Here is a 144,179-nt window from a genome sequence, read left to right as displayed (position 1 = left end):
ATGGTTTATTTATTAAGACAGAAGGTTTGAACTACTACAACCTTTAAAATTTTGACGCTCGTGAGTACGTACGCCTGAGTGTTAACGTGCGAGAACGTCTCGCGCCTACCACAAGTGTCCTCTTTCGGTGGAACTGTTTGCCCTAGTGCTTCCACACCCTCTTCACGCTAGTTCACAGGCTAAGTACTGATAATATGGAGTGTTCGCATTGACCATCCCTTCATAGTGATGCTGTACAGATGGAGGTGATATTTTAATTTTAACTACTGACAACGCCTTTGGCACGATTGTTTTATGTATCTCCACCGCAGGATGTGGTTTTAGTAAGTGACTAAAAGTTTTTGTGCTTATAATACTTCGGTAATTTTTGAGGTTACTTAAAACTATAAGTGTTTGTTTTTTTCCTTGTGTCTTAGTTATGCTGTAAAGATTTTTTGCTAATGAAGTTGCTTTCTTGTTTAGGTGTATTTAGATATACCGAAGCCGTGGTCAGGGATTCCAATAATTCTTTATTATACAACTGATTGGCTGTTATCATTTACAGTGAAGATTTTCAACAGTTGCTGCTTGAGCCATGTTTAAAATTTTGACTTCCTGAATTAGTTATTACCGTAATCTTGCCGTTGTGGCTCCGTGTTATGTCTCGAGGGATAACCAATCTCATAAGCAATGTACTTCTGACCGCTGCAGACGAAACAATATTCGTTTACCAACTGTATTATTCTAGTTGGTGTATCTACTCTAACAATAAACGTAAGATGCACTGCTCAGATCATGGGGTTGCGGTTTCACTAGATTAAAAATACTTCTTTCTTCTACAATGAAGTTAAAAACCATCTCTTTATTACATTTAACAAAATTTAGATGAAAACTCCAGCATGGCAGAAATAAACAAATTTTCCTGTATTTAGACTCGTCAGATTTGAGTTAAAACTACACTTTTCGAAGTAATTAGCATCATCTTCCTCATGAGAGTACTAAATGGTGGCAAATGTGTTTTTTTGTTGTTTTTTTTTGTTTTTGTCAGCGAAGATAATATTTTGATTATTGTGGAACGTTTTATTTATAGAGTCCGGACTTAGGATTACCTAAGATTGTGACCAATACGATTGTTACATTTATTAATGCATGTCCGAGTCCCTATCACTTCTTTCAGTATGGGGTAATTTTTTTTTCCTTCTTGTTTGTAACTCTCCTTTCAGCAGCTGTTTCCTTTTAGCGAAACAAGTTCTAAATACAACAAACATGAAAGTAAAAATGCTAAGTATGTTAGCAAAATTAGTTTGGCGTATTCAACTAAAATAGGTCACTTTGATGTTGTCCGTCCCAGTAAATGTCTTACCACCAGCACTGAACGAAGATGTTGTGTACGTGGCGCAGTCAGGTCATTGGTGACAGTGTGAGCTGAGCTCTGCTATGTCACCTTTAACGGAGCGAGGTGCAGAAAGTCCCCTAGAATTTCGTGCACAGATGATTTTAGAGCGAAAAGGAGAAGGTGTTGGCTTTGTAGGAAGTGAAATGGAGTACAAACACTTAAGGATACTATTTTGAGAACGCTTTATTTCCCATAGTTCAGCCAGGCTTGTAGAGGTGTCTTAAAGTGGCTTAAACCCTATACGCATCAGAGATTACACCGTATCGTTGAATATGTCAGTCCCTCCCTGCAGCTCCCAGTTCCGGAGTTCTAACTTCCACTATCAGAAGCGAGTGGTCTGCTTGCAACTCAGTCTCAAGACCACAGTAGGAGACAAGGGCGAGATAGCGCTCGTTCCTCTCTATATTCGGACATATCACTCGTTGCAACTCACGCAATTACGCACCATATCCACACTGAGAGACAAGAGTAAAACAGCACTTGTTCCTCTGAGACACAGATAACACCTATTATCAATCGTTGCTACTACTAGAGGCATACTCTACAGAGCTTGTTCTTTGGTCACAGGCAGAAAATTCAAGGTAACATAATCTAAACTCACATACTTTGCCTACAATGTGTACAGACTTCTTGTAGAACAGCAGCATCCGAGTGTCACTTTGTCTTAACTCCGTGGCTCAGTTGCAGTACTGTTTCTTCTGCTTCCTAGTACTGACTGCGACTGACATGGTCTTGTGGGATAGTCGCTTGTATACTGATTTTTCACGCACTTCTGGATGAGTTTCTCTATCTAAGTGGTTGTTCCCCGATGCTATGAAGGGCCTCCTAATTCCAACCTCGTTTGAAATGATTCTGAAACATGGAAATCTTGCTTCCATTTCCGTGTTCGTCTCAACCGTGTCACCACCGTTATAGCTATTCCATGCAGACATGTTACTCTCTGACAGTGACTGTGGCTGTGAACGAACCATTTGCGCCTCTGCGTGGGGGCGCTATGGGATTTGCTCCACTTCTCTCTCTGGGTTACTCTCTTTATGTGTTCTACCAACTATGATGACTCGGTGTTGACAGGCATGGTTCAAATGGCTCTGAGCACTATGGGACTCAACTTCTGAGGTCATTAGTCCCCTAGAACTTAGAACTAGTTAAACCTAAGGACATCACAAACATCCACGCCCGAGGCAGGATTCGAACCTGCGACCGTAGCGGTCCTGCGGTTCCAGACTGCAGCGCCTTTAACCGCACGGCCACTTCGGCCGGCTTGACAGGCATGGTGAATTATCAAACGATTACAGTGTATCAATATTTTCTCTGTAATAGAGAGTCTGTTGTACCGTATCGGATGTAATGCAAGATACGACGGTTCTTCTTGTTTCGGTTGTGTTTGATATACCATTCCTTGCCGCGATATTTGGGGATATTTCGTAACGTATTGTCTGTATATCCAGTTGATACGTTTTTGTTACAGGAGGCTTTCACTATTATGATCCTACTCGAAGCTCGCAACATCCCCTATTGAGTAGCCGTAAAGATTAATATCGTCCTTGAAGACTAGAAGGCGCTAAACTGAAACTGACGTGTCCTGTGGCAACGTCAGTTATAAGCGCCCCAATGAGCTAAAAACATATGCCGGAACGCCTATGTGTATTATGTTGTTGTTGTTGTTGTGGTCTTCAGTCCTGCGACTGGTTTGATGCAGCTCTCCATGCTACTCTATCCTGTGCAAGCTTCTTCATCTCCCAGTACCTACTGCAACCCACATCCTTCTGAATCTGCTTAGTGTATTCATCTTTTGGTCTCCCTCTACGATTTTTACCCTCCACGCTGCCTCCAATACTAAATTAGTGATCCCTTGATGCCTCAGAACATGTCCTACCAACCGATCCCATCTTCTGGTCAAGTTGTGCCACAAACTTCTCTTATCCCCAATCCTGTTCAATACTTCCTCATTAGTTATGTGATCTATCCATCTAATCTTCAGTACTCTTCTGTAGCACCACATTTCGAAAGCTTCTATTCTCTTCTTGTCCAAACTATTTATCGTCCATGTTTCACTTCCACACATTGCTACACTCCATACAAATACTTTCAGAAATGACTTCCTGACACTTATCTATACTCGATGTTAACAAATTTCTCTTCTTCAGAAACGCTTTCCTTGCCATTGCCAGTCTACATTTTATATCCTCTCTACTTCGACCATCATCGGTTATTTTGCTCCACAAATAGCAAAACTCATTTACTACTTTAAGCGTCTCATTTCCTAATCTAATTCCCTCAGCATCCCCCGATTTAATTCGACTACATTCCATTATCCGCCGGCCGCGGTGGTCTCGCGGTTCTAGGCGCTCAGTCCGGAACTGCGCGACTGCTACGGTCGCAGGTTCGAATCCTGCCTCGGGCATGGATGTGTGTGATGTCCTTAGGTTAGTTAGGTTTAAGTAGTTCTAAGTTCTAGGGGACTGATGACCACAGATGTTAAGTCCCATAGTGCTCAGAGCCATTTTTTTCCATTATCCTCGATTTGCTTTTGTTGATGTTCATCTTATATCCTCCTTTCAAGACACTGTCCATTGCGTTCAACTGTTCTTCGAAGTCCTTTGCTGTCTCTGGCAGAATTACAATGTCATCGGAGAACCTCAAAGTTTTTATTTCTTCTCCATGGATTTTAATACCTACTCCGAATTTTTCTTTTCTTTCCTTTCCTGCTTGCTCAATATACAGATTGTATAACATCGGGGAGAGGCTACAACCCTGTCTTACTCCCTTCCCAACCACTGCTTCCCTTTCATTTCCCTCGACTCTTATAACGGCCATCTGGTTTCTGCACAAATGGTAAATAGCCTTTCGCTCCCTGTGTTTTACCCCTGCCACCTTTAGAATTTGAAAGAGAGTATTCCAGTCAACATTGTGAAAAGCTTTCTCTAAGTCTACAAATGCTAGAAACGTAGGTTTGCCTTTCCTTAATCTTTCTTCTAAGATAAGTCGTAAGGTCAGTATTGCCTCACGTGTTCCAGTGCTTCTACGGAATCGAAACTGATCTTCCCCGAGGTCGGCTTCTTCTAGTTTTTCCATTCGTCTGTAAAGAATTCGTGTTAGTATTTTGCAGCTGTGGCTTATTAAACTGATTGTTCGGTAATTTTCACATCTGTCAACACCTGCTTTCTTTGGGGTTGGAATTATTATATTCTTCTTGAAGTCTGAGGGTATTTCGCCTGATTCATACATCTTGCTCACCAGATGGTAGAGTTTTGACAGGACTGGCTGTCCCAAGGCCGTCATTAGTTCCAATGGAATGTTGTCTACTCCCGGGGCCTTGTTTCGACTCAGGTCTTTCAGTGCTCTGTCAAACTCTTCACGCAGTATCATATCTCCCATTTCATCCTCATCTACATCCTCTCCCATTTCCATAATATTGTCCTTAAGTACATCGCCTTTGTATAGACCCTCTATGTACTCCTTCCACCTTTCTGCTTTCCCTTCTTTGCTTAGAACTAGGTTTCCATCTGAGCTCTTGATGTTCATACAAGTGGTTCTCTTTTCTCCAAAGGTCTCTTTAATTTTCCTGTAGGAAGTATCTATCTTACCCCTAGTGAGATAAGCCTCTACATCCTTTCATTTGTCCTCTAGCCGTCCCTGCTTAGCCATTTTGCACTTCCTGTCGATCTCATTTTGCCTGCTTCATTTACTGCATTTTTATATCTTCTCCTTTCATTAATTAAATTCAGCATTTCTTCTGTTACCCAAGGATTTCTACTAGCCCTCTTTTTACCTACTTGATCCTCTGCTGCCTTCACTACTTCATCCCTCAAAGTTACCCATTCGTCTTCTACTGTATTACTTTCCCCCATTCCTGTCAATTGTTCCCTTATGCTCTCCCTGAAACTCTGTACTACCTCTGGTTCTTTCAGTTTATCCAGGTCCCATCTCCTTAAATTCCCACCTTTTTGCAGTTTCTTCAGTTTTAATCTACATGTCATAACCAATAGATTGTGGTCAGAGTCTACATCTGCCGCTGGAAATGTCTTACAATTTAAAACCTGGTTCCTAAATCTATGTCTTACCGTTATATAATCTATCTGATACCTTTTAGTATCTCCAGGGTTCTTCCATGTATACAACCTTCTTTCATGATTCTTAAACCAAGTGTTAGCTATGATTATGTTGTGCTCTGTCCAGAATTCTACCAGGCGGCTTCCTCTTTCATTTCTTAGCCCCAATCCATATTCACCTACTACATTCGAATTCCAGTCACCCATGACTATTAAATTTTCGTCTCCCTTCACTATCTGAATAATTTCTTTTATCTCATCATACATTTCTTCAATTTCTTCGTCATCTGCAGAGCTAGTTGGCATATAAACTTGTACTACTGTAGTAGGTGTGGGCTTCGTATCTATCTTGGCCACAACAATGCGTTCGCTGTGCTGTTTGTAGTAGCTTACCGCATTCCTATTTTCCTATCCATTATTAAACCTACTCCTGCATTACCCCTATTTAAATTTGTGTTTATAAACAATATTGTGTATTATAAACAATATTATTCCCAAATAGCTAAGCTTCAGATCATAACGTGCAAGAAACAGACCAACTGGAATGGAGGAAATATAGTTGTGTATGAGAGAAGACAGGTGGGCATAATTTTATATGCAGAGAAGATGTAACCCGGGTACGGATTTATTTCATTTTACTAGTAGTTAATCTCCTCCTTCACCCTCCCTCCGTCCATCTCCTCCTTCACCCCCTCTCTCAGTTCATGTCCTCCATCTACCCCGTGCCCTCCATGTCCATCTCCCCTTTCCCTCTCCGTTTCTCCATATCCTCCTCCCCCTACCTGTGTTCGTCTTCTCCTTCCCCCTCACTGTCTATCCACCACTCCACTTTGTCACCCTCACACCACTAGGACGCTAGTGGTTCTCACCCCCATAGTATTTCTTTCTATATCGTAAATCATATGTGTACCAAATTTGGTTGCAACAGTTCGAGGGATTTAGACTGAGCATTTTCCCGTGGATCTGTCCACGTACGCACATGTCAAATATATTTCACATATATTTAAAGTATTTCGCACGCATTTGTACACATATTTCACATGAATCTCTAGCGAATTTCGCCCTGCAGTTTCATTCTCACGCAGTTCAATGTTTATGACGTCGTATCTTCTGAACTGTGTGCTGTACAGTAATATATTCTTGTAGGTACAGTCAGCGTCGTATGTGGATACTGTCCGCAACATGTGGTGCGGATAGAACTAGTAATAAAGAAGTAAAATAAATTTAAATAATCATCCACGATGCTGCAGTTTTTCACACATCTCGGTATTTGACGTCTTATCTCCTGAACTGTGTTCGTACAATGACGTATTTTTCTCGGTACATTCAGCGACATATATGGGTACTATTTTCCGCACTGTGTTTCGAATAGGTTTAGTTTAAAGAAGTAATAAATTATAACGTCATGCATGATGCAGAAATTTTTAACGCATCTTAGTGTTTACGACGTCATACCTTCTGACCTATGTATCATACAGTGACATATTTTTGTAGGTGCATTCAATGGTATATTTGAATACTGTCTGTAAAATGTATCGCTAATTCAGTTACCAGTAAAGAAGCAGTAAATTAAAACGTCGTATTTCATGCACCAGTTTTTCTGCATGAAATGCGAATCTGTAGTAAGCAATGAAATTTTTCCTTTCATCATATTTTGTGGATTGTCAATGAGAAAATGTTTCATAAATGTCTGAAATTACGTGGAAAGATGGTTTCAAGTCACTAAGTGTTATTATTCTTAAATACTGAATGACTAAGTTATGGATGTCCCCACGTTGTGGGCTACATTGCTTTTTAACTCCCACCCCTACCCCAATGATAGGCAGGTGGTTGTTATCCCCCGTCTTTCCAGACAGCAAGCGATATGTGTACCAAGTTTGACTGGAATCGGTCCAGTGGTCTAGGAGAATATGTGGAACAAACGTACGTACATCTATGTATTTATTGCTTTGTGTACAAGCTTCGACTTTGTTTCCAATAGGTAAGAAATAATGTTGATCAACTGTCTTTGGTGTCTTCGCTGAAATCTTGAATTGCAGTTTAAGAGAACGGTGCGAGCTCTTTCTACTACATTCCACGAGAAAACAAGGGAAAAGTGTTCCGTGCTACGGCATAGTAACCAGTAATTCAACATTTGAACAATACTGGAATCAGAACTAGCTCTACTACATCTTTCGTGTATTACATAATATTTCAACTCCCACAGACGAATAGAGAACAGATTATTTCTCCGACATGTAATGTTGAATCTGTGAGGAAAAACGACAGCTGCGAATCTAGAATCAAAAACGTACTTACCATGATCTGGATGTTTCATGTCAAACGTGTGTAGAAGGATGTTTATAAGATTGATTCGGCTGTAATTTAATGCTCATGTTTCGTTAAGTAAGTTACTCTTCTATACGAAACTGGACGGCCAGGGCAGGAGCATTTTAAACTTGAATTAGTTAACTGCAAAATTAAATGCAAAGAAATTATGGAAGTTATGGAACTGGATCTAAAATTGGACTAAGACAAGCTGTGCATTAAGATGCTAGCGTAGCACTATTTAATTTATTAACCGAGCGGCAGGGTAGACCTACGAAACGGAAAGCTAAACTGGCATACGAATACGAAGCTCATCGGTAGTTTTTTGAGAGTGTCAGAAGTTCTGCACACGGAAGTGGGACGGAGGACATCCTTCTGCTACTGATGCAACTCAACATTGCATTAATTAGTTACATAAAGTATTCACACAGCGGTGTAAACGTTGCCTCAATAAATCATGTTAAGGCCGGTTGGCAGCCCTCGTCCCCCGTTCGGTCTGGCCTCCGCCAGATGCCCACCGCATTGGACACTCAGTGCCTTTTCCTCGTTGTGTTCGGCCAGCCTATCAGGTTCTCCATACAGCGCAGACCCGCATGCAGCCACCTACTTAGCTCCGGCGCAGTAACCGGTGGCTTATTACACAATGGCAGACGGAAGCCCGCCGTATTCGCTTCTGCTTATCCTCTAACTTACATAACATCGGTTGTAATTCTCCCTACAGCACTGTGTCAAGCTCCTTTAAACTGTAAACCGTAGCCAAGTGTGACAGACTTTCCATCTCCATTATTTTAAGCGATACCAAAGTAGCATGTAGCGGCTCTTTAGTTTGCCTCAACGGTGAAGCTATAGCGTTTCTAACAAGCGCTAATTTTATAAACGAAGTTTAGGTCCATCTATATCACTCATCTTGCATGAACCGCTGCTCTTAAGGGACCTTAACAAAAATTCTCTGAAAAATCTATCTTTACCATCACAAAATACGTGTTTTAAGTGTTTACCTAACTATGATATTTCGCCGCTGCCCGAAATCTGACCCATGACTGAAATAAAAGTTGGAATGCCAAGGATAAAAAGACTGCTCCAGATTCAGAACGTCATTTGTGACTTCTCGTTTTAAACTTTAAAACTTAAATTTTGCACACATATTTCTCACCAGTTCACTTTCTCTAACTGAAATATAAAGGCAGTACTACGACAAAAATGCAATCACTGCGCCTCGTCGTTTTATATTTTCAGCTATTGAGAAGGTATATCAAATGTGGTCTTAACTGAAGCAATTACAGCCTGTCACTTCCATTCGGATATAAAACAATGGGAGACCTCTTTACAATGCAGAAGAAAGTATCCTTCTTTAAAAACAGCTGCTGGTTGTGATGGTTGCCTCATCGTGATCCTTGCTCACTCTTCACGGCCATCATCATACCAACACCAGACTCCCGGGCTCTCTAAATTCTAATAACTGTTGTAAAACGTAGACGTACTGAAACCAGTTACCAATTACATAACTAATGAAGTACAGTGTAACGAGGCAGGTAGTTAAATTACATAGGGGGGGAAGTAGGTAACAGAATATCTTCAAAACCGTAAGAATCAGTACGATATTCTCTGTAACAAGGTAAATACACCATGCTGATCTAGACCATTTGCAACGTCTGGCAAGGATAGTAATCATTGGACATATCGATACCAGGGCATAAAGGCGATGCGAATTTCATCCCGTGTACACGGTTAAATAGTAACTATACCACACAGACAAGTGCTTGAATAATATACGCAGCGAGAAAACGTGCTCCAGGAAGCAGGCTGAAGTAATTGTCGAGTCGCTCGACATTTGAATAGGACCCATGCCACTATTCGATAACGTTGGCTGTAATAGGTGAACCATGGCCGGACACAGCATCAAGAAGGAAGCGGTCGACCTAGAGAGATGACAAAACGACGTGACCGAGCAGTCATTGGAGAGGCACTCAGAACCCCTGGATTCATCATTATACTCGTATTTTCGATCCGACGTGCAGCTAATGCTACAATGACCACGGGCAGCATTAATAGGTGGCTCACAGTAAGGGGCTGAGCTGACGGCTCCCGTTGCGCCGATCACCAAGAAGCCAATTTGTGGAGGTATAGGACACATTATTACAGCGATATATCGACGATATACGATGCCCAGTTTTGTTCTCCTTCATGGCAAGCCATCATGGGCTTACATTTCAGCAAGATAACGCCCTCCCACACACGTTGCGAGATTCTGATGCTTGTCACTGTGCTTTCCAAACCTTAGATACGCCAGCAAGAACTCCATATGTCTCCCCATCCGGGAACGTCTGGAACATAATGGGCAGGGGATTTTGACGATCTAACAGGCCAGTTGGGCAGAATTTGGCACGCTATACTTCAGGAGGACATCCAACAACTCTATCAATCAATGCTAATCCGAATAACTGCTTGCATAAGGGCCAGATTTGGCGCAACGCGTTACTGATTTGCTTAATTTGTAAAGCTCTTTCTCTTGAATAAATCATACAGTTTTTCTGAAATCTTAATCACTTTTTTGTCTGTACATGTACAACACATTTACCGATCTCCGTCCCATTCGGACAATTCCTTCTTGGCGTCCTAGAGTATAGTCTGGAGCTATTTGTGACCTAGTTTGTTGAGCGCAAATACTGTCACTGCTTAGAAAACGTTAACTTGACCACATTACAGGCAGAAGAACACAATCAACTGCTTGTGCAGCTTGTGTAGACGGGTTGGACAAAATATGAAAGCACAAAAACACAACACCTTACCATGTATAATACCGCTTAAGAAAGCCGTTGGCATTCAAAAAGAAGTCGTCTAAATGGATAAATACAGATGCTGTATTGTTTTCTAGAGAATTCTATACTCCTGTATCAGCATTCTCCTGTATAACAAACATCGTACCACGGGAAGGATCTAATCAGCCAAAATGTTCACATAATCCATGGTAGTAATGCAAATGGCTAAGGTAGCCATGCAGTCACTGCAATACCAGGATGTGGCTATCAAAATCATCACCAAATCCTCGCCATGTTTCACTCTTGGTTCGTAAATTCGGCCTGGAGTAAGTGTACAATCAGACTCATCCGACCAACTGGCTTTCTTCTATTGCTTCTTAGTCCAGGTTTAATGACTTCAGCACCACATATTCCTATTACAGACATTTGTATCAAAATTAGTGGTTTTACACTCCCAGCTTGTCCTGCAGTTTGCTGCTTATGGAAATCCGTTCGAGTTTGTTTTCGCTCTGACAGGGTTCGTGAGTGCGATATTCAGTTCTGCAGTGACTTTTGCAACTGTCGTCATCTTACTTTCTGCCACAATCCTTTTCAATGACCGACTGTCACTATAGCTCAACACGTACATTCTTCCGCGTTACGACTTAGTCGGTGATGTTTTCCGCTTTCATTCCGTGGAATATAAATCTTCAATATGGTGCCGTTTTTTTAAATTTATTGGCTTCGAGATAACCTCCGACGCCACCAAGAATTGAACCCGGGCCCCTTCGGCTAGCAGTTCGAGACCGACTACAGAGCCTCTTGGAACAAAAAACACCTCGGCTAACATTGTCACGGAAGCACTCATCATACGGCAATTTACCAACGTGCGAATTCACTTAGCTGCGAAACAACGCACTCACAGCTACACAGAACACCGTTCACACCACGACTGACGCAGTGCATTGAGGACATCGCACAGGTGCCGTTCGTGGCCATACTCAACAACGCAACATGGAGGCGAGGATACCATCTGCATTTATGTTCAGTCACGCATTCCTCACGGTGTGTCCACATTTTCGTCCAACCCCTGAACTCAAGAGAACAGAAAAAACATTCTATCGGGGTGAAAGGGCTAAACCAAGTAAGTGGTAGGCCGTAAGTTAGTGATAAAGACGAGAATTTTACAGCATTGGGCAGAGTCTACCACAATGAAACCTAGTAAACTGACTCAAAGTTTCGGAATACAAGGAAAGGTTTCCTTAATATACTAGACTTCCCGTCCTTTCAGTTTTGCAGTGAATCGTGGAGAATCCTCAAAGTAACCACCGTCCATTGCGTGCACTACCATTGATTCCCTCTTTTCTGCTGAAGCTACATCACAGCATGATTTGAAGTTTTCTGTTGTTGCATGGCTCATGTGGAAGTCCGACATAATATTCGCATCATTACTTTTGCAGTGTAGCTTCCCCGCCATGTGCACGTAGAATATGTCATACAACGAGGTTCTGCAGCTGCGTCAAGCACAACGTCATCCCTACGCGGCACATGTTAGACACTTAAGTCGGTAATCTATATCGAGAACGCACCTTTGGCAGACAATGTCCTTGATAACGGACGCGTGTCGTCGGCCGTTGTTTGACAGGCAGCGTCATCTTTTCAGTGCCTCTCCGTTACTCTCCAAAATCATAGAAATGTGCGTATTACTAGGGTCTCCCGTCGGGTATACCAGTCGTTTGGTCCAAGTCTTTTTAGCTGAAGCAACTCCGGCGACCTGCACTTCGATTCCAAAAAGGGGGGAGGTAAACTGGAGGAAGTACTTTTCGCAATTTTATACTGAGTCACCTCCTGAGAGAAACGTCTTATACCTCCCGGTGACAATAACTTTTCGAATCAGTTACCGAAGAGTACGAAGTTGGTGACTACGTGGCTGTTATAACTACGATGTTACCACATGAACCACGGACCTTGCCGTCGGTGGGGTCGTTTGCATGTCTTAACATACAAATAGCCGTGCCATAGGTGCAGGAGGTATTGAATAGAATTGGAGAGAAGAGAAATTTGTGGCACAACTTGACTAAAAGAAGGGATCGGTTGGTAGGGCATGTTCTGAGGCATCAAGGGCACACCAATTTAGTATTGGAGGGCAGCGTGGAGGGGACCAAGAGATGAATACACTAAACAGATTCAGAAGGATGTAGGTTGCAGTAGGTGCTGGGAGTTGAAGAAGCTTGCACAGGATAGAGTAGCATGGAGAGCTGCATCAAACCAGTCTCTGGACTGAAGACCACAACAACATAGGTGCAACCACATCGGAGGGGTATCTTTTGCGAGGCAACACAAATGTGTGGTTTCTGAAGAGCGGCAGCAGCCTTTTCGGTAGTTGCAGTGGCTACAGTCTGGATGATTGACTGATCTGCCCTTGTAACGTCAACCAAAACGGCCTTGCTGTGCTGATACTGCGAACAGCTGAAAGTAGGGGAAACCTACAGCCGTAATTCTTCCCGAGGACATACAGTTCCTCTCGGGTAAAATATTCGGGAGGTAAAACAATCTCTCATTCCGATCTCCGGGGGGGGGGATACTTTTAGGAGGACGTCGCCATCAGGAGAAACAAAACCGGCATTCTACGGATTGGTGCATGGAGTGTTAGATCCCTTATTCGGGCAGGTAGTTTCGGAAATTTCAAAGGAAAATAGGTAGGTTGAAGTTACATATAGCGGATATGAGCCAAGTTCGGTGGCAGGAGCAGGTGAATACAAGGTTATCAATACAATGTCAGATAGGTGTAATGCAGGAGTGGCTTTAATAACGAATAAGAAAACTGGAATGCGGGTATGCTACTATGAGCAGTATAATGAACGAATTATCGTAGCCAAGATAGACACAAAACCCACGCCTCCCACAGCAGTACGACTTTATATACCAACTAGCTCTGGAGATAATGAAGAGAATGAAGAAATGTGTGATGAGATAAATCAAATTGTTCAGATAGTTAAAGAAGAAGAAAGTTTAATTGTGTTCAAATGGTTCAAATGGTTCAAATGGCTCTGAGCACTATGGGACTCAACTGCTGCGGTCATAAGTCCCCTAGAACTTAGAACTACTTAAACCTAACTAACCTAAGGACATCACACACATCCATGCCCGAGGCAGGATTCGAACCTGCGACCGTAGCGGTCGTGCGGTTCCAGACTGTAGCGCCTTTAACCGCTCGGCCACTGCGGCCAGCGTTTAATTGTGTTTCGGGACTGGAATCGATAGCAGGAACAGGATGAGAAGGAAGAATAGTAGGTGAAAGCCGACTGGGGGAAAGGAATGAAGGAGGAAATCACCTGGTAGTATTTTACATAGAGCATTATTTTATAATCGCTGACACTTGGTTTAAGAATCATAAAAGAAGGTTGTATAGGTGGAAGAGACTATGGGACTTAACATCTGAGGTTATCAGTCCCCTAGAGCTTAGAACTACTTAAACCTAACTAACCTACGGACATCACACACATCCTTGCCCGAGGCAGGATTCGAACCTGCGACCGTAGCGGTCGCGCTGTTCCGGACTCAGGCGCCTAGAACCGCTCGGCACACTGGCAGGCATCAGTTTGAAAATATGATTGTTAGACAGAGATTTAGGAACCAGATTTTAAACTGTAAGACATTTCCAGATGCAGATTTGGAGGCTGACCAGAATTTATTGGTTAAGAACTTTAGATTAACACCGAAGAAATTTCAAAAAGGTAGAATATTAAGGAGAGTTATAATTGAAGGAACCAGAGGTTGTTGAGAGTTTCAGAGGGAGCATTAGGCAAGAGAAGACCAGAAGAGGGGAAATGGATACATTAGAAGACGAATGGGTTTTATTAAGAGATGAAAATGTAAAGGCAGCAGAGAATCAAATAAGTAAAATAGAAGGTCTAGTAGAAATCGTTGTATATTACAAAATGTACTGAATTTAATTGGTGAAAGGTGAAAATTTAAAAATGTAGCAAATGAAGTGGGCGAAAGGGAGGAAAGGTTTAAAAAATGATATTGACAGAAAGTAAGAAATTGCTAAACAGGAATGGCCATAGGACGAATGCAACGATTCAGAAGCATATTTGACTAGGGAAAAGTTACATACCACCTACAAGAAAATTAAAGAGGCCTATGGGGAAAAGAGAAGCAGCTGTGTGAACATCAAGAGCTGAGATGGAAAACCAGTCAGAAAAGCTGAAAGGTAGAGGTTATATACAAGGGAGATGAACTTGAAGGCAATATTATACAAAGGGAAGTGGACGCAGCTGAAAATGAAATTGGAGATATGATAATGCGAGAAGAATTTGACAGATCACTGAAAGATCAAAGTCAAAACAAAGCCCCAGGGGTAGAAGATATTCCGTCAGAATTACTGTTAACCCTGGGAGAACCAGCCACGACAAAACTCTCCATCCGATGTGCAAGATGTAAAAGACAGGAGAAATACCCTCAGAATTCAAGAAGAATGTAGCAATTCCAAAGAAAGCAATAGCTGACGGGAAAAATACCGAACTATGAGATTAATAAGTCATGGCTGCAAAATACTGACATGAATTCTTCACAAAACATTGGAAGAACCGGTGGAAGCCGACCTAGGTGAAGATCAGTTTGGATTCCGGAGAAATGTAGTAACACGCGCGGCAATACTGACCCTACGACTTGTTTGGAAGATAGGTTAAGGAAAGACAAACCTACGTTCATAGCATTTGTAGGCTTAGAGATACAGCTGCTACAGCCGGCCGGAGTGGCCGTGTGGTTCTAGGCGCTACAGTCTGGAACCGCGTGACCGCTACGGTCGCAGGTTCGAATCCTGCCTCGGGCATGGATGTGTATGATGTTCTTAGGTTTAAGTACTTCTAAGTTCTAGGGGACTGATGACCTCAGATGTTAAGTCCCATAGTGCTCAGAGCCATTTGAACCATTTGGCAGTTATAAGAAAAGAGGGGCGGGGGGCATGTCCGGGATTTGTGTCCTGCAAAGTGGTAATTTCTTTGCTCTCTGTTATTCAGAGTACAATGCGAAGTGTAAAAATCTTTGCAGAACCAGTAGAGATTTCTGTAGAGTGAATCTCTCACAAAACACAGTGTGAGATCAGTTTTTTTCGGCAAGCAGGTGAAATTACGCAGTAATTTTCTCAACTAACACGTGCTATCGAAGGAAGTCCTAATCTATCACGTTACAGGCAATTTGTATGGGGTCTCAGAGCCTAAATAAGTTGAGTGCAGGCAGCGGTAGCAGTTAGAGCGCTTAACGGACAGCGGTATCGGAGACGGTTTGAACAAGCGGTAACCGGCAGCAGCTATAGTTACACCAGGCGGCTTCTCCAGTGGCAGACGCAGTTCAACACGAGTACGACAGCAGCGTCTTCGAGTACTCCAGGGCAGTCTTCAATGACGACTTCCATTACAACCGACGGCACATGGCAGAGGGAACCATCTCAGATGAGATAAGTGCCTGCGCAAATAGTGAGATAGTGTTTAACTCTGAAGTTCAAGCTCCACTTATAGATCTCGCGAAAATAATTCTGAAAACGGAAGTGAGACGGTTAGTCCGACATCAGAGTGCGAAAGTGTAACTAGTACGAATTGAGGCAAGAGGGATGAATGTATGGGAGATATGATGTCTCAAATAATGCAAATGATCCAGGAATTTGGTAATAATATGAATAAAATGGCAAATAATATCAGTACAATTCGAACAGATATGGGTACATGGCGAGCAGATATGGGCACATTGTAAACAGTCACGGATACAATTCGAACTGATAAGGGTACAATGCGAACTGAAATAGGTTCCACTATGAAAGAGGAAGCTGAAAAAATTGTGGGTAACCTTGAAAAAGCAATTGATGATAAATTAAAAGGTGTCCGAATGGATATGGGGAAAAATACAGGCGAAGTTGTAATAGTAAAATCTAAAATCCAATCAGTGGAAAAAGATCTTGGGGAAAATATGGATAAGGTACAGACGGAACTTGGGGGAATGTAAGATGCTCATAAAAGCGATATAAATTTAGCAATTAGTAACATTGCCAATAGTGTATGTGAGGGGCAGAAAGAAGTGGGCAAAATTGAACATAAAACAGAGTCCAATATCATTAGTGAAAATTAATTTAAGAAACAAATGCAACAGATAAAAAGTGATTTCAATTCGTTAGCCTCCCAACAGGCCACGCCGGTTATAAATATCCCTTGGGCAAATACCGGATATGTGAAATGTTACACAGATGATGGAAGATATCAACCACAAAATTTCTTAGCTGTGTGTAGGGCCGCTTTTGTTCACGGCATGTCGGACGAAGCGAAAATAAAACACTTTAAACGGCATTTGGAGGGAGACCCACAGGCTTGAGAAAATGTTAAATATAGTTCGTGAGAATCGTACGAAGAGTTCTAAAAGTGTTTTTTGAATAAATTTTGGAGCTAGGCAAAACAGACGCGGATCCAAAATTAATTTTTAAATGGGGCGAGTTACAGGTACGGCAATGGACGATAAGAGATTTTTGGATGAGCGAACTCGGCAAGCTTTTGCATGTGAAACATCCGTTGGAGGTTTTAACGGAAATCACCACGTTAAAAAGGTGATTACCCGAAAATCTGCAGTGGGAGCTTGTCCATAGTCCATGTGATTCCGTGGACGAATTTTTAGAGTTTGTGGAAAAAGAGAGGGCTTTGGAGTTCAAACCTCAGAGCAAACCGAGTGGTAGTTATCAAAATGGGAATCCAAATAATCATCACCAAAATAATAATAATGAGAGAAATCAAAGGAATTCTCGGGAAGATAGTAGCTGGAATGAGCAGAATGGTCGGAGAACTTATGGGAGTGATGATTTCCGTGAACGGGACCCAAATAAAGAACGCATATTTGACGGGGAAATTCGCGCGAAGTGCAGACGCGCAACAACCGGTCGGAAAACTGACTTTCGCCGCATCTCAGGTCCGGGAATGACGATCTGAACAGGCGATGAAAAGGACTGGAGATAATGGTAATGGCAGAAATGTTGATTGGTTTGGAGAAAGGCAACAAATATGTAATACGGAGTATGTTAAAGAGGAAGGCTATATAGGTGGCTCTTTCAATAGAAGAAGGTGCGAAAGGCGGAAGCAAAGATTTGTGAGAGATTTAAGTAAAAGTAATGGGAATAAATTAGCGGGGAATGATGTAAGTTATGAATGTGTAGTGAATGACTGTGTGAATGGTTATGAATGGAAAGATGCAGTGGCTCAAAAAGAAGTTAAAGAGGAGATGAATTTTGTGAAAGCAAATTGTGTGGAGAGTTCTGAAGAGGTATTAACAAATAGTAGCAATTGCAGTAAGGAAGGTGTTGTAGCAAGTATTTGTGAGTCGGCGAAAAGCGTCGATGTTAGTGAAGACGGCATAGCAGTGGTCTCGCCAGCAGTTGAAGTTTAAAATGTATCGGTGGAGGTAGATGATTTCTGTTTAAAGAAACAGAGAAATGGTAATTTATGTAATGATGTAAAAGCTAGTGGTATTGATACTTCGGAGGAAGAAATTCGCGCGTTTCTAGTCACAAATGAAGGCGAAACGAAACTTATTGATGAATATGTGGATCTAAAACGTTTGTCAGAGTACGAAAGTTAGAATGAATGTAGAGTGGGATAGGGGGTTCATCTGGGTGAAAAGTGTGTAGAAATGGCAGTGTGTGCTGATTTTTGTCCGATCACAGCGGGATGTAGCAAGCCTCAACAACTTAGCTCCTTCCGAACAGGCTATGAAGGCCCAACGGTACCGACCGGCCGCCGTGTCACCCTCAGCTCATAGGTAACTCGACGCAGATATGGAGGGGCATGTGATCAGCACACCACTCTCCCGGCCGTATGTCGCTTTCTGAGGCCGAAGCCTCTATTTCTCAATCAGGTAGCTCCTTAATTTGTGTCATAAGGGCTGAGTGCAGCCCGCTTGCCAAGAGCGCTCGGAAGACCGGATGGGCACCCATCCAAGTGCTAGCCCAGCCCGACAGTGCTTAACTTCGGTGATCTGACGGGAACCGGTGTTACCACAGTGGCAAGGCCGTTGGCAATGTAGCGAGCACGGATATCCCAATGGTGCGACAAGGTAGCAGCAACTTGTGTAATGTAGCGACGGAGGATAAAGTTGTGTACGATTCACGTAAAGTTAATTTGTCGACGGAGAAAAGTAAGCTTTCTGATGTGAATTTGTGTAGTGATTTAAATGGTGTATCAGCCGATAAGGTTGCTGAGAGGAATATTTATGGTGATGATGGCTTCGGCATCGACGTATCATTTCAGGAAGATAAGGTGTTTAACAGTGAATTGATGTGTAATTTTGTTGAAGCTGCAAGTGTCGAAATTTTGGAAGGGAAAAACAGTAAAGTTGTGCATGCTGTGGGTAGTGAATCGGTGAAATGTGTGGAAGAACTAACAGAAAATTTAGAGAGGGCTGAAGTAAATAGTGTGGATGGGGACAGTTGGGTACTGAATGAAGTTCGTCCGAATTGGTTTATGACGGAGGGGTGTGATTTTAGTGTGACTGATTGGCGTTGGTTCGGTAGAACGTTACGGTCATTACTGCCGCATATGTGGAAACGGGAGAAGTTTAAAATTGCTAGAGGTTTAGAAAAGGGAAGGTGTGAATTTGGGGTGAAGGAAATATTTAATAAATTATTTTGGGATGAACATAAGATTGAGGGATGGATAGAACAGGATATGTGTACGCTAGAATTGGAAGAGAAGGGACAAGATGTAGAAAATGATTTATTAAGGTTGAAATATTCAGAACGAAAGGAAATGGTAAATGTATAGCCAATTATTGAAATAAAAGTTGGAAAAAAATGGTAGATGCACTTCTATATTCAGGTAGTAATGTGTCAACGGTGTCAGAAAGTTTTATGAACATGATCAAAAACAGGAAACTAGAAATCTCCCAGTCACTAGCTTTCAGATTAAAACGGCAGCTGGTGGTATGAGTAAGCCAATAAGACAACAAATACTTTTAGAATTTAAATGTGGATAAATTCGAGATAGAATGTTTTGTAGTGAGTGATCTAGTAAAGGATGTAATTTTAGGAACTGACTTCCTGTACAAATAAAATACTTCGCTTAATTGTGTACGGAATTGGCCTATAATTTGAATTTCACAATGGAAAAAGGCAAGTATAATTTAAAAAACTTTTAACAGGTGTAAATCAGATTGCTCATTCCTTATTACTGAGTGCTGGAGTAAGGAAGTCGATACACATAACAGAATTAAGGATGTCCCTGATGCAGTCAAGGGTATAGCAGAAGGGGAAAAGAAAGGGTTGTGTGAGTTGTTGTACCGCTACGAGGACGTATTCTCGGATCGACCTGGTAAAGTTACCGATTTCGAGTACTCTATGAAAGTGAAACCTCACGAACCAAAAAAGTGCAAACTGTATGTAATACCTATAGCTGGACGGGATGCCGTCAGAGTTAGATTAAAATAAATGTTGGATTTGTGTATAGTCGAACAATGTAGTAGCGATTTTTGCAATCCAATCTTTATTGTTAAACAACGTAATAACTAGGTCAGAATTGCGTTAGATGCGAGAAAAATAAATAAAGTAATTGTTAGGGAATTAGACCAGCCTGGCAATATGGAGGAACTACTACAGAATTTTAATAATATCAATATCCAGTGCTGATCTGACCTCGGGAATTTGGCAGATCCCGTTGGCAGAGAAAAGCAGACGGTATACTTCTCTCCTTTTTGAAGGGCGAAGCTACCGGTTTAGGGTAGTACCATTCGGATTTACAATTTTTGTGTCAGTTTTTGTAAGAGCGTTGAGTCATGTCCTGGGGGAGACTCTAATGAGCAAACTCGTGATATTCGTAGATGATATACTGATCACTACAGAAACGTGGAATGAGAATTGTCGGGTTTTGGAGGAGGTTCTCGTGGCTCTGAGACGAGGTGTAATGACTTTAAAGCTCGCAAAATGTGAGTTTGTTCGAGCAGAAATTCAATTCCTGGGGCATATCCTTACTTCGGAAGGAATTTTACCTAGTTCCGAAAAATTAAAGTCCATTGCCGAAGGTAATAGACCCCAAAGTAGGAAACAACTGAAGTCATACCTGCGCTTGTGCGGTTTCTACAGAAAGTTCTTGGCGGAGGGAGGAATGAATATTAAAAATTTAGGCAAATTGTTGAAGAAAAGTGCAGCTTGGAGGTGGACCGAGGAATGTGAAACGGAATTCCAGGGTATAAAGGATAAATTGCGCAATAGTAGGATGTTGTACTACGCAGATATGAATCTCCCTTTCTGTTTAGAATCGGACAGTAGCGACTATGGAACAGGTTGTGAGCTATTTCAGGAAAAGCTAGTCGTTGGAAAAATTTTACACCGTGATGTGGCATTCTCCAGCCGTATGCTAAATAAGCACGAACAGGGATACAGCATATCGGAGAAGAAGATGCTAGCGATCGTGCATTGGTTTAAGAAATTCCGCATGTAGTTAGAGGGCAGAAAAGTGACAGCGTTGTCGGACCGCAAAGCGCTGAGTTATCTGTCCAACTGCAGGATACGGAACGACCACTTAATGCGTTGGGCAATGTTCATGCAGCAATTCGAATACGAAATCCTCTACATCAAGGGCAAAGAAAATTGTGTTGCCTATGCTCTGTCCAGATTACCAGTGGGGGCGGAAGACGATGGAAGGGAGGAGCCGAACGAATTTAAGCTACTGTATATGAAGGGGCTAGCGGGGAGAAAGAAATTCGTGCGGTGTGCAAAGATATGCGGCGAGCACAAAACGACGATTCTGAACTGAAACAGATTAAGGTGAATTTCGACAGCAAGGATACTTCAGTTAATAGACTACGTCCATTTAAGCCCACGTAAATAACGTGGCCAGACAGGTCCGCGCACAGCTGGTGGCGAGCGACAGGTGCCAACGGGTCAAATACTGCACGACTGCGCAACAAGGGGAAATACAAAGTATTATACTTACTAAAGTGGGCGAGCTACGGGCTGTGGACAATTTTGGCCCACTACCCACAGGACACGGCGGTATGAAGTACAGCTTTGTTGTGGGGGACCTGTTCTCTAAGTTCATTAAACTGTATCCAATATGGAAAGCGAATACTGGAACTCTGATCGCCAGACTGGAGAAGGATTTATGCAAGAATATTGTAAAACCAGTAAAGCTGTTGTCTGGCAACGGTTCACAGTTTACTTCAACGACTGGAACACGTTCGTGAACGACCAGGGTATGCAACATATCCGTATGGAAGACGTTCGTGAACGACCAGGGTGTGCAACATATCCGTATATCCGTCTGCCACCCAGTGAGCAACCCGTGTGAACGGTATATGCTGGGAGTAGGACGTTTACGTAAGATGTATGCCAGTAATCGTCATTCCAAGTGGGTGGAGTACGTAAGTGCGTTTGAGGACGTACGGAACAGCGTAAAATGTAAGGATAAAGGGTACTCACCTTTGGAAGTCATGACCGGGGTGAAACCTAAGTTCCTACTTACAGAAATGGTAGAATTCCCACCACGAAAAGCTGAATCAGCTGGTGAAAGAGAGCAGACAGTAACGGCCCGCATGAAAAAGTTACCTGCTGAAAGGAAAAGGCGACACGATGGGCGATACATACCGATGAAATACAAAGTGGGAGGCAAAGTACTTGTACGCGCCAAAGAGCGTTCCAGCGAAGTGGACGGGAAGATTAAGAAATTATTCGAGCTATACTATGGACCATTTGTTGTAGCAGAGTGCCCTCACCCAATGCATACCGTTTAAAATACCCTGTCTCAGGAAAACCTTTAGGTCTAAGAAACGTGACGGAGTTGAGGCTGTATGTAGAGAAAAGGGAGAAATGAAAAGCTGTTCTAATTTGTAATTAGAGGTAGTGATTTTGGAGGGATGATTTTGTATGTTTTACTTGGGGATTCATTGGTGATATGTTAGTTTATTGTGGCACTGTACGTGTGCACGAGGGGTATGTTTAGGAACTGAGGGTGCGTGGAGGTCAGTAACCTTGTGGGTTAAGTAAAGTATGTATTGATTTGTGTTTTGTATAAAAGTGTGGCAAAGAATTTAGTGGCCAATTTGAAGAGTATTAAAATTGTAATTGTATGTACTTGCATTTTTTGGTGCATGGAGGTAGGAAGTCAATTAAATAGAGCATGTGGAAATTTGCGCTTACTGTGATTCAGTCATTCGCCTTGTGACTTTGTTCCTAAAGTATCGTTTTCCTCTGGAGGGAAACTTTAGCGAGGATCTTGGTTGGGTTTGGGAAATGGTTTGTTGACGGGTTTCTACTTTTGGTTTTCACTGTAGACAGATTTGTCATGATAAAAGGTGGAGCTGGGAATTGAGAGGCAGACACGATTTTTGCGAGGCACTTGTCAAAGGCCTGGTGTAAGTTGATCAATACTTCGTGCTAAAATCCGTGTAATCGTGTGTAGTGCAACAGAACAATTAGTGCAAGAAGGCGCCTTAGCGCTGAGTGAGTGGCACAAGACGTACTAACAAAATCGCACATAAGTGAAAGTGCGTTTAAAAATTTTATTTCTTGTCCAAAAAATTCTTTATGCATCACTGAAATGCAGGCTTTTATTTAATATGCCGTTTCGTTCATAATTTGTGTTAGTTTAAGTTTATTTCGAAATTCATGCTGCTCCCACATCTTTAAAAATATTTTGTAAACACTATTGGCCTGGCGTTTCAATCATTTAATTCTGTTCTTTGTATACTTGTATGAACTGTAGGGTGCTACTTGTGAACATTCTGGCAAGCCAGAATGTTAATAAGAGGAGGTGAGTGAGGTAACGGGAGAGTTGTGGCGCCTTGAAAATATTCTGAGTTCGAAGTTGACGTGGCCGCACGGGCCGCTCTGCAAGCTGGAGCTCGTCAGCAGCCACGTGGTGCTGAACAGTAGCCGGGGCAAGTGGGGGAGCTCCAGCACGTGGTCCAGGCCGACTACGTGGCTGGGAATTCCATGTTGACACTGTTTCGAGGAAGTTGCTTTGTGTCGATGAAAGAGATTTATATGCTAGGAATGCTAAAGATGGCGGACTTTGTGAAACCATAATTGCAAACATTTCACAGTGCATGTAGGAACTAATAGTAGCCAGAGGAATCATGATACCTCAAAAAGAGAGATGTACATTACCATTATTTGCACGACGATTCTGATGGTGTAATCAGATTTTCAATATCTATATTAGTTTAAAGTTTAGTATCTGACTGTAAATTATACAGGTAACACCCAGCAACGAATTTCCAAAACCTAAATGGTTCATCCGATTTTGTCGATCGACGTGTCTTTAGAAAGCCATTAGTGTAAACATAAAATGTTATGAATTACAGGCATGTAACTTGAATAGTACATGAGTTATTGGATGTAAAATTGGCTGATTACTATTGATCATGTCACGCCATAAGCACTCCACAGTTACACGAAAAAAAGGTAGCAGCATGCTTATAAATATATATTTATTCGTCTGTGTCGTTGTTTATATCCGATATATACTATTCATGAAGAAATTGGTCAAATATTTACTGTGTTTTAGAAAGCGCAGAGACATTAGGCTACTGGCCTAGTTTTGCTTCTATTCCTTTGATATATATTTATTTATTTTGTTTATGTATTTAATAATATGTGGTAGAGCGTGTTTATGGTCCAGCCGTAGAAATATTTATTTAATTTCAAGTTATTTAAATGTAAATCCAGTATTTCGTACTTATTTCAGTATGTTTGTGAGTGTGCGTTGGCTTGGAGACATGGCGGGAGCACTCTAGCCAATCACGACGCTCGTTACTGTGGTAGGCGACTACCGAAGTCAATGGAGAGACTATATGGAAGCGGGGAAGGAGCATTTGGTCGCACAGGGCACGAGGGAGTGCTGGACAGTAAGGCGCGACGGACGGTCGCAGGAAATAATTGGAGAGTGTTTAGCAGTTTGCAGGTGGTAGCAGAAGATACAAATATTTCGTGGTGTTGACGTGTGCACTTGTGAGATTTCCGTGGCTTGTGCAGTGAGACGTAGTACGCATTTAGAAGTGAATATCTCTCAAGTTATGTTGTTTCTCATAACTATTTAGACGATGTAGGATTCTATTATTTCCCTGTTACTCAATTTATATTTTATTTAATTGCTGGACCATCGACACCAATAAGGGATTTGCAGAAATAAACGACATTCTTAAAAGTACTTCTGCTATCGTAATCATCACTTAAAGTCGTTAAAATAGGACCTGCAGATTTTATTTAATTGGAATGTTTCATTTATAAATTTCTATGTTACATTCAAAATCTGTAATTGCTGAGTGATAGGGACCTTCGACTATGCAATTCATGTTTATATTCATATTGTATTCTGTAGACTCAGCAGTATCTGGCATGTAATGCGGAACTACGTATCCCACCCCCCTGACAACGAAACCAGCCAAAACTTTTAATATTTCAACTCTGAGTGTGAGGGTACGTAGTTGAGGGCAACATTTTTATCTCAAAGCCCGCAATTGCCAAGACGATCCCACTACCTCCAATCAAACCTTCACAGAACGACGTCTACTGTAACAAATTTGAATCATAGGATAGGAGTAAATCTGTGAGATAGTTGCTCTCTCAGCTCCAAAAAACGTGGCAAGTTGATATGATATATAACAGTAACATGGGGCTAGGCGCTCTGGGAAAAGTGACAAGTCGCTATGTGCGTCATCTAAATGAAATGGATGGATTATTCCTGTTCTACCTCCAGAACAGATCCCTCACCAGTATCTGCAGCCACATCTTCAATCTCGCAATTTCCGCTTTGGACATCATCAGAATCCTACACACAGGAGACTTGGTTGCATGGCTTGCCAGTAGAGACATAGCAGTTAGTGAGGTATCTGTCAAAATACTTATTCGAAGCTACTGACAGCACTGGGGTACAAGCAGCGATATGTTCTACATTACAGAAACCTCCAGCAATGATGGAGTACATTGATGTAAACACCTAAAACAGGGCTCTCACAATATGTGACTTTGAAAAAGATTTTTTAAAGTTAATGAATAATTCAGTTTATGGAAAAAGTATGGAAAATTTTGGAGAACATCGCTTAATCCATTCAGTTTACCCCGCAGAGAATGGGTGTGGAACTTGTTATGGCAGAACAGATCCCATCGATAGCCCAACTTCCAAGTGGGCTACCATCTTAAATGAAGAAATAGCCACTTTGCTGATGGCCGAAGTCTCAGTGTAGTTCACGAAGCCTATCTGTGTCGGTATATCTGTTCTGAATCTCTCGAAACTCCACATGGACCCAATCGCTAAGAGTTTGCGAAGCCAAACTTCGTTGACTTCAAGTTACTTTACATGGATACAGACAGTTTCACCTACGTGGTGAATCGCTGCTATCACTATGAAATAAGTAGGTACAGTCATGAAAAATCGACATGTCTGGATAGGCAGTAGTTAATGCTTTTGGAATAACACCTCACGACTGGTCGTTTAGTGGCCTAATGAAAGATGAAACTAAAGGTTCACAGACTGAAGTTAGTAGGGCTCAGGTCGAAAACGTACACACACCATATAGATGCAGGTGCCAACCAGAGGCGGGTAAAGGGTTTTCATCGTGCTGTCCTAAAGGCTCTCGTGATCGATAATTACAAGAGGTGCCTGCTCAAAGCCATTCCACATATGATGCCGCTCCACATGTGGTGCACCAGGTAATCTGTCAGTCACGAACTATACTGCAGATGAAAGTAGGACTGTCGCCTCAAGATAACAAACAGTTTATCTGTGGGGATGGGATCGGCACCCACCTCTGCACACACTATTCATTGAGTGATTGTGTGCTTGTATGGTTAATTTACTTGTAAATAGTGGATGCGCGAGCAGAATAATTGAGTGGACCACTTGCCATATTGTGCGTATGGCTGTCTCTGTGTGTGTGTGTGTGTGTGTGTGTGTGTGTGTGTGTGTGTGTGTGCGTGTGTGTGTGAGAGAGAGAGAGGGGGGGAGGGGGAGAGAGAGAGAGAGAGAGAGAGAGAGAGAGAGAGAGAGACAGACAGACAGACAGAGCTGGAATTTCTGTTTGCACACTATGTGTCCATAAATATTGTCTGCACATTATTTGCACATGTAAACATTTATATATTTGTGTGTATGCGTGTGTGTGTGTGTGTGTGTGTGTGTGTGTGTGTGTGTGTGTGTTTTCTTTGTCACCTACTGCTGCTAGACCGCATTTCCACTATGCTGTATACAGAAAAAAGTGATCAAAGAGAAAAATGTAAATATTGTATGTAGAATGATTAAAATGCAAATGCAGAAAAATAAAAAATTGAACCAATATATATAATATGTCAGAAAAAATGGCTCTATAAATATACCAACCTAAAACTTTACTCATGATGCACAGGCCTCGAATGAAGAGACCGGCACAATTGAACTACTTATAAAGGATGACAAGGGGCAGCGAGACCTAGAATCTTATTGGTCCAGAGTGGAAGGGAAGAATTTCCCGTCATTTTAAGGTGCTCCCATTGTTCCAGGTGCCTCTCATTAATTTTAAGTCATGTGACCAGTATCGAGTTACATTATGACCTAGTCCACTTGCCTAAGGTGTGTGGGCACGACATGTGTTCCCCTGAATGACCTTGATCAATTTCCAGTGATTCCCTAGGGAGAGGAGTGGATGGTGGCCTTAAATATAAATAGTCCAAGTGTGTAATCTGACCTGGGAAGTAGTAATCTCTTGATTATCTCCACCCTGCTTTAAATCATGATCCATTAAATCTATAATCTGCCCCGCTTTTCTACTCCCGCATAAAATGTGTTACTTTTACTTCTCTTGTGGTGCAGTTTTTCAGTATGACAAAGTATGTCTACACAAACTGTCTCTATGAAATGACTGTGTGATACTGAGGTATTCCCATCGACAGCAAGAACCCCAGATATATCCCTGGTGGAATATGTGTGGGACCAGCCCAGAAGTGAGCTACACCCCAGTGCCAATATTCTAGGCCAGTTGCAACATTTATGAGGCAACTTGCCTCAGGAAGGATATGTAGACTTTATTACGCACTTCCCAACCGAATCAGTGCCTGCATCTGTTTCAAAGAGAGTGCAAAGGTATTCTAACAAGTGATTTCACACTGTCAAGTTCTTCATAAATATCTTGGTTTGGTAATCACTGAGATAATATCACATATCCTCTTAACCTACAGGATTTCGGCTTCATTTTTTTCAGGAGGTTTGTATTCATTACTATGTGCGATACGGTGAAGAGATCTTATCCCACACTTTAATAATAACAAACTGGATCCACTTCATCAGGTAAGATCAACCTCTTCAACATATTCTATCAGTAAGGAACAGGCCAACAAACTGAATCACTGCGTCTGCTGTGGAATGATGTATGAATCTAGCATTCACAAACCAGGGAGAGGTCAGAGGACCTTTCATTACTAATCAGTGTCAAGTCTGCCTTAATGTTTGACATTTCAGACGGTACAAGATTAATCTTCTTCTATATTAAACGTTGAGAAATAAGTGTATATAAAGTGCATGATAAAAGAAAACATGTTTCTAGAATCACCAGTCTATTAACATAATTAAGAATTGGTTATGAACTGTCCGAAGAAGGATCTGGGAAAAACTTATTTGGAATAAAAAATTTTATTGCCTTTTACGGAAGTTTGTTTTAGAGATTTTATCATTAGCCACATTTTAAACACTCTCTCCTCCCTACACCGGATGTTTTGCAATGTTATCTCTCGCAGTTTCTTTGTTTACAAGAGTGTCCAATTTATACACTTCGCTACCGCACAGGGGAATGGCGGGTATTATGGGTCATTTAAGGAGTCATATTATCAACTTCTTTCCTCTAAGTAAAAAAAATGTTTTTAGGAATATATGAACGGAACATAACACAAAATGTAATCTGAATTAACCTTGCATTTTGGGCAGTATAAAAATTGGCTTTTAGTATGGGCCACACCAATATGATTATGTTTATAAATTAAAAACATTTTTTTGAATAAAAGTTTTATTGTTTAATACTATACACAATATATAACACATTAAAGCTCATTTACTCTATGATTTATTTAGCTTACAGAGATTACAACAGTAAAAAATTAAGTTGTCAATGTCTCCACAGAGCTCATGTGCCCAGCCTTCACACTTGTTGCACTGAATCCAGTTTTCCTCATAGCTTTCTCCACAAACAATACATTTTACATTTACAGTGTGTTGAGAAGTGCTTGGTGAAGGACTGTCACTACTAAAAATTTTGATTTGTTCATTTTTCTTCTCATTATTGATCATTGTTTGTTCCTGTTCAGGAAATTTCATTTGTATCTTTTTCTGTTGTGCTTTTCCTTCTGCTCTTCTGAATCTTTCTTATCTGTCAGCATATTTTTTATTGGGGTTGATGTCAATATTTCGCTTCTCTCTGCCTTTCTATTCCGACATATCAGCCTCGTTTCGCTGCAGGAGGGCAAAGGCAACAGCTCTTTTAAAACACTTGCACAATCTGATTGTTCACTTCAGTGTAGTGCATTGGAGGAACTGGTGGTCTTTCCAGAAGTGAGTGTAGATTCTGACTAGGAAGCAATCTGAGGGTTTTTTTTCTTAAATGTTGGCACAGTATAAAAAAAAAGAGGATTCCATGGCCCATACCACCAGAATGTCGCATGGCCCATACTACTCGACTCACACAGATATGAAAACATGGTAGTAGGCGAAACATTGTGAGAGCAAACGAAATGCAATTGTCACTGTCTTATGTTAATAGAGTAAACTAAATAACAGCTCTAGTTTTGTAAGTATATTCATACATGTAATGATGCAGCCTATTGTTAAAAACTATTGAGGCAAACTTGTAGGAGCACAAACAAACGATAATCACTCACAGACGATACGACACTGGGAATCAAACAAACTCTCTGCATATGGCGAAATGGCGCTGTCGGGAAAGATCACACTGTGCGCCGTGCTGCTACCTAGTAGCGAATAGCTGAAATACCGCCGTTCCCCTACATGTAATGCCACAAGGTATCAGAACGGTAATAGGTCACAAACGCTTTTTCAGCCCAGTAAGCTTCCAACCTATGTTCGAAAGTCACAGGATACTGGTTAGCAAACAAAACTGTATCAAAGGAAGTAGACAGCCTGTTGCAGGCGGAATTGCACCACATTATTTGAGGCTTGCAGTCCAAAATAGACAGGGTTGGTTGGTTGGATGGTTGATTCGTGGGAGGGGACGAACTATCGAGGTCATCGGTTCCGTCGAATTAGGGAAGGTTGGGGAAGGAAGTCGGTCGTGCCCTTTCGAAGGAATCATCTCGACATTTGCCTGAAGTGATTTAGGGAAATCACGGGAAACAGACAGGGTGGACCGTGAATATTACTTTCCTTAACTCCACTATTGAGAGAGGTAGCAAAAAAAAGTATCTAATAAGTAATTTGATTCATATTCTGGTAAACAAAAGTTCAAGCACCGTTTACCGTATCTGTGTTCCGAATTATTTCCATGCGTCACTTGAGGAAAATGCCAAAATCCTTTGTTCGCTAAAGTCTTGGTTGATTCTAGTTCCATACATCTTGAGCCGCCCTGCTCTTGTGTCCGTAATTTCATGGTGTCACTATCAGCTGGATGTTAAGCTTACATTTCTCTAGCAGCATACTTTCAAAAGATTGTCTCCTATTGAGATTCCCATGCAGATATTTGCCATTCGCGGACACCAGTGGATTGATTAAGCTATGTGTTGCTCAATTTTGCTGTCGTCTCTTCTTTACATTTCCTATCTCCATCTGCACTGTTGCAGGTAACTTCGCCTTGAGTCTCTGCTACAAAGAGCTGCTAAAATCTTTCACATAAGAGAAATAACCTAAAATCTTTCACATAAGAGAAATAACTGAGTGAAGTATAGTATTAAGGAAACTCTTCGCCTGTTTCTAGTAAAATTGTCACTGGTTCCCAAATATGTTTGACTGACTCGGAATTGATCACTGCATCTATCGTGTGATGCTACTTTCATGAGACATATAGGCTCTGCTTCTCAGAGAAAATGTTAATAAAAACAATAATTGAATGACTTGTGCAAGAAATTTTGTATTTAAGTTGCTCTCCAAGTCGAGCTACTATTAGTGAAAACAGTAAGAGCACAAGGGAAAACTCCTACACACTTTGTACTGAATAATTTTAGTAGCTGAATGTAGTAAACTAATTTAAATGGTGGTTGTTAAGTAATTTGCTAATCTGCTATATCTTGTTGCATTTTCATTTACCAGGTATTATGGAGTAAGCATTTTAGGTAGTAACAGTTTAGAAATGAACACACTTGTAACCACCCAATTAGACGGGAATATGGTATAGCCTCTGTAATCCTACGCGTTCGCCGGTAGCGACGGGGACTGGGAGAAAAAAACAAGGACGGAGCATTTGAACGGTAGTTACGATTTCTCCATGTTGGCAGTACCGTCTGACTTTCTGCTAAGGACGACGAATAGTGACTGCTTTACCAACCGTCCAGTTTTAAGCGAGGCTCAGACTAAACACGAGACCTCAGACATTAGAACTCTTACAGAAGCTTATCGACAGTCGCCCTTCACATGCACTGTTTGCGAACGTGAAAGGGGAGGAATGAAGTACTAGAGCTGTAAAATGTCTTGCGAAGTATTGATGTAAGTATAAGTGGAGATGCAGATGATGTATATATTACTAATGGTGGAGTGAAATGTTCATAGGACGCCTCGAAACAGCATTGTGTACAAGTGATAGTGGATGTAACAGTCATTTACATTTAATACTATCCCATTGTAAGTTTAAATTAGAAGAATTATTCAAATGTGTGTGTAACATTGCCTTTAATGCATAGTGCGTGCTTGCAGTAAATAGGAATAACGGCAGAAGTGAACCTGATGTTCACCTTGTGTCAAAATTGAATTATTCTGGCACATCCCGTGCAGCCGAAGGTTTGATGCTAGTAAGTATAACAAGGAAATGGTAGATATTGTTTGGCCTCAGAAACATTGGAGGATCAAAATTACGTGTGTAATGAAACTGGAACAATTGCTCTTCCCTCCGCCACATTTTGCTCCACATTTTCGAGAGTGATTTGCGTTCCGTTGAGTATGAAGTATACTGACAAAAAAAATTAACATCACAACAGTTTTAACGTCTTTTAAAGCAATATCTGAAACATTAGCCTGTTACGTTTTTCTGTTGTAATACTACTGCAGTAAATTTCTTGAAATAGTAGACATTTAGAATGATTCGCAAAGTGCTAATTGACCTAGTTGTCAAGCTGTACTTTGTTAGCATTTTGGGAAGACGTATTACACCACGTGCAAATGCACCAGTGACTATCCTGCAGTTGTCAAGTGGAGGACTGGAGCACACTTCCCGTAAGAATTTGTGACTAGCACTGGAGCGCTTTACAGGGCACAATGCCGTCCATATTGGTCATAAATAATATTAATAACCATTTCAAGCCTTTTGCAATATCCAGGGCAGTAACATAATTCGCTGTGCCTTCGGTGTAGTTATTGTATTTCAGTAAAACTGTCCTTTCTGTTCGTTTCATTGCGTATTTCTGTCAGTTACCTTCTGTGCTATACTATTGCAGTTCTTTCAATGTATGGTTCAAGTTTCATGGAGCTCTTAGCAGCGATACATCATGCGAAAGTTGCTTTCGTTCTTACGTTTTGAGCATCACTGTATAAAGAAAGACTGTGGGCTCGAATCCTGGAGGAACGCAGCACTAGCGAATGTCTGCCCTACGGCCGGCCGTTGTGGCCTAGCGGCACTAGGCGATTCAGTCCGGAACCGCGCGACCGCTACGGTCGCAGTTTCAAATCCTGCCTGGTGCATGGATGCGTATGACGTCCTTAGGTTAGTTAGGTTTAAGTAGTTCTAAATTCTAGGGGACTTATGACCTTAGATGTTAAGTCCCATAGTGCTCAGAGCCATTGTCTGCCCTATGTTTTTTTTCCAAAGCGGGCTTCTCCTCAGTTTCCAGTAACTCCATCGTAGATGAGGCGTTAAATCACAAGTTTCGTTCCTTCCGACGATTTATGAGTCCAGTTTTAACATCGAGGTATTAGCTTCAACATACCAAGTACACTAAAACTGTCCCAGTATTTCAACGATCTTGTGTTGCTGACTGCTGTCACTTTGAGCATAGCTACTAGGTCAGTCTTTTCTATGCCTTCCGTATTAAGGATTCGAAATATTGAGCTAGTATGGATCTTCAGAGATCTGTTTGTAGCCTGATTATTTAATTCTAGAAGTTCACAGTAGACCATTATTTAACTCTGCATTGCAGCATCCTCCTCTTCAGGGACATTCTTTAAGACGTCAAAGGCAACAAGCAGTAATGAAGCCTCTACTCGCTATAGATGCTGTACAGTGTGAGATTTTTTGAGGGTTACTGTACACGTTGAACCACGTACCGTTGCAAGAAAGTTTGCTTCACTTACAGGTATAGACCTAGATAAAGCTTAGAGGAAAAGTAAACGCGCAATAAAATAAGGACAGCTGCGAGCTCGGTGGTGGTGCGGGCGCGCCATTGGCCGGGCGCTATGAGGCCTCCCACGATACAGCGCCGGGCGGCGGGGCTTTCCCCTTGCATCCCGGCAGCCACTGGCAGTCACATGCAGGCCGCCACCGCCGAGCCACACGACCGGAGACGCGTCAGCGCAGCGCTGGGCTGCACCTCACAGATGGCGGTAAGTGAGCCAGCAGCCCCGCTGCCCAGGCGCGCGGGCGTTGAGCCGACATTACGAGCAGCTAGCTGCCCGCCCGCCTGCCTGCACCGGACTTAGAACCGCGTCTTCGCTGATGCTGCAGCTGCTGCTGCCGCTGCGAAGCGGTGGCCTCTGCGAGCTGCGCCTGATGGAACGTTGCTTACAGCTGCGAGTGCTTGTGACCATCACCTGTGTATTACTTAGGAATCTATTATGAAACAAGAAGTGCCGCGTAACAGCGGTCGATTGCGGTGGAACAAACGACTCGCTTCGTCTATGATCAAATCGAGAATTACTAGATGGAAGTCAGTCTCATTTAACGGATGTGGCCCTTCGGTTTACATGTTTTATTTCTGAAAGCTAATTTCACTCACTATTATCCACCAAAAAAAGCACAATCGCAGTGAATGGTACATGCATATTTGCAGCAACATTCGTCGATCTAGAAGCCATTTCTCCTCTTCTCGATGTACAATCTATTTCTCCTCATGTTACAAATCTCACTATTCGTATTTTACGGAAGTGTACCAAACCATCCAATATTCTCTGAGAAACACCAAGACCGAGGGAGCGAAGAATACTCTCAGTGAACAGGTTATATACTTAGTATCTGACATCACGATATTGTTCTTGTATGTGCGCAATATTTACTTCAAAACTTATTAGTAGTTACTATTTGGTCCCACGTAACCTGAAGAGACAGACTGTACATCTACATCTTCATCTATACTCTGCAAACCACCATGAAGTGCTTGAAAGAGGATGGTACGTCTCAGCCGCAAGAGATAAGTTGTACACCTACACCTAAATCTATATCTAAACTCTGCAAACCACCTTGAAGTGCATAGCAGAGGGTACGTCATATAGCGCCAGTTATTATGGTCTCTTCCCGATCCATTCAGTTAAGGAGAGCGGCAAGAATAATTGTTTGAATGGCTCACGACTCCTATGTGAACAATGCGTAGGGAATTGTAGTATATTCCTACTCATCATTTAAAGCCGGTTCTAGAGATTTAATAATGGACTTTCTCAGGATAGTTTACGCCTGCCTTCAAGAGTCTGCAAGTTCAGTCTCTTCAGTACCTGTTTGACTTTCCCACGGATCAAATAAATCTGTGACCATTCGTGCTGCCCTTCCCTGTATACGTTCAACATCCCCTGTTATTTCTATTTGGTTCGGGTCCCACACACTTGAGCAGTGTTCTAGGACCGGTAGCACTAGTGATTTGTAGACAAAATCTCTAAGACGTCTTTTTAAGGAACCAGTGGATGAGAAAAAATAAGTTTTGGTGGAATAAATCAAGCAACTGCGACTGAAGTCTGAGTTTATTCTATAAACGGTTCAAAACAATGGGCGTATTATCTGCAGGCATATCCTCTACTTCAGGAATCCATTACGTATAATTTAAAGAACTAAATGCTTTTGTAAAGGACAGACACTCTTGAAGTAAACACAATCCACATGAGTTACTGTTTTTTCTGTGATCACATTGTATGGTTTAACATTTTTGCTGCAAGTGGAGCACTACAGACAAATTTTCCTAAGTGATAAATACTGCAGATGCATGTAAAGAAATTATAAAAGGCTGGTGATATCCACGTATGTGCAGTGTTGTCATGGTGTATGTAATATTCTTCACAAGCAACACAGTGAAATCTGATCACAAGAACACATTTTCTGTCGCATACAATGCGGACTTACCGCACTCTGAAACCTGTTGTGTGTCACGTTCACCTCGTTACATTATTTTCGGAAGAAGAAGCACTCAGACGGGACATATGGTCGTTGGTGTTCTGTGATGGGTGTTTGTAGCCATTGGCGTAGCTGAGTACCAGAAGGAAACCTCCATCGCAAGCAATGCAGCGCGATTCGTAGGTAACAAGATACCGTGTTATGTGAGGTGATACCGTATCTTTTGTAATCGTGTTCACAAAATAAACATAGCTATTTTACAAATAAATCGTCGATGCACTGTATTTCGTGTGTTATGACTGTATTCCTAAAATATATCTAAATTTGAAAAGCTGACTTCCGCCTTCGTTTTCGTGCTCCTACACGATTTTCGTTTTCTTAGCCCTGTTTTTTGAGATCCAAATCTGAATTTAGAATCAGCTTATTTATAGTATATGGATGATTATTCGACGCCAGTGACGAAATTACATTCACATTAATTACGCTTTCACGCGAAAAGAAATGCGTCAGCAGAGTTGCATTCATTTGATGAGTCCGTTTTGTAAGTGATATAAGTCTGATCCATTTTTATACGTGCAAACATAGGAAATAATAAATTGTAAACATTTGTCTTCGCAGTTTAATTTCTGTAATCGTCATCATCGTCTTACACATTTAGCTTCCCCATCTTTCCAAAGTTCTCTTTGTCTTTCCATTGATCGACCTCTGTTTTATTTTCCTTTAGGCTTGTCGTTCAGGATTTTGTGGAGCTGTCTTCCAAGCTGATTCTATTCATTTAATGTTTTAATCTATCTCTCTACTCACTTATTTCCTCGTTAATGGCCTCTGTATTCATTACTAAAATTTTCAGTCTTAGTTACATCTGATATTGTGCAGATCTTCACTCTCCACAACAAGCCCATATCTACTGTTGGTGTTTTCTTGACATTTTCTTTTTTATTGACCCAACTCTAGCATCCATACGACAGCGACAATACCATCACAGTTTCACAAAATTTAATTTTTATTCCTTTTCTGGGGTTTCTAGATAGATGCACAGTTTATTTTTCCATATATTGATTGACATATTTGCAGCTTTTTAACTATGTCACTGTCATAATCAAAAATAACTCTTCCCGCAGCACAGATATTTAAAGAGTGATAGAGAGTCTATCGTAGTTGATTTCTATCTTCATCGGTATTGGATATTAGTCTGGGGAGGCCCACTGTTACACCGACAGTGTAAACATGATTCAATGCAACACTCAACCTAACTGATCTAATGTATACAGAATTCTAATTGAGCACAGGCAGATTGCCATGCTGTGTACATTAGAGTAGTCTAGTGTGCACACATAGCATGGCAAGTTTCCTGCACTTATCGCTCGTCGTCCTTCTGCCAGGCGATCTATTATGTGTTTATGTAATCGTCATGTCCCAGACTTTACCTTTACGTTACGCAAGACGGCTAGAGCTTTTCAATCATGACACTGGCACAATTCTGTGAGGATTTGTTACGACGACTGTTGGCGGTGTAGCCTGACGATTTTCTTTCTAATGAAACTGGTCGTGACATAATAAACGTGTATCAATACAGCTGTAGTGGTTTCTTATTAATATTAAATGAACATAACTTTTCTTGATCGACCAGCTAAAATTTCTCACTATCTTCTGTGCTATTCATACCGAAAGTGACCAGTGCGGTAAAGCATTGTAGGTTTTCATCACAGATTTCTTCTTCCCTTTATCACTCCCTCTTTCGTTTTCTCTTACATCATTTTCTTTTTCCTTTTCTCCTCCACTATTTAAGCACCTCTCTTTTTTCACTATAAGTGCATAATACAATAATTGCTGCACTTCATTTATTTTTGCTTCTCTGTGTTTCGATAATTAAACTCGTCTGTTTGGAATTTTACTTGATTGTTTCGCAGCAAAAATTCTTGTAAACATCAGCTACCATCGGTCATTTGTTATATTTCAATATTGTCTTCGAACAGAGGGCGAGACATATTTGATCCACTTTTAGACCGAGCGCTCAGTAGCAACAGCAACACGTTTGGAGTCAAATAAGTATTCTTTTTTCTAAATTTATAGCCAGATTACTATTGTCTTTTATTTTGGTGGGGAATTAAGCATCCAGCAAGTAAAGAATGGTATTGTAGTAACAGTAACTGAATGATCACTGTACAGGCGGGTTGCCTCTGCTACACTCAGAAATACAATGGAGACTCTGTTTCAAATGTAAGCGTCTCAAAGAATGAGGGAAATAGTCAGCAAGGATCGTAAACCAGCATCAGTTGAGATATTAAAAACAGTTCTGTAGTCTTAGTTCAAGACCATCTCTTGCAGGTGTATTGACTCACTATAATGATTCGGTTTGTGTACTGATATGATTAGTGGTTCTTTCATCTCAGCTAGATACTATTTATTTTCTCTTTTCACGTAAATTTACTTCACTCTGCACGACTCTATAATTCTGTCTTTCCTCTTCATCTTTCTTTTTAATTGCTATATCAAATATGTGGTTACATGTTGATCTTTCACAATACTTTCTGCACTCATATGAAGCGAGCAAAATGAAAACTATCATTTTAATATAGTTGCAGTACTATACATCTAAAAGCATTCAATAGGTAATGTATTTTCTACTGCGTAACGACGTAGTCGGTATTCGTATTGCAAAAGACTGTTGTGAGCTTTTATCACCCTCAATACAAATTCTGAAACTGTTCATCCTTCCACTCTGCATCACCCTGCTCCCACGCTTTTAAATGATATATCTTTATTCTTAAACTCAATGAATCCCTATTGTCAAGTGGAACGTGTGGCAAATGAAAGCTAAATGTACATCGTGGAGATATGGGGATAACTCTCATACAGGCACCCCTTTCGGAAACAAGACACCGGTTGCTGATCTTGGTAAATGGTTTCGCGAACTGCAGTATTCGGGGAGAGAATGTCTGATATTCACTGAGAGCAGCACTGACGCAAACACTTTTGCCTTCATTGGTTTCAGACTAATTTACACAAACTGCTGTGTATCCTAGCCTTCAACATTGTAGTCCTCTAGATAATTAATTCGTCATTTAATGATCCTAACGTTGATACGTTGAAACTGACCCCGATTTTGAGCCTGAGATAAATCTTCGTAAGTGCCGAACAATATACACTGAAATACATTGTAAGTTTAATATTGCCGTATGTTATACAAACAGTCAGCGGCATTGTTCGTAAAGTGCTCTGATTTATGATAGAATAATTTATGGGCCATTGATGACTGAGGAATATATTAACAAGCAAATGTAATGGATCATACACTGACAAAAATTAACAAGTAAATAGAAGAATGTCAGAATAAAAGAAGTAGGGCTGTGAAGAAACATGAAGAAGTTAAAAACTAAATTTACTTTCTAAAAACAATCTAGAAACATGTGTCGCAGAAATGTGAAAGTAATAAATTGGATGGCATTCTGAAGAAACGAACCATCTCATACATCCCAATAAATAGGTTTAACATCAGATTAAAAGAAAAAGAAATTACTATTAAACAAAATTAACAAAAATTGTATTGGGAGACTCAAGTTTTGCCGAAAGACGGATTTATAAGCTCATTTAATTATTAATATACTTCCTACTATCATTATTTTATTGTTTCCAGCAGAATGATCAGATCCAGGGAAAATTAGTTAAGACTTCTACAAACATATTTTGATAGTCTTATTTCGTGCATGCTTTTTTCAGATTTAGTTTTTGTTGAATTAGATAGTGTCACGTTGGTGACTCATCACGCTTGGTAAAAACTTGAATTAATTTTGCGAAAGTACCTCCATTTATAACAGTATTTTGTTTATGTGAAAAATTCTATATTCCAAAGTGTTTTGGATATTATATGAAACGACGCATCAATACCATCCGAGTCAGCCTATAGAAACACTCCTCATCGCTTCTTACATGTGACACCTAGTGTCGGCGGATAACGTCGATTTGTTTCCGGTTGCAGACAAAATGATTTTTGAATCGAAATTTTATGTGCCTACTGACTAGAGCGCTCCAGAATTAGTCTAGTGCGATATTTATGTCAGCAGTATTTGTTAATAGACATTTAAAACACGAGGAATAACCAGTATTCTAGCAGCAACTGAGCAGCGCCGCTACATGGTGGCAGTTGTCAGCGAGGACCAGGGCGGTGGAGTCGACTATCGCTGGTGGAATTTTCACTATCCTTGGTGTTTTACTGTCCCTGTAAATATATATATCGATCAAATAAATATCGCACTAGACTAATTCGCGGTAGTTCTATCGAATGGGAACGTAAAATTCTGCTTTTGGCGTCATTTTGTTCATATCAGGAAACTAACCTAGCTCTCTGTCGACACTGTGCGTCGCAGTCGGATTAAAGACGGATTGAGCAGTATTTTCTCTGTGGTAACTACAGCTACGTACTGCAAAAAAGGAAATTGCTAATGTCTGCTAAGAGAAAATTCGCCTGATGAACAACAAAAGCCCATCTAAATTAGAAGCCATTATACATTGTACATCACACATTTAATACTGAGTCCTTCATTGATAGTTACATAGTCTTCTACACAGAAGATGAAAGTGCAGGAACAATGTAATTCTTCTTCTCCTATTATAAGGGCAGCTAATAAATTATCTGATAGTACCAAATGATGGTCCTAGGTAAATTAAAGTCTTTAGTTCCAAGATTGGGTACGTGAAATTAAGTTATGTGCGTCGTCACAAAGTACTTGACCATAAAACCATAATAAATTCAAACAGTGAACTCGCACACAGAAACAGGTTTCAGGAATATAAACAGACTACGATCTGAGCATATGAACTTGTAACTCTGTAGCGTGTATTTAATTATGGCTGCTAAACCAACGTGCACAGAACACTCCTTTACACCTACAAATATTTCAAAATTAAGAAGCAACTTTGTTCAGGTGGCTTCCGTCATTGTGAATACTTGAAGTACTCACTGTTGCTATTTTACTTTCTCTTTAATTTCTTAGTAAATAAAGTAATTTTATCGTTATTTTCTATTTCTCGCGGGAAAACACTGAAGGCAGTTTTAGAATGATATTATGAACTGCTCAGAAACATAGAAGTCTACTTCTGCTCCGGAAATACAAAGTATATCTGTAGCCGGCCGCGGTGGCCATGCGGTTCTAGGCGCTGTAGTCCGGAACCGCGCGACTGCTACGGTCACAGGTTCGAATCCTGCCTCGGGCATGGATGTGTGTGATGTTCTTAGGTTAGTTAGGTTTAAGTAGTTCTAAGTTCTAGGGGACTGATGACCTCAGATGTTAAGTCCCATAGTGCTCAGAGCCATTTTTGTATATCTGTATTTCTCTGCTTTCCAAAATCATCATTTTCCTTTTTGTATTTCCATAAATACCATTTTCGGTAAGGTAGTGTATCAGTAAAACAATTTACCTTTTAATAAAAAGTTTGACATTTGCTGAAAAGTGCACTGTCTCTTTTGTGGACAGTTGTTCAATTCCATGCAAAGACTGATATGACAGAGGTTCTTAAAAATTGCAACACTAACTTTCCTATAAGCTGGACGTGTTTTCTTGTTCATAATAGATTCCTATCCTCTGTTGTCTAGCATGAAGACAAGACTGAAACAACAAAGTAATTTCATATGTAATGGATGACTGTTGAGCAGGAAGAAGACTTCATATAAGTGTAACAGCAGGTCGATTTACCTTGTTTTACTTCATTAAGGGTTTTAAGTTGATAAATTTCTCCGTACATCCAGTCCAAGCATTATAAGTTTTCCACTCTGTCACTTACCAGTTCATTCACCTCTGACAATGGTTCTTGATGTTAAAAATGGTTCCAAATCCACATGACAATCTAGCTCATCCTATGATTGGCAGAGGTCGTTGGAAGGCAACGGAATACCGTTTCCAATACGACCATGCCTAGAAAGTACTGTGAAGTTTAAAATAATCTTCGGATTGATAACTTATAAGGAGAATGTACAATTAGTTATTTACTATCTGTTGAGAATGCACTAAACGAAATGTTAGCTTAGAGTGTTTGTTCTTCGAAATTTATTTAATAATTTATTGCAGAACAGTGTCAGAATAACTAGAATTTTGATTTTTTGATTTACTGGTAGTAATCTAAACTTCATTTACGCTCACTGGATACAAAAACATTGCAACTTAATTTCTGGGTACGTGGACATTATTTGGCTAAAATTCTTCCTCAATTAAATTTTGCACTTTACCATCATAATGTTAATGAAACATGTCAGCCATCTACTGGGGATCTAGAACAACGTTTTTTCGATTTTATGATCTTCATGATTGAAATCCCCTTATATACGATGGGAAAGCAAAACCTTCAAATCTGCCACAATGCCAGCCGCTGTGGCCGAGCGGTTCTAGGCGCTTCAGTCCGGAACTGCGCTCCTGTTACGGTCACAGGTTCGAATTCTCCCTCGGGCATGGGTGTGTGTGATTTCCATAACGTTTAAGTAGTTCTAAGTCTAGGGGACTGATGACCTCCGATGTTAAGTCCCATAGTGCTTGGAGCCATTTTAATCATCTGCCACAATAATCAAACACTAGCGTTATTTAAAATTGCACAGAGCAGACAGCGATTAATAATATAAAACGGTAAAATGATGGTGTAATGAAATTCTTCCTCAAACAAACTTAACTGAATAGGATGATATCATTAATCTCGTAAAGTTACTTCAAATAGAAAAACCGTCAATTAATCACCTTGGCTACATAGCCAGAGACTTGTTTGCGCCAGACTGAAATTTCTCTGAGAAACAAAAGCTTACCTCTTAGACGTGGTACTTAATTGCTGCCGGGCGGGATTAGCCGAGTGGTCTAGGGCGCTGCAGTCATGGACTGTGCGGCTGGTCTCGACGGAGGTTCGAGTCCTCCTTCGGGCATGGGTGTGTGTGTTTGTCCTTAGGATAATTTAGGTTAAGTAGTGTGTAAGCTTAGGGACTGATGACCTTAGCAGTAGAGTCCCATAAGATTTCACACACATTTGAACATTTTTGAACTTAATTGCTGGCATTAACAAGTAAGGCTCTCTTCCATGGTACTTGGATTTCAGAACGACCTAAAACACAATTTGAATAGGATACATTAGTTCGGAAACTTCCTTAAAATAACTGAAAGATTAAATAATAAATCCAAGAAAATATTACAAGGCGATAAAAACAATCGCTTAATGAAATGGATTTACCATAGAGCTTATGAGCAGTTTTACAGCACTAAATACTCAATTTTATTCAACACTAGGGTAACAACAAGCGTCCTGACCGCTCACAGGAAAATAAACTAATTTGAATGCCACAACTTTTAAAGCATCAACAGCTTGTGGCGTAAACAAGTAACAGTGACGCAAAACTTCAAGTAGTACCTGTAACGGCAAGCAGCCACCGTTACACGTGGGCAACAAGTGAAAACCATTAAATGGACCAAACTCAAACACACCAGATGCGGTCAACAATACTTACAACGCGTGAAAAATGTTTTTGAGGTCGATAAAGTGAAAGTCACAGAGGTGGGCATATAGCGCGGGCGATATCAATCACCGCTGCATCAAGAAGTCGTTATTCCATAATTTGAGTTCAATGCAAAACGCCGGCATCCAGAAGTGCGAAGAACGGGCGTAACTGAAGACAGTTCACCTGAAGCACACTGAAGTGCGTGGTGAAAACTTAGATGCAGCCACTAACGGTACACTTGTAAACAGTCTCCGCACAAACATAGCCATCGGCCCACACAACCGACGGGCCGACCACTGTCCGTGTTGCCCTCCGCCACGTACGCAAACTCTTTCCAATTTCACACAAACCAGCCTGTTTTATTGACTCTGCGCCAGCGATAATACACAGGAAGCTCAGGGTAATTCGTGCCACCTAGCGAGGTGGCAGCAAATGAAGGGTGAAGAAAAGACGAAATGAAGCCTTCACTGCTCAATGATAACAGTAGCGAATTAAAGAAGCCTAACTTTGAGGTACAACTGCAGTTTCACCCATCTGTGTGCTTTCTGTCGCTAGGCTCATGACTGTTTTGATGTGGTCCGCCGCGAATTCCTTTCCTGTGTCAACCTCTTCAACACTTGCACGTAACATTCAAATCTCTCTCTTCGCCTACTGCTATTGCACTCCACAGCTCCTCAAGTGCCATGCAGGTTCTCATTTGATGCTAACACATATTCGTATCAGTAGATCAGTAGTTCCCTTTGATTGTCATTAATCTCACTTCCGCTACTCCTGCAGTTCTACCTCAGTTCCACTGCGGAGAGCATTGCGAATAAGTTATCTAGGTCGATATATTCTCTGAATGTATCTTAAGTCTTTCTTCCATTACCAAGCGCAACGTCAGAACAGCTTCCCTTGTGTCTTTACCTTTCCTAAAACCAAACTGATCGTCATCTAACAGAACTTCAATTTCATTTTCCTTTCTTCTGTATATTATTCCGTCATATACAGGAACAATATTCCGTGAACGATCATTCCTTTACATTACATCGCTACTGCACGTCCTTGTAGAATCAGTCACAGAAGGAGTGCTTGCTTCCCACTGCCTAATGTTGCGGAGTAGTTACCCTTTCAGTGCACTTTAAAAAAACTTGTACGCTACTTCGTGTTGTGTATCAAGATGTGATCGTTACGTGGCGACCAACTTTTGGCAGAAGGCGAACGACAACCTGCTGCTGGTGCGCTGGGACCAGCACGAGGCGCAGCTGCTGGAGCGGCTCTGCGGGTATTTCACAGAGAACGCGTTCGTCGACGTGACGCTGTGGTGTCCGGACCGCCGCTTCAAGGCCCACCGCGTCCTGCTCTCCGCATGCAGCGATTACCTGGAGGTGAGTTCAGCGACCGCCTCGACGACAGGAATTAAAAGAAACGTCACCTGGTAACACAGCTTTCAGCCGAAAGCCTTCAGATTATTCTTCAGGTGTTCAGAATTTGCTTTGAAAATACATTATTGATTATTCAACGTGTGTTTAATGATAGCTCTTTACTCTTCCAGAGATTATAAATTTTAGCATTGAGTGTACAACTGCAAAAATATGGGTGTCTCCCATATGTTGTACTAAATGAAGGGAAAACTGTAGCAAAATTCAGGGAAAGACATCTGATCAGAAGGCACACGCTGTGTCAAAAGTGGTATCTAAGAGCAAGTGTGACTGAGGTTGAGTCGACGATGTGCAAACGTAAAACGTAAGATTTAGTATGTTGGATGCAGCAGACCGAAATACTACAACAATGTATGAAAACAGGAAGGACGCCTTTTAAATCAGTAAGAAAAGTCGAGAAAAAATATTTTAAAAAACAGTATCCACTCAGCCAGGTCTTAGAACCCTTCCACGCAACGGTATGGGAAATCTCGATGGGGTAAACGTCTGCTTCCAAAATTGTCTATGCAAATGAAAGAACAAAAAACGACGGAAATACATGGCAATAACGTGTGTCTCATCTCGTGAAATGAAATTATTAGAAAATTGGTAATTTTTACTTGCCATGAATCCAGTTCTCTCACCACTTCCGTTTTCAGTTTGTATCTATGTGCAAGAATCTTAGATTTCGTACTAATGGTTCACCTGAATATTTGGCTACATTTTATAACATACTGTTCCGTTTGAACAGAAAATTGAGGTGTAAAACTGAATGTCTATTAGAGAAATAGTAGATAACAATATTAGTGACATAAACCCGTTATGTTACAGAGTCATTGCACCTAATAGATTAGGTCGAAATTTATAAAGTTATTATGGTATCCAAAGTCCTACATCTGACCTGTTGCTTCAAAACTCGTATAAGCAAATATACCAAATATCACGAAGGAATCAGTCTACTTGTAATAAATGTAACAAAGGAACCAACAAAGAAAATCACGGTATTTGTCAGTACATGCGAGGATCTGTTGGTAAGGAACGATGCAGCTTGACGCAAAAGTGCCTTAGTGTTGAGCGACAAAATTGTCAATACATTGAAAACCATATGTGTGAAAGAGGAGGTATGTTTATCTCTCATTCAATGTTTTTGTCAAGCTCTTACACATAAATTCCATCACGAGAGTCGTATAAATCAATGTTCTCCAAAAAGAACCATCACCCCTTTCCCGTTAGAAGGAAACAATGAAGGGTTCTTACGGGGGGAGGCGACCAAACAGCGAGGTCATCGCTCCCTTCGGATTAGGGAAGGACGAGGAAGGAAATCGGCCATGCTTTTTCAAAGTGATGCAGGGAAATAACGGAAAACCTAAATCAGGATGATCGGACACGTGTTTGAACCAATAATGCAATACGGAAAGCAATTCCTAACACTCCTATTGTCTGAATGAACGAAATAGTCCATTGTGGAACCCATCTGCGAAGCACCGAATAATTTTTCCACTTTGAGACCATGCCAACATTCGCTTTTGCCATCTATACCAGAATGAAAAATGCTCTTACTTTGAAACAAAAAAGCGAATATGTCCTGGGCAGAGTTAGGGATGTAAAAGAAGGGAACTAGTTGTTCGACTTACCTCTATGCTTGAAAGACATTAAAATCAAAATATCTTGACATGTATCAATGTCACATAATACAATGCATCGTGTCAAGTAAAGTGATTCGTGATGTCATGTCTTATAACATGGTACATGCCATAATGACATCCGAAACACCATTTGTCAGGTCGTGCAATATGATCCAACATGTCATTAAAGTTTAGGATGCATGCATCTCCACTGTGGGATACTTCCTATTATAGATACGCCCCCATTCACGGGTACTTCCTATTGAAGATGCATCCCACTCACTAGAGGCACATAATTTGTGTCTATATGTTCTTACACCCGTCACCACACAAGTAAAAATGGTTCAAATGGCTCTGAGCACTATGGGACTTACCATCTGAGGTCATCAGTCCCCTACAACTTAGAACTACTTAAACCTAACTAACCTAACCTAACATCACCCACATCCATGCCCGAGGCAGGATTCGAACCTGCGACTGTAGCGGTCGCCCGGTTCCAGACTGAAGCGACTAGAACCGCTCGGCCACACCGGCCGGCTATCACACTGGTCGGCTTGTCCCGGCGGAGGTTCGAGTCCTCCCTCGGGCATGGGTGTGTGTGTTTGTCGTTAGGATCATTTAGGTTAAGTAGTGTGTAAGCTTAGGAACTGATGACCTTAGCAGTTAAGTTCCATAAGATTTAACACACACACACACGCACACACCACACAGGTAACGCGAGGATGGTGTAAGAGAACTCTCGGCGCTGGTGAAGTAAGGTTAACTCGTAAAAATGTTTTGATTTAAATACCTTTGAAGCTGGCAGATAAGTCGAAAAGCTAGCTCTATTCTTTTACATCAATAACTCTGCCGAGAACTTAGGAGCATTTTCCATTCTGGTGTTCAACTTTTATTCTACTGTAATTTTGATTTTAGACAACAATAGCTTGGCAAACGATGTAGATTTTTGTAGACTCGGGTGACGACTGATCTGGTACAGATTTTTTTTACTGCATTTCGAGCCATAATACTCATATCACGGCAACGGATAAAGTTTTCACAAAACAACAGGACGGCCACTATTTCATGAATTTGTGTTACAAAATGTGAACCGATTCTTAGAAGTCTGAAACACAGAAGCGGCGCGCGTAAAATACTAACATAAAACGTGTTTTTGCACGTAAAATCCGAATGAAGTTAGGTTTTTGAAAGTGATTTTAATCTTTTAGGTAATTTTTTTTTCCGCTCATTCAATTCACATATGAACGAATCTTACGTGCTACATTTTGCTCGGCTTTAAATCATTGTATCTCGGTAACGGATGAAAATTACTGGATAAATAGAATCGTTTTGACTTTAAGCATTTTTCTTCCTTCGTGTGAAGTTTGAACCGATTCGTAAAATTTTAAAGTATGGAAATGGCGCGCTTTAAAAAAACTCCCAGAAAAACGGATTTCTGCTCGCAAAATCCAAAAGAAGTAATATTTTTTTCAACTGTTAAAACATACTGTGGTTCCGATACACCGGTGGACCTAATTTGAACCATCGGTCTCGCTCCAGTCAGAGCCATTTAAGGGTGACTCTTTTTGCACATAAATTCCGAAGAAGAATGTCTATTTTTGCACGTACAACCCGAACGGTGCACATACAAATGGCACCATTAGCTGAGAATTAATTTCATCCCAAACTAAAATCTTTTCCAATAGAAATTACTCGCACAATTTGCCTGGTTGCCTGCTCTGGTTCGTCTTTGAACTTTGCTAAATACAAATAACTACAGTGAGACAAATATTCAAATGACTATACAAACGGCCGCTGGCCCGAGCTATACCCAAAAACTTGTACCCCAGGTTCGAAGCTGAAATATTAACTGAGCACCAAGCTCCCCCCCCCCCCCCCCTGCATCCCTTCCTTAACCGCTATTCTGCGAGCGGTCATTTCTGTCATATTTCTTACAGAGATTCTGAGGTGTAACGGTAAAACAAAACTGATTTGTTACGAGTGCTGATAGTGCTGCAGAAGATGCAATATCTGTTACTCTTTTACAACAAACTATTTTTATTTTCATTCTTTTTTATTCGAAAACAATGTTCTCTGGTCACTGACAATGACTTTCATCCAGGCATGAGCTCATTATCCAAATCTCTCTTGCAGGTAAAGCAATCTCGAGCGACGCTTCCGAAACTCAGAATTGGTGGAATGAACTCCATGGTGCAACTCTTAATTGTAATATTTACGAAAACTAGCCCGCAGGACTCACGTACGTGATAAATCAGACTGCCGATTACTCCTCTCCACAGCAGGCGGCAGCCAGTGTTTTGCTGAAGCGGGGCGCGACACTATATAATTACAACAGGGCCCGCTGCCTCACCACTCGGCTAGGACTCAATTGCTGACCAGCTGCTGCACGGAAAGCCGCAGCTTCTTGAGCAATGATTGCGAAGGCGATACGTATCATTAAGCACACGAAATACGAGGGAGAGGAGATTTAAAGGCTATACAGAAAAAATGACTGCTTTGTTTTGACCGAGGCTTTTGTGTCGTACATATATATGAAATATAGATTGCCACCTGTCAAAAGACGCTTTACTTACGCGACAGTATTTTTACAGAATGCGTCAAGTCGTTGTCTGGATAATGAGGAAAATGTTCCACAGGTAGTGGAGTGCGTAAAAACCTGTTTCACGTTCAAAAATTACGTAATGCAGTGCCTGTGATGTCCTACACAGCTGCCTGCCACTGTCGATTCCATTACAGTTTGTTATATAATATGTTCCGTGTTTATAATCTTGAGAGCATAAATGCAGAGAATATCTGTTGTATCATGTTTTCCATGTTTCTGATCTTGAGTGAGGAAACACGGAGCGGATGGAAAAAATGCTCATGTGTTTCGATTTCCGACGTTCTTCTCAAACTATTCAACTAATCTATTCAAAGATAGTAGTGGACAAGATCCTTGATTGATTGTTTATGTATTAAATGATGTAATTAACAAGATATCGAAAATGGATGCAACGCTATGATAATGAACTAGTGGGTATACGAGCCAAGCAGTCTCGTAGACCAGAGTGTGTCGTATTTTTCCCGTTACTTGACGGTTCACGATGGTGTCATTTCTCGTGGGAGAAAGACCGTAAAGAACGGGTAAGATGGGTGTCTGAGTTCGTACCTGCAAAGCCTTAAAGCGAGACTCAAGTCCTGTCTCAGCCAGTTTAAACAACAAGGTTATGACGTCGGCCGACATTCGGTCCCTGGCTGACATCCAGGATCCTGCGCTGGTAATGGCACGCTACTGACAACAACAGCAGTATTTCATAGGGATAGTACTCCCACCACTGAAAACAGATGCCTCACAATATCATGCCGAGAATTACTCTCGGTGTTGTAGCCAGAACTCAAGAGGAAGTAACGGTCTCGTGTTATTTCGATATTAAGTAGGTGGGTCAGAAACCCGTGTCTACTGCGAGAACATTAAACGACGTTACATTATTTCAGTTCTGCAAGAGTATCTGGGTAAATGGCCACGGCATTGCTGTTGGAAGCATCCCAGCATTCGCCAAAACAAAAAACCTGAATCCGGGTAATAAAAAGAGAATGTTTATACTGCTGCTCGAGAAAGTTTCGAATTTCCTATACGTAAGAAATATCTAGCTGCGATTATTTCTGACATGAAGAGTAACCTTGAGAACCTGAATAAGAAACTATTCACTCATAGCTAACGCAGCAGTTTATGTTGTTGTTGTTGTTGTGGTCTTCAGTCCTGAGACTGGTTTGATGCAGCTCTCCATGCTACTCTATCCTGTGCAAGCCTTTTCATCTCCCAGTACCTACTGCAACCTACATCCTTCTGAATCTGCTTAGTGTATTCATCTCTTGGTCTCCCTCTACGATTTTTACCCTCCACGCTGCCCTCCAATACTAAATTGTTGATCCCTTCATGCCTCAGAACATGTCCTACCAACCGATCCCTTCTTCTGGTCAAGTTGTGCCACAAACTTCTCTTCTCCCCAATCCTATTCAATACTTCCTCATTAGTTATGTGATCTACCCATCTAATATTCAGCATTCTTCTGTAGCACCACATTTCGAAAGCTTCTATTCTCTTCTTGTCCAAACTATTTATCGTCCATGTTTCACTTCCATACATGGCTACACTCCATACGAATACTTTCAGAAATGACTTCCTGACACTTAAATCAATACTGGATGTTAACAAATTTCTCTTCTTCAGAAACGCTTTCCTTGCCATTGCCAGCCTACATTTTATATCCTCTCTACTTCGACCATCATCAGTTATTTTGCTCCCCAAATAGCAAAACTCCTTTACTACTTTAAGTGCCTCATTTCCTAATCTAACTCCCTCAGCATCACCCGACTTAATTAGACTACATTCCATTATCCTTGTTTTGCTTCTGTTGATGTTCATCTTCCTTTCAAGACACTGTCCATTCCATTCAACTGCTCTTCCAAGTCCTTTGCTGTCTCTGACAGAATTACAATGTCATCGGCGAACCTCAAAGTTTTTATTTCTTCTCCATGAATTTTAATACCTACTCCGAATTTTTCTTTTGTTTCCTTTACTGCTTGCTCAATATACAGATTGAACAACATCGGGGAGAGGCTACAACCCTGTCTTACTCCCTTCCCAACCACTGCTTCCCTTTCATGTCCCTCGACTCTTATAACTGCCATCTGGTTTCTGTACAAATTGTAAATAGCCTTTCGCTCCCTGTATTTTACCCCTGCCACCTTTAGAATTTGAAAGAGAGTATTCCAGTCAACATTGTCAAAAGCTTTCTCTAAGTCTACAAATGCTAGAAACGTAGGTTTGCCTTTCCTTAATCTTTCTTCTAAGATAAGTCGTAAGGTCAGTATTGCCTCACGTGTTCCAGTGTTTCTACGGAATCCAAACTGATCTTCCCCGAGGTTGGCTTCTACTAGTTTTTCCATTCGTCTGTAAAGAATTCGTATTAGTATTTTGCAGCTGTGACTTATTAAGCTGATAGTTCGGTAATTTTCACATCTGTCAACACCTGCTTTCTTTGGGATTGGAATTATTGTATTCTTCTTGAAGTCTGAGGGTATTTCGCCTGTTTCATACATCTTGCTCACCAGATGGTAGAGTTTTGTCAGGACTGGCTCTCCCACGGCCGTCAGTAGTTCCAATGGAATATTGTCTACTCCGGGGGCCTTGTTTCGACTCAGGTCTTTCAGTGCTCTGTCAAACTCTTCACGCAGTATCGTATCTCCCATTTCATCTTCATCTACATCCTATTCCATTTCCATAATATTGTCCTCAAGTACATCGCCCTTGTATAGACCCTCTATATACTCCTTCCACCTTTCTGCTTTCCCTTCTTTGCTTAGAACTGGATTTCCATCTGAGCTCTTGATATTCATACAAGTCGTTCTCTTATCTCCAAAGGTCTCTTTAATTTTATTGTAGGCGGTATCTATCTTACCCCTAGTGAGATAGGCCTCTACATCCTTACATTTGTCCTCTAGCCATCCCTGCTTAGCCCTTTTGCACTTCCTGTCGATCTCATTTTTGAGACGTTTGTATTCCGTTTTGCCTGTTTCACTTACTGCATTTTTATATTTTCTCCTTTCATCAATTAAATTCAATATTTCTTCTGTTACCCAAGGATTTCTACTAGCCCTCGTCTTTTTACCTACTTGATCCTCTGCTGCCTTCACTACTTCATCCCTCAAAGCTACCCATTCTTCTTCTACTGTATTTATTTCCCCCATTCCTGTCAATTGCTCCCTTATGCTCTCCCTGAATCTCTGTACAACCTCTGGTTCTTTTAGTTTATCCAGGTCCCATCTCCTTAAATTCCCATCTTTTTGCAGTTTCTTCAGTTTTAATCTACAGGTCATAACCAATAGATTGTGGTCAGAGTCCACATCTGCCCCTGGAAATGTCTTACAATTTAAAACCTGGTTCCTAAATCTCTGTCTTACCATTATATAATCTATCTGATACCTTTTAGTATCTCCAGGGTTCTTCCATGCATACAACCTTCTTTCATGATTCTTAAACCAAGTGTTAGTTATGATTATGTTGTGCTCTGTGCAAAATTCTACCAGGCGGCTTCCTCTTTCATTTCTGTCCCCCAATCCATATTCACCTACTATGTTTCCTTCTCTCCATTTTCCTACACTCGAATTCCAGTCACCCATGACTATTAAATTTTCGTCTCCCTTCACAATCTGAATAATTTCTTTTATTTCATCATACATTTCTTCAATTTCTTCGTCATCTGCAGAGCTAGTTGGCATATAAACTTGTACTACTGTAGTAGGTGTGGGCTTCGTATCTATCTTGGCCACAATAATGCGTTCACTATGCTGTTTGTAGTAGCTTACCCGCATTCCTATTTTCCTATTCATTATTAAACCTACTCCTGCATTACCCCTATTTGATTTTGTGTTTGTAACCCTGTAGTCACCTGACCAAAAGTCTTGTTCCTCCTGCCACCGAACTTCACTAATTCCCACTATATCTAACTTCAACCTATCCATTTCCCTTTTTAAATTTTCTAACCTACCTGCCCGATTAAGGGATCTGACATTCGACGCTCCGATCCGTAGAACGCCAGTTTTCTTTCTCCTGATAACGACATCCTCTTGAGTAGTCCCTGCCCGGAAATCCGAATGGGGGACTATTTTACCTCCGGAATATTTTACCCAAGAGGACGCCATCATCATGTAATCATACAGTAAAGCTGCATGCAGCAGTTTATTAGAAGACATAAATCAAGTGTTATAAATATAGTTCCAGTTTAAATTTCTTCACAAATCCACGCATTACTAAACTTCTTCACGCTATAACTGCGTAATTTATTAGCATTTCTTGTATATTAACGCTACTAGACATTGCTGGAGCAGTATATCTGACGGAAATTTTATACCATCTAAGAGATAGAAAGCAATAACAAAAAATTTCGATTACTAAGCTGTACATCACGTCTGGCTATGATAATTCATTATGTAAATAGATGTGTCAACGTGATACTTGAAATAAAAGGTGGCCTGCATGTTTTTCTAACGTTTCTTCTTCGACGTGGTTTGTGTGCGAGTCTAAAGATTGTTATTACTTGAGGTCCGTGACCGACATTTTATCGACCATCCACACTCCAGAAATGTACCTTGGGCGACATCTCAGGCGAACGAGTGGGCCAGCTGCTGTTATTCTGAAAAAAGGAATGTGCAGTTACGTCAAAAACTGTCGGTATCCTGGCCTCTAAATCTTCTCATTCTCAATGACCGCTGTTTAGACTGCCTCGTCGTATCCAGCTGCACTCGAAAACACCAGTTTTTCTATACGTTGTTCAATAATGGATTACGAGACTCACGGTAGCGTGAAACACATTATGTGCCCATCACTAAAGGATGTGATGAAGCGAGACTGGTCCGAAAACACTACTATTTGCTATTCAACGCGACAGCTACGGTATTATCGTGTCAGTTGTACTCTGTGGCTCCCGGACAGTGGAGGTAATCGGAGTGGTATACGACGCAGCAATGCAGTCGGCGACAGGCAGCTTCGAACCGCGTACGTAGACGGCTTCTCAACCGCTGTAGTGAGTCTGCCTCTGGGGTTACATTGTGGGCCGGACTGTACGGTTCAGAACGGCTTCATACTGCGTTATCCTCCACCCTATGATCGCTGCGGATGTAATTGTTCCTTTTACCAGCTATACGCACACATGACTGACGTTGCCCCTACAGTGTTTAGACAAAAATATGAAAACACCACGATAAAGGTTTGCTTGAATATAAATTCAGATGCTAGCCGGGCCTGCAGATTACGCTGTTGTATCTGCCCACAAATGGCACCTGTTCAGTGTCCTCAATACGTTGCAAGTGCGGTCGTGGCCAGAACAGTGTTCTGTGTAGATGCGAGCTGTGTGAATTAGAATGTGGGCAAATTGTTGGTGCTTGTATGGTGGGTGGTTCCGTGGCCAAGTTAGCCTAAGTATTTGGTGTTTCAAACACTGGATCAGTATTTATGCATTCCGAGACGATTGGAAGTTACTCGAAACGCCAACGGGCTTCCTACACCGTTTTAAGCATAGTAATATGTTGTATTTACGCTGTTTCCCTAATTTTGCCACCCCGTATAGCAACAGAAATGTCACTAAGAGACAAATCTATTTCTTGAAGACCGTACATTCTGCCAATGCGAAGTCACCTAAAAACAATATTATAACCTTTGACGACAAAGATGAGTGATGGCGTTTTCTTGCTCATTTCCATTTAATTTTATTTCTCTTCGGTAACTGAGTTTGACGTTACCTTCTCGTTCAGCCAAGAGGCGGCGCAGTCAATCCTTAATGTTAGCCCTACCTCAACAGTCTTTAGCACTTACCTTACTTTTCAGTTCTGCGCATTCTACAGATCATTATTTCTGGGTGGTGCATTTTTCTCTTTTCTGGGCATCTTTAAGTGAACGTATTCCAACGTGCTGGATATCTGACATAATTTCGGGTGAGTCGCTGACTTCCATAACAATGATCAAGGAATTTATTATCTACTGAATTATGCAAAGATCTCAATTAACTCGGTTTGTTGTATATAAGTGGTATAGAAATGGTTTAACGATAATTGCCAACAATATGTTAATACCTTGCACATGCGAGACGGGATCTGAATAACACGTTTACAGTCGCGTAAGTCACACTGCGAATCCAGAAAGTTGGTGTGTAAAGATGGAATGTGCCGAAGAAGGGTATGCGTTTGCACTTGTAGCCCGAGTTGAAAGCATACTATACCTTTAACTACTGGCAAGTCTTCAGAATTAAGACTGACATTAGTGAATCTTAATAAAAATGACTCATTTTCCCTACAGTTAACCTCGCTGTGGCGGCTGTGTCTCGCCATACACATAATTTGCAAGTAGGGACTAAAGTGGGTGCAGAATTAGTCATCTGATCTGTAATAACATCTTGAGACTGCATCTAAGTTCAACTTGATCTGAAGAGAGCTGAAATGAAATCTGTCAGAGAAGGTGCCTGTCCATCAAGACGCCTAAATCATAAGTCTGCTTGCAAAGTCTGACATAGGGGTGACTTTCTCCAGTGCGCTTTCGATAAGGAAGACACGATTCTCTGTGATTTTCTGGAATCATGTAATTTTGATTAGCTGAATGATAGATATAACGAGTGCGGACTACTAAGAAATTGTCCTAAAAGATTCTACTCTCCCTCCCTTACTCTTATTTCAGAGGGCTAACTAGTTACAAAATTAAAAGAAGGACATGTCCTATTCTCTCCCCCTGTTTGTCAACCCTAATGTGCTGGCCAATAAGGGTGGTCCTCTGTGAGCACAGTCGTGGTTTTACTGTCACTTCTAATCGGTGTAGGTTAATCAGTCATAGTTGTTTTTGCATTTCGTTAAACATTCAGGTTTTTTCGGGGGCCTGAACGCAGTGTCTCGGTGTTCCACACTCTTCGAGCTACTCTGTCCCTATTCCACTCTCTCCGGTATTATCTTAAAGGCATGTGATTTCGGCGAATTCTGACTGCGAACCGTACCTTCCGCGGACCACACACAGCGCGCTAAAAACAACCTTTTTTTTTTAGCTCGCAATCTGGAGATACAATGTGCATATGTGCACTGTGACATTTTGTGTGTCCAACGCCAAGTCAGATTTCCTCAGAGCACTGTCCAGTCCGACCGCCCGTGAGGACCTTCGTACTCGTGTGAGTGGCCCAGCAGACCTTCTGTGTATTCTGCTGGGGCAGTTTCTCCCGTCTGTTTATGACCCATGGCGCGTCTTCTCACCTACAGCCTTGTGCGGCATGCTTTCATAGAGGCCACTTACTTATGTCTGTGTGTAACTCAGAATAGGAGTTTGTAATCTACATAGTAAAGTACTGGTAATCACTGGTGATCACTTATTCGGACTTGATTTTTTTATTTTTTTATTTCAGGTTTTACACCAGTAACAGGAGTGTTTGAGAAAAACGGTCGCGTAACAAGGTCGTTCACACAGGTATTCTCTAATGGCTCCACGACCGAGCAGTGGGTTTTCATCGTCAAGGAACTGGTCGAACGTTCCCACGGATATTTACAGAGACTTACTGACTACGTCAAAGATAGTGTCATGTATCTATTTCACTTTGAATGAAGTGCAGCATTCAATAAAAGCTATTTATCCCGCCTTGATAATGAGTAATTTACTTTTTATGTACCCTTGTACTCCACTGGCCCATTTCTTACACATATATTTATTAATAATGATAAACAATTGTTGCCACTACGTATGCATATTGAAATACATCGACGGAAAAAACAGCAAGAGCAAGAAGGAATTGAGAGACATAAACGGAAATTGGTAGGAGTGTTTCTACATCAGGAAAATGACGTCTATTCACTTTTCGTGCTAGTATCACCACTATGAGGATGAAAATCAGGTGCGCTTTAAGTACATGCTGTAGCGATCGTGAGCGTTAGTTGCCTTCAAGACTGGACTTTGTGAGATGTTAGGCAAGAATGCGTATATGATTGCTGGCAGCGGCTGCCAAGAGAATGTACGGTTGCAAAAATATCAGACTCCTGACTGCCACGTGGCACTACCGAGAAGGACGTCCATCGTGTTAGGTGTATGGCTGTGGCTCAGCGTGCATCATTCCACTGATCCAAACTACCACCATTCGCGACTTCAGCGGTGTCAAGCTAGAGCTAATTGGGGGGCAGTGTGGAAGTCTGTTATGTTTACTTATGAAATCTGGTTCCGCCTCGGTGCCAGTGATGGCCCTGTGTTATTAGACCAGTTGAGGGCTTGCAACGAACCTGTCTGCATGCCAGCCACACTAGAACTACACCTGGATTATAGTCTGGGGTGGAATTTCGTATGACAGCAAGAGCGCTCTAGGCACCTGTACAAAACAATGCATCCACATTACACAGGTTACTGGAGTACCAACAAGTCACATTTTCAATGGCTTACCTCGTTCTTACTATAATCTATGGTCTTGCAATGTTAATCACTTAAACATTGTACCTAGAGAAATGTATTCCCAAAATTTCACTACTCCCACATTAATTATTTTTCGGCGTTGAGATTTTTGTCTGTCACAGTACATGAGAGACGGAAATTAAGAAAAGCCCTACACCATTCTCAAATACGTGACTAGGAGGCGACATAGGTTGTACACAAAACTACCTTACTGCACATCTGACCTTCCATTACGTAGAAATTCCTGTTCAGTGGAATACCCTGGCACTTCAAGCAACTCGTCTTCATCAGTATGACGATTTACACGGCACGGAGCTGTCAGACGGCAAGATGATTCACACCGAAACAAACTGTTTTGATGTCTCCCACACGCTGAATGACGTAGGTGACAGCTGACGGTGGTCGGTGGTCGGTTGCAGCCACAGAGCATAGAAGGATATAGAGCGGCCTTCGGCCGGCGCGGGATGTGCCAGGTAACCCCGCCACCCAGGGAACCTACCGCGCTGGGGCCCTGCGCTGCCGTTCCCGCCTGGGTACCGTTAATTCCTTCCTTTATGCGAACAGTGATGAAGAGTAGGCCGAAGTTCAAGACATTAGTCAGGAAGAATCAATACGCAAAGAAGTGGGATACATTTGAAGTTCTCTAACGCTATAGATACAGCAATAAGGAATAGCGCAGTAGGCAGTAAAGTTGAAGAGGAATGGACATCTCTAAAAAGGGCCATCACAGAAGTTGGGAAGGAAAACATAGGTACAAAGAAGGTAGCTGCGAAGAAACCATGGGTAACAGAAGAAATACTTCAGTTGATTGATGAAAGGAGGAAATACAAACATGTTCCGGGAAAATCAGGAATACAGAAATACAAGTCGCTGAGGAATGAAATAAATAGGAAGTACATGGAAGCTAAGACGAAATGGCTGTAGGAAAAATGTGAAGACATCGAAAAAGATATGATTGTCGGAAGGACAGACTCAGCATACAGGAAAGTCAAAACAATGTTTGGTGACATTAAAAGCAACGGTGGTAACATTAAGAGTGCAACGGGAATTCCACTGTTAAATGCAGAGGAGAGAGTAGATAGGTGGAAAGAATACATTGAAAGCCTCTATGAGGGTGAAGATTTGTCTGATGTGATAGAAGAAGAAACAGGAGTCGATTTAGAAGAGATAGGAGATCCAGTATTAGAATCGGAATTTAAAAGAGCTTTGGAGGACTTACGGTCAAATAAGGCAGAAGGGATAGATAACATTCCATCAGAATTTCTAAAATCATTGGGGGAAGTGGCAACAAAACGACTATTCACGTTGGTGTGTAGAATATATGAGTCTGGCGATATACCATCTGACTTTCGGAAAAGCATCATCCACACAATTCCCAAGACGGCAAGAGCTGACAAGTACGAGAATTATCGCACAATCAGCTTAACAGCTCATGCATTGAAGCTGCTTACAAGAATAATATACAGAAGAATGGAAAAGAAAATTGAGAATGCGCTAGGTGACGATCAGTTTGGCTTTAGGAAAAGTAAAGGAACGAGAGAGGCAATTCTGACGTTACGGCTAATAATGGAAGCAAGGCTAAAGAAAAATCAAGACACTTTCATAGGATTTGTCGACCTGGAAAAAGCGTTCGACAATATAAAATGGTGCAAGCTGTTCGAGATTCTGAAAACAGTAGGGGTAAGCTATAGGGAGAGACGGGTCATATCCAATATGTACAACAACCAAGAGGGAATAATAAGAGTGGACGATCAAGAACGAAGTGCTCGTATTAAGAAGGGTGTAAGACAAGGCTTTAGCCTTTCGCCCCTACTCTTCAATCTGTACATCGAGGAAGCAATGATGGAAATAAAAGAAAGGTTCAGGAGTGGAATTAAAATACAAGGTGAAAGGATATCAATGATACGATTCGCTGATGACATTGCTATCCTGAGTGAAAGTGAAGAAGAATTAAATGATCTGCTGAACGGAACGAACAGTCTAATGAGTACACAGTATGGTTTGAGAGTAAATCGGAAAAAGACGAAGGTAATGAGAAGTAGTAGAAATGAGAACAGCGAGAAACTTAACATCAGGATTGATGGTCACGAAGTCAATGAAGTTAAAGAATTCTGCTACCTAGGCAGTAAAATAACCTATGACGGACGGAGCAAGGAGGACATCAAAAGCAGACTCGCTATGGCAAAAAAGGCGTTTCTGGCCAAGATAAGTCTACTAATATCAAATACCGGCCTTAATTTGAGGAAGAAATTTCTGAGGATGTACGCCTGGAGTACAGCATTGTATGGTAGTGAAACATGGACTGTGGGAAAATCGGAACAGAAGAGAATCGAAGCATTTGAGATGTGGTGTTATAGACGAATGTTGAAATTTAGGTGGACTGATAAGGTAAGGAATGAGGAGGTTCTACGCAGAATCGGAGAGGAAAGGAATATGTGGAAAACACTGATAAGGAGAAGGGACAGGATGATAGAACATCTGCTAAGACATGAGGGAATGACTTCCATGGTACTAGAGGGAGCTCTAGAGCGCAAAAACTGTAGAGGAAGATAGTGATTGGAATACGTCAAGCAAATAATTCAGGACGTAGGTTGCAAGTGCTACTCTGAGATGAAGAGGTTAGCATAGGAAAGGAATTCGTGGCGGGCCGCATCAAACCAGTCAGTAGACTGATGAACAAAAAAAAAATGCGAACAGGTATGCAGTCTAGAGCTTTTCGTTATTCAGTCCAGTGTTGGTTCGGTGTAGAGTCGGAGACGAGTTGTTATTGTGTGAGATTTTTCTGTTGTACGCGAAAATTTTCCTGCTTTTGAATGGGTAAGTGTGTGGCGTACGGTTGTAATTACCGTATAAAAAAAAAAAAAGAAAATATCGAGAGGAGAAGAATTTCTTTCCACCGCTTTCCTAACGATCCAGAACTGAAGGAGAAATGGAATCGAGCGATCAGAAGAGACAACTGGAAAACTTCAACTCACAGCCGTATCTGCAGCTGTCATTTCAGCGAGGAAGACTTCGAGAATTCTTCTCCTTTTCAAAGATATTTGAAAAAAGATGCAGTTCCATCGATATTTAGTTCACATCCACCACATGTATAGCCATCAACATCAGCTTCAAAGGTAAGAAGAGTTCTCAAACGTGTTACTTCGCCTATTCCATCGTCAGTGCCCGAAAAAGTACCAAAAACTGATTTAACGATAACTAAAGAAAATCTAGAAAAGACCAACAGAAACTAAATGAATCTAGAAAAAAACTGCGGAATATGTAACTGAAACAAATGAGACTGCAATTAAAAGTGACTAGTTTAACAGATATCGTTAAAGAAATAAAAAGAAAAAATCTTATTCAGTCAGAGCACGGCGATTTGTTGTGCAACATTTCTCCAACATCATTGTGTCTTGTGCAGAGAGAGTCAGAAAAGCGTGTGAATCCAAACATGAAGAAACAGTACGATGACTGCATACGGAATTTCGCCACGACGTTGCATTTCCTCTCTCCTAAGGCTTACAACTTTGTACGACACACTTTTCAGACTTGCCTATCGCATCCACGAACAATTGCTAAGTGGTTTTCTTCCATCAATGCTGAACCAGGTTTCAGCTCAGAAGTCTTCCGGGTACTGAAAGAAAAATGCAAACTTCATCGTGGACTTGTGTGCAGTTTGATATTCGATTCAATGGCCATTCGACAGCATATTGATTGGGTTGGAAAAAAGTTGTATGGGTACATGGACCTCGGGTGTGGAAATACGGACGTCGGAGCCCCAATTGCCAATGAAGTGTTCGTCATCCATCTCGTGTGCATCAATTCTTTATGGAAAATTCCTCTGGGTTACTCCTTCATTAAAGGGATCACTAGCGAACAAATTTATTTTCTGATTTCTCAGTGTTTGCGACTTCTGTCAGACATAAACATAAAAGTCGTCTCAATCCCCTGTGATGGTACTTCATCCAATTATGCGTGTTTCGGAAAATTTGGTTTTAATTTCAAAGACTCAAAGCAGCTGGTAACGCATTTCGAAAGAGGACCTCATCATGTCGATGTGTTTTTCGATACATCACACATGCTAAAGTTAGTACGCAATTCTCTCCATGACTTGCAAGAATTAGTGGACTCAGATGGAAGAGGTATATGCTGGAAAGTCTTCGATAAACTGTTACATTTGCAACAAACGGAAGGTATGAATGTGGCTAATAAAATAAAAAATCAGCATGTCTGGTTCAAAAATCAAAAAATGAAAGTGAAGCTAGCAGCTCAATTGCTTAGTAGGAGTGTGGCGGATGCACTGAAATATTGTAAAATGAAAGGCATTCCAGGATTCGAAGACTGTGATGGAACTATCAAATTCGTAAATATTTTAATGATTTATTTGATGTACTAAATTCCAGAACTATTAGAGAAAATATTTAAAACAAGCAATAAATGAAAAGAATGAAGTTGATGTTTGTCTAACTTTAGAGAGAGCAGAAACTTACATTCTGCAACTAAAAGAAAAAAACGGCAGATTAGTAAGTACTCAATGGTCCCCGTAAAACTGGTTTTATGGCTTTTCTGATATGCATCAACAGCATGCGCAGAATGTATGTCGGACTTATAAAAGAGGAGAAGTTGCTGAAATATATAGCCATGTATAAAATAAGTAAAGACCATTTGGAGAGATTGTTCTGCTATATCAGAAGGAGATGAGGAAACAGCGACATCCCAAGTGCTTACGAGTTTTGACACTTGTTAAGGAAAATTATTGTGCACAAGCAGTTGCATGAAAGTGATTTTAGCAGTGGAAATGTAATATCACTTGAAAAATTGACCTTTTGGGACTTGGAATTGGAACTAAATCAAGCAGTGAAGATAAAATAAATGTGTCTACGTCTAAATCAAGCTTGTTGGACGCAGAAGTTTCAAGGGGAAGTGATGAAGAAGATGAACCCTTCTTACCAATGGAGCCAGTTTTTCCACGTTAAGTACGGATGTTGTGGAATACATTGGAGGATACGTTGTGCGGAGCCTAGGGCGGAAAATAAAATGTGAAGAATGTTTGGTGGCAATCAGTGGACATAACGAAAATATACCTTTGAACTTAGCTGTCAATTTGGTTTCAATTAAAAACCGTGGAGGGTTGGTGCAGCCTTCGTCTGATGTGAATCGCGTATGTAGGATTTGTGAAAACATTTTTAAGACAAGCACATTGAAAGGGAGACCAAAGAGCAATCTTACCTTTTATTGCAACAGTTTGCTTAACCAGTGCTCAAATCTCAATTTCTTTGTCGACTCGCCACACTTCTCAAATGGTGGGGAAGACGATCACAGAAACTGGATAATTGACAGCATTGGGAAAATTTATTTTAGTATTAGAATCAAGAAATATATATGTGTTAAAAGCCAGAACATTGAGGAACAAAAAATTAGACAAAACCTTAAAAAAATTGTTCATTTCAAAGGCCAATAATAAAAATTTGTTAGAAATAATTAAGCTTACTCCTTTATTTATTTACTCATTTTAATTTATGCTAATTTTCAAATTAATAAGACATTAATGGTGAATTATGCTACGATTCAAAAACAGATTTTCCGTTATGATTTCTAGGAAGACTATGGTGCGCAGAGACAATGAAAAAGAATTGTGCACAACCTATTTGCTTTTTCCGTTATTTCTTTTGTGAATATATTAGACATAACAATAATCTGTAGGTAATTTTGGATGCTTACTGCCGTGCGAAAGTAATAAAAACAAGCAATTATAGTATGTGTTAAAAAAAGTAAGTTTTTCAGTGAAAGTAATGCCATGCAGCTTGATTTGTTTTTAAGTTTTTCTATCCCGCCGCCTATATTATTTAGTTTATTTGTTCATCACCATGAATACGTTAATAACTAACAACTAGAGATCAGAAAATCAGGTGAGATAAGATAGTAAGCAAAAAATTAGGAAGGAAACAGGAGCGCGGGCTGTGCCCTCTGGCCAGGTAGGTGGCCAGAGGGGCGAGGCAGGTGAGCACATGCCGGCCGGGCCTCCGCCGTGAGGAAGGCCGCTCTATTGCCTTCTATGCTCTGTGGTTGCAGCGCGTGCTGCTCGAGCAGCCGAGCTGCGGCGCGGAGCCGGTTACGGTGGTGCTGCACGGCGTGGAGCCGGACGACCTGGGCCGCCTGCTGGACCTCATCTACAGGGGAGAGGCGCGCGTCTCGGCCGGCGACTTGCCGCGCTTCCTGGAGACGGCGGCGGCTCTGGGCGTGCGCCTGCTACAGTCGGCCGCGCTGCGCGTCTGCGCCGCCGAGCCCGACGCCGCCGCCGCCGCCGCCGCCGCCGACTCCGCCACGGGCCGGTGCTCTCGGTCCTCCACCGCTGACAAGCAGGTACCACACTTCAGCCCACATCCCTTGCCTCCGAGTTATTGTCACTGTACACCGGGGTGACAAAAGTCGTGGGATACCTCCGAATATCATGAGGGACCTGCTTTTGCCAGGCGTAGTGCAGTAGCTCGACGTGACACGGACTCAATAAGTTATTGGAAGTCTCTTGCAGAAATACTGAGCCGTTCTGCCTCTGTAGAAGTCCGTAATTGCGAAACTATTGCCGGTACAGAATTCTGTGCACGAACTGACTTCTTGAGTATGTTCCATAGGGCTCATGTCAGGCCTGTTCTGTGACCGAATCATCCGCTCGAACTGTCCAGAATGTTCTTCAGTCTCCAACAATTGTTGCCCATTGACATGGCCCATTGTCATCCGTAATAAGTTCATTGTTGAAGGCCGCAAATGATCCCCGATGATGCCATACAAAGGCATTTGTTGACAACCTGGGTTCATGGTTTTGTGGGGTTTGAGCCATTCTCGAACCCTACCATCAGCTATTACCAGCTAAAATCGGACCCGTCTGACCAGTCCCCGGTTTTCTAGTCAACTAGGGTCCAACCGACATGACCACGAGCCCAGGAGAGGAGCTGCAGACGACGTCGTGCTGATAGCAAAGACACTCGCGTCCGTCGTCTGCTGCTACCACAGCCCAGTAACGCCAAATTTCGCCACATTGTCCTAATCAATAGTTCGTTGTACGTCCTACATTGATTTCAGTGGTTTTTTCACACAGTGGTGCTTGTGTGTTCGCACTGACAACTCTACGCAAACGTCGCTGCTCTCGGTGGTTAAGTTAAGGCCATCGCCAATGTGTTGTCCATGGTGCGAGGTAATGCCTGAAATTTGGTACTCAAGGCACGCTCTTGATTCTGTGGATCTCGAAGTACTGAATTCTCTAACGATCTCCGAAACGGAATGTCCCATTCATCTAGCTCCAACTACCATTCTACGTTCACAGTTTGTTAATTCCCGTCGTTCGGTCATAATCACGTCGGAAACCTTTTCTCGTGAATCACGTGGGTACAAATGACATCGCTCCCAACATATTGCCCTTTTATACCTTGCTATGCGCGGCACTACCACCCCCTGTGTATGTGTACATCGCTATCCCATGATTTTCGTCACCTCAATGTATTTTGCTGTAAAAGACAATGTTCCAAGTGCGGTAATCGAAAAATTTTCAATTTCAACCCAGAAAAGTTCAAGACCTGCTCGTACAGCGTAACGCGCATCGTGCTAGATTGCAAGACAGGAAAATGAGTAAGGTGTATCGAATAGACGTGGCCAATTAAGGACTGTGAGCTGTGAGTGGTGCACAGAGCAGCTTTAGGATGGTTTTAGGCTGCTCCCACGCTCGTTTAGGCAAATTCTGTGTAGGTTCCCAATTTCCGCCTCAGAATATACGGTATAAAAACAGTTAACATACGGATACAGCGACAAGAAGGGCACCTGACGACAGAATTAAACTAAAATAAATTTGCCAAATCTCGGGTACAGAGGACTCTCTCCTAGAGTAAAGCTAAGAAAAAGAGGAAAATAAGACGTCGAAAACGCAAGCTGTGCCCACGAATCTTCGAGATGGTGTTTGTCCTTCTCTAACACTCATCCATCAATGTGAACAATTTTTACCAGCGATGTACGACTCGGGGTGGTGTTGGCTGTAGCAGTTTACACTTCAGGTGTTCAGGAAACGTTACCCTTGAAAAATCATGACGCTGTCATTCTGGACATGCCTGCTATGCAATGATCTCTTCGGCTGAGGAATAAGGAGTAAGTCAGCAGAGGTAATCTCAGTAGAATATGGGATGGGAAAGCAAGACAAAATTTGATAGTTGATAGCCCGACGAAGCATCAGGTGTGACTGTGTCCTGTGCGGAAAGAGTTTTGGCATTGTTGAACAGCAACGTGGCCAATTTCCCCTCCATCTTCACAGCGTCCTACAGCCGAGGCACGAGAATTCAGAAAGTTTGCTCCTTAATAGCTTGTTTAGCTGACTCAGAGCAGTCCCAACAAACACTGAAAAATCACTTAGTCTGATGACGACTGAGTCTTCACCTTTATCGGCATTTCTCACTGCTTGCTTTGCCCCATTGTCTAGAGGTCATAGCAATTTATTAAGTACTCGTACACTGCGATTAGATGACTTATGACATCTGAAATGGCCTGATACTGCTGCGACATTCCCGCCTCGGAACTTGGTTCAGCGGACTTTTATGAAAGAGTGAGCAATTGAGAAGCGTAGAGGGCAGCGACCCATGTCATATTCCACAAGATTTCGGGATTGCAGCCGGATCTCATCGACTTCTTTCCACGATATTACGGCTGACAACCTTACAGCCATCTTCAGGCGACTGTTTGACACTGGAGATTGCTAGTGCAAGTCGCTCTATTTATACGTAGAAGTGCCGTAGGCGCGCATGCGCAAGTTACCGTAGCATGCGTGCCACCTGTCGATTCCAAGGCCCTCTGCAATATTACTGCATCCATGGAGCGCAAACGAATGCGTGAAAAAAGTAAAACATGCACGCAGACGTGTCCGAAACAATAAAATGCAAAATTTCAATATTAAAATTAAAATTACTTGTCGCTCGACATGTCAGAAGCAATAAAAAGTTTTCTTTTGGTTGAAATTAAAGAAATCAACGGGTCCTAGGCCTTATTCAATAAAAAGCCGCCATCGCGATTAATGAGATTTTCCGCTAAACGTATTTCCACGGATTCCTTCACTACTGAATCCCAGAAGGATTTCGATGGGGCCAAGATTTTCGTGGCCGAATAATCCATAGTACACTCCTGGAAATTGAAATAAGAACACCGTGAATTCATTGTCCCAGGAAGGGGAAACTTTATTGACACATTCCTGGGGTCAGATACATCACATGATCACACTGACAGAACCACAGGCACATAGACACAGGGAACAGAGCATGAACAATGTCGGCACTAGTACAGTGTATATCCACCTTTCGCAGCAATGCAGGCTGCTATTCTCCCATGGAGACGATCGTAGAGATGCTGGATGTAGTCCTGTGGAACGGCTTGCCATGCCATTTCCACCTGGCGCCTCAGCTGGACCAGCGTTCGTGCTGGACGTGCAGACCGCGTGAGACGACGCTTCATCCAGTCCCAAACATGCTCAATGGGGGACAGATCCGGAGATCTTGCTGGCCAGGGTAGTTGACTTACACCTTCTAGAGCACGTTGGGTGGCACGGGATACATGCGGACGTGCATTGTCCTGTTGGAACAGCAAGTTCCCTTGCCGGTCTAGGAATGGTAGAACGATGGGTTCGATGACGGTTTGGATGTACCGTGCACTATTCAGTGTCCCCTCGACGATCACCAGTGGTGTACGGCCAGTGTAGGAGATCGCTCCCCACACCATGATGCCGGGTGTTGGCCCTGTGTGCCTCGGTCGTATGCAGTCCTGATTGTGGCGCTCACCTGCACGGCGCCAAACACGCATACGACCATCATTGGCACCAAGGCAGAAGCGACTATCATCGCTGAAGACGACACGTCTCCATTCGTCCCTCCATTCACGCCTGTCGCGACACCACTGAAGGCGGGCTGCACGATGTTGGGGCGTGAGCGGAAGACGGCCTAATGGTGTGCGGGACCGTAGCCCAGCTTCATGGAGACGGTTGCGAATGGTCCTTGCCGATACCCCAGGAGCAACAGTGTCCCTAATTTGCTGGGAAGTGGCGGTGCGGTCCCCTACGGCACTGCGTAGGATCCTACGGTCTTGGCGTGCATCCGTGCGTCGCTGCGGTCCGGTCCCAGGTCGACGGGCACGTGCACCTTCCGCCGACCACTGACGACAACATCGATGTACTGTGGAGACCTCACGCCCCACGTGTTGAGCAATTCGGTGGTACGTCCACCTGGCCTCCTGCATGCCCACTATACGCCCTCGCTCAAAGTCCGTCAACTGCACATACGGTTCACATCCACGCTGTCGCGGCATGCTACCAGTGTTAAAGACGGCGATGGAGCTCCGTATGCCACGGCAAACTGGCTGACACTGACGGCGGCGGTGCACAAATGCTGCGCAGCTAGCGCCATTCGACGGCCAACACCGCGGTTCCTGGTGTGTCCGCTGTGCCGTGCGTGTGATCATTGCTTGTACAGCCCTCTCGCAGTGTCCGGAGCAAGTATGGTGGGTCTGACACATCGGTGTCAATGTGTTCTTTTTTCCATTTCCAGGAGTGTATGTCCTGTGGAAATACAATGTTCGACTATGGCCGACTTACTGGGCTGTAAAAGGCGAGTGTGGCGCTCATGTTTTTTCACGCATTCGTTTGCGCTCCATAGATGCAGTAATATTGTAGAGGGCCTTGGAATCGACAGGTGGCACGCATGCTACGGTAACTTGCGCATGCGCGCCTACGGCACTTCTACGTATAAATAGAGCGACTTGCACTAGCAATCTCCAGTGTCAAACACTCGCCTGAAGATGGCTGTAAGGTTGTCAGCCGAAATATCGTGGAAAGAGGTCGATGAGATCCGGCTGCATTCCCGAAATCTTGTGGAATATTCGATACGCCGGGAAAATTTCAAGAGACCATTGTCATGTTTGCAGCCCAATACTCCACTGTATCAGTGTATGGCACCATTGTCCTTTGGCTCCTGTGCAGCTTTTTTATGATATCGTTGCGTAAACATTTTAACGTACAGCAGATCTCCAGGTCAAATAAACAAGAAATTCACATTTTTGAGGTGATAATTAAAGCTTTATGACTAACACACATACTATAACAAAGATGTCAACTGATTTACAGAAATAAAACAGGCACCTGGAGTTTCATAGGGAAGCATTATACAGCCTTTGTTCATCTCAGTGTTTCCTGATTATGGAATATCTTTTATTCGACTTAAGCTCGTCATTTTAATTATGAAATTCTGATCACATACATTAAATAACACCAGGGTTGATGTGCTGCAGTATGGTTTCGGAGGTACCTACACAAGAACCCCATCGCTCTCATGTATTCCGAAAGGTACGGATTAAATCTCTTTCTATATATAAGGCACAGTGTATGTGTCGATGTATGGGATGTCCTCCCTAACACCTGGATCGATTTCAAGGAAATCTGGCACAGAAACAGCAGGTCTCAGTATCAGTACGGGCTTTATAACTTCCTTTCTTCAGTGTGTTTTTTACATTACCTGACGTATAGGATGGTCTGTATGACAGGCATATTGTGTAGGTAATCTGTCGCCTGCCGGTTCGACCAGCTTTGTAGGGCAGCGTACACGACAGGGACATAAAACAATGTTCCACATCTCAAAATATAGGCTGCCCTGTATGACAGATATGCTGTTTAGGAGTAGTAACAGCCTGCCTTATCGACCTGCTTTACATAACAGCCTATGCACAGGGACATGAAGGTTTTCCATCTCTCAGTATGTTGGCTGCAATGTATGAGAGGCGTGTTGTGTTGGAGTAGTACCAACCTTGACGGAGGGATGAAAAGGGAAATGAGGAGACAGGAGATAATGGATAGTGAGAAGGGAGAAAGACGGTATGGACAAAGACTGGTGGAGGAGGGGAGGATGTACACTACAGAGAGGGGCAGAGGAGGGAGGAGGAGGAGGAGGTGGTCAGAGAAAGAGGAGGAGGAGAATATGGAGGGAAGAGGAGGATTTGACAGAGAGAAGATGAGAAGCAGAGACAGAGGAGAGGAGGAGATAGATAAAAGTGGAGGAGTGAATGATAGAGGAAGGAGCTAGGGAGAGTGGGGAGAAGGAGATAGACAAAGGTTGGAGGATGTGGTGGACAGAGTGGGGAGGAGGAGGTGGGAACAGAGAGGGGAGATAAGCTGAGGGGAATAGTGTTCGAGAACATAGTGGGCAAAGTCCTGAAGAGAAGGCTATTACCAATAAACAAAAAATACAAGGGAACAGAATACTTTATTTGCTGTTAACGCCATTGCTTGATAAAAAATATTAGTATTGAATTATTGTAGGGAAACTGAAAGCTATGAGACAGAGGTATACTTCATTTAGCGAATAGGACTATGTCTACTTAAATTGTATCTGAAGTAATCCACATGATTAGGAGAAATATTAGCATACTTTTATTGTATCATTAGTGATAAGCAGTGAGTATGGTACCACTGATAGAATCTAGGATTAAAGGTCTGATACTATATTAAGTGCCTAATCACATAAAACCATTTGTACAGAAGCCAAATGAACAAATTAGATATATTGTCAGATTAATGAGAAACTGTAGTGCATCTCCTAAGCAAACCGTATATGACACCGTAATGGACCTACTCCAGAGTACTCCTCGCATGTTAGCAATGTTCATCTTATACATATGAATCTGTGTCCATTAGTGCAGTTAGTTCGAGGGTGCTACTGAGATGCTGAGATCCATTATACATTAGTGCAGTTAGTTCGATAGTGCTACTGAGATGCTAACGACTATAGATGCGATTCTTTTGAAAATAAAGTATCGTATCACATAAAAAGTTTAGAAAAATAATATTTCTAACTGACAATCAGAAACGCGGAATATTTACTTCTGCATACTGCATTCAGTTGCTACAAATAAACATAAAGTTTTTTTTTTCAGATTCATTTCTTTCTGTGTCACACTTACCATCGCTTGCCTTTGTCCCGAATGCATCACTTCATCATAATTACTTATCTTCACTGGCTTCTGTTCAGACAACGAATTACTCAGCATATTGGTTTTACACTTGTTGATTGTCTGACATACCTACACAATTTCTTAAGTTCAATGGTCATTTAGAATACATCTGCCGACGTGTTCACCTTTGTTTACAAGCCACCAACACGAATAGCTGTTATTATTCAGCACATTAGCTTGCGAAGTCAGTACGTAAAGCACCCCAAAACTAAAGAAAATGCATCTGAAGAGCTCGAAAATAAAATTAAATGTAAATAGGCGACGTGGAGTGAATGACTCACCGCTCCAATAAACATCATTAAAACCTATTATTTCAAAATTCCAGGAGCAATGCGTCGAAGGAAAATCCCAGGCCGACAGTCACCAGTCGTCAGGAAATGTCACCAATATGATACCACCAGCTGTGACAGCGTCGATTACACCTTTCCTAACTGAAAAACCATCGGCGACCGTAGACCACCAGCTTACGGAGTCGAAAGTGCATTTTCCGTCGACGAAGAGCGCAGAACAACGTCCATATAGCCCGAAGAATCACCTGGAATGTGCAGAGACACTGACTCCACTGCCTTCCCGGGACTCCATCACGCAGACGGCACCGCAGTGTGACGTAACCATACCGCAAGTAGAACGCGAGCAGACCACGACGACGTGGAGTACTCCGACAGTGGTGGCGCTGCCGCTGCAGCAACCGACGATGGACGTGAAGAGCCCGCCGCGGCCGCTGGCTCTGCCGCCGGCTCAGCGCCCGCTGCCGCCCGCTTGCGAGGTCTCCGCCGGAGTCCGGCCGGATTCGCAGGCTGCGGCGGCACCTGCCTCCCAGGCCGGCGGCGTCAGCGCCAGCACCGGGTACTGCACAGCGGGCGCGCCGCCCAACGTGTGGCAGGTGCCGCCCTCGCTCCCACCGCTGCAGGTCAGCTCACAACCTACACTACTTAAATACTTCACCCGTTCGAAGTTCGACTGTTCACCTACTAAAATACGGCAGTTCGAAATTTAATAGTGGCAGCTGTTTATTCAGAAGATATAAAAATTCGGTATGCATGGGACAACATGCAAGGCTGTCGTTCAAAAAAGTCGCACATAAAAGAGAGACTTTTCAGTGCTCATACTTCGGATTCCTCTAGTAATAAAAGGGTAGGGTAAAATGTTGTGAATAGACTTTGGGCTAGGGACCATTCGTATACCCAACAGAAGGATAGTCTTAGTTTCACTATCCTGTAGTATAGGATCGAAGGTATGAATATTTCATACATTTTCCTGCTTACGCAAATGAAGCAAATCGGATGGTTCTTTTTGCATTTGATGTGGTATACGGTAAGCTTGGTGAGATTTATGGAGGCACTATTAGCTCATGAACAGTTCCTCGGAAAGCCCCACAAAAAGGTTCGATTTTTACTACATTTTTCCCGTCGCCAGCGGACCAAAACCTAGCCGGGACTATGAACAGCAAACGGCTCAGATTGTAACGATATATTCCTAAGATCCAATCCCGAACAACCCTGAAATTTTCTCCATATATTTGTCCATTTTCAAGATACGGAGGTTCTAAGTTACCTTACTTCTACACATAAAATCCGTTCTAAGGCGATATCTGAATAATAAATAACCGCACCATATTGCCCAGATTTTAAGGATATATTCTGTAGCCATCTATCTTCAAGAGCCATGTCCCCGTTTTCAGAAATCTTTATACGTTATGGAGGAACACGCCAAAAACTAATATTTTGGGTACCAAAACCCAACCACGAATTGCGAGACGGCTATGCACAGCAAATGACTGTAATTTTTGGGGCGTATTCCTAAGATGACGATCTCGAATAACCTTGAAAATGTTATTCATATCTTTGTCCGTTTCCAAGATACAGAGATTCGAAGTTACCTTACTTATAGATGTAAAATACGCACGTAAAATACGGTGTGATGTGAAAACGTAGTATATAAAGTGACGTAGCACGAAGAAATATGTTGTAAAGTGTCGGCGTTATCGTCTGGGAGCCCCACGTTGTAGTACTGAAGCATATGCAAGATCTTTTTACGGATAAAATCCGGCCCGAGGTGTAAAATTAGTTTTGTTTATTTCAGTTTCATGATATTTTAAACACTTTGTGACTGTGGGCTGAGCAACCGTATACGCAGTTACATAAAATGTAATAGTCAACCAACCTGTCGCCACATTTTTTTAAAAAACACATTAACCAGGTTTCGATAATTCTAAGACCATCCCTATCACTATGGTAAAAGTTACATGAAATTACATGACAACATAAAATTTTTTTTAAATAATTTTGCAGCGGGTTGGCTGACTATTACATTTCATATAATTTCCGTTTCACATAAGTAAACTGTCTAAATTTAACTGATCAATACATTTCTTTTCATATTCGTCACATGTCCTGTTGTATCAGGCGAAAGCAGAGAACCAGAAGAATAATGTTCCTGACGGAACGCAAAAAATGTGAAAATGTTCTCGTTTATTTAAAATACTTCGACTGTTTGCATGCCAAAATTTTTTTGGAAAGTTTTTAAAGGTGCTGAGGAAGGTAAAACGAGGCAGCTCTTACCCCACTTTCAGTCAGACAAACATATCGCTATTTTTTGTGGGAGCATTTTTCCATTTTTCCACTGCTAGATACATGTTCCAAGCTTTTACTGCTCTTCATAGTAGTCACTAGTGCTGTGTATAGCCCATTGTTAGCTATCTGAAAGTCGGAGGATACCGTTAGCAGGACCAGTTGTGTTAATAGTTCGAGTGGAGCGGTCTGTTTCTTGATAAATTTCTGTAACAGTTCTGAAGGGAATGCCCTGAAGTTCTTCATTTTATTTAGGTATCAAGTCAACGTCACAAGGGCTAAGTCGGGGATTGTGGTGGATGGTACGGCACTTCTCAGGACCATCGATCGAACAAATCGATTACAACTTTAGCCATTTTCCAGCAAAATGATGGACGGGTCCCGCATAAAGTGTCACTGATTCTTCCTCTAAGCTCTTCATTTTTGTAACACAGCCAGAGACGAGTGCTACCTATTTTGTATCAGTTTAAAATAAGTGGTTTTCACTATGAAATTTCCAACCAACGTAAATCCCGTCTCCCTTTTCCACATTACAAATTTCTTAGAACTGAGAACAGTATAGCCGTCAGAATGTTGAATCTGCAGAATATTGTGATTGTGCAAATTGATGTCTGAAAATGTCTGTGACAACCTTTTCCTTCAAACAAATTATTTTAAAATAAATTTCTTTTATTTCCTTCCATAATCAAAAAATGTTTAGGTCCATAGACTACTGGTTTTGCTCAGCGATGACCATCTTCAGATACGTTTGAAAACATGTCATAATACAATAAAACCATAGTGGCATCATGAAATAGGCATCGTCGCACATTTTTAAAATGCTGTGTACATTAAGCCACAGTATCAGCGGAACCATTTTTTTAACAGTGCTACTGTTAAACCAGCCCTATTAACGAGATGATTCCACTGACAATTTGTCTCAGTTTTGGCTCATCTTTGTATTTAAAGTATGTTATACACTACATATAGTGTATATAACTATCTATAGTATATAACATACTTTAAATACAAATATGAGCCAAAACATTATGACCACCTACTAATAGCTTATGTTTCCGTCTTCGAAACGAAATACATCACTGATTCGGTGTATCGCGGATCCGACAGTTTGTTGGCAGGTTTGTGAAGTTATGTAGCATTAGACGACTACGCACAAGTCATGCAATTCGCATAAATAGTTTGCGTGCTCGGTGATGGCGCCAAATAGTAATACAGATGGATTCCACAGGATTTACATCAGGCGAATTCGGTCGCCGAGACCCCAACGTGAGTTCACTGTAATGCTCCTCAAACCACTGTAGCACGGTTCTGCCTCCTAGACAAGGGCAACTGTTCTGCTGAAAGATGACATCGCCGTCGGGAAAGACATCAAGCATGAAGCGATGTAGGTGATTCGCAGCTGTCATCGTGTCTTCGGTCACTACCACAGGTCTCATGCAAGCGCAGGAGAATGTCTCCCGTTGCATAATTCTGCTCCCCACCAGCCTGCGTCCGTGGCGTGCTGCATGTTTCCAGCCACCGTTCACCTCGATGACGATGTTTGTGGAGACAGCCATCGACCTAGTGCAACAAAAATGTGACTCACCCGAACAGCCGACACTTTTCCAATGATCGACGTCGAATCCCGACGGTCCCGTGCCCACTGCAGTCGTAACTGACGATGTCGTTGGCTCCCATGTGAATACGTACGGGTCGTCTGCTGCGGGCTCGATATTCAACAATGTACGATGAACGCTGTGCTCTGAGACACTTGTGTGTCCACGATCCTTGTTCTCTTTCGGCAGAGATACGACTGATCACCTTCTATCCTATTTTACAGAGCAGACAAGTCTCCGAACACGACGTCAAGTGAAGAGTCGTGGACCTCCAAACATTTAGCGGCTAGTGGTAGTTTCACTGCCCTTCTGCCTCTTGAAACTCCTTTGTGTAACTGAAACTACTGAGTGAAACTGAAACTACTGTTTCTTTACTTATTTTTATCATTTCAACACTGACCTACAGAATTTTTCCTGACAAAGACTAATCAAACTTAACCTATTAATTTATTACCCTCAATTTACAAGCCCAACGCAACCACACTGCTATCCAATGACAACATGGCTTCAAATAATTAACACAAAAGAATGGCCCTGAATTGCAAGAAATCCTAACAATAACCTACACATTTTTATAAGTCAGTTACCTCACAGAAAATCTTCATAAGACGAACTATAGCAATTTCAGAATGCAGCAGCTAAAGCCAGCTAAATAAAAAGATTCTACTACAGACTCCAACTACTAGGAGGCATATGGTTAGCAAAAGAAATATGTTTAAGAGCAAACAACGTATGTAGAAGGTTTTACCTTATTCATGTGACATCCAGTTCCAAAAATTATATAGTTGTCAATAATTTCACTAACAAAACATTACCAACTACATTCTTCCTCATTTTACAATGCATGTCCTACCAATACTGAGTCTCCACTAAGACATCATGTCCAAACCCTTACCTGTCTGCTCGCTAACTGTTAACTGCTAGTCCTTCCAACCACAGAGTCTCTTATCGAGGGCGCAGTGCGATGTCAGCGATATAAATACAATCTATAGCGCTGCCAACATACAAACATATAAGCAGGCTATTTACACTCTTTCCGTAGATGCTCACGACAGTAGCACGTGAACATTCGACCAGCTTCACCGTTTTCGATATACTCGATACTCGTTCACAAGCCTTTGTCAATGTCGCTTATCTCAATGATTTCCCATTTGCAGCCCATATCTTCTCTAGGGTGATGCCCCGTCCATGTCTGCAAAGCTTACTTACTTTTGTTGCCGCGTCACGTGCGGCAACCTCACCAGGTATCCAATGTTGTGGTGGGTGGTGGTCGTAATGTTTTGGCTTGTCAATGTATGCGCGACGAGGCTACTCTAATTTTTTGACGATGCCACTATGGCTTCGTTATATTAGGATACGTTTTGAAACAGATCTGAAAATGGTCATCGCTCGCCGAAACGGGTAGTCTAAGGATGTAACAACTCCTGATCACAGACGGAAATAAAATAAATTTATGTTATACCTTTTTGATCACTTCAATATTCGCCACCATGTCGTAGCTTGTGAAATCATTGTGTGTTTTGTGTGAAGTATCAATCTTTATGTTTACTCATAATAGAAGTGAAATAATAAAGATGGGAAATGTACAGAATCGTCTGAATACAGACACTAGAGTGTGCATCTATATATGCATGTCACTATATAGTATAAACCATTACAGTTAGCCGGACGAAATGGCCGAGCGGTTCTAGGCGCTACAGTCTGGAACAGCGCGACTGCTACGGTCGCAGGTTCGAATCCTGCCTCGGGTATGGATGTGTGTGATGTTCTTAGGTTAGTTAGGTTTAAGTAGTTCTAAGTTCTAGGGGACTGATGACCTCAGATATTAAGTCCCATAGTGCTCAGAGCCATTTGAACCACTAAATTTATTCCTTTTCCTGTTCCTTTCGTGAATGGAGAAAAGTTAAAACGACTGTCTTGTTACGGTACCAGAATGGTCCATTAATTGAATGCAGAAACGAGTAAGGCTGCATGTCTGCGTGTTTTTGGCGCGAGAGGGCGGCACCGCGGAGTCGCAGCGTCACCGGCCTTGCGCAGCGTGGCTGCGTCAGGAACTCCAACGGCAGCAAGGCTCGTATGCGCCAGACAGCCAGAAGTCCGGCAGGAGGTCAGGTACTAGGTGCGCCCCGATGCTGACTGCGAACCCAAGGCGCCTTGGGTATGCCCCGGAGGCAGCTGATGATAGCCTGGAGGAGACCCCATCCAGATGGCACACAATCAGACACCAGCATCTGCTAGCCGACTTTCGCAAGTTTAAATAAAACGTTAACAATCTGATTCAGACACCCACTCTCCAAAAACGTTGCAAATCAAACGAATGCGGACTCCATTTTTCAAGGATAGAACGTGCTCTGACTCCCCCTCTGTCTACTGCTTTTCGTGCTGACCAATCATAGCGTCTTCTGCTCTGTGCGGCATGAGGCAGTTCAACAACCTCCGAGTCCTTGGAGCAGAAAGATGCGGTGGCAGTTCAACAGAAATCGGGCTAAACATTCGGCAAGTTGGCACTAATACGCACCTGACAATGTTATCTCACGAAATGGCCGCCACAATCTGTTCGTTTGTGACTAGTGTTCGGCCTGTGACCAGTAGCGCTGCAGGGGGCAATTTGGATCAGTAGAACAGTTTATAAAGAAATGCACAGGTCTCCTGCAGATCCAACGATTCCTCTATGCCACACTGCGGTGTGGTATTTTGTACAGACCGTCTGCCACTTGCGTGTCCACTTTCTGCCCAAAATTCTGCCTGCGTTACCAACGCAGCGCCTTGCAGCCAGAGCTCAGCAGAGGGTGCCTAACTGCTGTTCCTGCTCACTGTATGGGTTACAACCCTCTGTAACAGCAAATCTCTTATAACTCGTGAAAGTCTATCCCAGTCGGACTGCAATTTCTGGACAATAGGTTATCCGACGCTGCGAAAGCTCGCTGAGACTAGTCCAGTTTACAAACCTAGTAGATAATGCAGACTCATCACCAAATTAATCGTAATGACCTAATCGTCTACATCCCAGTTTCAATATATAATCTTCTAAACTTGTATGTTCAAGAAGAGGATGGTAGTAATAAAATGAAACAATGGAATGGCTCTAGCCTGACGCGTTTCAGTACTTGGAATATACACTATTTTAAGAAGTCCCCATCCAATAGGGCTGAATGTTACATCGATTCATATGCTGTTCTTGAACCACTATATCAATAACGTTTCTAATTCTATGTGTGGCTAAGTGTACCAGGCGATCGTCTAAGCCAGCCAAACATTCTTCCAAGTAAACCTGATGGAAAAGAGTTCCCTCCGTTTCTGGGAAAGGAAGCTTCCAGAACTGCTTCAAGATCTTCCGCCTGTGAAACGTTGGCGAATGAGATACATGTATATTAGAGCACAGAACATTTTGCTGAAGCCCCAATATAATCCAAAGTAGATAGGCCAAGCAGGGGCTGTACCTTGACCTCCAGTATCACCCGACCTCAATCTTCTGGATTCTTCTGTCAACGGTCATCTCAAAAGCGATATATACGACTGAAGAACTATAGTTGCATAACATACAGGCTTATCATGCTTTAACAGGTTATCCTGAGTGTTTGAAAGAATTCGTAATGCACTGCAAAGCAGAGTTAATATTATTTCCCCATCCGAAGATGACAGGTGTGTGCAGTGCGCTGTATCAGGTGATGTACTGAAGTACTCTTGCGTACATCTTAATGCAGGCCGTAGATGGAACGTGACCTAGTTTGATGCCGAATTCCAAATACATTTTCACAAAATTAGGATAATATTTCATACTGAAGTCAGTAGCGATTCGTAACCAGACATTCGTAATTACGTCGCAAACAGCGCGTTTGCCAACCAATTACTACTGAAATTTTTATACATCTATTATCGTATATTTTCACTCGCGTCAGTTTTTATTACTAATTATGATACACAGTGTTTACAGATTTTACACATGAGCGGCTATCTTCTAGAATCAAGAGCAAGAAGAAAATTAGTAGACCTGGAAAAGAAAGACCGTATTTAATAGGACAATGCACTTAGTCTGTTTTTCAGTCAGCACATTACATCCCTGAACAACAAATCTCGAAGGTCTACAATATGCTAACACACTGATGAGTTAAAACATTATGACCACCTGCTTAATAGCTTGTTTGTCTGTCTCTGGAACGAGATACAGTTCATCACAGATTCTGCTTATCAGGCATTCAGCAGCTTATTGGTAGGTTTGTGGAGGCATGAGGCATGTAATTCGCCTAAATAACGGGCCACTGATTTTCGTACGCGGTGATGGTGTCTGATAGCGAACCACATGGTGACATAGGGCATACATCAGGCGAATTTGGTAGCCGAGACATCAACATAAATTCGCCATAATGCTCCTCAAACCACTGCAGCACGATGCATGAAGGGATGCAGATGGTTCTTAGCTGCTAGTGTGTCTTCGATTACTGCCACAGGTCCCATACAAGCGCAGGAGAATATCTCCCATAGCATTATACTGCTCCCACCAGCCTGCGTCCATGGCGCGTTGCACGTTTCGATCCTTCATTGACCTCGTTGATGGCGTTTGTGTAGACGACCATCGACCTAGTGTAGCCAAAACGTGATTCACCTGAGGATCCGACACGTTTGCAAAGATCTACGGTCGAAACGCAATGGCTCTGCGTAATAATAATCTGCCATTTGTCAAAGTCGCTTTTCTCAGAGGATTTCCCCTATTGCACCGCATATCTTGGCTATGGTGATTCCCCATTCCCACCCCGCTCTCTCCTCCCGCCCCCATGTGCCTGCTCCGCTTACAAACTTTTACTGCCGCTTTAGTTGTCACAATGTTTAGGCTGATCAGTGTCTACTGCTGCTGCAATATGTTCATTGGAATCTAAAATGTTACAGCTAGAATTTTCTTTGTTTATGGGACTAAGGGTTCAAAATTCGAGTGGACTTACCAACAACTCATACGTCAAATCCTTTGACTTTACCACTGTCAGTAAACATTTGTGGACTGGTAAATTCTCTTCTTTTCCAGTCCAACCGTATGCTCCTGCATTTTTGTATACAGTTGGTCCAAAACGCATGCGTAGCTTTCGTCAGTTATTATTTTCCTGATTTCAAGATCGTGAGTAAGATGTCTTCCGCTTTCATCCCGTGACACGCCGATGCCAGTGGATGAAGGAGACCTAACTTCTTTCTATTCTCATTATGAACTATGATTATCAGTAATTTATAATATGAGCAAACAGAAACACAACCACACATAGAAGGCGAATGTGGGTAAATATACAAGTAGTACATTGTGTACAACATCTTGGCAATTGTAACGCTCCACGTGAAAAACGTAAAAAACATCACTAAACATACAAAGACGATTTCTGTGATATCCGATGAAGTAAGTGACTAAATAAGTCAAAAGCACACGATTTAATGCAGTACACGAAACTTTGGTTTAACAACGATTAACGCATTAGCAAAAAAGCGTTTCTGGAATATCACTGATAAATAGTAAGTACACAATGTATAATACAGCCACTAAGAATAACACTATCATGAGATAGAACATTTTGTCTTTACATGCTCTACTAGTAGCTGTGTCAGTTAGTCTTGAAATACTGCTTGTAGTATTATAAATGTGGGCGTGAATTTCTGAGTGTATGTGCACAAAGAATAAGTGGAGTTATAAATTTAAAATTTGAGATTTGTGAAAAATAATGTAAAATTATATTTTTTTAATAAAATGGAGTTTAAAAAGTTCAGTATCGTACGACCACATTTGTTTCTAAATTTGCTTCCTGATTAGTTGTTAATAATTGGTTTAGCTGAGAGCGTCGTAGCAACACATTTGTTTTTAGATTTGCTTCCTCATTAGATGTTAATTATTGGTTTAGCTGAGAGCTACCGATATTCTTCTCGATTTACAACAACAGGTAGAGCTTAACACATTGATTGTTTGCTTTATTCAACGAATCTTGTAGCAAAAATTCCTTTTCGATACCACTAGATTTATGTATTCTGTCACTGATTCGTTGTTAACTAAGATTTTGAGAAACAGGATCTGCTTCTTTATTATTTATTTTCCACTTAGTAATTAGTGGGGTGCAGTGCAAAATGATTCGTGATACGTCTTCAAAAGTCTAATATTGTTTTTGTATGCTGCTAAGTCGCTTGAGCTTCCATCCCGCCATTAGAATTACTAGGAATTTTTACATTCAATTATTTAGGTATTGAAAGAGAATCGGAGGTCCTGTCTAAAACTTGTCGTATGCCGCTTAATCGCGCGAGCTTTTATCTCACCTTTTTGAATTTCTAGGAAACCTGACACTCAATTATTAGATATTGAAAGAGAAGCGGCGACTTCTCAAAGTCACTTTCTTTTGTTAGCTACCTGATTATAGGCCTGCCCTCTGACACATAAGTGGCTTTTCGAAACGGTGCAGTTTTTCTTACGACGTTTTGTTCCACTCATTATGCATTATGATTAGACTATAGTGTTTTCCTCATTCGCGAACATATGAAGAAAGTCTTTTCCCCAATTCATGTCATGGATGAAGTGTGAAGTCAACGTTATAAAAAATTACACCGGTAGTCTCTACCGGCGACGAGACTAAGGTCATGTCGGTACTGAGGAAACATCTTGTAATATACTTCTCTCTTTTCCACGAATGTAGTCGCCATACGAACCATACTGTGAGCACTTCTTATTTATCCGCGGTTAGTTTGAGTTCTTTGCATTATCTTTCCTGGAGCGCCAAACAGAGTCTCCGTCATATGAATAACGAATGGATCCTGCACGGCAAACTCAATAGCCCACAGGACAGTCAACATTTCCAGATACTACACAGAGAACTGATCACGGTACGGCATAGGTGAAAGCGGGCCACGGTAAACAGTTACAGATTCGTCCAGCGAAGTATAAGCTTATTGCTTTGAATTCTGATGGATTGAAGGCTCGCTACCACGCAGTCTCCATGAGCCTTGTGAGCATTTTGAGACTTTCTTTTAAAAGCAGGTACCCTTGGACCTTGGACGTGTCCACTTAGAGGCCGTGGAATGGCTTTCAGAAACGTAAGTATACACAGCTCCACTCAGCACAGCGCTTGGCCTTGTCTGGTCTTAGGCGGCCTGCGTTAAATTACACAGTCAGTAGCCATGACCTGAATATTTGTCTCAGCCAGAGGAGGTTTTGTTTCACCACGCTGACTGGCGTGTGTTTAAGTCCCCAATCCTCGAAGCGGCCGAGTACACCGGCAACGGTTGATAATGTGTTTGTTGAAATGAGACCGTTCCATTCACCTTATTTAATTTTTGAGCTACTTCCACGTAGTGAAACGTTATTCAAGGTAATACGATAATCTGCGTCACATAAGCAGCATTGCATCATCTCAAGGCCACAGCGTCAGTTTCGGAGAAACCTGTTGAAAACTACAAATTATCTGAAAATCGTTATTTCAAAATAATGTATACATATCTCCTTTTTGCTGATGGCTTCGTTCTCTTATGTTTCTGACATTGTACTGTAAAAGTATGGATATCAATTGCACACCGCCGTTTGTAAATAAACGATCAACAAAACTTCGATTAATTTATTCTGGATTTATATTCCACGTCATGTAATAAAAATTACACAGATGCCAATCTCAGGAGAATCACTAAATCACAACATACATTAATACAAGTCACTTACGTATTTCGTACACGGGGCTTAGAATCGAACTGCAACCTGACATTTACACTTGGCGTGAGCCTGAAAGATCACATTCTTGAGCATTTGAGTCTCTTACAATTCACCAATTTTACCAATAATTCTTGATAATAATAATTAACATTCTAAAATGTGAGATATAATTACAGATTTACTGTCTTCTATGCAGATAATTTTAATATGAACGGAATTTCGAATTAGATTTGCTGTTTTGGTTTCAGTCGAATACAGGCAAATTTTTTACTTTAAATAGTACAGTTAATTAAATTTTAACTATTTTGTTTCAACGACAACAAAGAGCTTTTAAAGTGTACCAAATGAATGATGGCAACTTTACTTTACATCAAATGACCAAAGCATGACGTTTGGAAAATTGTGGGAACATTACAATGGTGAACAAAATATGAATTTTTTGGTACGAGTTATTGAACAAATGGGGACGGAGAAAGTTAAATTATTATCATGTTGGCGTTACGCTGGATTCTAAATTTTCTGCATATGTTCTTAAAACGAGAAATACATATAAAAAGTTCTAACCCGCGTAAAATTAAAGCGTTCTGTATTGAAAAATCGTTATTGTAATATCCAAGGTGAAGAGTCATATTGGCATTTTATTGGTCTTACTTGTTAGTCGACATTCTGTATCTAAATCATTGAAAGTAAGCCGGCCGATGTGGCCGAGCGGTTCTAGGCGCTTCAGTCAGGAATCGCGCGACCGCTACGGTCGCAGGTACGAGTCCTGTCTCGGGCATGGATGTGTGTGGTGTCCTTAGGTTAGTTAGGTTTAAGCAGTTCTAAATACTAGGGGACTGATGACCTCAGAAGTTTAGTCCCATGGTGCTCAGAGCCACTTTGAACCATTCAAAGTAAACTAAACGGTAAATATAAACAAACAGCGTCACAGTACTCAGACATCACTGACATACGAGTTCAATACGCTCATGTATCACACACGTAAGTGTTCAGTACATTCACATATAACAGACACCCGTGTTCAATACACTCAGACACAACAGACATACGAGTTCAATAAACTCAGATAGCACAGACACACGTATCCAATACAAAGGTTAAACTGTAACAAAAATAAAGGATTTTATCTCAATTAAATTTTTACGTTCAAATAAGGATAGAGTAGCATGATACCCAGTTTCACTGCAGTCTCCTACATGAAATGTATATACAAAGTAATTAAGTAACCTATTTTTCAGTATGAGCTTTTACCTGAGAAGGTTTTCTATTACAATTTTTTTGGAGGTTAGCACTTGAGCACCGCTCAACATTTGTAATCATCATTTCCATGGTCGCAACCAATGCCTTTTTTATCAACAAGATTTGTACTCGAAATAAGCTGCGACAGGGGGAGGAACGAATTATGTATGCACAGCAGATGCAATTACCGAATTCCATTAATTAAAAATCTGAAAACGGAAAATGGTAAGACATAGAGACCACGAGGAAGAAAACCGCCGCGATACTTTTGTCTTGTACAACCTAATAGAGTTGCGAGTGTGGAGGACGTTAACAGGCTTTTCATGTGGTAGAGAAACTAAAATCAGTTGAATATATGGGCACTGGGAGAAGGAAATTTATTGACAAGCAGTGGTCGTAGGTGGTGCGTAGGTAATTAGTCGGCAGCAGATGCCAGAAAGAAAGTGCGAAGTTATTGGCATTTCAGTCTGAAAAGTAACGTAGTTCGTGTTCGATGTCCTATTCGTCTTTATGGAATACTAAAAATACAGACGAACATCGCAGTAAGAGCTGATACTATTAAGTAAGCTACACAATAGAGCGGTGCTTCTTCGGACTTTCATTTTTGTATGAATAGTCTCTGGCCTATTAAGACTGGAACCTGTATTGTATTATCTACAGAAATCGATCGTCCAGCGTTACTGTTTCTAGAGGAGGACTGAAAACAGATATCTTCGCTTAGCGAAGAGGTATTTAATAAGATAAAGCTAGAGCTGGGGATTATAAGATACATAATTCACAGAATTATATCATAAAATATGATAGAAAAATGCGAACGTTTTTAAAATTGCAGGACTCAGGGAGTATGTCCAAGGTCACCTGGAATTCTGAGGGTGTGTAGAACAGCGTGCGAGCAACAAGGGATAAAGACTGCAAAGACATGGTATTAAGGAAAGACCAGTAGATCCCGTTCTTGTGTGAGTGAAAGGTCTGACAGTGGATAACCGTAAAATGAAGTAGGATATTGCAAGCAGATTCCAATATTATGTGACAAGGTTAGTTAGCGAGGAGCAGCGAGTGGTAAGCTGCCAAGCTACAAAAAACATAACACGTCATCCAGTAAAGCTAAGTTAATTTTATTTGATAAATTTTGTAAACTCTTACTATGAACGTTTCTAACACGTGCAATTTGACATGTTCAAATGAATATAATTATTTGCTACCATCCAATAAAATTTGCAGTAAAGATGGCACTTTATCGTTTCAAATCGTGACGTTGCGCAGAACTTCACCTCACTCAGGTGGTTCTGTCTCAAAACAACTTCAACAAAGAACATTATGGATTCAGCTACTAGTGGAGCACAGAAAAACGTTTCAGTTAACAGGTTTTCCAGAATAATACGTCAAGCATGAATAAACATCTAGATAATACATCAACGCCTGTAAGAACGTCTGATAACAACATGCAGTGAGTAACAATAACAATAATGTGAAATTTAACCTTTAAGTAAATCAGAGGAAGAATATTTAAATTCTTATAAAGTGGTAGTGGTTGTCTCCAGAAAGAGCCTGAGATTAGGAACAAATTACCAAATATAAAATAAAGTAATTTGTGAATAAAATTTAGATAACAATACCCAGAAGACAAACTAAAAGAGCAAACTGCAGAACTGAAATTACATAAATCCTGAGTGCGAAATAAATTACACATAACAAGTACAGATAATATTCATAAATTAGCAACAGGGCTGAAATCCGATAGACAGGCACTAGGCAGCCCACCCCGAGTAGCAGTGACGTAAACAATCTTAGCTTTGTAACTTAACCAAGTAGGACCAAATAAACTCTTTTAATAAAATCAGGTTTAACTCAAACCTAAAACAATGTAAGATACATATTTTACAAGACCCTTGGGTACAGCGGACAGCTCCGAAAAACTAATCGTACAGTCTATACATTAAGGTGGTCACGAAATAAGACCGAGAAGTGTTGATGATTAAAGTTAATTAATCCCAATGTTCCCATGAATTCTACAGATGCAAATGGCTGACGTTCTTCCAAAGCTCTCTTGGAGCAAATCCGAGTGATGTGCTTCTCGGTCACGTAAGTTAGTAGAACAGAGATGAGCTGTGCCAGCTCATCTATGGCAATCGACATCAGTGACGTAAACAACCTTAGTTTTGTCACGGGTCTGCTTACGAACGAAGAAGGAAACTCGTAGCCTGCTGCATTACCGTGGGTAGCGACCAGCCTGTGCACTGAAACTCTGCACGTGACCGTTGAAAATGGAGTGCAGTCCGGAGCTGTGGGCACCGAGTGCGGCCTATTTGTATGCCTGCCACTTCTCAGTGTCATGCACGGATGACTATCGCCACTTGGAAGTCGTGGAGCAAAAAGCATCGCCAGCTAGCTGTTGCCCTGTCATTACCTCGATGCCGACTACCGAATTCCATGCTGCAGCGAGCGCTTTGAATTTGCAGCAACTGGCATTAATTGTCGGCTTGCTATTTTCTCGCTGCTGTGCGTGTCCAGAGCACGGGCGCTCCGCAGGCACTAGTATCGTGCTCACCTGAGGCAGCTACGAGTCGATCATGTGTGTGTCAGGGATACTGTTCTTCCTGTTATTATGATTTGTACGATATTGTGTATTTTTGAGTTTTTAGACATCTTCTATGTCATAATCGTGCTGTTCATGGTATTGTGTTGGTGATGTTTATTGCTTGTGGGTTAGTGTCAAGTTAGACTGTGTACGCCACTTCGTAGGTCTCCGGTACGTCAGGGGATTTGTTATGGCATGTCAAGTTTCGTTCGCTCCTGATTGTTAAAATTTGTGTTAAACGTGGGTTGTGTATTTATGTTTGTAATCAAGTATTTAAATGCTGCAACAACCTATCCTGCTTTCTTGAGATGAAAAGCTGTCCATGTGTACACACCAAGTATGTTCTTGTGTAGCGATTTTTGTGGACAAGTTTAGTGCGGCAGTTGCACCAAAGTAGCAAACACTTCGATGTGTGCCACGTAAACTGCTACACACGTTATGGGGAAATGTGATGGACCCATAACCCATAGATCCGTGGATCGTAAGACTCTCTATTACCATTGCAATGACGGGAATCGCGGGAGTGGGAGAGTACAAGATGCTGGTCGCTTTTCTAAACAGCTTTAACTTCATCATTTGCTGACAGAAACCAAACCTGAACTTTACACATCACTGCAATGCGGATTCAAACTGGCATATCTCGAAATATATTCATTACAGTTTGCTGAAAACCGGCCGGAGTGGCCAACCGGTTCCAGGCACTACAGTCTGGAACCGCGCGACCGCTACGGTCGCAGGTTCGAATCCTGCCTCGGGCAAGGATATGTGTGATGTCCTTAGGCTAGTTATGTTTAAGTAGTTCTAAGTTCTAGGGGACTGATGACCTCAGAAGTTAAGTCCCATAGTGTTCAGAGCCATTTGAATCATTTTGCTGAAAGACAACAAATCTTTTATCAATATAACCGATAGCAAATATATGGCTGTAATCTCTCATGCACATTGTATGAAAACGACAAATAACGAACTCGGGTGTACGTATATTATGGAAGTACAATGATACCGTGAAGACGATAAACTGAGTACTAATGGCCAATATTAAAACTCGAAATATTAAGAAAAATATTTCAGTTAGTTCTTTAAAGTGGATATTCAGCCAAAACTTTGCACAAAAACATACATGGCATGTACAGAGTTAACTAGAGAAATTTAAATCTTTACGTCTTATTAAACCATGATAATTCTTTGCAGCGTCTGGACAGATGATTGCAGCCATAATTACATGACAACTCACGTTAAACACCAAATTTAATACACAAGAACCAACGAGAATAAAACTTGACATGTCATACCAGACCCCCCCCCCCCCCCCCCCCCCCGACTTATACGAGAGACCAGCGATCCAACATACACAATTTAAAGAGACGCTAACTCACGTGCGGAAGGCAACACTAGAAAACGAACAGCACGAACATGACCTTTTTTTCAGTCTTCTGACTGGTTTGATGCGACCCGCCACGAAGTCCTCTTCTGTGCTAACCTCTTCATCTCAGAATATCACTTGGAACCTACGTCCTCAATTATTTGCTGGATTTATTCCAATCTCTGTCTTCCTCTACAGTTTTTACCCTCTGCAGCTCCCTCTAGTATCGTGGAAATCATTCCCTGATGTCTTAACAGATATCCTATTATCCTGTCCCTTCTCATTATCAGTGTTTTCCACATATTCGTTTCCTCTCCGATTCTGTGCAGAATCTCCTCATTCCTTACCTTATCAGTCCATCTAATTTTCAACATCCGTCTGTAGCACCACATCTCAAATCCTTCTATTCTCTTCTGTTCCGCTTTTCCCACAGTCTATGTTTCACTATCATCCAATGCTGTAGTCCAGACGTACATTCTCAGAAATTTCTTCCTCAAATTAAGGCCGATATATTAGTAGACTTCTCTTGGCAAGGAATGCCCTTTTTGCCCATTTGCTAGTCTGCTTTTGATGTCCTCCTAGGAGACTGTGAAAACACCCACCAACACAATACCGTACGAAGCATAATGACTGACAGGACAATGTCACACACACCTGATTGACCTGCAGCAGCCTCCGCAGAGCATTGTGCTAATACCTCCATGGTGCCGTACTCTAGACGCACAGCAGCGAAAAAATGGCAAGCCGACAGTTTACGCCTGTTGCTGGTGAATCCATCTCTGTACGGTATTTGGTACATGCCATCGAGGTAATGACTGGTCTAGAGTCATTTCCCACTGCCCGTTTGCTCCACGTTATTCGTACGATCCCCGTCCTCCGTGCGTAACTTAGACAAGTGGCAAACAAACAACCTGCACTCCGTGTCAAAACTGTAATCTAAGCTCACCGGTCGCGGCCACAACTTCAGTAAACAGGCTGGCCGCTACACAAGGCACTGAAGTGAACACTGTGTTTCTTTCCTCGTTCGTAGGAAGGCTCGTAACTGAGACCATGATCCAGTGAACGCTTCCTTACTTCCTGCTACGCCACAAATTATTAGTGCCACAGTGTACTCGCGGCATATCTCCCTGATGTAGATTGCCAGAGACGAGCTGACACGGCTCTAGAGAATCACACACCCACTCAAAGTCATATTCGATTTCTGCAAATGCTCATAAAATCGTTGTGCCATGCAGACCGCGCATGCCCATTGGTGGTGCGCGAATGACGTAGGTGTTTGGCTACAAAGGCAAAGAGATGTTACCCCACTTTCGGGTTCATGTTGAAGAACCGTACGAGCCATGTGATGTCGAAGGAGGCAGTATAGCAATGTGGCTGGTTTCCAACGAGGTGGTCTAAATGGTCACCGGAAACAGATTTCTCCTGAGATGATATTTTGATTCTTATGTGCGTTTTACTATGATAGTGATACGTAAGCGTATCAGTGAATAGAACAGAATAAATCTTAAATCCAACCTGATTACAGGACTGTACGACTGTCAAGACTTTGTCCGTACTGCTTTAACAGATCGCACAGCTTCGCCATCAGTATTGCTAGCTCGACGCTGGATTGCAATAAACGTGTGACCCAACCTGCGCCAACGATTCGATGCCGTCTGCTGATGGCCCGAGTAGTGCCATATATGCCATTTCTTCCAGTTTCATTGTCTAGAACCTTCAAGCGTCTCAGGTCGCAAACGCCAACGTCGTTGGTGGCGTGCTGATTGTCACGTTTTTGGGCGAGTGTCATTCCAAGCTGTCTGTAGTGATCAAAATTTACCATGTGTGACAGACGCTACAGCGATGACGTTCTGACACCGTGCATTGTTGAGTGGAAAAGCGAACATGAGCTGGGTGTAATAGTATGGGTCGCAGCTTGATGCAATGTGTAATCTCGATTAGTCAGTATTGTAGGAAATCTAAACAAATTATGCTACATTATCAGATCTTAGAGTCGTTGGTCCACACAATCTTCAAGCAGCCAGCCATATTACAGCAGGGAAAAACCTTGCCGCATATGTCGTGGTATGTCGGAAAAAGAGGGGAAGTATTACATCACCACAGGTGATTTGTAGTGTACTCACTCAAATTTCGTATTTAGGAGACCACCGTATCGGGGCTGCCCTTCATTCCTTACCGCGAAGTTGTAGGACTCTGATTGATTTACAAGGAATCTGAATTCTGAAAGCCACAGCACACAAATCCTAAAGCCTTGTGCACTGTCTTCCACTTAAGCTGTAGTATAAAGATCACGCCAGTAACATGCATGCTGCTTCGTTTCACGATCTTCAGTGGAGATGATGAGGAGTTGTATAAGAGAAATTAAGAAGCTATTAATATAAGTTTCCCCTAATAGTGTAAAGCTTTATTCTCTTTGTTATTCTCTAGTCACTATTTAACAAATAATCGGAAGGTCACTAAGTTTTGATTTGGAAGTTCGTTCTTAGGCAAATGCACGAACTCAGAGTCATTCTTAAGTACTACCAGCTCCAATGGGTTTATCGAAAAGAGTTATATTTGGAATTAAATTTATAAAGCAATGCTAGACCCTTGCTCCGAGACATAGAATCCGGTACAAACAAATCATTCTTTGACTAGAATGCAGCAAAGTCGCAGCCAAGGTGCCGACAAGACTTCTATTCGAGGTCTGTTAGGTGGATCATAGAGGAAGAACTGTGGCAGTACGTGTAACATCGTAATTTATCATAGCAGCAACACCTTCAACACGGTTGTTCTTCTTATTATAGAAGTATCATTCTGTATGTTTGTACGCTCTGGGAAAATAAACTTCTGTAATAAAAACGTCAACCGTAATTAGATCGCCTCCAATACAGCTGACAAAGTCAGTTAATCATCAGAAACACTTTAGATATAAAGTAAATAAAGTATACTTGCAGTCAGCATATTGCCGAAATCATGACCGGTGGAAGAAAACGCCACAGAGTTCACAATTTCAACCGAAAATTTAAGGTCTTGTAGCAGATCATCGGCATTGTCTAGGGATGCTGTTTCAAAAAATAGAAAGTGCAGGATTTTTTAATGAATTTAGATCATCTATTGCATAAAAAATACAGAAGTATACACTAGCCGGAATATGAAGAGACACAAAACCCTTTCTCAACTGTGTTTCACGAGAATATTGAAAACAAACAAATGTTGACCGTTGTTAAGTCGTTGTAGCGGTAGAAGGGTGCTTTTTTTCTCAAATTCACTAAATTGTGTTGTACATATTTTACAGCATGTTTCAATTAAGATTTAGGTCACGAATTGTTTATTTGCCATCTGGAAAAACGAAAGCTAAATGGTGTCCTTCACTCTCACGAAAAAGGCAATGACACTGCATTTCATGGAACACTGTACGCTGTTTGCGTGGCTCAAGGTGTGCGTGTGACCTACTTCTTCTTTCATTTTCTTGACGTACGTCAACGACTTGACTGAAACTACACAAGCGGGTTTGAAAACATTATATCCTATCGTGGAACAACGGCAATCATAAATTATGTGAATGTGACTCCTGTAGCACAGAAACTGACTCAGCAAAAAGCCTCTGCACTTGGGTCCCAGCACATGGACTAGTATCTAACTATAGTGGAAAGTTCACCATCTTATGACGTATCTTTCACTCAGTAAATAAAATTTCATTGTTTTTCACGTTTATGTATTCAGTGAATCTGAACATGAAAGCAAAGGCAGATGAATAATATTTCGGAAATTGCGCGTTTAAGACCATTAGGAAATATTGAGTACAGCTAACTCTACTATCGGTGTTCACGCCTAGTGGAATCGAGACACAAAACCGTTATTATTTATTTACGTTCCTCTGCTGTGTGGTCTTTACTTCTCAAATAACTTAACTCAGAAGCATCATCCCTACACGTTAAGTGCTGCTGTGGCGTTCGATGGTCGCATCGGATGACATCTATAAGGATATCTTTACACGAAAAATTGCAAAGTTTCAGCGACATCATTCCACTCTATAAATTATAGCCTGATGATGCAGTGTTTCCAACTTTCATTACGCATCTTTTTTCATTCGAGGTGTCCTAACATTGGTATTCTGTTTCTTACACATTTTAAGGCAGTTTCCAATATTAAGTCCACTGTGGATGACTAACTATGATCTATAAATATACGTATATAAGCAGATATAATATGCAACAAGGTGCTTGTTGAATGAGAGAGATTTATTGTATCACTAAACAGTTTTCGAGCCACTGCAGGCTCATCTAGTTTCCGAACCACTGCAAGCTCATCATCAGACGAACTGTTGTTTACTGTGAAACCAAGTGCACCTAAATACACACCTGTGTGTGCGTGCGCGCGTGTGTGTGTGTGCGTGTGTGTGTGAGTGTGTGTGTGTGTGTGTGTGTGTGTGTGTGTGTGTGTGTGTGTGTGGGTGTCTGTGTCTGTTTTTTGTTTATTTGTTTCTTTGTTTGTTTATGCGTTTAATGTGGCTAAAATGTAAATTAGGGGAGTGAACTGGCCATGAGTACTACCTCCACATGGTTCAATATTCCAGAAAATTACGTACGTAAAAAAATTTAAAAAATTAAAACAAATAACAAATTATTAATCTTTCATAAATTTTGACATTTCCTAAAAGATCTTTTGACTGAAGTAAGTGAAATTCTTACACTCAGAACATCTCTCATTTGTTAATCTTAAACATCTCTGTTCCCTGTACGTTAATGTGTCCTTTTGTCATTACCCATTTATGTCATGTGAGAGGAACCTCTGCGTATTCCAGCCAGTAGTGGTAGTGCATCCTCGCCTGTTCGGAAGACACATATCAGTCATTACTCCTGACACATAGCAGTTGTTTTGAGAATGGTGGATAGCTGATGTAGTCGTTCTACAAAGGATATCAAATAAGATTCACTCAAAGTTAATGAGAAATACAGTAAATTTCGCCAAGAACCATAATCTGAATGGAGTATCATAACTGTATCGGTATTCTTAATTTTGCTTCCTTACTAATGTCATCGAGCTACTTAGCTTTACTTTGGTAACAAAATTGCACTCAAAACACACATATAAACTTCTAAATGCATAGCAACGACACCTTTAGAATTGTCTTAATTTCGAACAGTTCTGCTAGTATATAAATGCTGGCCACAAAAATTTTCTCGTTAACTTACAACAATCAATAATACAAACTCAGTTGATGATAACTATTGATCTTCTTTTAAAACTTACGTCCTATGTAAACACTAAGTAAATAAAACAACTATTCAAGTAGTTCAAAAAGGTATCATTTCATTAAACTGTATATTCGCTGGAATTACAAACTCATGTTGCATTTTTTTAACGCACACGTAACTCACTTTATATCTGGGACACTTCTAATACATATGATTTCTGTAGGAAGAGGTTAAGAGGTCTATGTGAGTAAGTTGTGCCTATATCGTGATGTACGAAGACAGCGCTTGAAGCTGCAATCTCTGAACTTCCATCTTGTATGACGATACTGCTTCCTTGCATATTACCTAATTCGACGTTAAAAATATTGATGAAGGTAAATGTCCGATAGATCACTGTAATATAGCACTTTGTGGGGAACGAATGTATGAAGAACATTTTATGATGAGATGTTGAGACGGGATGGAGATTAAATGCCCACCGACAATATTTTGATTCCTACAGGATAGCACACACACACACACACACACACACACACACACACACACACACACACAGGAATTAAAATCCACGGAGAAGAAATAAAAACTTTGAGGTTCGCCGATGACATTGTCATTCTGTCAGAGACTGTAATGGACCTGGAAGAGCAGCTGCACGCAATGGAAAGTGTCTTGAAAGGTGGATATAAGATAGATATCGACAAAAGCAAAACGAGGATAATGGAATGTAGTCGAATTAAATTACGTGATGCTGAGGCTATTAGATTTGGAAATGAGACGCTGAAAGAAGTAAATGATTTTTGCTATTTGGGGGGCAAAATTACTGATGATGGTCGAAGTAGAGTGGATATAAAATGCAGATTGGCAATGGCAAGAAAAGCGCTTTTGAAACATTTGTTAACATGAAGTATAGATTTAAGTGCCAGGAAGTCGTTTCTGAAAGTATTTGTATGGAATCGAAACATGGACGATAAATAGTTCAGACAAGAAGAGAATAGAAGCTTTCGAAATGTGGTGCTACAGAAGAATGCTGAAGATTAGATGGATAGATCACATAACTAATGAGGAGGTATTGAATAGAATTGAGGAGAAGAGAAATTGTGGCACAACTTGACTAGACGAAGGGATCGGTTGGTAGAACATATTCTGAGGCATCAAGGGATCACAAATTTAGCATTGGAGGCCAGCGTGGAGGTTAAAAATCGTAGAGGGAGACCAAGAGATGAATACACTAAACAGATTCAGAAGGATGTATGCTGCAGTAGGTACTGGGAGATGAAGAAGCTTGCACAGGATAGAGTAGCATGGAGAGCTGCATCAAACCAGTCTCTGGACCTAAGACCACAACAACAAAAACAGCACACTCATTTTATATCCAAACAAATGGGCGATTGTTCATGATCATTAAACACGACGACTTACACGTACTACACCGTTACACTGGAAGTATATATTCTTCCTTCCACAGCACTTATCAAATTGCAAGATTTTTTTCTCTGAAAAATTGTAGGACACTATCAGTTCTCTCCGTAGGACCTACTCTTAAACATAAAAACTCAGACTGAAGCAGCCCGCATGAACACCACTTACTCCACCTCTATATAATTATTAATGCCCTTTGCAAGGTTTCCTACCCTTGTTATGTACCCTCAGCTCCCAAAAACTTATTATAATTCAAATGGTCAGGATGAATAGGGTACTGAAATGAAATATTGATCTTTTCACACTTGTTACAAATCCCACACGTGCGTCCCCAGAATTAGCATACAATAGAACTACAAAAAAGCAAACCCGAAACAAAATTCACGGTGACAGATGACATCAATGGCTGGCAAAGTTGTTAAAGGGAAAAGGGGGGTAGCAGGGGTCAAGCTAGAACAATGCCTCTCTCAGGATAACGGCAACAACGCTTTCTAAGTATATGTGAGGTACTGACCGAGAATCTGAACCGACCGCGGAACATCAATACAACATACGTTGGGTGAAATACATGGCTGTAAATCCGATGAACACGCCGCTGTGAAGACTAAGTCCTCTGGTAAAGACTGCTGATAGGTCCAAGCTGCTGATATTTTCTGCACTGCGCAGCCCAACGGGTGATGTGAAAACTGACGATAGGTGTGCAACTGCAAAGGCCGCACCCGGTGTACCCTCGCGCCGAGGTGTGCAAAGAATCACGGCTGGCGCGCCGAAAGAGCCACGAGTGTCCTCTGTGGCGGCTCTCCGCCAATTTGCAAAACGTACAACGTACCTGGGCCGAACTGCCCAGACCATCCCCTATGGTACACCTCCATCGAATGTCTCGGTTATCTCTCCCCTCTTCGCTCCTTGGCACCAAATCCTCATGAAGTGGCCAAAAATTTTCCCTTCCAATGGCCCTGCTGCCTATGCAAATTGCCCCCGAACTCCCGCTTCGACACGTAGCAGCAGTATTCCTCCAACGAGAAAATTTGCCACCATAATCTGTGCTCTGCCCAGCTAAAATTGGCGCCAGAGAAACGCGTGTTCATTCCACACCTGCGGCAAACAATGCTCTACTTCCCGGAGCAAATGATAAATCTGTACGTCTCACATCCGACGATCCGAGGTGAACAATACATCTCCTGAATACAGGCCGCTGTCCAGTGTCCTACTTAATACCGGACCGTTGTATGGACTGACTTTATGGCGAGGCGCCACCGCCTACATACACAAGCGAAGCAGTCACGCTTTTGCAGAAGCCCGGATGCTTGCCTGGAAGAGACTACGGCTGCTTCTTTCACTTTTGCCAAGCTACTGCGTCTCCCTGCCATCCTCACTGACACAGGTAAAATCCATACATCGTAACAACTACTTAGTACAGCACAAAAGATAACGAATAAATATGCAGTAAGACGAACAGAAACGACACTTTCATTCAGAGATAATAATTATACTATAGTCATCACGATTTATAACGGTCCCTTGGACATTACAAAATGTGGGACATGGTTCTTAATAGAGTGTGTGTGGTCACCACTTATGGCAATGCATGCCCTGAAACATGCCGTCATAATGGCATGTAGTTCTTGCAATAAGACAATGGCATGCCTCGTCCAGGACTATTTCTGTTGCTGCATGTAAACGTGCTACAATACCTTTTCCCCACAGATCCGACCTGTAATAAATGGGATTTAACTCGGAGAAACGGGCAGACCAGTCCATCCGCGAAATATCCTCTGTTTCCAAGAGTTCCTCCGCCTGCGCAGTTGTATGCGGTCGCGTATTGTCATCCACAAAAATGACGTCAAGGCCAAATGTATTCCTGAATACATGGACGTGGGGAAGGCGTGCAATGTTACAATGATGTTGACGGGTGAGTCTTCCGTGTTCAGAGATTTTGCGGTCAGGTTTTAACGATGTAGGTGGTGTGAGGAGGCATAATTTTGCACGAGCGAACTAAGTTCTAGAGTTTTGAACCTGGTTCACTCACAGGTCAACGTTATTTTGACACAGTGCTCCTGCGTATTTTCCTTGGTGCATTCGACCCTGACTTCATTTGCACGGATGAGAAAGCGCGAAATCATTAATATTCGCAATGAAGGAGCTCTTGGAGAGAGAGGATATTCGATAAATGGGGTGGCCTGTCCATTCCCCCAAATCAAATAACGTCTAGCACGTGGACAATGCACTGGAGAGAGGTATTGCAGCATGTCCGCATGCATCAACGAAGATGCACAGTTGTCAACGGCGCTGGTAGAGGAATGGGAAGTCATACCACACCATTAAACGTGTGCAACACTTCCAAAGATACAAAATTACATATTTTAGGTAACACATATAATGTTAAATAGAGGAAAAGTAAGAATAGTATATGTGAACAAACACGCCAGAATAATTATGTCACAGTATCGTTTATGACGTAACTGATCCCTAGAGGCTAAACAAACATTCTTTCTGACCAGTCAAATGGAACAATATCATCCCAGAGACCTTTTCCAGTCTCGAATTTCTATGACGTCTATCTGCAGACTGAAGCGACGAATGAAAATTTTTACTGAGATCAGAACTTGAATCTGCCTGTCCACCTCAGTAGGAATATGCTCTAACAGCTACGCCAATAGGGCGCAGGGGCTTTGAAGAACTGCACAGTCTACCCTAGCACGCATCCCACCCCAACCCAAATTCCCATTCACGCCTCAGTCCATTGGTGCTCCAAACTCAAACAGCAATCCAGAAGCTCTCCTACTCTACTGGCATAGCACATGGATCCAGAGATCTTTTCCACGCCGCCCAGGGTGGCCGAGCGGTTCTAGGAGCTACAGTCTGGAACTGCGCGACCGCTACGGTCACCGGTTCGAATCCTGCTTCGGGCATGGGTGTTTGTGATGTTCTTAGGTTAGTTAGGTTTAAGTAGTTCTAAATTCTAGGGGACTGATGACCTCAGAAGTTAAGTCCCATAGTGCTGAGAGCCATTTGAACCATTTGAACCTATTCCAGTGTCAAACAGTTATGATTTATATGTGGAGATTAAAGTGGGAAATGAAATCGAATGAGACACGTACGCTAGGGTAGTCCGTACCACTGTGTCAAGGTGGCATCTGTCTATAGTGCAGGAGACCAGGGTTCGAATGCCAACCTTGGTTCAAATTTTCATTCGTCACTTCAGTCTGCGTAAATACATTCCACTGTCTTAGCAAATGTCATGTCATAGGCACCTAATATCGCTTGGGGCCTCCTCTGATACTGTATAATGCAGTGACACCCATGGAGCGCAGTCTATAAATCCCCGATTCTCTGGAAGCAGCGGACAGCAAATTGTTCGCAGAGCGGCAACAATTCTGGTTTGTTCGATGGTGCAGGATCCATAGTTAAGAGCCTGCATTCCATGATGTACCAGATGTTCTCGATGGGGTTCAGATTTGGGCTCCAGGGTGGGCATCTCAGACTTTGGACCTCCCTTGCATGTTCCTGGAACTATGTCAGGGCGATATGAGAGCGATGTGGCGCCGCGTTATCATTTCGAAACACCACAGAACTGTCGGGTGTTGTAAGGCCAGAAGTCGGTGGAGATGGTCTCCAAGAAGTTCAAGATACCGCAGACCTTGGACCACATCTTCTTCGCAGGTGAGGTCCATAGATGTGAGGTCCATACCTTACACGGTGCCTCCCATCGGCACGGTGCAGTTGAAGTGATTCATCCGACTATATCACGTAACCCCACTGTTCCAGTAACTATCCCTGATGACTGGCGACAAAAGCAAGCCATCGTGCCTGATGACGTCGGATTAATAGTGGCACCAATGTGCTGCATTGGCTCCTATACCTCATGAAACACTTGTTCCTACGGCTTGTCCCATGCGAGACGTCACTAGCACTTCCTGTGTTGAACGGAGCCATGATTTGTTGCACAGTTGCCCTTCTGTCACTATTGACGATCAGTCTTAGACGTCGCCGATCACGGTCATCGAGGGTGGCTGGATGGCCGGTAGTTCCTCTGTACCATTCTCATTCTACCACTCACACTCTAGACACGGCTGAAGGTGTGAAGCCGAAATCATTCACCGCAACAGAAATAACTAACATTCCCATCCGTCGGACACCTCCCACTATGCCCCGTTCCAACGGCGTCATCTCTCGACGACGTTGCATATTACACAAATGACTTATACTACTCAGAAGGTCTCCTACACATCTGCAGCTGGCAGAGGGAGATGCGGTGAGCATACGATACACCTGCGTCATCTGTGCCCCGCTATCTGCTAAGCCAGTGTTCTTTCTGACTACCATAAATACGAAACTCTAATATGGACATTTTGTTGTGGCCCAAGTTTGCAGTTATCTCGTTTCTGACGTCATGTAGACCGGCACAGCTGCTCACGAGCTGCTGTTGTGCTCGCAGGTGGCGGGCAGAGTGCCGCTGTGCACAGGGACGGGCCCGTGGGTGGCGGCGGGAGCGCACCGCCGGTCTCCGGCCGCCGGGCAGACGGGCGCCGGCTGGGCGGTGCCCGTGTCCGCCGTGCCCGCGCTCGCCGACTCGGCGCGCCAGCCGCCCTGCTCCGTCTCTGACAGCGCCTTCTCACCGCAGGCCAGCCGCCAGCTGCAGCAGCACCAACCAGAGATGTCGAGCGGGCCCGACAGCTTCTCCAGCCTGCTGCGCGACGCCGAGCTGCCCGCCGAGCGCCTCTTCCCTCTCAGGGAAATGCCGCCCCTCCCCTGTCCGGAGGCAGTCTCCATGACGCATTCGGGATCACCTCTGCAGGGACCGTCACAGTCGGACGACAGACATCACGAAATGAAGACCGAACGTAGGGCCGAAGACCAGATGATCGCAAAAAATGAGACCCAACAACAGGCAGATAACAACCAGCAACAGACAGAAGAACAGAAACTGAAGCAACGCAGCAAACCGAACACGTGCGCAGAGTGTGGCAAAACTTTCGCCACACGCTACTCTCTTAAGGTCAGTATAACATTATGATATTTAAGAGTGTTCTGATTTGTGTGAGACTGTGTCTGTATATATGTGTGATTGAGTGTGTATGTGAAACAGAGAATGACTCAGCGAAGGGAGAGGAAGCGAGTGAGATGAGGGGAAGACGACAGATGTATTTTTTGAATGTGTGGGAAATAAATATCTGACTCCATTAGACAATAATACCTTCTGGAGAAACGTAAAGTCTACTGAATTCACGCAAGAGCGCTCCCGGGACGTAAGCCAGACGGAGAGACTACCTATGATAATTTTGTGGTGAAGAACGAAATACACTCTAAGAAAGAAAAAAAAAACGCTGCATGACGAAGGTATTATCTGAATGGGACGGAAATCGCTAGCTGTGAAATACATATAGGACAAACGAATATTTAGAATTTAAGAAAAATTTGAAGATTTATTCAGGAAAAAGAGCTTCACGAACTGAGCAAGTCAATAGCGCGTCGGTCCACCTCTGGTTCTTTGCAGAGAGTTATTCGGTTTGGCATTGAGTGGTAGATTTGTTGGATGTCCGATTGGTGCATTAGCTCGTCAAAATCCCGTGTTCTCCTCTAGAGAAATCCCGCGACTGTCGCCCGCCGTATGGTTATCGCGCTGTATGGCGCTGTACAGCGCGCGACAGTTCGGTTAGTATCCCAGTGCTGGCCGGGCACATCTAGTTACATCTTCGCTGGTCATCGAGGCTCAGTTCGAAGTGGGACTCATCACTGAAGACAACTGTTCTCCAGTAAATTACATTCCATACCTAAGACGTCTGTAGAGATACCCAAGACAGCAGAGGGTTCCAATCTGACTGTCGCCCACCATACGGCCTGAACAACCAGTAGTTATGGTCTTGGATGCCATTTCTTTTCATAGCATGACCCCTTCGGTTGTCATCCGCGGCACCCTCGCGGCACAACGGTACATCGATGATACTCCACGCACTGTTTAGTTTCCCTTCAAGGCAAGTCATCCTGGGCTTACATTTCAGCAGGATAATGCCAACCCACACATGGCAAGTGTTTCTTGTATTTGTGGTTCCAAATCCTACCTTGGTCAGAAAGGAAGCCGCGTCTCTTTCTAGTTCAGCATTATTGGCGGGCCCTTCAACCAGTTCGTGAAATGTAAGAAGATGGAACACCTACAGCCGTCCTTCTGATGTCATTTATTGTGTAACTACCAGTTTACGCGCTTTAGTGCACCATCTTCAGGCCGTATTTGACGCCGAAGGAGTTACCACGATTTCTGTATGATATACATCAGTGGCCAACATAACTGGTTTACGCAGACAACCTGTAACTCTGATGTTGTCTCTCCAACAATCGGCAGGCAATTGAATGGAGAAACATTTAAACTCTTCTTATTGGATTCTGTACTACCGGGTTCAGGAAAGGTCTGTGACAGTCACTGGTTAACACATAAGTGTACCAACACCAAACAACAGCCCACATACATTTTATCGATTACGCAAGGAAAACTATCCTGACACTATATTTATTATGACCAAGTACCTCTACCATACCATACGTACCCTGCAAGTAAAATATAAACAGTAACGCGCGAGGCCGGTGAGGTCTGCTAGACAGGTGTCCACACGATTACTCACTCTCACGCACGCCGCGGCATAGCACTCGTAGCACGCCGGCGCTCGCCAAACCAGTCTGATCAGAAATGCAGACCAGTACACTCGCATTCTTACAACAAAATACTCCAACACACACACACACACACACACACACACACACACACACACACGTATTACATTCATAAAATGATGCAAAACAGGAGTACTTGAGCTACACATTTATCTCACACTTCGTGACGTTGACTTACAGGGCGTCACTAACTGTTGCCACCAAGAATAACTCCGAAAGTATGAAAGGAGCTGAAAAGTTTGGGGGACGAAAGTTGAATGGGGCAACGGGGGGTGGGGTCGCGTCAGAGATATGAAGGTCAACTTTGTCAATGGGATGCTGTAGTTTGGTACTTATTTTCTGATAGCGGCTATCGAGACAAATCCAATTATGTGTAACAGTAAGGTCAACGAAGGTCGTAAATGTGGCATGAACGTCCATTTACAGAACGTGTTCGAAGTGATGACCATTGGTATCAATGGAGTGCTGCAGCTTTTTATCATGGGTTGAGTGGTATTCCTTATCACATCGGCACTTATCGACGCACATGCTCTGACAATTCTCTCTCGCATTCCTTCAGGCGTAGATGGAACGTTTTTATAAACAATGTCTTTTACAGTGCAAGAAAAAATCCAGAGGCGTCAAGTCTGGCGAACGATCCGGCCACGAAATCTCCTCTGCGTCCAATCCAACGATTTGGAAATTGTCTCGGCAATTCATTTCTAGGCACCAGCGAAAAATGTGCCAGACACCCATCGCGTTGATACCACATTCTCTTTCTTGTTCCTAAAGGTATTTCTTCCAATAATAGATGTAATGTTTCTTGCAAGAATGTGGTGTACTTCCTATCATTACGATTTCCTTCGATGAAATACGGGCCTATAATTCTGTCCTCCAGAATCCCACACGATACATACACCGAGCACGGTTTTTGCTGTGCAACTTGCCACAGCCAACATGGATTTTCAGTTGCCCAATAATGCATGTCATCCCTCTGAATCTGAAGTTGAGCCCATGGGCAGAATTCAATGAGACGCATATAATCTGTACCAGTTAATTCTTGGTGGAGACTGATATGGTAAGGATGATATTAATGGCGGTGCAGAACACGAACAACACTACTTTGTCTCATGCCAGATACCCTTGCGATTTGACGAGAACTAACACAAGGATCTCGAACCACAGTGGCAAGAGTAACAATTTCCGTTTCGTTGTTAGTCATTTTCCTTTGCCGGATATGTTTCCGATGCGTTAAGGATCCAATTGTTCCAATTTATCATAGACATATTTAAATATACGACGTGTAGGGTGAGTATGTTGAGGATTTCTTTCAGCGTATAAGTCTCTAGCTCTCACTGAATTTCGTTGGCACTGTCCGTAAATGAGAAGGATACCGACTTGTTCTTCAAAGGAATACATCATTCACATTCGCTTGATTCGACGATACTACTCTTACCGTCCCTATTAGTGTTGTATTGCGAAATCGTCGAACGGTGTTTACAAGTCAATGGCACTTTAGATCGATACGCCGTATTCGGCCAATATTTACTATCTGCACGATATACGAGGGAGAATTGTCAGAGCATGTGCTTCGATAAGTGCCGATGTGATAAGGAATACCACTCAGTCCATGATAAAAAGATTGCAGCACTCCATTGATACCAATGGTCATCACTTCGAACACCTTCTGTAAATGGACGTTCATGCCACCTTTGTGGCCACATAATTGGATTTGTCTCTATAGCTGCTATCAGAAAATAAGTACCAACTTTAGCATCCCGTTTAAAAATAACAGGTTGACCTTCATATCTCTGACGCGACACCAGCTAACAACAAAAAACCAACGTCATGTTATGGCACCCGTTATCCCATGCAACATTTGTTCCACATACTTTTCAGCTCCTATCATACTTTCGCAGTTATTCTAGGTGGCAATGGTTAGTGACTCACCCTGTATAATGGTTGCTGGCAGAACATACAGAGGGATTAAGTTGCCCCTATCCTGCAGCGCCTTCAAATACCACACGAACGATTTTCATATCCTCTCGCTCGTCATGTGAAAACTATTAGTCCTACAGAAACAAAGGAATCAGACGTTATTGTAGGAAATTTAATGTAGTTAAATTTTATAGGGGGATATATTTTCTCTTGAACAGCTCGAAAATCATGACCTCCAGCGAAAACGTATCCCAATACAAAATTTAACTACATTGAATTTATACAAGAAGTTTGATCTTTTCTTTCTGTGGAACTCATAGTTTGCACGTATCGAGAAAGAGAAAGCGAAAATATCGTGTGTAGTTTTTGGAGGTATTGTGCTCTGCATGAATTCTATCGGTAGAAGCAGCTGAGTGATCATCCTGTGTACTCGTGTTACTAAATCAGTATTTCGAAACTCAGTACAAGTTCTGTGTTGCCTGTCTAACGGCTTCCAGGGGGAACAAAAGTTTGATTCTCAGTATTTCAAGCAATTATTGACACAATTTGAAAATTTAAAACACTATTGTAATCTACTCATTAAGGGTATATTAAAATTATAACACATTAAGAGAAGCATTACGGTTAGAAACTGTGTTCGTCTACATCAGTGTAACTGATGGAGCGGAAACAACCAGACTTTATTCATCCAGTGTTTGAGAACTAGAGCTCTTAGCATCTACCAGCAAATTATACACAAAATTTCAAACTTTTACGAAACTTATTCCCGCTGATATCTTCCACAAAATGATGGAATGATCGTTTACTACACTTACGCTGTTCACGCTGTCACGCATCGGGCATGACATTGCAATTTATTGCGTATTTACTGCCTACTCTTTCCGCAACCTAGTGTACAGACGTCATCCACATTTACCACTGAATGCACATGGGAAGTCATATCACTGCACGACACATAGCTCAGGAGATATGGCGTCATAATCATTTAGATGCGTGAAAAACTAGCTTTCGCTTGAAATGGAGCGCGAATTACTAAGGCTGCATTCACCAGTGTTTCAAACTGAAAGCACTTAGCGACTTCCAACAAACTTTAAGTACAATTTTAAACGTTTCCTATTATTCTCCACGGGTACATGTTTGAAGTCAAATATTTAACAGATCGGGTTATTTGTAATCAGATGTTTTATGCAGTTTTCTATGAGGGATATGTATTCTTTAAAGAAAGAGGGTTTATAGGTTTCGGATAATCTTGCATATTAGTTAGGATTTATTCTAATATTCTGCTGTATCCTGTTCAGATTTGTGCGTGCGTTTCACGATTATGGTACAGGAGGTACTGGAAATTTGGACACATGTCAAGTTTCTCCTAGATACGTACGAAAATTCTCTGAGATACCACTTTGTTCTGTCCTCTTGCAGGAGCACATGCGCACACATACAGGAGAAAAGCCCCACCTGTGTGCACAGTGCGGGAAGCGCTTCAGCCAGCGGCGTAATTACCGCTACCACCTGTCGCTGCACTCCGGGTCGCGGGAGTTCGCGGCCGAGTGCCCCGAGTGCGGCAAGACGTTCAGCAACCGCAGCTACCTGAGCTCCCACATGAAGATCCACCGCAACCAGCGCGAGTACGCGTGCGGCGAGTGCGGCAGGCGCTTCAACCAGCGCGTCGCCTACAACATGCATATCCGCATCCACTCAGGAGACCGGCCACACCGCTGCACCGTCTGTGACAAGGCCTTCTCCCGCAAAGTGCTGCTCAAGCAGCACATGCGCACCCACACGGGTGAGAAGCCCTTCACCTGTCAGGTACGTGAACATGGAGCGATACTCTCCATTACCTTACCACCTGTAGACACGAACTTCGCGCTTTCTCGAAGTCACTGATAAACAGCGGATTTACGACTATGGTCATGGTCAAAAATCGAACTCTGGTACAAACAGCTTCAAGTATGTCACTTCGAGTCTACTTGTAAAGTATTAAAAGCAGTCAGTACCTTTACATTAAATAAAATATTTTACTACCTCTTAATTACTCGTGTTCCTCAAATTAGTTTTCTGCTTATGGTCCTTTACTCCCTCATCATAGTGAGTTTGCAAATATTTACCGCCTAACAAAAAAACTAAAGTAGCCAGAAATGAAACTTCACACGCTGATAGGGTATGTGATGACATTTTATTAATTATAGAATCGACTAAAATGTACAAAGAACTTGGCACTGTGAGCTCAGTTACTACTTTGACGTTGTACCCTCTATGGCTTGGGTGCATGCACCACTTTGGGAAGCACTTCTCAGACAACCTGGCCAACAACCGGCCTTCAACTGGCCTTGATAGCCTGGATACATATTGGAGCGTAACTGCTGTCCGACCTAGTCTGTGTTGTATCAGGGATCGATCTTGGGATTTTGCTAGACATGAGAGTACGTCGACACCACAGAGACAGTTCATAAAGACAAGTGCCACGTGTGAACGATCATTGTCCTCTTGAAAAATGGTAGATCGTTACTGCGGTGTGAGAGGCAACACATGAGGACGCAGGACGTCCATGACGTACCACTTTGCTGTTAGCCGCAACCAGCTATGAACTCTAGCCATACCCCAGGCTTCCGCACACCATGGCGCCAGGGTTGATACCACTGTGCCTCTCCAAAACATTATAAGAATGGACCTGTCACCAGGTCCTCGCTATACTCGCCAAAGATGATCATGCAGGATAGTGCAGAACTGCGATTCCTTGCTGAACATAAAGCGACACCATTCGTGAGCAATCCATACTTCCCATTCATGGCAACACTCAAAGTCGTTTTGTGTTCTGGTGTTAGTGGACAATAATTTCCCAGTCAAGTTGCAGCTAGTCAAAAATGGTTCAAATGGCTCTGAGCACGATGGGACTTAACATCTGAGGTCATCAGTCCCATAGAACTTAGAACTTCTTAAACCTAACTAACCTAAGGACATCACACACATCCATGCCCGAGGCACGATTCGAACCTGCGACCGTAGCGGTCGCGCGGTTGCGGACTGAAGCGCCTAGAACCGCTGGGCCACTGCGGCCGGATGCTGCTGGCTCCAACCAATGGTGCGGTATGACACACAATACTGCAGACTGCCTATTATTTGTTCTCGGATGGCAGGTGCAGATGTGAAGTAGTAACGATGAGCTTCGTCCGTAATACTGCTCCCCTCCTCGTAGTGCTCAGACGTAGTCGGCTGAAACATTGATAACAAGTAAGCCTGCCCTAAAGGTCCCATGCAGTCCAAGATCAGCCAGTCAAATCTGCTGACAATAGTTTCCTACCTCCTGAAGAATTTCCTTTTCGTGCTGGACATTACGCGAGACATCAAGCACTCAGGATGGTTGGTACATTTGTCAGAATAATGCTCTCGGACGTAGCAGTGTTGTAGTATTACTAGAGATACATTCGATACCGTTCACATCACTCTACTTCTGTGACATCCCTGGTTACTTTATGTGTCTTGTAAACAAGGACAGCAGCGCCAAAATCAGCACAGAGGCTGGCGGACAACAAGATTGTTTATTGGACTCATTACAGTACTCAATATACACTGAAGCGCCAAAGAAACTGATATAGGCATGCGTATTCAGATACAGTATGTAAACAGACAATACGGCGATGCGGTCGCCAATGCCTACGTAGGACAACAAATGTCTGGCGCAGTTGTTAGAACGGATACTGCTGCTAAGATGACAGGTTATCAAGCTTTAACTGAGTCTGAACGTGGTGTTATAGTCTGCGCTCGAACAATGGGACACAGCATTCCGAGATAGCGATGAAGTGGAGATTTTCCTGCACGACTTTTTCAAGAGTCTACCGTGAATATCAGGAATCCGGTAAAACATCAAATCTCTGACATCGTTGCGACCGTAAACAGATCCTGCAAGATTGGGAACAACCACGACTGAAGAGAATCGTTCAACGTGACAGAGGTGCAAAATTTCCGCAGATTGCTGCAGATTTCAATGCTGCGTCATCAAAAACAGTTAGCGCGTGAGCCATTCAGCGAAACATCATCGATATGAGCTATTAGAGCGGAAGGCCCACTCGTGTACCCTTGATGACTGCACTACACAAAGCTTTACGCCTCGCCTGGGCCCGTCAACCACGACATCGTCCTGTTGATGACAGGAAACATATTGTCTGGTCGGACAAGTCTCGTTTCAGATTGTATCGAGCGGATAGACGTGTTCGGATGTGCAGAAAACCACATGAATCCATGGACTGTTCAAGCTGGTGATGGCTCTCTAATGGTGTGGGACGTGTGCAGTTGGAATGATATGGGACCTCTGATACGTCTAGATATGACTCTGACAGGTAACTCGTGCGTAACAATCCTGTCTGGTCACCTGCATTCATTCATGTCCACTGTGCATTCCAATGGACTTGGGTACTTCTAGCAGGAGAACACGACACCCCACACGTCCAGAAGTACTACAGAGTGGCTCCACAAACGATTCCGCTCGCCACCAAACTCCCCAGACATTAACGTTATTGAGCATATATGGGACGCCTTGCAACGTGCTGTTCAGAAGGGATCTCCACCCCCTCGTAGTGTTACGGATTTATGGACAGCACAGCAGGATTCACGGTGTCATTTCCCTGCAGTACTACTTCAAACATTAGTCGAGTCCATGCCTCGTCGTGTTACGGCACTTCTGCGTCATCGCGGGGCCCTACACGATATTAGGCGGGGGTACCAGTTTCTTTGGCTCTTCAGTGTGTATCAGAGGCCGTCAAAGTGCGGATCTATGACGGTATCCTTCTATTGCCTCGGCCTAGTGCAGATCTTATTGACTTGGCAACGATGTACATGGGTACCCTTCTCGTCGCACTAATAACGCTGTATACCACACACTTTCTGTGAGTAAGATGAGTGTTAATCTGGGTGCAAAACATCGTTTAAGTAAAACTGTAGTTACTGATGGTACACTAATAGTTACTATGACATCTGAGAAGTGTATATATGAATAAGAGTTTTGAGTGTTTCATTGAGAGTAAGTAGAGGATTTCTTTTCAGTAGAGAGAAGGGGTAAGCCAATGTGTCTCTTTTGTTTCAACTGTCATCGTCGTATTTCAAGCGCACTGAGCTGAAACACGATGACTTTTTTTGTCATCAGTCTTCTGACTGGTTTGATGCGGCCACGAATTCCTCTCCTGTGCTAACTTCTTCATCTCAGAGTAGCACTTGCAACCTACGTCCTCAAATATTTGCTGGATGTATTCCAATTTCTGTCTTCCTCTACAGCTTTTGCCCTCTACAGCCCCTCTACTACCATGGAAGTCATTCTCTCGTGTCTTAACAGATGTACTATCATCCTGTTCCTTCTCCGTATCAGTGTTCTCCACATATTTCTTTCCTCTCCGATTCTGAGTAGAAGATCCTCATTCCTTACCTTACCATTCCACCTAATTTTCAACATCCGTCTGTAGCACCACATCTCAAATATTTCGATTCTCTTCTGTTCCGGTTTTCCCACAGTCCATGTTTCACCACCATACAATGCTGTACTCCTGACTTACATTCTCAGAAATTTCTTCCTCAAATTAAGGCCGATATTTGATATTAGTAGACTTCTCTTGGCCAGGAATGCCTTTTTTGCTATAGCTAGTCTGTTTTTGATGTCCTTCTTGCTCCGGCAGTCATTGGTTATTTTACTGCCAAGGTAGCAGAAGTTCATCTACTTCGTGACCGTCAATTCTGATGTTAAGTTTCTCGCTGTTCTCATTTCTACTACTTCTCATTATCGTCGTCTTTCTTCGATTTACCCTCAGTCCATATCGTGTACTTATTAGACTGTTCATTAAGTTCAGCAGATCATGTAATTCTTCTTCACTTTCACTCAGGATAGCAACGTCATTAGCGAATCGTATCATTGACGTCGATTCACCTTGAATTTTAATTCTACTCCTGAACCCTTCTTTTATTTCCATCATTGCTTCCTCGATGTACAGATTGAACGGTATGGGTGAAAGGCTACATCCTTGTCTTACACCCTTCTTAATACTAGCCCTTTGTTCTTGGTCGTCAACTCTTATTATTCCTTCTTAGCTGTTGTACATATTATATATGACCCGTCTCTCTCTATAGCTTACCCCTACTTTCTTCAGAATTTCGAACATCTTGCGCCAGTTTTACATTGTCGAAAGCTTTTTCCAGGTCGACATATCCTATAAACGTGTCTTGATTTTTCTTTAGTATTGCTTCCTTTATTAACCGCAACATCATAATTGCCTCTCTCTTGCCTTTACTTTTCCTAAAGATAAACTGAACGTCATCTAGCGCATCCTCAATTTTTTTCCATACTTCTGTGTACTATTATTGTAAGCAGTTTCGATGCATAAGCTTTAGGCTGATTGTGCGATAATTCTCGCACTTGTCAGCTCTTGCCATCTAGGGAATTGTGTGAATGATGCTTTTTAGAAAGTCTGTCGCCAGACCCATACATTCTACACATGAACGTGGATAGTCGTTTTGTTGCCACTTCCCCCAATGATTTTAGAAATTCTGATGGAATGTTATCTATCCATTCTGCCTTATTTGACCTCACGTCCTCCAAAGCTCTTTTAAATTCTGACTCTAATACTTGATCCCTTATCTCTTCTAAATCGACTCCTGTTTCCTCTTCTATCATATCAGACAAATCTTACCCCCCATAGAGACTTTCAATGTATTCTTTCCACCTATCCGCTCTCTCCTCTGCATTTAAGTTGAATTCCCGTTGCATTCTTAATGTTACCATCCTTTCTTTTAATGACACCGAAGGTTGTTTTAACTTACCTTTATACAGAGTCTGTCCTTCCGAAAATCATTTCTTTTTCGATGTCTTCACATTTTTCCTGCAGCCATTTCGCCTTAGCTTCCCTGCACTTCCTATTTATTACATTCCTCAGTGGCTTATATTTCTCTATTGCGAATTTCCTGGAACATTTTTATGCTTCCTCCTTTCATCAGTCAACTGAAGTACTTCTTCTGTTACCCATAGTTTCTTCGCAGTTACCTTCTTTTTACCTACGTTTCCTTCCCAACTTCTGTGATAGCCCTTTCTAGAGATGTCAATTCCTCTTCAACTGTACTACCTACTGAACTATTCCTTATTGCTGTAGCTATAGCCTAAGAAAACTTCAACCGTATCTCGTCTTTCCTTAGTACTTCTGTATCCCACTTCTTTGCGTATTGATTCTTCCTGACTAATGTCTTAAACTTCAGCCTACTCTTCACATTACTATATTGTGATCTGAGTCTATATCTGCTCCTGGGTAATACTTTCAATCCAGTACCTGATTTCGGAATCTCTGTCTGACCATGACGTAATCTAACTGAAATCTTCCAGGATCACCAGGTGTTTTCCAAGTATACCTCCTCCTCTTGTGATTCTTTAACAGGATATTCGCTATTACTAGCTGAAACTTGTTACAGAACTCAGTTACTCTTTGTCCTCTCTCATTCCTTGTCCCAAGCCCATGTTCTCCTGTAACCTTTTCTTCTACTCCTTCCCCTACAACTGCATTACAATCCCCCATGACTATTAAATTTTCATTCCCCTTTACATACTATATTACCCTTTCAGTATCCTCATACACTTTCTCAATCTCTTCATCTTCAGCTTGCGACGTCGGCATGTATACCTGAACTATCGTTGTCGGTGTTGGTGTGCTGTCGATTGTGATAAGAACGACCCCGTCACTGAACTGTTCACAGAAACACACTCTTTGCATTACCTTCCTATTTGTAACGAATCCTACTCCTGTTACACCATTTTGTGCTGCTGTTGATATTACCCTATACTCATCTGCCCAGAAATCCTTGTCATCTTTTCACTTCCCTTCACTGACCCCTATTATATCTAGAGTGAGCCATTGCATTTTTCTCTTCAGATTTTCTAGTTTCCCTACCACGTTCAAGCTTCTGACATTCCACTCCCCGACTCGTAGAACGTTATCCTTCTGTTGATTATTCAATCTTTTTCTCTTGGTAACTACCCCCTTGGCAGTCCCCTCCCGGAGATCCGAATGGGGGACTGTTCTGGAATCTTGTGCCAATGGAGAGATCATCATCTACATCTACATCTACATCCATACTCCGCAAGCCACCTGACGGTGTGTGGCGGAGGGTACCTTGAGTACCTCTATCGGTTCTCCCTTCTATACCAGTATCATAATGTTCGTGGAAAGAAATATTGACGGTATGCCTCTGTGTGGGCTCTAATCTCTCTGATTTTATCCTCGTGGTCTCTTCGAGAGATATACGTAAGAGGGAGCAGTATACTGCTTGACTCCTCGGTGAAAGCATGTTCTCGAAACTTCAACAAAAGCCCGTACCGAGCTACTGAGCGTCTCTCTTGTACAGTCTTCCACTGGAGTTTATCTATCATCTCCATAACGCTTTCGCGATTACTAAATGATCCTGTAACGAAGCGCGCTGCTCTCCGTTGGATCTTCTCTATCTCTTCTATCAACCCTACCTGGTATGGATCCCACACCACTGAGCAGTATTCAAGTATACTGTAACCTACTTCCTTTGTTTTCGGACCGCATTTCCTTAGGATTCTTCCAATGAATCTCAGTCTGGCATCTGCTTAACCGACGATTAATTCTATATGGTCATTCCATTTTAAATCACTCCTAATGCCTACTCCCAGATAATTTATGGAATTAACTGCTTCCGGTTGCTGACCTGCTATATTGTAGCTAAGTTATAAAGGATCTTTCTTTCTGTGTATTCGCAGCACATTACACTTGTCTACATTGAGATTCAATTGCCACTCCGTGCACCATGCTTCAATTCGTTGCAGATCCTCCTGCATTTCAATACACTTTTCCATTGTTACAACCTCTCGATATACTACAGCATCATTCGCAAAAAGCCTCAGTGAACTTCCGAAGTTATCCACACGGTCATTTATATATACTGTGAATAGCAACGGTCCTACGACACACCCCTGCGGCACACCTGAAATCACTTGGAAGACTTCTCTCCGTTGAGAATGACATGCTGTGTTCTGTTATCTAGAAACTCTTCAATCCAACCACACAATTGGTCTAATAGTCCATGTACTCTCACTTTGTTCATTAAACGGCTGAGGGGAACTGTATCATGGCACTTCTTCAATAACAGGCCACATGTCCTGTGGATACACGTTACGTGTCTTTAATGCAGTGGTATCCGTTGCCTTCTGCATCCTCATTCCATTGATCATTGCTGATTCTTCCGCCTTTAGGGGCAGTTTCCCACCCCTACGACATGAGTTGTGTGCTGTGAACTTAGGTACACTTACAACCATGTTTAAGTAATAATGATTTTAAAATACTTACTCAGGTTTATGCCTCCACTTTTGTGTTTCACTCCTTATCCTTTGTGGAGGAGATAATTCTCTTCCAAAACTTTCATTACTTTCAAGTTCTTCCGCCTCCCCAATAACTTCATCTGTCGAAGATTTGTCCACTGAACCAGATGGAAGATCATCATCATCTTCATTATCTTCAATTTCTAAATCAGAGTTACATAGATCAAATACCTCCAGAAGCTCTAGAATATCTTCTGCTGATAGTCCTGGAAATCGAAAATTCTCTCTTTGAAACTGAAATTTTCACAGTTTTCTGCATATTTATGTCATATTATTACACAATAAAAATGTAATTGTAATTAACAACGAATTTTGTATGTAATCTATGTATAAATGTACTACACTGAACATAAACAACACTTCCACACTAATATTATGAGCAATTTTACTTTGGGACACTTTGTCATGCTAACTGCCGAATGTAGCCCATACTCAACATGTAAAACACTGAAGATAAGTATAGTTAAACACAAACATTATTTTTAAAATTGAGAGTTTGCGGAATCTATAAACATTTAGCATTGCGTAACTGCAAAAAACATATTCAGAAACCAAATTTAAAACTACATTTACCTCGTCTGTTGTGACTCATGGCGCCTCCGACGATAACTCGCAACTTCTGACTGCTCCTGACACCTGTTGGCGCGACTGAGGATCTTCAGCAAGTGAGCATCGTGTTGCATTGACCTCAGAGAACACAATACACTCCGCGTTTACTGCTGCACCTGTTATTTCGCGAGGAAAAAAAAAATCCGGAACAAATGTAGCATATATGCTACACAGGGACTGAAGAGGTTATGTGCTGAGTGTGTTGACCTCGTAGCAGTACATCGAAGTGGCCAACTCTTAACAGAACTTCGAATGTAATAATTTACACTTCCTAACCGAGGGTCGTAACAAAAACCAATTTTTCGGGTGTATAAGGATTCCTGATTGCCACGTTGTGCGCAAGTGACTTGGGTCACTTGAGAGATGAAACAAGACAGTGTTGATTATGATCTGCTGATGTGTCCATCGGATGGAGTAGTTCTGGATCTGCCTCAGATATTTATTGGTAATTCGGTAATCATAAACTTTACACCATCACCTTTAGCATAAGTTAATGACCTCAGCAGAGAATCTGGATATAACTGGCACTACAACATTTCTTTATACACATTCAGTCTATAGTAACAATAAAGTAGATGTAGCTTCCAAATTCCGGGTGAATTAATGCAACTGACTCTGTTCTGTATTAATTATCTCATTCGAAACTGACAAAATACTACCTGGTGACTATGTATTCTAAGAAACGTGTGTACGTCGGATACTTAGCAAATATACGAAAGGAACTTTCCGAAAGTCGAGTTACAAAAGTACCTCTGTGAACTGTGCAACTCTCCCGTCATGAAACTGAAGTTTGAGATCAGTCCCTAATTTCATAGGTGCTTATCATACGTAGGACACTAAAGGGAGGAAAAAGTTACATTGCTACCAAACCATCGTGTAGTTTACTACTCCATATTTTATTACAAGTAAGTAATAGTCATAGGTTACACACTATTTAATTACAGTATTTAGTTCTCCAAAGATACGTTACACATTAAATTAAACACAAAATGTCATATTTTATGTCGTAATGCTGTCGTAAATTTTACAAGCGTTTAGTGATCTAGGGTTAAATAGAGTTCACTAAACATAAAGAGCGCACCACAGAGTCCTCCACTTGTATGCTGTTTATGCGAAATCTCAGAGTAATAAACAGCGCTCTGACTGAATGCTCACGGTGTGTGTTTACCAACAGGTGTGCGACAAACAGTTCGCGGACCGCAGCAACATGGCGCTACACGCGCGCTCGCACTGGGGTATCAAGCCGTACCACTGCCATCACTGCGGCCGCTCCTTCTCGCGGAGGAACAACCTACGCTCTCACATGGTCAGCCACATGCCTGGAGTCGAACTGGGGACCGCCCAATACTCGCCAACTGCACCGGGAGCGCCTGCGCCGCAGCAGCGCAGGCTGCAGTCAGCGGCGTTGCGATCCACCAGCGTCATCATCAGGACCGCTACGGCCACACGTGGAGCTAAAGCCAGCCCAGGCGATGGCCGCGCCTCTACAGGCACATAATGGAACTGGTATGGTGGGGCTGCTGGCAGCATGCCTTCACTAAAATGTAGGGTAACATCTGTCGGCCCAAGACAGAGGAACATCGTAGATGTTTCATAAGATTACGTGCAGACTGCACGCATGTTACAGTTGAGCTCCGAGAACTAGTAATTTCTTCCTCATGGATAACGTGGAAGAAGAAGAAATGAGAAGTTTGTACATACACGACGATACCGAAAGAGCATAAGGGTGATACACTGTGAGTATCTAATGATGTGTAACGCGTCGGTAGAGTAAATGTTGCTTGTAGAGACATATCTGTATTTACTGCCAGACGCACATCAGGTGCAGCAGATAAGCTGGAAACAAACGTAATTCTTGAAGAGCGTAAGAATTAGCAGAGACAGGGGCCATCATAAGTGATCGAGAAGCTTAAACGCTACAAAACTAATAACTTTTTAGTGCGGTGATGGAACAGTAGCAGTTTACCGAGTCGTACCTCAGTTTTTATAACGTCTGACTACGAATTGATTAGTATTCTTGACAAGTGACCAAAGAGAAGAAAACTACACTCATGGTTGAAGTAAAAATAAATACGCACCCCAAAATGTGTTTCTTAAATTATGAAATTACTTATATTAAAATAACTGTGTATATAGTAAATTAAACAAATAATGATGTTTTATTTAAAAAACAGTGTTTTATTGCTACAGCTTTGTACTTCAAAATATCTGTTACTTCCCTGGCTTCAACTTCCGAAATCTGATAATAATCTTCCAAAGAAAAAGAAAAAAAACCTCTGATTAATAAATATCATAAATAATTGGTTCCACATAATATAAATAATTGCATTTCCAGCATGCATTTTGACACGATAAGGAATAATCTAAGTGCTTGTAGAAGAATAATTTATTATCTACTTTGTTTCTTAATTTGTAACTCATAAAATATTACTGAAATCATGTCATTGTACTGTAATGTGTAACAATAATCGTTGTAAACAGTGTACTGTATTGCAAGCCAGAAAATCAGTAACATAAATAACATTACTCCATATCTCCAAGCCTGGCCAACAAGTAATATGAAACGCCTAAGTGGAGTAAAATGTATATTTCCTGGCGTTAGACTTACCTCATTCCAACAGAATGACGCACAATGCAATATCCATTCTTTATCAAAAGTTTTATCATAAAATTGTTCCTTCACTAAAGCAAGTATTTCAACACAGGCTGTCTTAAATTAACACATGAAAAATTAGTGTAATGAGTAACAGCGTTTTTGTATGATTTGATTATTAGAGAATGAATATTTGAGATACGCAATAAGCAACAAAATCGAGTAACACATTCCATGAGAAAATAATATTCCTTTACGCCTTTAGGCCGAAAAAGTAAGACTAGTGTCCTGAACTAATGAGAAGCACGATTTCTCTGAAAAAGAGAGCAATATCTGTAATGCAAGTAACAGGGTGAAGTGGAGTAAACCAATCTGCATTCTGTTAATTTCAAGACCACTGGTATCTCTTGCGGTGGTGACGAAGAAGAAGAAGTCGGCAAGTCTGCTACAGAAAATTGGCCGTTTCTGTACCTAGCTGTACCTAGCTACCGACTGCTACCGACATGTTATGTTTCAGTCAGCTCCGTGTGAGCTCTGGTTTCTCTTATTTTATTACGACGAGTGTCTCTCCCTGGAAGAGAAAGCTGAAAACTGAATTTTCGTGAAAAGATCTTACCACAATGAAAAACTCTTTTGTTTTAATGATTGCCAACCCAGCTCGTTTATCCTACCCGTTGCGCCCCCCCCCCCCCCCTTATTTCGCAATAATACAAAACGAGTTGCCCTTATTCGCACATTTTCGATCCCATGGCGCACAACAACACTCTAGCGGAGGACGGACAAATATAGCGTAGACATACTCTTTAAGGATTGCTTGCATCTTAAAAGTGTCCGCACAATATTTTCTTTGTGATCATCCCTGTTTAATTTGTTCATGATTGTTATTCCTACGTATTTAGTGGAACTTACAACCCTTTGATTTGTGTGATTTATCCTGTAACCGAAATTTAACGGATTCCATTTAATACTCATGTGATCACACTTTCCATCATTTAGGGTCAATTGCCAGTTTTTGCATCGCGCAGTTATTTTGTCTAAATTACACTACGGCCATTAAAATTGCTACACCAATAAGAAATGCAGATGATAAACGGGTATTCATTGGACAATAGAACTGACATGTGATTACATTTTCATGCAATTTGGGTGCATAGATCCTGGGAAATCAGTACCCAGAACAACCACCTCTGGCCATAATAACGGCCTTGATACGCTTGCGCATTGAGTCAAACAGAGCTTGGATGGCGTGTACAGGTATCGCTGCCCATGCAGCTTCAACACGACACCACAGATCATCAAGAGTAGTGACTGGCGTATTGTGAAGGGCCTGTTGCTCGGCCACCATTGACCAGACGTTTTCAGTTGGTGAGAGATCTGGAGAATGTGCTGATAAGGGCAGCAATCGAACATTTTCTATATACAGAAAGCCCCGTACAGGACCTGCAACATGCGGTCGTGCATTATCCTGCTGAAATGAAGGGTTTCGCAGGAATCGAATGAAGGGTAGAGCCACGGGTCGTAACACATCTGAAATGTAACGTCCACTGTTCAAAGTGCCGTCAATGCGAACAAGAGGTGAGCGAGACGTGTAACCAATGGCACCCCATACCATCACGCCGGGTGATACACCAGTATGGCGATGACGAATACACACTTCCAATGTGCGTTCACCGCGATGTCGCCAAACGCAGATGCGACCATCATGATGCTGTAAACAGAACCTGGATTCAGGACGTTTTGCCATTCGTGCACCCAGGTTCGTCGTTGAGTACACCATCGCAGGTGCCGGCCGGTGTGGCCGTGCGGTTCTAAGCACGTCAGTTTGGAACCGCGTGACCGCTACGGTCGCAGGTTCGAATCCTGCCTCCGGCATGGATGTGTGTGATGTCCTTAGGTTAATTAGGTTTAAGTAGTTCTAAGTTCTAGGGGACTGATGACCTCAGTAGTTAAGTCCCATAGTGCTCATAGCCATTTGAACCATTTTGAACCATTTTTGAACCATTTGAACCATCGCAGGCGCTCCTGTCTGTGATGCAGCGTCAAGGGTAATCGCAGCCATGGCCTTCGAGCTGATAGTCCATGCTGCTGCAAACGTAGTCGAATTGTTCGTGCAGATGGTTGTTGTCTTGCAAACGTTCCCATCTGTTGACTCAGGGATCGAGACGTGGCTCCACGATCCGTTACAGCAATGCGGATAAGATGCCTGTCATCTCGACTGCTGGTGATACGAGGCAGTTGGGACCCATCACGACATTCCGTATTACCCTCCTGAACCCACCGATTGCATATTCTGCCAGCAATCATTGGATCTCGACCAACGCGAGCAGCAATGTCGCGATACGATAAACCGCAATTGCAATGGGCTACAGTCCGACCTTTATCAAAGTGGGAAACGTGACGGTACGCATTTCTCCTCATTACACGAGGCATCACAACAACGTTTCACCAGGCATCGCCGGTCAACTGCTTTTGGTGTATGAGAAATCGGTTGGAAACTTTCCTCAAGTCAGCACGTTATAAGTGTCGCCACAGGCGCATACTTTGTGTGACTGCTCTGAAAAGCTAATCATTTGCATATCACAGCATCCTCTTCCTGTCGGTTAAATTTTTCTTCTGTAGCACGTCATCTTCGTGGTGTTTCAATTATAAAGGCCAGTAGTGTATCTTGCGACTGGTTTTGGTCTTCTGATGTCTTTAGCAGGCGATAAATGACAGCGACATCTGCTGTCGCTCAAATTGCCTCCTGAATCATTTATACAGATTAGGAACAACACAGGGCCTGTAATATTACCTTAATGGAACGCCAGACATCACTTCTGTTTTGTTGATGGACTTTCCGTCTGTTGCTACGATCTGTGACCTTTGAGACAGGAAATTGCACAAATGGGAGGATATCGATAGGCACGCAATTTGATTAAAAGTCGCTACTGTGCAACGGTATCAAAAGTCTTCTGGAGACCTAGAAGTATGGAATCAATTTGACGTCCCCTGTCGATAGTACTCATTTCTTCATGATAATAAGGCGCTTGCTGCATTGCACAAGAACAATATGTTCTGAATCAGTGTTGACTGTGACTTTGTATCGCTTCTTCGAGGTAATTCATAATGTTCGAACACAGTGTGTGTTCCAAAACTCTAATACGAATCTACGTCAGTGATATCGGTCTGTATTTCAGCTGATTGCTCTTATTTCCTTTCAAGAGTACTGTTGTGACTTGTACAATATTCCAGTCTTTAGGTACGGAATTTTCGTCGAGCTAGCGGTTGTGTATTGTGTGTGATTGCTGAGTGTGGAACTATCCATTAGCACAATCTGAACGGAATCTAACTAGTATAGAATCTGTATCGGTGGACTTCCCTTCATGAAATGATTTGAGTTGTTTCGTTGCGCTGAATATATCTACTTTCAAGTCACTCTTGCCTTCTTTGTTGAAGGAATTTCGGAAAACAGCAGTTAGTAACTCCACTCTAGCAGCACTGTTATCGGTGACGTTACCATTGCTGTTACACAGTGGAGGTAATGTCTTGCCGCTGGTGTATTTAACATGCGACTAGGATCGCTTTGGATTTATTATTAGATTTCGAGACAGATTTTCGTTGCGGAAATTGCTAAAAGCGTTTCTCATTCAAATCCTCGAAAAATTCCGAGTTTCTGTAAAACTTTGAAAATTTTGCGTTCTTTTAAATTTGTCATTCTTTTTTCGATGCTTCTTATTCATTTATTTCATATAAATCTCTCGATTGCTGTCGTAACTACTTCTTTGAATTTACGCCATATCTGTTCTACGCTTACATGGTTAGTTCGGAAGGAATAAACACTCTTTCTTAGGAAGGCGTCAGGAGAATTTGTATCCTTTTCTTAAAAAAATATATTTCTTATTTTTGGATGTTTCGAGTTTCAGTATCGCTACAACCACAGTATGTGATCATAAGTATCCGGACACATGACTGAAAATGACTTACATGTTCGTGGCGCCCTCCATCGGTAATGCTGCAATTCAGTACGGTGTTGGCCCAATCTTTGCCTTGATGACAGCTTCCACGCCCGCAGGCATACGTTCAATCAGGTGCTACAAGGTTTCTTGGGGAATGGCAGCCCATTCTTCACGAAGTGCTGCACTGAGGAGAGGTATCAATGTCGGTCGGTGAGGCCTGGAACGAAGTCGGCGTTCCAAAACATCCCAGAGTAGTTCTATACTATTCAGGTCAGGACTCTATGCAGGCCAGTCCATTACAGGCATGTTATTGTCGTGTAACAAATCCTCCATAAGCCGTGCATTATAAACAGGTGCTCGATCGTGTTGAAAGATGCAATCGCCATCCCCGAATTGCTCTTCAACAGTGGGAAGCAAGATGGTGCTTAAAACATCAATGTAGGCCTGTGCTGTGATAGTGCCATGCAAAACAACAAGAGGTGCAAGCCGCCTCCATCAAAAACACGACCACACCATAACACCACCGCCTCCGAAACACTACACACGCTGGCAGATGACGTTCACCGGGCATTCGCCATATGCACACCCTGCCATCGGATCGCCACACTGTGTACCGTGATACGTTACTTCACACAACGCTTTCCACTGTTCAATCTCCAATGTTTACGCTCCTTACACCAAGCGAGGCGTCGTTGGCATTTACCTGACTACCTTCGAAGGCCGTGAGTTCCGCGGAACGCCCCATTCTGCTCTCTCACGATGTCTAATGACTACCGAGATCGCTGATACGTGGCAGTAGGTGCGGCTTATGAGCAGGCACTCGACCATGAAATCCATGTTTTCTCACCTCTTGCCTAACTGTCATAGTACTTGCAGCGGATCCTAATGCAGTTTGGAATTCCTGTGTGATGGTCTGGATAGATGTCTTCCTGTTACACATTACGATCCTCTTCAACTATCGGCAGTCTCTTGTCAGTCAACAGACGAGGTCGGCCTGTACGCTTTTGTGCTGTACGTGCCCCTTCACGTTTCCACTTGACTATCACACCAGAAACAGTGGAAGTAGGGATGTTTAGGAGTGTGGAAACTCGCGTACAGACGTATGACACGACACCCAGGCACATGACTACCTTCGAAGGCCGTGAGTTCCGTGAAGCGTCCCATTCTGCTCTCTCACGATGTCTAATGACTACCGAGGTCGCTGATACTTATTACCTGGCAGCAGGTGGCTGCACAACGCCCCTACTATGAAAAACGTATGTTCTTTGGGCTTCTGGATACTTTTGATCTTTATGGTCGCTAATCCCTGACCCATCATGCTGCTTCCTGTTTACTTAAATGGTTCAAATGGCTCTGAGCACTATGGGACTTAACATCTGTAGTCATCAGTCTCCTAGAACTTAAGAACTACTTAAACCTAACTAACCTAAGGACATCACACACATCCATGCCCGAGGCAGGATTCGAACCTGCGACCGTAGCGGTTGCGCGGTTCCAGACTGAAGCGCCTAGAACCGCTCGGCCACAACGGCCGGCTTCCTGTTTACTTACTCGTTGCTAAGAAGTCAACTATATTTTCACAACCATTTACACTTCGAGTAGGATCTTGCATGAATTGCGCAAAGTGATTTTCGGAGAACGCATTTGGAATAGTTTCGGACTACGTTTCACACCTACCACATGTTTTCAACATATACTTTCGTCAACATGTCGAGGGTAGATGGCAGTCATCACCAACTGTAACTGTATGGCCGGGGAGACAACACTAAAGTTTTATTTGAACTCTAGGTCAACTGTATCATCTGAGTCAGATGGTCTGTGAAAGGAACCAATTTAACCGGTTGTCAAGTATAGCCCATATTCATACTAACTCAAAGGATCTATCTAATTCAATTTCGCTACAAGATATGCTTCCTATTAGCGCTTGGAGCTCTGCTTCTTCCCCAACACAGAAATGAAAATTTGCGTCTGTAACCCCTATGGTTCTTAGTTATTACCTTGTTCCTACATAAAATCTGTAACCCTTGAGACCGAAGCCCCATTTATTCTTTCCCAAGACTCTCTAACATAAAATCCTCTCACTCCGCTCCACAAAACCCCTGCAACACGTGTAGCTACCTCCCGCATGTTGTGGACCCATGATCTATTATGCGCAAGCCAATACCCAACCACCACCGTACGCAAATCAAGGAATCTTGGATACACGATCGCAGAACCATCTGAGCCTCTGACACAGATATTTCACTCTGCTCTGTATTAAAAATCCACAATCGGTCAAGTCGACGATAGCTCTACCTTCATATTGAAAGCAAAACTGGTAGTCCTTACCACTTGAGACAGCTGCCCGAAACCAGAGTGAATCTCTTCTGACGCAAAGCAACACACATCATTAGTACTGACACGAACTGTCACCTGTAGTTGGCTGCAACCTGTGCTCTTCATGACATCCAAACAGTGCACACTGGACTTCGCGCCATGTGGCTAAGCTGCCCCATTACACACTTAACATTGGAGCTACCAATTACCAGTAGTCCAACCTTCTTGTGACTGCCCACATCTTACAGACCGGGAGGTTCCCGCTGGAACAGGGTGAAGCGACTGTATATGGCTCAGGATCTTACCTGACATAGACAGTGCCTGATTCCTGTTCGTCAGACAATCGGACTCCCAGAAAGTCTATCACTACCAGCCACACCTTGAACGACCTCCCACTTGACATCGGGTGAGGGCTCAGCTGCAGAATGGGCAGTAACCAGAATGACCACAGTAGTGGTCTGATCAGGGGACATATTGTGCATGCTGGACATACGTTGAATTCCCACGTCTCGTCCACAATGATGCCTATGGGCCACAGAGTCAAGTAGTGTGACCAAAGACAGCATTGCCTGGAGTTGTGAACACATGATCTCCAACTCAGCCTGCATCTGAACCCAGTTGTCAAAGTCCCTATCCTTGCTAAAGGCGGCATAACTATAAACTACACGGCTATAAAAAATGCTATATAGTACCTAATAAGCACATATGCAAGAAATTTAAGAATTAAACTACCAAATACACATGTAATGAAATTAACTCGCTTCTGTTTGAAGTTCATAAAATAGCACACATACGGATTCTGTACTACCCTATGGTGCTGCTGGAATACGAGCTGCCACCTTATTGAGCTTTAACTGGCACTGGCTGCTCAATCCAAAACAACAATCGCCTGTGGCTATGTATAGGCGGTGGAACTGTAAAGTTATTAAAATACTGGACTTTGCCCAACAAGCACACAAACGTAATTTCCGGTTTATACTAATTTTTCTTATTTACTAAGAAGACAGTTAATGAAAATACTCGCCTTTGTTTGAATCACATAGGAAAGCTTTCAGAAATGAACTTTAGCAGACTAATCAATCTCGGTCCAGTCCACCTTGAGGCGAACACTGGGTAGCGCGTTTGAGGAAACTGAATAATTCTCGCGAGCCTAACGTGAGGTGCTGTTTGGCCGTCTGACTGGTTGTTTTGAGTTCTACGTTGTGGTGAGTTGAGCTTTGGTTATGTGCTATAAGATCACGTTTGCCGTTGTTAATCATCCACAGAGGTCGTGTAGTTCATAAATAATTATTTCCTTGAAGCATATCGCAAAGTTCAATATGTAAGATTTCATTCAAAATTTCATCACTTGAATACGTGTCTTCCATGTGGAGATCACGTCTTTGTGCCTTTGCAACAAGAGCGGTTACAGAATCTGTCTGCTGTTAATCTATCCAAATGGTAAAACATTTAATTTCGTCACATTTCCTGACAAATGCCATTTCTCGATGTTTTGCGACTTGTATAGGTTTTGTCCAGATTTTGTCTCTTTTTTTCTTATGCATGTTAAATGCTTTTGTGCACCACCTGTTTCCTCAGCCCTAACGTCGCACGTGTTTTCATGGCTTAAGTGGTTCAAATGGCTCTAAGCACTATGGGACTTCACATCTGAGGTCATCAGTCCCTTAACTTGGAACTACTTCAACCTAACTAACCTAAGGAGATGACACACATCCATGCCCAAGGCAGGATTCGAACCTGCGACCGTAGCAGCAGCGCGGTTCCGGACTGAAGCACCTAGAACCGCTCGGCCACAGCATGGCTTAATTACTTTTGCAGACAATTATATGGATTTATTTACCAATGTCTCTAAACCAATATTATCTTTCCTTGGCCACACTCTCCTATTTAAACGTGTGTATTGCACTTAGCAGTTATTATATGATAGCTCGAAGCAGAGTGTACAATTTACTTCTAATCTCAAAACTATAATAATTACTGTGATCATGTCTGTGATTGTATGCGTGATTTATTAGCACAAAACGTAGGTGTAAGAGTTTCGCAGTTCTTCATTCTATAGATAGTGTCATTATGTGATTTCTTGTATTCGTGTGCTGTCGTTACAGAGTGTGTCTAACTACCCATCAAACGGCACAAGGCTGTTGACACCGTGGCTTTAAACGTTTTCATGTAAATTGAGATGTTAGTTACGACTACTCATGTTCCAATAAATTCAGTTGCAAAGCACATTATAAATCACTGCTTACATTGCCTTCTCTACTAAGGCTTTTTCTACAAAATTTTGCAATCAGATAACGTTACTAGCTTGGTTCATGGACCTAAATATTCAGTGCTTACTTACGTTTATAGGTAATCTGTTTCCAAAGCCTAGCAGGAAGCCTACTTCACTCTTTAAGAAAATGCTACCCAATGATTAGGTAAGCTGTATATCGACACGTATTATCATTTTATTGTAATTGTAGAAGAAAGTTTCTTAACGGTGAAGGTCTAATAATGATTGTTGACACATATACAACACTTTGATTTTTTCCATTGTACATATATTTTTCCGATAATAGTTAAATATTATAGTCGCTACTTGCGTTGTGTATGTCAAGTTCATTAAAGTGTTTACGAAGTATACTCACAAATTTAGGGATATGACACTAGAGAAGATCATTTACGGCTGGGCATGCGTCTCTCCCCCTCCCCTCTTCTCCTGCCTCACCCTGAGGTGCATCAATTTACTAATCTGCAACAATATAGCACTTAACATTAGTATCTACATTTTTTATCTTTGCATCGCAGCTCTTCTGGTGCGAACTAATATACGTCTGTATGCTTCCAACAAATTATATGTTCAATTCGCTATTTCTACATTTGTGTTCAGACAGTGCCGCAGCGCAGCAACGGCCGTGTATATTGTGTGATAGAGAATTTCTTGCGAAAATGAGTCATGATTTAAGGGAAAATATCCCACCTTCAACCATAACTGTGTCGTAAAAGAAATAGCTACAACATATTTAAGTCTGCCTTCCAACAACAAGCTTCTATGCACTCCAATAAAATAAAGCAATCAGGTCCTATTTCTCATGGTGCCAGCTATAAATGATCAATGTATAAATTACAGAATGGTTGTGGCGGCTACTCTCTTTGCTACTCTCTTGGCTCAAGCCAGAAAGAATCTGGTTTCAATTTTATTGACTCCTGTTTTGTAATAATTGGATTCAAACACTCAGGCATGATTTTCTACTAGCAAAACTAACTTTTATTAAGAGCAACAGCAACTGATATAATTTTCTTTCTTGTGCTCCAAAATCATATTAGATATCAGTCTTTGTAGGTGGCGGAGAGTGGTTATATTGTCACAGTTGATTGTGAAGAAGGTGTAGAATAATAACTGCACAACACTGACATCACTATGCTTTTACTCATTTTTTCCATTATTATTGATGTCAATTTATCTGCAGTAGTAGTTTGTTTAAATCTAATTAAAAATGCTATGTAAAACAGCTAGTATCATTTTCACACTAAACTGCCTAAAACTTAAATGTAGATTTCAACCTATTTCCCAAATTATCAACAAAAGTGAAAGAAATGTGTCATCACTCGAACACCAGTACAGATTTTTAATCTGTAGTCTAAGAATTAGTACTAATAAGGTGGAAAAACTTGCTTCAAAATTACAGACTGCTTCAATTCAGTCCCTTTATACTTCCGTATATTTGAAGTATGAGCATCGAAACGTTCAAGAGTATGAATGGATTGCAAGAAGAATGTTTGTACTATATTTTGCTTTGGATCTGCTCACAACTTTTCTTTCCATAGTCTGTTACCTGAAATTCATAATCATATCTTAATTTTGAGATTCGTTAAACATTAACAATATCTGTGTGGCAAAGAACTCCACTTTATCATCATGAAAAGGAACTGACTTTCTGTCTTACTCAAGGACAAGCAATTGTATTTTTTTATTCTTCTTTCTCTAACAAATATTCTAGTTTAACGATTTTAAATAGGTAGTTCATCTCTTTTAGAAACTGATAAATATTTGTGCATATTTAATTTTATGAACACAGTTAGTTACAGAATTAATTAGCATCTAAAGACGTTGAATAAATTATCAAGGAAGAAAGTAGTAGCTTTGTGACCTAATTTGTTATTCATCTAAGTTAAACAAAAAATTCATATAGTTTTACAACCGATAGAAACACATTTCTCATTATTTGTCGATTTTAGAATTACTGGAAACTAATTCTAAAACAGTTCTTAGAATGTACGCTGTTCTGTGATTTTCAAATTAGAAAGAAGGTTACGATGTACCTGGCTTCAAAACTCTTTTTCTTACTAGCAGATATAAGATAATCTTAAATGTATCAAACATACTTATTATTTTCATTGTAGGCATACAAGATATGTTTCAGACGATTTACAGTGTCAAAAGACTACTGATAATAATCTTCATTGAAAGCATTTACTAATAGTTCTTCATCAGTTATTATTACAGACCGGACTAAATGCATCATACAAACAATAAAATGTACATGAAAAGTGCTTAAAATGCATGAAAAGTATCTAAATATGCAAGATAAAATAATAAAAAAACATGGTAGTTACTGCATGCATTATTCCTCAAAGTCGAAACTGTGCATACCAATTACGCGAAATGGCGCCGGCCCTGCGGAAAATCGGTAAGTTTCGAACACTGATATCATTTTCTTAATATTGAGGTTAGGAAGGGGGCCTTTCTGGGATTATTTTCTAAAATTTTTAAAATGGGGATACATACCAGTATCGTGTTTCAAGAATTGATCCTTCTTTGCCATTGTTGTTGGTAATGAGCGTATGCGACATGGGTGAGTTGCAGCGAAACAATCGATATGTACAGGACCAACTTCAGGGTATATCACACGCAGAGGGACACGCTCAAAAACTCCATACTATGTTATTTAAAAAACAACATACAATCATGAGTTTTTTGAATAGTGTTAACTTTTAATTAATAGTATTGGACCAAAGCATCATTACAATTTATTTTACATTTTTCTACTATTGTAAACACAAACAACCAAGCACTAATCCAAATTTAGGGTAATAAGATAGTGTCTTCGAACACTGAAAACATTTTTATAAACAGAAAAGGACCGTTGTACATCAACCTAGGTAACTGGGCAGTATTTGAATTTTGGTGCCATGTTGCCAGCTATTGTTTCTAGTAAACGTTCGGCCATCCCATTAATAAAACTATCAAATTTGGCACAAGGCTTGAAAGCCTGGGTTATTGTTTAAAATGTTTTTAAAGATTTCTTAAAGTTTTCTTGGGAATATCTCCAGCAATGAGGAATTCACTACAACATTTTTCTTTTCATTGAGTGGAAAGATTCGTTCAACGCCAAACCTTGAGTTTCAAGATTTTTAATACTTGAAGATATATGGCTAAAACGAGTGCTAATCACACAAATTTATTTTTTTAATACCGGAATCATTAAAAGTTTCCTTGCCCTGGCAAACTGCCAAAGCCTCTGCACTATCTAAGTCGTTTACTACCCCTCTAATGGCCTCAAAATGTTCATTGTAAAACAACACAGCTTCGACCCATGTACCCTAGCGACGTACCACTGGTTCTGGAGGTAAAGGCACATTTGGTCGTTTTTCTTTGTAGGTCTTGATGTTAGCAGAAGCCTTTAGAAAAACTTCCTTTCTGAATGAAATCAGTTTATTTACATTCACAAACATGGAACATACTTCTTCAGCAAGGCAATGTACTCCTTGAGGAAAGCATGTCACATGAATAAAATTTGGATAAAATACTTGGACGGCTTGTCTTGCTTTGATCATATAGGGAGCATCATCTGAAATAAATACAAACACCCTTTCATCTGCATAAAATTCTGGAAATATTTTTCTCATTTACAAATGTGGCGATCGTAGCACGATATACTTTATCAAGTTCCTTGTAGGCCGCTAAATAGGAAGAAGAAGGCTCTGTTTTTTAAAGGGCCAACAATTAAATCTGGAACGTAACAGCCACAGGTGTCTATAGCTACATGAACTGAAAACCAAACAATAATATCCTTGAGTTCATTGCGTATTTCTTCCAGAACATTTAAGTAAACTGTCGGTATGTAATTTTTACACGATGTTGATTCATCTGGTATATTTTGATTTAAGCAGTGTTTGTACAGGAAGCCTTTGAGGGTAGGATTTGTAGGATTGTGAAGATGAATATTGCTTGCAATGAATGCTTGACGTACATCCATGTTAAACCAACTTTTTTGGTTACCTTTGGACAAATCCCTGCTACTGCAACTTGCTGTTGCCAGAACTTGTTGTCGTGGTCCTTTCTTCTGCATTCCTGCGACATGAAGACTTGTCTTAACATGCTGGTCTATTTGCACCTTTTTTTGCACGAAACGTTTAACTCGCAAACTCGACAACATAAAAAACTTCCGTCATATGTAAATGTTCCAGGATGGTCAGCTATTCATGAAACGATGTTTCTTTATTCGAGTGGCATGGTGCACAACATGCTACACACTACACGCTTAAACACATACAAATGTGTACAAGTAAATAGAAAACTAAACGAAAAAAATCGACACACGACTAAATGCTACGTAGTTTAATTTAATTGTTGCCGACGCGTCCGGTATGACAGCGGAGGAGATTAACTGGGGGTGCAGGCGCAGGAGCATTGACTCTATCTGCCTGTTCCTGTTCCATTTCCGCAATGATTTCGCTAGGCAGTGTCCTCTCGATTAGCGACTACACACAGCTCTAGGTCACGGTAAATCTGAGAGACATCAAAACTAAATCGAGCTAGAGACCGCCAGTATAAACTTTTAAAATATTGTAGAGAGAAAGTATGCATCGCCCTAGTTTTTAGTTAAAATATACAATAACTGGTGAAAAGGAGCCAAATAGGCAAATGCATATGCAACATGCAAATGCATATAATCTGGTCTGTAGTTGTTATATTGGAAAACAACTTCCCCTCAAACGTCTTCAGCTCTGTCAGTAAAGCGGTTATGTACTGTCTCTGTTAATGAGAGTGTCTTTCTTAGTACCTGCAGTAGCCATCTTATACTTATATTCCCACGTAAACAGGACATTTGTGCACCTACATAGAACTACAGCAAAACATTTCTAAAATGTCTATGTCTAGATAAGTTATAATCTTCTAAGTCAAATGATAGGTATTGATTGGATTTTCCAAACAGACATAGGACCATTAGGAGCATTGCTTATGCAACACTGATCTTGTATGGGCCCTTTCACCGTAACCATACCCAATATGCAAGATGTATGATGATGATAACACAGCTTCACATTAGAACCTGACATAAATCAGAACAAAATAAATGATTTTTGAAGAAACCAAAAATATATGTGTTGAACTACAGGTAACTGTATATGTCCACTTTTAATTAAATAACTTTGTTTATAAAACACCTAAAAATATCTTCAATTCAAGCAGAGTAATAACTTGAACTGGTTTGTCATGGTAAATACAATTCCTCTACATGTAACTATTATATGACACAGTGATAGGTTGAACATAGTGTCTGGTGCAAATACACTTGCTGCTGACCTTGCGCCAGAAGCAGACTGCTGCTGTCTTTGGCATGCAGCCATATCACTTGCAAATATCACAGTTCGTTCTCAAGAGAAATGGCACTTATATTACAGAAAGAAATTCTTGAAAGTTGCTAAACACTTAACAAATTTCAAACAACATTTTAACAAACTATCAAAACAAATGTGATACACATGAACTGCATCTATTGTGTCTATAGAAGAAAAATGAAGGTGGAACATACTGATTATACTCAATAATTTAATCTTTATTCACATTCGAATTTCATTGTGTAAATATTGTACCTTGAATACACAAATAAAAGTACAAACTTTGTAGAGTTAACTTGACAGTAATGATAGCTAATACTTCAGAATCAAAGTTTTATCTTCCCCATACAGAACACAATTCTATTAGATAAGGGATTGCAATTTATGATTTCAGATTAATAGACCAGTTAAGGACAGCTGGTTTTCATTTCATGAAGAGAGAGAATGTTCTTATTCATAACAGAATGACACATAATATTATTACAGAACAAGAAATTATCATGCAAATTAAGAATACCATGCAGATTTATGTAACAACTTGGAGTTTATGTATGGTGTACAAGCTCCACTTTGATTTGATATTTCAAGATACACAAACATGGAATTTTGAACCTGTGTGAGAAGTTAACTTCAGGTCATTCATCTATAGCTATCAAGATGATTCCGCTAAGTATATTCTCACTGTGGTTGCAGGCCTTTAAATTGTTGGAGGTGGAGTTTAATACATAAAACAGAAACTTAAAAATGTTATAAGGACTACATCAAAGAATTATTGTGTGGATAATGGTGTTTATTGTCAATTAACATTGCTCAGAAAATTATATTTTAGTTGATTAGGCCATCAAAACAATGATTACTTATTGAATATCAGTGGCATCAAATACCAATAAAGCAGGTTTACCTCACCTTGGTGAGAATAGCAACAATAATCCCAAATTTGTTGTCATTACAGTCATTACAAAGTAATATGACACAATCAGCTAAGAGTAAACAGTGCTTGTGGAACAACAATTCCAAACAGTTATATGGCTGGGCGCGCAGATAAAGAACAACCAGTTTTGCTACGTTCCAATAAAAGCATTAAATAAGCGGTTGACAACATAACAAATTAAGGCCTACACCTACCGAATAAGGTAAATCAAGAACTCAAGTAAGTACAGGATCAGCTTGGAACAGAATTTAACATGTGGTTCAAATGGTTAAAAAAATGGTTCAAATGGCTCTGAGCACTATGACACTCAACTGCTGAGGTCATTAGTCCCCTAGAACTTAGAACTAGTTAAACCTAACTAACCTAAGGACATCACAAACATCCATGCCCAAGGCAGGATTCGAACCTGCGACCATAGCAGTCTTGCGGTTCCAGACTGCAGCGCCTTTAACCGCACGGCCACTTCGGCTGGCAACATGTGGGAAAACGGAGTTACACAAAAGTGGAAGCATGCGCAAAGAGTTTATAAGAAGTGCGAGGGACAATAAAAGATGATAGAAATGCTTATGCAGGAGAGTGGAGACAACGAACACCGAGTGAAGAGTCACTGTGCGATTACACAGGTTCTGGACCCTTATAAGTATAGCAGTCCAAATGAACAGGCTAATAGGAATCTGTAATATACTAATGACTGTGCAGACTTGCTGATGGAGGAGAAATTGCTAAATCACAGACAATTTCAAACTTTCTCTCCTGATAAAAGAACCATAAATCCTGTTGTGTTTACCTGTAGTTTTCAAGGAGTACTACCGTGGACATAGAACAGGAAAAAAATCGATTATGTATCTGGATATATACAAGGAGATGGTAGTTTATGCGGTATGGACGCGATTGATACCTGCATAACAGACCAGGAAATTGAGAAGCCATTTGTAAATCGTTATTTTTCTGAAGATACGCAAGAAATACTTAAAAGGGAGATCTATAATCCCGAAGCATTTCTATATTGGAATGGGAACGTAAGAAGGTACTCTGAGAAATATCTGAATAAATCACGTTACTGGAACGAAGCGATCAGACATCAGTATAATTTAAGAATACTGAAGGTCAAGTTACCTGTGGCAATAAGAGATAATCCAATATATGACTCAGAAGAGAATTGGGAAGAATTCATATCTGTCCTTGACACTATCGATTTGTTACACGAGGATATGAGAGACAGAACAAACTACAACAAAATTTTATCCACTTGATAACAGGCAATCAAATTACGATGGGAATTAAAGTAGAAACAACGGAAGGGAGATAAGTAATGGTATTGTGCCAAACAATAATAACGGACAGCATGCAGGAGAAAGACCACAGAATGAGAATAACAATCTTAGACAAAACAAGAATGAACGAAGAATTTATGCTAGAAGACATAACCTAGGATACAACATCAACAATAATCAGAAACACTGTAATCAGAAGTTACCATAGATAATATAGGCCAATAGTTTCAGAGGTAAAAGAGACAATAATACAGTGAGGTATAGATGTCTAAACAAGAGATGACTGGAGCACAAGCTGGAGGATCGATCGATAGAGAATCTATGATAGGCTATCAACCGCAAGTCCACTGCTTTAGGTATAATGATGCAGTGAATATGACGGAAGAATTAACAGAAGGTGTAAATCCATGTGCACAAGTATAAGGGGAGTTCAAAAAGTAACGAGCCAGAAGCATAATTACTGAAACCAGTACCTGTATGTTAGAAGTATTAACCCTGGCTGTTGAAACACTTGGCCCATTGCGACACAAGGCAGTGAACAGCTGTCTCATAAAATTCCCGGGGCTGCGATGTTAACCAGTTCCGCACGTACAGCTGGACGTCGTCGCCCGAGGTGAATCGTTTGCCCCTCAGAGCCTTTTTAAGGGGACCAAAAATGGCGTAATCTCAGGGACCAGAACTGAGAAGTAGGTCAATGTTATTTTTCGACGATATATTAACAGCAATGGCGACATGGGAAGAGCTTTTAGAACTGATAAATCGACTACTGATAACCTTCCAGACATCAGAAATAACGATCAGTCCACAAAAATCACATTTTGGGTTGAAGAAGATAAAGTTTTTGGGGCATCTAATATGTGAAAAAGGCATTCTACCTGATACCGCAAAGATTAGTGCAATAAAGAACATTTCAGTGTCCAACACCAAGAAGCAGCTAAAAGAATTTTTAGGATTAGCATCATTTTTTCGTCGATTCATAAAGGACCAATACGTGAATGTAGAACAGTTAATCTGTCTGCTTAGCAAAATTTTACCTTGTACATTGGACACACAATGTCAGGACACCATTGAAGCAATACAACTTGCCTTGGTTAATGCCCAACTACTACTTCACCTAGATATGGAGCTGGAATTTGGATAACTGACGGAATCATCTTGGTAGGCTCATGTGCCTGCTGTTTTGAGACCAAGATAATTAAAGGTCAACCAACTTTTGCCCAACTGCAGGTGCAAGTAAGGTGTTATCCAGTTGTGAAAAGTCATACTCAACTACCGAGTAAGAAGCATCAGCTGTTATAAGGACGTTCTAAAATTAAGTTTTTATTTATATAGTGCACAAACTGTAGTGTGTTGTGATCGCCAAACCCTCAGTTTTTTGAAACCGTGCAAACTGTTTACACCAAGACTGTCACCATAGAAATTACCATTACAGAAATATAAATTTCGTATGGAACTCATCAAGGGAAAGGTGAACCTAATTTCAGACGCCCTAACAAGACTGCCAGAAGGATTGGGACGGGAAGAACAGTCAGATAAACAACCGGAAGAATTCCCGATATTATTGATGAAAGAGGAAATAGCAAACGGACATTACTTAGAATTATGCACAACAGAAATTAGAACAACCGTGATATAAGAGACTAAACCAGTACTTTAAGATGGTCAGTGGAGTTGGTACGTAGCAGCATTTCCAAGGGGCATGGAATCAGAATGCTCCAGTGCACACATATCACTTGAGGACACTTTGTAGCTATTAAATTTGTGAACAAACTCAGATTGTATTGTTATTTCCTCAACCTGCATAGGAAGTACCAGTGGGCATTAAGATTGTGGTCCATGTCATAAATGAATGTAAATACGTCTTTGATATTCTTGATGGCTTCACGAAATACGTGAAACTGTATCCCACTAAAACACCTACAAGTAAAACCGTTACCTGGAAATTAGTCAACAATTATCTACCGCAAGTGAGCAAGCCACAGATGATTTTATTGGAGAACACAGAGAACTTTATACGTTATGCCTGGAGGAGAGCACTTGATGAGGCTCATATTGAACAAATATTAGCATCCAGGTACCATCCCATGGCCAGTCCATACGTAGAGTATTTTGAGGGCTGAACAGGTTCATGAGAGTGTATTGTCCAAACCGCCAGTCTGAGTGGATTGATTACTTACAAGAGTTTCAGGAAGTTATTAACAATCCACCACACTTATCAACAGACTTCACTCATTCAGTGCTTATATTCAGAAAGGAAGAAAGTAACGACAGGCATAATAAATTAGTGAAGGTGCTTGATAATAGAATGAGTTGGGATGAAAAGGTTCGCATGGTGCTAGACAACATGAGTGAGAAGGCTAGGAAAAGGAAGCCCCAATATGACAAAAGTACGAGTGTTATTCGGAAAGTAAGGAACGCTCGGTCGCCAAACGGAAAATACAGCGAATATCTGATGAAGCTTTGCACAGATGCGTTGGGCACTGTGTCTAGTAAACCCATCGATCGCATCATGTCACTCTTTTCAGTTCTGAGCTCACAGTGAGAACGTAAAGATGGCTATAAATTAGCGTCTCCCGAAAATTAAGAGGGCCTGGCGAAAGATTTCGCCTGAAGCTATTCAATCCACATAACATAACCGTCATGCTGTTCGTTCTACACGACAATTCTGGTAGGCACTCTGCAGGGCGATGAAGATGCTTCTGCAGCGTTTTCGATGGGAAGTGTTTGACCACCCACAATGCAGCCCGTAATTGACTACCCCTGAGTTCATCTCTGCTCAAATGAACTGCTGGCTATGAAGGCAGTATTTTGACACAGACAACGAGCTGCAGTCCAGAGTAGAAAATTGTCGAAAGACACTGGCGGCTGTCTTTTATAACGAGGGAATTGAAAAGTTGTTACAACGCTTCGACAGATGTCTCAGTCTGAGCGGCGACTGTGTAAAGAAGTAGCTGGAAGGTATATCTAACCGTTTCAAATAAAACAATTTTGATTTTCACTGTGGTTTCCATTTCGCGACCTATCGTTTCCTTACTTTCCGAATAGCTCTCGTAGAGAAAGAATCCAGAATTTTTGTGTGCGCCAAAAGGAATTGTTGCATACTCATCCACAGACCTCATTGGTGATAAGACGACATAAGAAGTGGGGGCATTTGAAATGATAAAAATACCACATCCAGGTTCCTACCTATTCGCATATTCTGGAACAGGAAGAGTGAAGTGGCTATATCCTCAACAAGATACTAGGGAATATTATTCGTAAAAGGAAAAATAACTATTCTTCAAGTAGTATATCTGTCAATGCCTGTTGGAGAACTTGCGGCTGTGGGAAGAATAACTACAGTACACAAAGCTAAGGCTTGAAAAAATTGTGATTTATAAATAATTAATGAAAGGAAAGGCAATAGAGACAGGAAGCATCCATCCAAATCCATCATTTCAGCGCAGAAACAAGTTAGCAAACCACTGCACTAATCCCATTACTTTTAGAGCGAAGAAACATAATACGTACGGGGTCATCAGCATTCATATCTTCCTTTTGTTTCATGTACACAACATCCCACAGCCTGATTCTGATGAGAGCAAATTCCCCAACAGTTTCATCCCATAATTTGGCCTGATACAGTCCATCTGCAACGCCATCTAGGTCACAGTTCCAGAAGGACATCCACTGCCATTGCTTCTACCCTACATTGCCAAGCTTCTCAACAGCACAACATATTCTTAATATGTTAAGGGAAGTAATTATAATAGGAGAGAAGTAACTTACAAAGAGTAATGTACAAAAATGTGAATTATTTGTAGTTGTAAAACAGAACATAAATTCGGAGAAAGTTCTAGACATCTCGGTTTTGGTCAGTTGTTCATTGCATAACACACAAGCAATATAAATGTATCTTTCGTAATTGATAAAATCTAAATCTGGAAGGCAATACTTGCTGAATGGAAAACAAGGCTGTGCGATCTTACTCCTGATCTGTAATTAGCGTGTCTGGAATCCTAAATGCTTCTAACTAATTCTTTACTAATACCTGAGCAACTATAATCGGTTTTAGGTCAGGAATTGCAGCCATTACTATATAAGGTACACGGATCCTGACATATTGGTCGTTTTCTAGTTCTCCACCAAAATTTTTCGGCAATTGATCTATTAGTTGCTCTTCGTCATGGTGTGGCCTGAAAACAAATAGTCATGTCCTTTTGATGATATACAGGACATAAAATCCCGTCTGAGAGCTGCGATCATTTTTATGTTAATAATTGGCAGCCAATGCTGTACAATCGCAATAAAGCCATCAGATGTTCAATTGACTCTTTAGTAGAACATGTTGTACGTTTCGGTATTACACCCATCTTCAGACATCACAAACTTAAACTCCTTTCTAAACAACCTGGCGTACAGCCTTGACAACTCAAAGAAAGTGTCGAATAACATATGACTATAACTGCGATGCAAGCAGTCTTGAAGCACAGCTGTGCTTCATAGGCCAACGAGAGTGTGCACTTGTCTACTTGGTCTGCTTCGTGGCCAACCCCTCTACACACATTACGGATAGCTGACACAATTTGAACACGTGGCAAATCATTACCAGGTAAATTAAAGTATGGACACCTCACTGGCTGCAATTATACTTCCCTTGCGGTCCCACAGAAGTGAGACAGGTCTGCTGTAGGTTCCTGCAGATTAGCAAACGACACTTTTAACGTACTGCTTATTGCCATAAGAAAATACAGAACAAGAAAGCAAAGAAATTTCACGCACTTACCACACCACATTGTTATAAACTTCAACTCGTAGCTGTTAAGATGCGTAGACGATCGTCTGCTGTTGTCCTAGAAGTGTGGGTGTGGCACCAGGGGTAGACGTCTCCATCACTGACAGCCACTTGTTGATACTAGATGTAGATGTCCGGTCCCAGACTCCTGCAACCATTAGGAAAGAGTTGCGTGGAATGTGGTGGTAAGATGCTAATTATCCTCGAGAGCGCAAGAAAACGCAATTGACGTTAACACTTTTATTGGGTAGTAATACAGGATTGCCTTCGTGTCTCAGCCGGACCAGTAGAGTAGCGCCTTGTCAGCAGCGGAATACCGGTGTGCTATCGACTCGCAGTACTGCCAGCACAATAAAGTGTCAGGTGGTGGCTGTTTCGTCATGAGATGGCTGTCGAGCCGCGGAATCTGCCAGTTCTAAATAGTGATCTAAGTGGATGTCGGAGATTTCCACTCAGTAGTGTCGCCGCAGGTCCACCTGAAGTACATGCTGGCTCTCAGGGGCCTGCTTTCTCCCTGTTTGGGAAATAGGAGCCAGCAGCATCAGTGTCTGCCACAGGAACAGGATGAGCACCAGCGGCGTCCACCTACTCGAAGGCAGATGACGGACAGCGCCCAGTCTCCTCTATGAGGAGAAGAACTTATCCGATTACGAGATGGAAGACACAGGAGATCCAGTTTTACTGTCAGTATTTAAAGGACCTCTGAGATCAAATACGGCAGAAGTGATAGATAACATTCCACCGGAATTCTTAAACTCACTGGGGGTTGTAGCAGTCCAATGACTATTCTCGTTGGTGTGTAGAATCTATGGGACTGGCGATGTACTACCACACTTTCAGAGAAAGATCATTAAACACAGTTCCGAATGTACCAAGAGCCGCAGCTGGTAAGTGCGAAAACTATCGCACAGTCAGATTAAAAGCTCTAGGATCCAAATTGCTGACAAAAATAATATACAGAGGAGTGAAGCAGAAAACTGAGGATCTGTTAAACGACGATCAGTTTGATTTTAGGAAAGGTAAAAGGACTAGAGAGGCGGCTCTATCGTCACGTCTCATGAAAGAAGTAGGATTGACGATCATGGGACTGATCGACGTAGAGAACGCGTCCGAAAATGTCAAACGAAGCAAAATGCTGTCAGACATTCTGAGTAAAACGGAAGCTAACTATAGAAGAAAAGGATCAGTAAACGGGTATCAGACTGGAATACATTTTTCGCCACTGCTGTTCAATCTGTACATAGAAGAAGCAACAACGGAAATAGGAGAAAGGCTCAAGAGCGGGATTAAAATTCAGGGTGAAAGAATATCAATCACAGGATTTGCGGATGACGCTGTTGTCCGTAGCGGATGTGTAAAAGAATTACAGTATCTGTTGGATGGAACGAACCACCTGAAGAGTACTTAATACGGACTGAGAGTGAACCGTAAAAAGGACAAAGTAATGAGAATTATCAGAAATGATGGTAGCTAGAAAATTGATATCAAAACTGGTGATCACAAAGTAGACCAAGTTAAGGAATTCTGCGACCGAGGAAGCAAAATAAACCACGACGGACGCAATATGAAGGGCATAAAAAACAGACTTGCCCAGCCAAAGAGAGCATTCTTGGCCAATACAGGTCTACTTGTATAAAACATAGGCCTTAATTTCAGAATGAAATGTCTGAAAATGTGGGTTTAAAACAGAGAAATGTATGGTAATGGATGATGGACAGTGGGAAAACCGGAACAGAAAAGATTCGAAGTGCTTGGGATTTGGTGCTGCTAAAGAGTATTGGAAAGATAAAGAATGAGGAATTTCTCCGCAGAGTCGGTGAAATAAGGAACATATGGATAACAATGACAAGAAGAAGGTACGGGACGATAGGACACGCTTTAAGACATCAGGGAATAACCTGAGTAGGGAGAACTGCAGAGTGCAAATCATTTGGGGGTGGACAGAGATAGGAATACATCCACCAAGTAATTAACGATTAGTGAGAAAGTGCTACTCTGAGATGAAGACATTGGTGAAGAAGAGGAATTCGAGGCGGCCCGCACCTAACCAGTCAGAAGACTGAGAAAAAAAGCGTCCTAACGGGCCGTTCGTTGTTCGTAATAATACTTATTACGAGTCTTTTTACTACACAGCCATGTCGGTCTCTTAAATACCACGTAGTTCTCTATTTTATGTTATTTTCATCCTTTTTTCCAACTTTTACCTTTTGCCTTTGCGCACTTACCTAAATGTCCTCTACAGTCTTTCCGTGTAACTTTCCTCTTCCTTATTTCAGTGCCACGTCCTGGCACGTATAAGCAGTCGTTCTATGTTCCCGCAGGACGCTTATGTGTGAGTTCGTGAGACATATGTCGACTTTCTAGGTTGTAAACTATTTCATACAATATTTATGTTTTTAGAGTGATTTTATAATTTTTATTGACAGGATGTTTTTCGACATTATTTAGTGTAAGTAGCACACATCTGTTTTAATAGAAGACGATTTCACACTACATTATTTTTTAATTTTTGCTTTTATGAAGTGAGAGAACGAATTGTTTTGAACATTTCGTATTACATGGCAGCCTCTTGCTACATCATTCTCCGTGTTGCTAGTTCTGTTGCATTATGTTGTTCAACAATACGTAGATACCACTGGATAATGGCCTTTTGGACCGAAAACCCTCATGGTTGGTAAAATGAAAAGAAAAGTTAACCTAATGCTGGCCTTTTAATCAAAACTTGTGGCTCTATTGGTTCTTTTTCAAAAATGTTTGTCGTTAGTGAGGATGTCCTGGAAGAATCCCTGAACTGCAGTGCATGACAGTGAGTGATAGCTGATGATCCGTAATGTGAGGTAAGAAGGGATTGTGACCCACACTCTCCTACAGATCCAAGTAAAAAAAGATATTGAATTAAAGGTATTAAATTAATCATACAGACAAGAGAAGAGTGGTTAGTTAATTTGTAATTTATTTTCGCTGCTGCAACAACTGTACTAATCTCTATGTTTTCCAGATGTAAAGTAAGACCAAGAAATATGGAAGGGACGGTAGAGTCATGGTTCATCTTCTGGTCTGTATGTGTACCAATACGTCTCTGCTAGATAATCGTTGAAGGGGATGGAATATCTTTCCGTGTTTGTGTAACGGGGTATGTAATACTTCGATGTTTCGCTGACGTGATTACAGAGCGACGTCAACCACGAGTGCTGTGTCACGACCGGAAAATGCTCATAAGGTGTGATATTTCTTAGGTGGACTTTAATCAAGTAGATTATTTGTATACAGTAATATGCTAATGTTTTGTGCAGTATTTTGAATGCAGTGGTGGTTATGTTCAGAAAAGCATAGAGCTGAGGAATGTTGTCTGTATTTGGACTAGAAGGCTGTTAAAATATGCGATCCATAACTGTACATGCAGACACTGCATAAGAGAAGGTGCAGCATTAACACTACAGTAGTTTCTGGGGCATGGGTAATTGAGGCAATTTGTGATACATTGTGAGTCTTTACGCATATTGTCGTGCATAGCGCCTAGTCCCTCTGTCTACCTCAAATAAAATAAATGGCAAAATGACTCATTACGTGTATACAGGGATGAATGATATTTTAATTAGTTATTAACTAGTTTTTAAAATTTTAGATCTCGTCAGTTGTAAAGCTTAAGATGAGGCCACTTGAAAAAGTCACATAACTCTCTCTGTCTGGAGTATTTCTGTGAACTAAGATTTGATATTTATATTGTAAACCTGGGCGCGACAAGGTAGAAGGTGGGACGGGCGGCGAACGTTTCGTAGGACATTGTCTCGCTACCCTGCAGGTTTAATAGGACGTTACCACCAGGGCCAGCGTGAGGCGATACCTCCCCAATGCTAGCTGTGCCCACCTCCGGCTGCGTGCCACCAGCCAGACATTCACCTGTGTGAACCCAGCGCCCACTGCATATGCCTTGCAGGCTCAAATGGCTCTGAGCACTATGCGACTTAACTCCTGAGGTCATCAGTCGCCTAGAACTTAGAAATAATTAAACGTAACTAACCTAAGGACATCACACACATCCATGCCCGAGGCAGGATTCGATCCTGCGACCGTAGCGGTCGCTAGGCCCCAGACTGTAGCGCCTAGAACCGCACAGCCACTCCGGTCGGCCGGCCTGCCTAGCAGCCTGTCTGGCAGAGTAGTGTATGTTTGTGTCTTTTCTTTCTGTTATTTTCTCTTTTAGTCAGCTTGTAGACAACGTGTAATTTCAATCTGATTCTTTTTTTTTTTTTTTTTTTTTTTTTGTTTGTGACGGTATGTTGCCAAGGACAATAATTTTGTCCTCTTAAATCGTGTCCCCTTCCCTTGTAATGTGCAAGGAGTTCTTCTAAGGATATTCCTTGATACCTACCTTACTTTCCTAAACATTTACCTAGGATGATATGAGAAACTTAAGTGTTAGTATGAGAACTTAATATCATTAATCTTTAGTCATACCAGGAGCTAGGAGTCCATCGCCCCCACCCCTCCCCCAGTTGTGGCTATATTTCAAGGGTATAAAAGAAAAAATTACTTGTTTCTGGTTTCATATTAAAGAACAACCCCTACGCAATTTTTTTCCATGCAGCAGTGTCATGAAAGGCGTTTGTATAGCCCTCTTTCAATTTTCTATCAATTATCATGCCTTGCTGTCTTATTAATATAATAATAATAATAATGTCGTGTGTCACACTGGCCTGACACAAGTATTTCCACTGGACGCCACTTCGGCGACATACATGTCCGTTAACCAGTGCCACCTGACTTCTCCTGGACGGTCACCCTTCCAAGTACTAGCACTGTGTCCAACGTTTACTTCGGCGAGCGGGCAGTTACTGGTGTTGCCAGAGCTGCGGTGCCGTCGATCTTTCTGCAATGTCTCATAGATTCTGTTCTCTTGTCTGATTCAGCACTGTAAGAACAATACATAGCAGCACCCTTCTTGTGCTATGCTGATGTCAGCAATCTTTGTTCCTTCCCCAGCTGTCTTTCAAAGAAATGAAATGAAATGATCACATGCCACTGATGTCCGGGAGACCCCACCTGGAGTAGTTCAGCCGCAGGGTTGCAAACCTTTTCCGATGACTCCACATTGGAGACTTGAGTGTCGATGATAGTGAAATGATGAAGAGGACAGTACAACACCGCGTCCCCGAGCGGTTTGGGCCCGCTGCATGGCAGACGGCCGCGCTGACCGCTCAGCTAAAAAGGCGAAGTTTCCTTCAATAATTATTGTAAAGTGCGAGAGCAAGTATGAGTGAATTTCAGTGCTCTGGCACTGGTCAGTGCAGTTTCGCTTTCTCACAGTCAAGCAGTACCAAATTCCCTAAGACTTTCCATAGATATCAAGTAGAGTAGCTTGCTGTCGACTCATAGTTTGCCTATTTTCTTAACTCATACCATTTGCTGGGTCCGGCAACGGAAACCGTTGGCTGTTTAACACATTCTTGTGCCCACTGTCGGTATATGAGTATCACTGCTCTTCGGAACGTAGTTCTGGAGTAACTTTAGGTTGCTTTATGAAGATTGAATGCTGATTAATGTTAAGGAACTACTCGCTTATCTCAGTTATGTGCTTACAATTTTTTTGTGTGTATTTGATGAAATCTCACTGAAATTCATTGACTTGTCATTGCGCGTTGTTTCTCGTCTACAATTATGTACCTTCAGAACTTATGTTGATTAACTTTATTGATTTCCTCCTGAGGCTAATAATTAAGATCTCCAAAGTACACACTAAGTCAAAAAATGCGATGCATCAAGAAGAATTTATACGAATTGGTCACAAATCGATATTCATTCAGCTATCGACAGAGGCTTATCTCACTAGGGGTAAGATAGATACTGCCTACAGGAAAATTAAAGAGACCTTTGGAGATAAGAGAACCACATGTATGAACACCAAGAGCTCAGATGGAAACCCAGTTCTAAGCAAAGAAGGGAAAGCAGAAACGTGGAAGGAGTATATAGAGAGTCTATACAAGGGCGATGCACTTGAGGACAATATTATGGAAATGGAAGAGGATGTAGATGAAGATGAAATGGGAGATACGATACTGCGTGAAGAGTTTGACAGAGCACTGATGGACCTGTGTCGAAACAAGGCCCCCGGAGTAGACAACATTCCATTGGAACTACTGACGGCCTTGGGAGAGCCAGTCCTGACAAAACTCTACCATCGGTGAGCAAGATGTATGAAACAGGCGAAATACCCTCAGACTTCAAGAAGAATATAATAATTCCAATCCCAAAGAAAGCAGGTGTTGACAGATGTGAAAATTACCGAACAATCAGTTTAATAAGCCACAGCTGCAAAGTACTAACACGAATTCTTTACAGACGAATGGAAAAACTAGTAGAAGCCGACCCCGGGGAAGATCAGTTTGGATTCCGTAGAAATACTGGAACACGTGAGGCAATACTGACCTTACGACTTATCTTAGAAGAAAGATTAAGGAAAGGCAAACCTACGTTTCTAGCATTTGTAGACCTAGAGAAAGCTTTTGACAATGTTGACTGGAATACTCTCTTTCAAATTCTAAAGGTGGCAGGGGTAAAATACAGGGAGCGAAAGGCTATTTACAACTTGTACAGAAACCAGATGGCAGTTATAAGAGTTGAGGGACATGAAAGGGAAGCAGTGGTTGGGAAGGGAGTAAGACAGGGTTGTAGCCTCTCCCCGATGTTATTCAATCTCTATATTGAGCAAGCAGTAAAGGAAACAAAAGAAAAATTCGGAGTAGGTATTAAAATCCATGGAGAAGAAATAAAAACTTTGAGGTTCGCCGATGACATTGTAATTCTGTCAGAGACAGCAAAGGACTTGGAAGAGCAGTTGAACGGAATGGATGGTGTCTTGAAGGGAGGATATAAGATAAACATCAACAAAAGCAAAACGAGGATAATGGAATGTAGTCGAGTTAAGTCGGGTGATGCTGAGGGTATTAGATTAGGAAATGAGACACTTAAAGTAGTAAAGGAGTTTTGCTATTTGGGGAGCAAAATAACTGATGATGGACGAAGTAGAGAGGATATAAAATGTAGACTGGCAATGGCAAGGAAAGCGTTTCTGAAGAAGAGAAATTTGTTAACATCGAGTATAGATTTAAGTGTCAGGAAGTTATTTCTGAAAGTATTTGTATGGAGTGTAGCTATGTATGGAAGTGAAACATGGACGGTAAATAGTTTGGACAAGAAGAGAATAGAAGCTTTTGAAATGTGGTGCTACAGAAGAATGCTGAAGATTAGATGGGTAGATCACATAACTAATGAGGAAGAATTGAATAGGATTGGGGAGAAGAGAAGTTTGTGGCACAACTTGACCAGAAGAAGGGATCGGTTGGTAGGACATGTTCTGAGGCATCAAGGGATCACCAATTTAGTATTGGAGGGCAGCGTGGAGGATAAAAATCATAGGGGGAGACCAAGAGATGAATACACTAAGCAGATTCAGAAGGATGTAGGTTGCAGTAGGTACTGGGAGATGAAGAAGCTTGCACAGGATAGAGTAGCATGGAGAGCTGCATCAAACCAGTCTCAGGACTGAAGACCACAACAACAACAATCGACAGAAAATGCAAAATTGTGAACGACCAGTTGATTTCACCGCGCGACTGGCAAGGGTAGTAAACGTGGGACATATCGACACTAGGCTGCTAGTTTCATTCCGTGTGCTCAGTTGGACAGTAACTATGTCTCGCAGACAGGCCCGTGAACCATATGCACGGATGTCAGCATTTCAGAGAGAGCTTGCAGTTGGGCTCAAAGAAGCCGGTTGGAGTAATCTGCGAATTGCTCGGCATTTGAATACGAGCGATGCCACTGTTCGACGATGTTGGTAGGAATGAGTGAGCCGTAGCCGAACTCAACGCCAAAAAGTAATCGGGCGACATGGAAAGACAACGGAAAGTAAGGACCGAGCAATCGTGAAAGACGCACTCAGAGCCCCGGATTCATCATTATCATCGATCCGACGTGTAACTGGTGCTTCAGTGACCTCAAGGACCATTAACAGAAGGCTCACAGAAAAGGGGCTGAGTCCACAGCAAGCCTTGCGCGGTCTACTATAGACATCTGTACACTAACAAGCCCGGTTGCAGTGGTGTCGGGCACATTCGACCTGGAATCTCATTGACTGGAACGGAATTGTCTTCAGTGATGAATTCCGCTTCGAATTGAGCTTCGATTACGAGCGAAAGTGTGTCTGGAGACTGTCGGACAGCTGTGGAACACCATCCTCCCGACCGCCATATTATCCAACAACCAGGAACGATCGTCTGGGGCGGCATTTTTTTCTCAGGAGGACCTCTTTGGTTGTCATCCGCGGCACGATATTCTGCGCTCTGTCTTGCTGCCCTTCATTGCAAGCTGTCCAAGCCTTATATTTCGGTAATATAACGCTCGCCCGCACACGACTAGGGTTTCTGCTGCTTATCTTCGTAATTGCCGAGCCCTACCTTGGCCAACAAGGCCGCTGGGTCTCTTTACAACTGAGAACGCTGGGAGCATTATCGGCAGCGCCCTCTAATCAACGCGGGATTTTGACGATCTAACACACCAGATGGACAGAACTTGCCACGATATCCCTCAGGAGAGCTTCCAACAGCTTTATCAATCTTTGTCAAGCCTCATGATTGCTTGCATAACGGCCAGAAGTGGATCAACACATTTCTGACGTGTACAATTTGTGAAGCTCATTCTATTGAATAAATCATCCAGTTTTTCTGAAATTGAAATAATTGGTTTGTCTGTACATCAACATTATATCTACCGATTTCCGTCCCATTCGGATAGCTCCTTCGTGGTGCGTCGTTTTCTCCCCAGTGTGTATTTTCGTATGACTTGATTGGTGGTTCCCGGTGCTTGGGTCACACTACGAAAATTTATTTACTATTCAGTTGAGTAACCATTCATTAGTGGTATTCGTGTACGTTATTTATTGATTTTATCATGTTTTCATAGCCATTTTCTCCATATTGAAATCTGGTTGTTGGTGGTGACACATTCCACGTACACCTACAGCAACTGCTTTCGATAGAGCATGTTGTCCTGAGTAAAACAAACCCCTACATGTGGGGGATATTTACAATAATTGAATGTATCAAACTTAATGCATTTTTGACAGAAGGCTCTTTACTTGACTCCCATCCACTGTAGCTTTCACCTTTCAGATCTTAAGTATTTTCTAGCCTTGGGTAGTGAGCAATAACTTTCTGTAATTTCTTTTTCAGAATTGATTATGTAAATTATGGGAAAGAATTACTCTTCCCTTACATATTCC

The 144,179-nt window shown here is 41.8% G+C and overlaps 1 protein-coding gene and 1 pseudogene across 1 annotated transcript; one reads left to right on the top strand and one right to left on the bottom strand.

The window, feature by feature from the left end:
* Positions 1 to 18,408: 18,408 nt before the first annotated feature.
* On the bottom strand, positions 18,409 to 18,526 carry LOC126485440 (5S ribosomal RNA; annotated as a pseudogene).
* Positions 18,527 to 33,013: 14,487 nt separating this feature from the next.
* On the top strand, positions 33,014 to 113,594 carry LOC126484900 (zinc finger protein 628-like). The gene is made up of 7 exons (XM_050108500.1): positions 33,014 to 33,160; positions 43,533 to 43,706; positions 62,364 to 62,654; positions 69,640 to 70,224; positions 97,540 to 97,914; positions 102,918 to 103,304; positions 112,646 to 113,594. Exons 1-7 carry the CDS (start codon positions 33,014 to 33,016, stop codon positions 112,967 to 112,969), a joined length of 2,283 nt encoding a protein of 760 aa, XP_049964457.1. The 3' UTR covers positions 112,970 to 113,594.
* The last annotated feature ends 30,585 nt before the right edge of the window (positions 113,595 to 144,179 follow it).

The sequence above is a fragment of the Schistocerca serialis genome, chromosome 6 (genome assembly GCF_023864345.2).
Source record: "Schistocerca serialis cubense isolate TAMUIC-IGC-003099 chromosome 6, iqSchSeri2.2, whole genome shotgun sequence".
Lineage (NCBI taxonomy): Eukaryota > Metazoa > Arthropoda > Insecta > Orthoptera > Acrididae > Schistocerca > Schistocerca serialis.
Note: the sequence above shows the minus strand (reverse complement) of the source record. Positions and strands in the feature narration are given on the sequence as shown.

Excerpts from the sequence above, each read along its gene's own strand:
- LOC126484900 (XM_050108500.1), top strand. The coding sequence starts at position 33,014 with ATGAGGCCTCCCACGATACAGCGCCGGGCGGCGGGGCTTTCCCCTTGC. Across the intron at positions 43,707-62,363 it reads CATGCAGCGATTACCTGGAG|CGCGTGCTGCTCGAGCAGCC; the intron begins GTGAGTTCAGCG and ends CTGTGGTTGCAG. Across the intron at positions 103,305-112,645 it reads AGAAGCCCTTCACCTGTCAG|GTGTGCGACAAACAGTTCGC; the intron begins GTACGTGAACAT and ends GTTTACCAACAG.